Source organism: Engraulis encrasicolus, chromosome 15, assembly GCF_034702125.1.
Source record: "Engraulis encrasicolus isolate BLACKSEA-1 chromosome 15, IST_EnEncr_1.0, whole genome shotgun sequence".
In the NCBI taxonomy this organism is placed as follows: domain Eukaryota; kingdom Metazoa; phylum Chordata; class Actinopteri; order Clupeiformes; family Engraulidae; genus Engraulis; species Engraulis encrasicolus.
In genome coordinates this window covers 34,788,421-34,932,599 of record NC_085871.1, presented here as the reverse complement: position 1 = coordinate 34,932,599, position 144,179 = coordinate 34,788,421, and the positions used below count along the sequence as shown (strand labels likewise).

Below are 144,179 nucleotides of genomic sequence, written 5' to 3'. Positions count from 1 at the left end.
GTGTGTGTGTGCGTGCGTGCGTGCGTGTGACTGTGAGAGAGCATGTTTAAGTCTATGTGCATGTGTGTCTCTCAGTACATGTATTTCCATTTGCTTGTGTATTTGTGTATTCGTCAATTAATTACTTAAGAGAAGCTTTTAAATCAATTTAAACATTTATTATTGCTAATAAGTTTAACAGGAACATGCAACCCTGAGAGAAAAGCTCAGCTCTGGAAAAAAGGTTATTCACCTGTTGACTTCACACTTACATGTACCTTTTGACTTAACACTTGCATCGCCCAGCACATTAATCCAAAGAAGCTTTATTCCTTTGTTTAAAACCCTGTAGAGTATTCCTTGAACCTGAAACTGATCAAACCCTTTGACTTAAGTCTATGGCCTTCAACACCCACTGCTAATGGTTGCTTGTAGCATTAACTTAAAAACATGCATCACACTGTCGAGTGTGGTTCAGTGTGTGTTTTTAAATATATTCCTCCACAAGGTGACCTTATGAGAATTAAAGAGACACTGTGTGAGATGTGTAGTTGTTTATTTCCAGAATTCATGCTGCCCATTCACTAATGTTACCTTTTTCATGAATACTTACCACCAGCATCAAATTCTAAGTATTCATTATGACTGGAAAAATTGCACTTTTCATACATGAAAAGGGGGATCTTCTCCATGGTCCGCCATTTTGAATTTTCAAAAATAGCCATTTTTAGCTGCAAAAATGACTCTACTTGGACCATACTATAGTCTGCAATAGGCAGCCCAGTTTCAATGAGCAGCATAGTTGCAGTAACTTTTTTGACCTTTTCCTGCACAGTGTCCCTTTAAGGTACACCACACTGTTGAGTGGAGTTGAGTTTGTCATTAAGCATATTTCTCCAGAAGGCTACATATTTCCCTTTTAACTTTTGTTTATTTAGGCCCAGCCATGACTTAGTTTGCTGGGCACTGGACTTATACACGGGCGACCCGGGTTCAATTCCCGACCTGGGTCATTTCCCGATTTCCCATCTCTCTCTCCCACTCGTTTCCTTAACCACTCTTCACTGTCCTTTTAAACAAACAAAAAAAACAAAAAAAAACTTTTGTTCACCGTATTTCTGCAGAATGAGGTAAATCTCACCCCATCGCCTGCTCCATCGATCAACACCACAACTGCCTCACAACAGGAGGAAGAGGAGGAGGAGGAGGAGCTGAAGGAGGTAGGCATTTCTCTCTCTCTCTCTCCCTCTGCTCCGCTCTACCGTGCCTTGCCATGCCTTCCGCCTGCACCCCCTAACACTCACGAGACTTGCTTGCATGCTGTCAAGATGCCATCAAAGCCAGTCCTCCTCAGCTTGCATGGGCTGACAAGTGCTTGGCACCCACTCAAAGGCACGATTTCCAGCGCATGATATGAGGAATTATTAATGATTGCTGTTGGTTGGTTGGCCTTTGCGTTGTTTGCTGCACACACAGCAAAATATGCAGTGTTAATTCAACGATTTAATATTTTCTATATTTTCTATATTTTATTTGGATCCAGAGTTCTCTCGAAGTGTAGAATTAACACTGCATTTGTTCACTGTGCAGTCAACGGTTTGCTGGAACTTAACTTGCTGCTACTTTCTGGCTTGCTTGCAGAGTTATTTTTCCCCTTTGAATAACTTCATTGAAATTCACCAGTGCAAGCAGTACAGTAGTGTGTACATGACCGAGATACTAATCAGTCATAACTTTAAACAACCAGGTGTAGGTAGAAACATTTAAACCAATTCATAAACCATTTTAACAAAACATAAACCATTTTGCAATTTTTCCTTCAAAAACACAGATAGCATGCCTTTGAGCATGTTGGTAAAATTGCCTTGAGAATGATATAGTATGTATGTATGTATGTGGGCATGCACCAGTTTGTAGTGCAAACATAACCCACCTTGTTTTGTTTATGACCCATGTAAAAACAAAGGGTAGACTTTAATCTCATTTTCTTCTCTAACTTTCAACACAGGAGCACTCCTAAACTCTAAAAAGATTGGCAATGTGGACACAATTGTACTCAAGACTGTGCTCAAAACACCTCCAATCAACAAGCTGTGCGTGTAGAATTTTTGTGTGAGTGTGTGTGTGACCATGGGAGAGTGAAAGAGAAATTTTAAAATGTGAATTTGTCGTAGAAGCCATGTTGGTTTGGGTTTGGATATATTTTAAATGCCAGAAAGAAAGAAAGAAAGAAAGAAAGAAAGAAAGAAAGAAAGAAAGAAAGAAAGAAAGAAAGAAAGAAAGAAAGAAAGAAAGAAAGAAAGAAAGAAAGAAAGAAAGAGTTTTTCCCAGTGTGCCTTTTTTATGGCTCTCCATGCCCTTCTGGGCAAGCGAGTAGGCCTATGTGCTCTGAAGTGTTTGAGACTGGTGGTGGTATGGTCATCCTGAACAGGACGATACTAAACACACAGTCCATCAGTGATGCCCTCACCTGTGCTTTATGACCAAAATGTTCGAGTGGAAGTTTAGAGTTAGTCAATCCACTGCTCTTTGTTATCACATAGAGTTGTCGGTAGAAAACAGAATGGGAAAAGTGATAACTACTCAGCCTTCCTATCGTGACAACAAAATTTCATAGGAGTTTACAGTAGTCTGGTCAATCTTGTGTAGTAATGGTTTTATCAGAGGTGGGATTACCCTGCTTCCAACAAGGTCCTCTCTATGCTACTGGACGACGCTGCAACCAATTACACCAACCATTCAGATGAAGTATGCATAGTGACAGAAACTGAAAGCTTGCTGATTCATGATTGTCAGTCGTGCCCAGCCTCACCAACCTGACTTAGGCCATTTGGCTGTGTTTCACCGAACTCTACTTGAGGGCGTTCTGATTTCCTCAACCAACCATCTGAGCACTGTGAGGATTGCCAGGTGTGGTTCTCCAGCAGTATGGCTCTTTTTTCCACCTATTGCTCTCAGCTGCGTCACTGAAATGGTTACTCAATCACACCTTTGGAATCCTTAACTCAGAAAACATTGAAATGATAGTTCTCTTTCGGTCAACTCACTCGACATCTCATTATGGGTTGCATCCTCTTGTGTGACATTTACCGAAGCCAGCTTTCAATCATGCCTCCAGGCCAATGAGCTGAGCTGTGCCTGGCTAACTTCACCACCTTTTAGCCCCTAGTTGACTACTCTTTGTAGCGCTTGGCTATTTTTACTCCTCTGGACTAATACGTCTCCAACACGTCCATTCTTTGTAGTGTTTTTGGAAAATGTCTGTCTTCTATTCATAGCCAACTACCGTTGTAGCCTATCTACACTAGCTAGCGGTTACCTGAGGTAAATTTGCTGTCAAATCGTCTACTCTTTGTAGCATCTGGCTAATTTCTCTGTCTACTCTCCTAGCCCTCGACTCTGTTTGTAGCAACAGGCTTTTCTGTGTCCGGCTTTTACTAAACTGATGTCTAAGATGCACGGTGGAAAAGTCACCCGCAAGCGAGGCAGACCGGTTGCACGTCCATGCCTGAATGCTTGTGGCTTCGACATAGCAGGAACAGACCCTAACGCCACATGTGGTGTGTGCTTGGATATCCCTCACGCCCAAGAGGTGTCTAGACTCTACCACCTAGAGCACTGAAGTAGAGGCTTATCTTTCTGAAAGGCATGGTGGCATCTGGCGTCCCACGCAATGTCAAGAACGATGAATGGGATAGACCCCTCACTCTGGGACAGGATTGGACTGACAATCTAGGTGTGCTGCTAGGTGTGCATGGTGCGCAGCGCCTTGGGCACAGCCGGCATCAGCCTCATCATCCAATGTTGCACTCACGTCTTATCGTGCTTTCCTCTCCCGGAAAGCACGTGGCACAAGAAATGTTGCGCTCCCTACTGAAGGCGAAGGTAGGTGCGAGATGCTTGACTACCACTGAAGTTACAGGTTAGGGTCCATGTACATAGGATGCCAATGCCTAGTGCAACCAAGAGTTTGCCAATGTCTAAATCGGCTAGCGTGTCCAACTCTGGCTCTTGCTCTTCACTCTGGGGCCACTGGACAAACCGATGGGAACGTGCCAGTAGCCCCAACACAGCACCGGCGCACTGAGCCCCGCCAAGGCGCTGGTACTTCCTCTATGCCCCTGGCCCGCTGCCCTGCCTGTTGGGCTGAATGCGCGGACTCCCCCTGGATTTTGCAGTCCGTAGAACGAGGTTACTGCTTGCAATTCAGTGCAAAGCCCCCGTCCTTAACCATAACCGAGTCGAACAGGGTTGGTGATAAGGTGTGCGTGCTACGTGAGGAAATTACAACGTTATTGGTTAAAAGGGCCATACGCATAGTTCCTCCATCTGAGGCACAGGAAGGCTTCTATAGCAGATTCTTCCTGGTGCCCAAGAAAGGGGGTGGGCTGCGCCCTACATTATTCTGGATGTGAGAGCTCTGAACATTTACTTCAGAAGCTACAATATTAAAATGATGACTCCGAGGGTGGTGCTCCGCTCCGTACATCGTAGTGACTGGTTCACTTCAGTTGATCTGAAGGATGCTTACTTTCTGATCCACTTTCTATCCTCTTCACAGGAAATTCCTATGGCTTGCCTTCGAAGCGTTGCCTACGAATTCCTGGTGCTGCCTTTCTGTCTAGCCCAGAGTCTGCACGTCTTCACTAGATGCCCAGAGGCTGCCCTCCTCCCTCTAAGGCAGAGAGAGTGAGAATGCTGGCCTACCTCGGCGACCTTTTGACCTGTGCTCACTCGGTGCAGCAAGCAATGTTGCACACAAACCTGCTGCTGGCCCACCTGCACAGCCTTGGCTTCACCATCAACTGGCAGAAGAGTGCCCTTTCTGGCTCAGAACACTGTGTTCTGAGGCCTTACTCTGGACTCAGTCTCTTTCAGGGCACATCTTTCACCTCAAAGAATGGAATCCTTTCAGAGCTGCCTGGCGCAATTTTGCAGGCCCAAATCAGTTCCCTTCCGCCTGTGCCTCAGACTGCCATGTAGTTTCCTTGGGGTTACTAAACAGTACATTATGGATTTCCAACACTGGTCAAACTCCCTGCGTTTGGACCCTGTGAGGCACAGAAGGTGCTTGGTGTAAGGGTGAGGGTGTCAGGGCCATGCCTGCTGGCACATTCAACCCTGGAGGCACCCGAGTATTTCCTCTATCTTTGTCAGCCAGGGCGTTGTCGTCGCGCCGTGCGTAATGGTTGTGTTGGAGAGGGATAGTGTAACGGCACTGGTCCCCTGCTCGCAGGCCTGCAGCCCCCGAGAGGGCTGCTTGTTGAGATAGGGTCCTTGGCACTGGACTGTCTGCCACCCTGGTCTACTGGACGCAGTTGGGCTACTCCCCTGGGACCTTTCCATTCTTTATGCGATCTACACACCTAGGCGCAGCAGTGTTTGGGTCAGGAGCCTTGGACTGCCCGGCACCCTTTGGTTACACTGCCGGTTACACAGCCCCTGAACCAGCCTCTTCTCTGGGTTTGTCATTGGGTATGGTCTCGGCGGGTATGTAGAAGCATCCGGCGGGATGGCTCCCTGTCCTGTCTTGAATACTGGCATTTGCAATCGTGACTGATTGCATAATACAGTGGTTCTTAACCTGGGGTGCGGGCACCCCCTGGGGGTGCGCCAGAGATTTCAGGGGGTGCGCAGAATTTTGTTTGTGTTAAGGTTGTGACCAAAATTCTGCAGTGAAAATTATAATTAGGCCAAATTAAAAACCAAATTTAAAAATTTTTTAGGTCCCCATGTAAAGTCATTAAGGTATTGATTAATGTCTTAAACAAGAGACATTTTAATTAATCACTTGAATCCTTTTTTAGTGCGTTTACACGTGTAGAAGTTTGGGTTGGGGGTGTGGGCTTGTCTTGGGCACAGGTAAGGGGGTGCGTTAAGTAAAAAAAGGTTAAGAACCACTGGCATAATACACCCATAGTGAGATGTCAAGTTAGTTGTGCTGTGCCCCCCCCCTCTCTCTCTCTCTGAGGGAGATGAACAAGACATCTCACCAGACGAACCTTGTTGCCCACAAGCTCAGAGGTTTGGTTGTCTTCAGATGAGCTCTTTGAGCATGGACGGGGCGGTTTTATACTCTGTACTGAGCCCCGGATTCACACAGCTCATTGGCCTGGCGGCATGATTGAAAGCTGGCTCCGGTAAATGTCACACAAGAGGATGCTACCCATAGTGAGATGTCTCATTCATCTCCCTCAGAGAACCGGGGTCACAGCCATGACCTTTAGTTATAGTCTGCTTGGCCAGACTGACTTAAGTTTTCGGGCAACGTTTCTGAAAGTAAGGGCAAATGCAAACAGATAGCCAACTTTTACCGGATTGGGCATAAAAAGCACTGTTTAATTTATCTATTCCCCAGTTCATTTTTTGCTCCGTATTGTGTCACACTTTCCCTTTTCCTTGACTGATATCCTTCTATGGCATCAAACATTAAAACTATGGAGTCATCAAAATTCGCTTTTAAAATCTTGAAAGAGGTAGCAAAAGATTGTATTGAATTTAGTGGGTTTCCCTATCCCCCGTTATCACTATTTTTCGACAGAGAGCAGACATTATGGAATGATACTTTTCCCATTATCATTTATTTATTGTAGTCATGAATTGGATTCCTTGAGGATACAATTAATATACAAACAATAAACAATACTAGTATTTATCTGACCTCTACAAAATCCTCTCATAGAAGCACATCATTCTCAACTTCGCCTTATTTATTAAGACTGAAATATTGTATTTTGTCATTGTCACGGTCTTCTGTATTTTATGAAAGTTTTGTAATCCTGTGTTTATATAGCAATTATTAAGGTTAATTTTGGTTTTAATTTTCGTATACATGTACTACCTGTTTCCACTGGTGAAATTCAATTTTCTTCTGTATTTTAACCCTATTGTGCATGAAATTGAGTAAATGTGTTCAGACATTTTAAACAGTGGTTGTGTGTCATTATTGCTTACACTATATCATTATTGCTTACACTTCCATTGTGCTTTTGTGACAAAATAATCATTACTGTTTCAGGACATCAGTAATCACAGTACAGCCATATTGATCAGCTCTATAACCACCTTTATGTGCAGTTTTTGAATGAACTATAGCAAGAAAGTTTTGTGCAAGCCCATTATAATTGCACAAGCTCATTACCTCCGCTAAGGAGGTAATGTTTCGGTTGCGTTGGTTTGTTTGTCTGTTTTGTCTTTTTGTCAGCAGGACAACTCAAACAATTATACACGGATTTGGATGAAATTTGGTGGAGTTGTTGGAAATGACAAAAGGAACAAGTGATTACATTTTGGTGGTGATCCTGATCCAGGAATTTGTTAAAAGATTTTGACATTCCAGTTTCTAACTCCACAAAAACAAACCAGAAAGACTTAAAAAAAAATTGGTGTAACATAGTCAAATGTTCTATCAAACAGCTTCCTTGGCGGAGGTCTGCACTCTCTGAGCGCATTTGTTGTTACATTATATTTTGTGTAAGCTAATTACATTCGTATACACGGACTACGACTGTCATCTGACTCACAATATCAGCTTGTTAAGCCAAATACAACAATAAGCAGCCGAAAACAAATGAATGAATAACAATGAATAACCAAACAGTGTGAAACTGAAGTATTATACACACAATTTTACCACACACAAATTAAGTCCCAACAATAGGCTGGACTAATGTATTGGCAATAGGTTTATGTCCACCTCTGCTAATGACAAAATGTACTGCTGTACTCTACACAGAAAGGTGGGGCAGTCGTGGCCTAGTGGTTAAGGAGATGGGCTTTAGATCAGGGGGTTGCAGGTTTGAATCCCACCCTTCCACTCCCTATCTCACTCCATGGCTGAGTTGCCCTTAAAGTGATACTGTCCCATTTTTGGAAATAAGCCTATTTTACACCTATTTTAAACGTGTTTTACCGTTCTCCTGTACTTTCAACCGTTCTCTGGGTATGGCAGTGCAAATTTTACCTCCAACCTAACAGTTAACATTGAGTCCTATGAGATCAGTTAGCCGCCAGATGGTCTCATAGGACTCAATGTTAACTGCTAGCTTGGAGGTAAAATTTGCACGACCATACCCAGAGAACGATTGAAAGTACAGGAGAATGGAATGGTTCTATTATTGCAAGGGGGAGGGGGGGAAATCGCACTTTAGGCAGACCTAAGCAGACCTAAGGACTGTTCTATTCATTCGAGGAGCATTATGACACGCCCCTTGAGGCAGACCGGAACCTGGTCACGTTAGGTGCCCATAGAAACCTATTATGTTGGCATATCTCTATATATTTAAAGAATCTCCGGTATCACTTTAAGCAAGGCACCTAACCCCACACTGCTCAAGAGACTCCAATACCCTATAAAAAATAACTCTTAAAGGGACACTGTGTGAGATTTTTAGTTGTTTATTTCCAGAATTCATGCTGCACATTCACTAATCTACCTTTTTCATGAATACTTACCACCACCATCAAATTTTAAGTATTCATTATGACTGGAAAAATTACACTTTTCATACATGAGAAGGGGGATCTTCTCCATGGTCCGCCATTTTGAATTTCCAAAAATAGCCATTTTTAGCTGCAAAAATGACTGTACTTTGACCATACTAGAAAATATTTATTTATTACTTAGTAAACTTTCATGTAAAAATCTAATTTGGCAATAGGCAGCCCAGTTTCAATGAGCAGCATAGTTGCAGTACCTTTTTTGACCATTTCCTGCACAGTGTCCCTTTAAGTTAGCCTGGGCGAATAGTCGACTGTTGACTCTGTCAATCAGTCTGGCAAAAGCCATGAGGAATCCGTCTCCGTGGACGATGGGAGATGGTCTGATCTTACTCTATCATTTAAATTAATTGAAGTTCCAAACTCAAATTAAAACCCATATTATGCTTTATTAGCATGCCTGTTATGTTATAGCGTCGCAAAAGCATACAAATAACAAAACGAAAGTGTGAATATAGTTACCTTAACCAATCAGTAACGGAGCTCGCGGGTGAGTTCTACGTGACCACTCTCAACTGTTTGCTGATTGGCGAAACACTGAGAGAACGGAGCTCGAGGCTTTTGCCAGACGATGTGCGGAGCCAAAATCTTTGGGTGGAGTACAGAGGATGGCGTCGCGAGGCTACCTTTAAGTCGCTTTGGATAAAAAGGGTCAGCCAAGTGTAATGTAATGTAATTAAAGGACACCAGGTCATTTAATATAAATCAACAAGAGGTTTTAGACTGGAGAAAGATACAAACTATGAACACATTTGTTAAATACATATTTAAATGCATATCTGGGAGATTTATCACCACAGTGGTGAAGATATAAACAGGTCAAACTGGTGATTAATTAATTATGTAGGCGGAGGGACCCTTGGCAACACCGAAGACCAGAGTGAAGAGGAGCTTCACCTCGCCAGACTACATGGTAAAGCACACAGTACCTCACAGACAGTCGAACAAAATACTGTGCTGAGCATACGATTAAACCTCCATGTTTCTGAATATGTACACACACACACACACACACACACACACACACACACACACACACACACACACACACACACACACACACACACACACACACACACACACACACACACACACACACACCACTTAGTAAACCAAGTATTTTACCCTAAAATAAATTAACATTGAGTCTTGAATATGTTGTTGATTTGTTACAGAGCTTACAATCCAAGTCCAAAAATTCACTAGAAATTTCTGTCATAGGCATATATGCCAGGAGCACCAGGAGGCCTCAATCGCTACAAGAACACAGAAAATGTAAATTTGCATTTTTTTTTTGTTATGTTTTTAATACAAAAATATGACCAACTCCACAATGCAGTATAAACAGATGCTAGGAGTCTCATAGTCTCTATTGGAAAGACTGCAGTGTAAAAACTCACAGTTCTTCAATACTAATGCTACAGAAGAACATTTTTCAGTGTATCATAGAACTAAGCAAAAAAAATCACAAACATTGTGATCTGAGACTCTGAAGAACCATTTCTAAAGTGTGGGACCTTTCACTTTACTGACCTTGTCATTTCATTTTTTAAAGTCATATTCAGGAGCAAGGGGGAGACGCCTGTCTAACGTAAGTGGTCATGGCCAAACATGCACACACACGACCTTTAAAGGAGAATGCTGCTACACGGATCCATTGACTTTCACTAGCTTAGCGACATATTCCCTCTTTTAAAGGAGAAGTCCAGTTTTTTTAACATTAAGGCCATTTTCTGAGTGGTCTGCAATGTTTTAGAGTCCCCCTCACCGTTTATTTCATGATTGCTGCAGTCTCTGTTATTTGGCTGATTTGGATTTGATCACAACTGTCTTTAGAATGGCCGTCTATGGGCACCTGCAACTCTGTTCTTAAAATCACCTTTAACATTTGTTTTGAAGAATATGCAACTCAGCAAGTGTTCAACAGTATTCACTGGTGTTCCTTAGCAATTTTTGTAGCGAAATATGGCATCTGTCATGTTGTATGTGTGTTTTATGTAGCAATTTGTAAATTAAGTTTCACTTTCACTTTGACTTTCATTTTCTTTCACAAAATGGCAAATAAAGAATGACAGAAGCCAAATTTCGCCTTGAAACTTGTTAGGGACTGCTAATGAACACCCCTAACCACTTTGTGAGCTGTAGACTTTCGAAAACAAATGTTCAAGGTGATTTTAAGAACAGAGTTGCAGGTGCTCATAGACGGCCATTCTAAAGCTAGTTGAGATCAAATCCAAATCAGCCAAATAACAGAGACTGCAGCAAACATGAAATAAACGGTGAGGGGGACTCTAAAACATTGCAGACCACTCAGAAAATGGCCTTAATGTTCAAAAAACTGGACTTCCCCTTTAACTTGTCTTAAAGCAAGACAACGCTTAACATGAAAAATAAGACACTTTACCACCTTTATAAACCCCAGCCAACGATTTTAACTACATTAAGCCCCAAAATAGTGGCAGACCCCTTTAAAGATGACGATGTCTATAAAACATCTGCACTAGTAGTACGACTGCAATGGTGCTCACTAGTAACCACCCTTTTGACTGCTTTCTCAAAGAACGAGCAACTGCAACGTCAAGACTCAACTGCTGACCCCCGCACCGTGCAGGAGAGTCAATTGAACAACAGAGAGGAAAAGGAAGAGGGAGAATGGGAGGAGGAGGAGGAGGAGGAAGAGTATGAATACGAGTATGAGGAAGAGGAAGAGGGAGGAGAAACAGACCCTCCACCAACAACAGCAACAGCAGCAGATGTAGTTAAAGATAGAGTGGTGGAGTCAGACGGAGAGGTAGTAGTCAGCAACAGCAGAGGAGAGGGAGGAGAAGAGGAGGTGGAGGAGTGGGAAGAGTACGATGCAGTGGCAGAGCCAGATGCTGAGTATAATTCTGGACGTGAACCAGATGAGGTGGATGACGACGATGACAGAAGAAGAACAGACTATGACGAGGAGGGTGGTGATGAGGAGAGAAAACGTGAGATGGAACGTCAGGAGATGGAGAGAGAGAGGAGGGAGAGAGAGAGGGCGAGGGCGAGAGCAGAGGCTGAGAGGAGGAGAGAAGAAGAGGGATGGGATGAGGATGGCGAGACGGAGGAAGAGAGACGAGAGAGGGAGCGAGTGCAGGCTGAGAGGTGGAGAGAGGAGGAGGAGATGGAGGGAGAGGTAGATGAGAGGGCCAGACAACTAGAGTGGGAGAGGATGGAGTGGGAGAGAAAGAGACAGGAGCTGATTGAGAGGGCGAGGATGGGGGGATATGAAGGGGATACTGATGAGCTGTGGGAGCTGAACTTCCTCAAGGTGAGACCACACATCCACATGAAAACCATAAAACACAGATCACACCAGCCATACTGCCCCACTAAGGCAAAGTATAGTAACTAAGCCTTCATTGAAACTGAGAAAAGGGCATTGAAAGTATTGGTATTTGGCTGGATATTGTAGTTACGAGTAGACATTTGGACCTTAAGACTTTGTCACAAGATACAAGTTTAAACTAAATTTTGACAAAATATGTATTTACTGCACTTTGCCTTTGTATGGCAGCATAGTCCACCAGTCATGGCAGCCATAGACCACACAGCATGCAAACCCCTAGACCACAAGTAGTAAATCATGGCAACCATAGCCCACCAATCATGCCAGCCATAGACCAATCATGCCATCTACAGAGCATCATGCAACCCATAGAATTCAGATCATGAAACCCGGAGAACACAGACGATGCCAACCATAGAGGACAAAAAAAATGCCATAGAGGACATAGATCATGCTATAGTCCACAAATGTTGCAAACATACAGTAGGCCAACTATAGTATAACAACTTGTCCGACATTTTTAATGAGGCTACTGACAGATTTGAAAATACAGTTAAGATTACAGAATCAATATCAATGAGTGGGTCCATGCGATCGGACGTTTTTGATGAAACAATTGTCGCGTTTCCATTATTTTCCTCTTCTCCACTATGTTTAATTTGAATACGTCAAATCTTTGAAAATCCTGCAATCCTGATTGGTTCTACTGCATTTTGGCTTAGGAGCAGGGCCAATTCGAAGGTCCTCCACCCCCTTGTGTGAGCTCATAAAGCTGAGTGGAAATACACAAGGGTCTGGGAGTAGTCAGGTTGGATTAATTGAGTGATTAATGATAACATCAAAGAGCCCACCTTTGCATAGAAGTGCCCCCTGCCTGTATATCTTATGAACACACATCATTCATTTGATCCTTCAGACATCGTTTTCATTTCTAATATTCCGCATTTGGTGTTTCATTAAAGGGTTCTCCTGGAGAGGATGGCAGGCCCGGTCCAAAGGTTATACATTTTTGCTTTAAAAACTCTCATTGCATGAACATATGGTCTGTAGTACTTTGACTCTGGAGAATGTTATAGCTGTCTACTGCTCTACAGTATACATAGGATAGCAGCAAGCATACAGATATAGCACACACACTATGCAATATTAAACTGAAACTTTTATGGAAGTTCAAATATTTTCACTCTCACACTTAATTAAATCTAGCGCACCGAGTTGACCCGACTACTTAGACTGGTTAAAGGGGTTTCGCTTGCGCTTGTGGCTGCAACTGAAGTGTCACTTCCTCAGCCTCCTGTCTGCCCACCCACGTCTCCGCTACCTCTGACGTCACAGGCGCTCGCTAGGCACCATGGGATATGTACCCCTGTCACTCAGAGTGGCGCCGGGCACAGGCACAGTCCCCGATATGGCCTTTGATATCACCCCGTTCAATTTTCTATTTTTACTCATGCATGACGAATGAGCTTCATCTCGATATTAAATATAGCTCTCTGCAAGATATCTGTCTTTTTTTTTGAGATTACGGAACTTAGTTGAGTTTTTCTACCCAATGATTCTGTCTGTGTGTATCACACGTAATGCACAGGAAAGCATGTTATGAAATATGTTCAACAGCTTCTGTCCTTTTTTGTTCTCTTTTAGGGTGTCATTGGAGAAAAAGGACAGAAGGTACTGTGCATGCAAGGAATGGAATTATGGATGTGACTTTAAATCAATAAGTTATTTGAAATGGTGATTACAGTGGATATGTGTTCAACCAATGTCCTGATACACAGGGCATCCTTTTGAGCAATGTGCCTGGGCAAATTAGGAAATTAGGAGCCAATCTTATTGTTGCCTGGCAACGTTTCTCAAAAAGTTGCCCAGTTATCATTGCCTTTAGCGGAAGAAGATGCATGAGCACCATGAGAATAAAAGCACTGGTACACTTTGTGTCTGCAGGGGGAGCCTGGAGTTGGCCACCGTGGTCCAGAGGGTCAGGCTGGCCCACCAGGAACGAAGGTGATCTTCTCATTCCTTACCCTTACATTGCAATTCACCAAACAGACGCTTTTATCCAAATAGACACATGCATTGGACAAATGGGGTGTCAATGTGTTAGAGTAAATCCAGATACAGGACTAACACTGTGGAGAGTCAAAATACTCTGACAGTCGAAAGTCAGTGTAAAATTTGACAGGTGGCTAGTGCTATTTGAACTCTACAACTATTCATATTAGCAAAATATTGAGTAAAGCGCAATCATTTTAGTTTAGTTTAGTCTTGTTTTTTACTGTGTATTTTTAGGTTTGTGTCAGTGTTTCCTAACGTATTGTAACTCTGTCCTCTTTTCCTCTGTCCCCTTCCTCTGTTCTCTTTGGGACAGGGTGAGCCAGGCGAGTCAGGTCCCCCCGGAGCACAGGGCATTCAGGGTATCCCTGGCAACCCTGGAATCCCTGGTTCCCATGGGCTCCGAGGGCCATCGGGACTCCATGGAGAACCAGGCAGTCCGGTGAGGGGTCATATTGGGGCACTGGGTTTGGCCTGCATCCTACATGCCAATAAAAAATATGCTGTTTCAAAGGCACTGTGAATGTGATGCAGTAATGTGTTGCTCAAGAAACTGGAAATACTGTGCCATCAACAATGCTGTAGTGATGATCCTCTCCAGGTTCACTCGTCCCGAATATGGTAGATTGTGTGTTTCTTCGAGGATACAGTAAAGCATATCGTCTAAGTAATTTTTTGGCCAAGTTGACTTTTTTGCCTTACTCATGTCCTCCCCCTTTCTGTTTTTTTTGTGTTTCCTGAAAAACCTGGAAAAATAACTTATGCGATTATTTTGAGAAGGTGACGATATGAGACTTGAGGAGCCACTTTTACTGTAGGTCTTGATGCAGGGCACCCATGAATGTCAGGCCATCCTGAAGATTTATTTTTCAAGGAAATATGAATATGATGCTGTCATCAGGTCACATCAGGCCAGTTTGTATGTGCTTTATTAATGGAGTTGGGATTATCATGTTTAAATGTGTCAAACATTGACAGGGACATGCTTGCTGCAGGATATGTGTGTGCGGAAACATTTAATGTATGAACGCATTGCCATGCGTGTGTACATTGCAATATTGACTAAACACAAGGGGCAATCTTCCAAACTTCCATGTTGAGGTTGCGGTAGAGTCAAACAATGGTGGGAAACATTAATGAGAGCCCCGTTGACTATCTGCCTCCTAGATAATACTGCCAGTATCATGCAAAGTGCTCCGGTCGTCATGCAGCAAGCACTGTATGTATGTGAAGGGTTTATTTGCAAAACGGTGTATCTCCATTTTTTGACTTTTGCATTTTATTATTGAAAATGACTGTTCAGCGGTCATATCACCTATGTGTGAATTCTTACCATTCAAATATTTTGAAAACATATTTTTTTAACCTATATGAAATGCATTTTGCAATGCAATTCAATGGAATGCCCAATACAAAAATGTCAATAACATGGAGATACACCGTTTTGCAGATAATCCCTTCATGTGCACTCTGTCATACGTGTTTGCATGCATAATTCAACGTTAGGCAAACAGCAAGGATGTCCCCAGCCTAATACCAAAGACATTTTACATTCTGCTCCTCTTATATTCTCTCTGGTGATATGGCAATAATCGTTGGTTTGGTTTAGTAAACGCACGCAGAGTGAGGTGCGCACAACGGTCAAGTTAACTTGAGGAAAGCAATTGTCGTGGCCGCACACTCAGAGCTTCATGCAATACTTTTTTAATGAGACTAACATTTCGGCCTATGCCTTCATCAGGATTGAAAAAGATCATCCTTGTAAGATATGGCGATGATCGCCATCTTCCATTTTCCACAGGGGAGCAAAGGGAAGAGGGGGAAGAATGGAACTCCCGGCTCGCCAGGAAAACCTGGTACCACAGGCAAACCGGTATGTCACACACACCAGTCAACAATGCATTCTTGTACTGCAGATACATCAGTCATGCTCTACTCCTGTGCGTGTCAAGACACACAGTAAAAAATACAAGGGTAATTCAACACTTAGAGAGTCGATTTAACACCTTCTGGGGTGTATTTGGTCCCAGAAATATAACACCTGTAGGTGTCGTTAACTTACCACCTTATGGCGTATACTGAACACTTGTAAAGGAAATTGATACATACACATAAATAAGAAAAATTATGAGAAGGAGATATTTCAGGTTTATGAAAACAGCCTGAGATGACGTCTTGCGTCTTGTTTTCAGGGTGCTACGGGGGAACCAGGGAAAAAAGGTGACAAGGTAACTCAAGTGATTCCATATTTGTTTACGGTGTGAGAGTTTGTTTTAGATGCATGATGGTATTTAAATATTCTCTTCATGAGTGTTTCTGCGTATGTCACCCTCAGGGTGACAGTATACCAGGAGAACCAGGAGAGAGGGGTTTGGTAGGACTCCCTGGTCGACGGGTAAGTGTTTTTCACCTTTGAAAAAAGGTGTGGGGAGGTGGGGGGTGGGGGTTCTCTTAGAAGATCTCTTAGAAGATTCATAGTTTGCTTTGCATAGTCTGGTTTGTGTTGTTGCATGAGACAAAACACATGATTTTGGTAATCTGCTCACATACGTCGCAGAATTTCATTTTGTCTATTGTTATTGTGTAATCAACAACTTTCAGCAGATACACTTTCAGCAGATTATGTAATGGTCTTTGCATTTAATGTACCATGTAATGATCTCTGTATCTGCATCTAAAGACATTCTATTTGATCATGCGTAGGCCATTCAAATGATAAATTATGAGTTGGTAAATTGAACTGGTATTTTTTTGTTTCGTTCAAATCACAGGGTGCCCATGGAGCATCAGGAACAAGAGGTCCACCTGGACCTATGGTGAGTTAAACATATGATACTGTACTTAACTATTATTTTAGATTATTTGCTTTACATTTAGCAGACACTTCTATCCAAAACTGCTCACAAATGACTGGACATAATCAAAAGCATACTAGTGGAAATATAAAGTAGCCTACACAGGTCAAGGTCCAGTACTATTTATTTATTTATTTATTTGTTTGTTTGTTTGTTTTACCAAAAATAGGTTCTTAGTATTATTATTGAGCATATGACATTCAATGAAGAGCTTAAATTTTATTTGGTGCAACTACCTTTTACAAGAAAAAGTGAATTCTTCATTCTGTATGCTGTTGAGTCCTCTCAGTCTCAACTTTCTTCTGCCAATTGTTACAGGGTCCCAAAGGCACCTCCGGAACTAAGGGAGAAAAGGTAAAAAGTGCTGCTCTTGCTGACAAAAGTCTGACTTGCACAGGATATGTATATCACCCGTGGAGCACTGGTAATTCGGAATAATTATGGAGAAAGTCTGAGTTCTTAGTCTCGTGGTGAAAGCCCCATGTCCGTAATTTGTGAAGTAATATATCCGCCACTAAGTGAAATAAATGAGTGAATAAATGAATAATGGACGATAATGGAGGAAAGTTGAATTAACTGCATTTCAGGGGCAAGTGGTAGTCGACCTATCTAGTGTACATTGAACTAGATAAGCAAAAACAACTCCAAGAAGAATTCCAAGAACTCTACGAGACCAAACGGGAAGTTGTGAAGTTATAACATATCCGGCCATAATGTCTGTAAATAGAGTCAATTACGGACTTTTGCTTATCCCGTCCGAATGCACCACAAAATAACATAGAGGTGCAGGGGTAATTGTGAATTTCCAGTGGTCCCACTGGTAATATTAATCCCGTGCATATCGGGCTAAAGATGATGATCGCAATCCATGTCTAGTTTCACAATTAGCCTTATTCACGTCAGGTCAGACTCAGACACCTTCGATTCCATGCATTTGAAGCAAAAAATTAGCATTAAAAATGGCAGAGACATAAACGTATGCTCCACTCTTTTCTGGAAACTGATAGTTGTTTTCCCAACTTCCTTTCAAAAATGGAACTTATCTGACATCACAGTGAAAAAAAGGCTAATTCAGTCTTTTCGAAACAATATTGTCCAGTCGCAATGGCAGACAGAGATCATGAGTCCTATAAACTCCTGTATAGCTGTTAAACTTTAATAAGGGTCCACAGGATGTCTCCACCTTGACGGGAAGAAAGTTTTTTGGAGATGTTTTTTCCTTGACTTTGACTTGGGTGTCTCTGCTGCTGTCTCAGTGGAGGCTATCAAACACCGATCACTTCTTCTCATCTGTATTGAGCTGTCTCCCCCCCAAACCTTAGTCTCCATCAACCCCCCCAGAGTCTCACCTTAAAATACCTGGCTGTCAATATCTTCTGGCCTGTATGAATAACAATTTTATATATGAATGGAAAGCCCTCTTTGGTATTTTGATCGGATCATTCCTGACTCATCATGGCACATTTCTATTTATTTAAGAATTTAAATAGATGACACGGTTATGATTATGGATGTTGAATGGTATTTGGTTTTACGGTGAGCCACGTTTTGTTCTCAGTATATTCACCTAATATATATTTCATACTGCCATTCTGTCTCACGCATGGGGCTCACTTGTTTTTTTCTCCAATCTTATCAACAGGGTGACAGAGGGCTTGCAGGGGTGAGGGGAGAGAGGGTAAGGATTGGAATAAACTATAGCATTAATAACGATAAAAGTCAAATAAAAAATAAATAAATGAAGTTTGGCATCCTTCTGGGGAGCCGTAACATTTCTCATTTCTCATTTCTGTGTCTGTCATCTGTTCACAGGGCAGTCCTTTCACGGCTCACGGGCCTCGTGGAATCAAAGGCCTCAAAGGGGATGCGGTGAGGATTCTCCCCTTTTGCCTTTGTACTCTCATGCTGGATTTTCAGGATGATTTAAGGAGTTATGGGGTCATTTTTCCAACTTTTAAAAAGTGAAATAACTGTAATATACCTTTAAAAAAAAAAGCAAACAAAAAACTAATTCTGGAAATAGCTCTGTCGAAGCTTTTAAGTCAGCCTAGCAGACTGTAAGCCATTTAATTGAATTATGTGTTAGTAACATGTATAGCAATGAATTACCAGACATTTGTTGTCATTGTAAGTTCCTATGCATAAACACTGTACATGATACTATAGTGGATGTCTATTTGGGGCTTGAAAAAGAAGCCTCAAAACAAGTCAAGTTGCATGTGACACTAAATTCCTTTAACTGAAGATGACCTGTATGAATAGCAGCCTTCAAAGACATTACAGACTCTATGCCACTCTCACACAATGCCTTTTGTGGGATGTCTACTGCATAGTGTCCAGTACTGTACATTTTAATAGTTTTAAATGTCTGCACAATCAGGGTGACAGAGGAGCACCAGGGTTCGATGGCGATAAAGGAGAGAAGGGAGAGGACGGCCCACCAGGAGGGAAGGTACGGTACAACTGACCAGGCAGAGCGTAACCATAAATGGCAAGATATTCATAAAATGACGCAAGAGGAAGTATTTGCTCCAGATCCCAGATGCCAGCTTGAGCAGTCATTTCATTGTCCTTTAATTACACCTGTCACATGAAGTGATGCAAGAGGAAATATGACAGTACTTAACACTGATGCTTAAATCCAAATGACTTATTTAGGCTCAGGTTATTGGCTATAGTCCCTGCAGTACAGTGGGTTTAGCTGACCCGCTCAAGGGCTCTCCATCCATGGAAGGAGATGTACAGTAGGGAGGTGAAAGGGTGGGATTTGAACCTACAACCCTCTTGTACAAAGACCAACTTCCTAACCATTAGACCCTGCCTGACTTTACAGTAATAGCCCTCCTGATTCAAGATGTAGCCTTGAGCAATCACTTCAATGTGCTATAATGTTTTTACCAATTACCTTTGTTGAAAGGAGTCAGAGCACCATGGGTGATATAGCCATTATAACTCATTATGATGCCATTTCCTTTTTCCTCTTCCGCTTGAAGGGTCTGAAGGGGGAGACTGGGAATAAGGGAGCTGTGGGGCCGTTTGGAAAAAGAGGACTAGTTGGTCAGAAGGTACACACACACACGCACGTTTACCCACGCACACTCACACGCGCACACACACACAGAGAGACTCACAGAACACACTGTCACTCTGCCATCTACCATTTTGACACACTGATGTCTCTCGCCTCTTTATAACGTAATTACAGAGTCCCTGAAATGCATGGAGCGCTTAATCCGCAATAATCTGACCCGCCAGGTAGCAGGTCAATTAGACCCCATGCAATTTGCCTATCGTTCCAACAGGGGGGTGGAGGACGCTACACTCACTCTCCTAAATAACCTGCACTGTCACTTGGATAAGCCAAAGACTCGCGCCCGTGTTCTTTTCATGGATTTTTCCTCTGCCTTTAACACGGTGCAACCACACCTCCTTCTACAGCGCCTCTGTGACCTGAAAGTCAGTTCTGGCCTGGTCCTCCTCATCAGGGACTTTCTGAAGGACAGACCTCAGCGGGTGTGCATCAAGAACTGCCTCTCTGACATTCTGGTCCTCAACACCGGTGTTCCTCAAGGATGTGTGCTATCACCCCTGCTCTTCTCCATATACACCAATGAGCTACAATGCAACACTGATGACCTCTCCCTCATCAAGTATGCAGATGACATGGCCCTAATTGCCTGCCTGTCGGAAACAGACAGCTCCCCCTACCTGCAGTACATCAACACCCTATCTGCATGGTTTGACAGCAGCTTCCTGGATCTCAATGTCTCCAAAACCAAGGAGATGTGGCTGGGAACCAGCAAGAAGGGAGGCAATAAAGACTCTGGGCACACCTTCAAGCCAATCAGCATGAAGGGTCAGGAGGTGGAGCAGGTGTCTCAGTTCAAATACCTTGGGACAGTCATAGATAGTCAGCTACAGTTCCAAGACCATGTGGACTACACATTCAAAAAAGGTAGACAGCGCCTGGCTCTCCTGCGGAAACTCAGGGGCCTTAACACCAGTCAGCGCACAATGTCCATGGTCTATAAGTCCCTGACAGAGAGTGTACTGACATTCAACATTGTGTCATGGTATGGATACCTCTCTGTCAAACAAAAGAACAAATTGGCACAGATTGTCAACCTGGCTGGAAAGATCATTGGATACAAACAGCTGCAACTTCCACACTTGCACACGCAGGCCCTAACAAAGAAGGCACATCAAGTCTATCTGGATCCTACTCACCCTCTTCACGGTGCTTTCCAGATGCTGCCATCTGGACGCAGACTGAAAATTCCAATGGCTAGGAAGAATGGCTACAAGCGGTCATTTGTACCATCAGCTGTGGCTATTCTCAACAAAGAACTGTTTATAATAACAGAGAGCAGATCCTCAACAGTATTTTAGCAGTGGTATTTTATTAATTTTAAAGTTTTATACAGTAATACAGCATAGGAAGCTCGGTGCGCTGCTCTAGCAGTAAGTAATATGGTGAAATTGAATAGTCTCTTAATTTTAATTGAGTAATGAGATTTAATTTTATTCCACACGTTTTATCTATCTATCTTTTATCCACACACACACACATATATATATATATATTTATTCTTTATTGTGTTGACTGTGATGTGTGTTTGTCTTGTGTGTCCTTGTGCGTCCTATGCCACCACCAAAGCAAAATCTCCATTTTATGTAAGTTTAATGGACAATAAAGAAGTCTAAGTCTAAGTCTAATCAGGAAAAATGCCTTTTTCACTCTCCTAGGGGGAACCAGGTGAACCAGGGCTGAATGGGGAAGCGGTAAGAGTCTCATATTTTGAGGAGTCATTCATTTTTTCGTTATAGGATTGTTAAGATGGAAACAGAAAGCGGGTGGAATAGGAGAGGGAGAGATCCGGTTGTGGATGGGATATATCCTAGGCTGGACTCAAACCCCAGTCCCCATGGCCAACTACCGTCAGTGTTGGGAGTAACGAGTTACAAAAGTAACTAATTACTGTAATGCATTACATTTTTGAGTAACTCAGTAATGTAACTGATTACAGGGGAAAAAATCGGTAATATGTCCTCGTTACAATGCAAGTAACTTGCACATTACAACAATTTTTTTTCACCTACATTTTGTGTGGGTATTTTGTTTTCTTTATACAATGTTCGCGGATCACCGCGAGATCAGCTATTGCATCTGATAGTAGGCCTATGTCCGCGCAGAGATTTTAAAGTTCCACGCAGAACATTGCTTCCTCTTTCACACTTCGTCTCTCGAAATGGCAGGCTGACAAAGGATGACCGATCCAGAAGATCCAGCTTGCTCGTTTTCAATATGGGTATATGCCCACTACTTTGACTTCATTGAAAACAAGGACGCCAAGAACATTTCAGTTAAATGCACACTGTAGGCCTACTTGAAACCCAAACCGCGTTCCACGTCGAAAAACAGTAGCCTACAAACAATTAGAAGATTTGAAGAGGTGCCATAGCACCACCAAATTAGTCAGGAAAGGAGGGGATGCATCCCATTCTCACGAGACAGGGACAGGGGGATGAGTAGGGCCTACGTTGCACCCCCCTCACTTTTGTTCAACTAAACATCACTAAAATTGAAATAAATCCATTTGAAATAAAATATTATACGTTCGCCTGTCTAAGTAGTGAAATTGAAAATGCTTGCTGTCGTTGCATCACTCTGTAGCCTATCACAGTAAATTCCAGCGCAATAGTTGCATGAATAGAACTAGCTGTTTGCGCAAAGTCGCAGAATATGCTGCCCGCGGTGCTGACTGAGCGCGCGTAAAGAATAATAGTTCTAGAGTTGTGAGTGAGTGACAAACTGATCTCCGCACAAAGTCACATGATTCAGGCGAGCCACGAGCTTGCAAACTGACTGGCTGGTATCCTCGCAATCATTTTTTCGCCTATAATTTCGTTCATTGATAAGACATTTTCCCCGGTGTGCTGTAGGCTATATAATTAATATTCAAAATGGGCCTACTGTAGCAATGCATGCATCTGCTCTTTTATCAATAATAATTTTCAAACTCGTAGTGCAGTGAGGTGGCTTTATGTTTCAGCCAATTGCAATGGAGCCTGTGCTGCATGCGTCCGTAATAGTTTTCGGCTGGTGTGCATGGTAAGGTGTGGTAAGAAGAGAAAGTATTAATCATTGTATTGGTGAATCAATATTGTATGTGGGTAAGATGCAATTCCTGAAAATGTTGGTTTTCAGTCTGCAGGCTTCCAAAACGACTTGTGGATGGCAGGTGAAAGTCATGCCACCTCATAGATTTGCACTGTAGATTGCCAAATCCTTATTTCCAGTCATGTTGGCTAAAGTAACTAAAAGTAATGCAAAAGTAGTGTAATGCCTTACTTTTAAAAAAAAGTAATGTTGTAATGTAATGCATTACTTTTAAATGACAGTAACATGTAATAAGTAGTGCATTACAGTTTTTGAGTAACTTTCCCAACAGTGACTACCGTATATGATACGGTGCAGGGTCTCATAAAAAGGAGAGTTGTGACAACTCCATTTCAACCTTTCAATGTTCCACTTTTTACGCTACAATGGGGGTCATGGAGTCCAGAGCCATGCGACAGGGTTTTGGTACACCGCAGTGCACCACAGCAGAGTAATTAACGTTGATAGTGTTCAAAGGGTCATTAAAGTTGATGATGTTGATGATGGTGTCAGTGATGAGACTTTTGAAATGGGCCACAGTGGTCCTCTCTTGGGTCCTCTCTCCTCTGTAATATGTGTTTGTACATATGTGCGTGTGTGTGCGTGTGCGTGTGCGTGTGCCTGTTTGTGTGCGTGTGCGTTTGCGTGTGTGTGCATGTGCGTGCGTGCGTGCGTGCGTGCGTGCGTGCGTGCGTGCGTGCGTGCGTGCGTGCGTGTGTGTGTGTGTGTGTGTGTGTGTGTGTGTGTGTGTGTGTGTGTGTGCGCGCGCAGGGTCGTAACGGAGAGGATGGATTGGATGGCCAGAAAGGAGACAAAGGGGATATGGGCCAACAAGGACTGAAAGGAGGCCAGGTGAATGAACACGTGTGTGTGCGTGTGTGTGTGTGTGTGTGTGTGCGTTAGTGGTGTGCATTGGCACTGCCCTTACGATTCAATTTGGTTACGATTCGGAAGGCAACGATTAGATTCAAATCGATTCAATCCAATTCTGAAATGCATTGCAATGCATTACATTTCTACTGAAAGCAAGGAGATTTTTTTCATCTGTCATGAGGCAATACAAGCAGTCAGACACTGAACAACATTTTATTGGCTATTCTGTGTATCAGTCCTGCAGCTTTCAATGCTTTGAAGTGCTTTAATTTAATATAAAGTTAATTTGCTCCGGAAATGCCCATGGAAGTAACTGAAAATTGAAAAAACCTGCCTCATCGATTATGGCACTTGCCGAATTGATTATTGAATTGCCCTACTCCGCATTGTGATGCATTGCCGAAACGATTATTGTTGACACCACTAGTGTGTGTGTGCGTGTGCGTGTGCCCGCGTGTATGTGTGCTTGTGGGTATGAGTTAGCTGAAAGATTAAATCAATTTAGTGGGTCATAGATTTGCCACATTACCACATTCAAGCACATTGAATTAAGGTTGATACACAACATGTATTTTTATATACTGTACGTATAATCTTAACCTTCTTTGACCAAACCTTTTAAGCAAAATTGTGAAGCTTGTTGTCTGTTTTTTTGTTTTGTTTCCAGGGTGAAACGGGACAGCCTGGAGAGCCAGGCATTACAGGGGAGAAGGGAGTGAAGGTAGGGCTCAAATTCAGTACCTGAACGTCTTTGATCATCTGATCACATGCAACATTTGATGAGTCACTTAAATAATGTTTAATGCCATGCTCACGTGATTTTAATGGTCTGTAATGTTGTTCTCAGGGCATGATGGGCATGCCTGGACGAATGGGCACCCCGGGAAGGGGCGGCGAACCGGTGAGATATCTATATGCTGTCAGACAGACTCACACAATGCAGTTGACCTTTACTTTGACCTTGGCCTGACCAAAGTTACTTCATTAACCCACTACTGTAAGACCGACTGTACCATGTGTGTGCATTTATTTACCTTAAATTGTGTTGACGATTCTTTTACATTTTTTTGACTGCTAAAGCCTAAATGGATTAATATGTAAGTTAGGGGTGTGCAAAATAATCGTCATATCGATGCATCGCGATACTTACTCTCACAAATACAATGCATCGATTCATGACAAGGTATCGTGATACTTATTTTCTCAATATACTGCATGGATTCATGACAATTGATTATTTGATAACAATAAAATTCGATTTGCCACGGGTTATTTTGTTCAGTAGAGAATAGGTAATATTTCTGTTGTGATGTAAGCTCTCTCCCAGATGTTAAGAAAGCTACATAGCAACTGACAAATAAGCTGTAAATATCGCAATGCATCACAGTAGTACATGAATCGCAATGCCTCCTGATAGAATCGCATCGTGGCATGTGTATCGTGATGCGCATCGAATCGTGAACCCTTTGCCAATACCCACCCCTAATGTAAGTCCTGTGCAGTCCAATACTAGCTCTGTAGACAGTGTGTCTATATAGGCCTGGCCAATGACTGTACATTCATTAGGCCTGAGTGGCCTCATGATTGAAAGCTTGTTATCCGTACATGTAGCTTGTTGCTCAATGGTTCTCAACCTTTTTTCACAACACCCCCTCCTCATAAGCCTCCCAACGCCCCCTTGACCTCATCATAAGCTTCCCAATGTCCACTTGACCTCATCATAAGCCTGGTAATGCCCTCTTATTATTAAAAAATAAAGCTGACCAATGCCCCCCAATTGCAACTGAGCACCTCCAAGCGGTGTCGTTCTCAACACCGTGGTGATGAGCTTGTGTGTTGTCCTTGGTGATGAGCTTGTGTGTTGTCCTTGGTGATGATGTTGTGTGTTGTCCTTGGTGATGAGCTTGTGTGTTGTCCTTGGTGATGATGTTGTGTGTTGTCCTTGTCTCAGGGTGATGCAGGGCTGCCAGGCACTCCAGGCATTCCAGGACGTAATGGCCTCACTGGTAGAAAAGTAAGTTGAGTGGCGGTGATGGTGGTGACGGTGATGAGAAGTATGAGGTTCATGATGAGGACTTTAATGATGATAATAATGATGATGCAAATAATAATGATAAAAACAATGTGATGATTGTGATGATGATGGTGATAAAGATGATGATGACGAAGATGATGGTGGTGGGGTTGATAATGTGATAGTAGTGGCAATTGTGATGAGACGACGACGATGATGATGGTGGTGGTGATGATGACGATGATGATGATGAGTATGAAGAGGATGATGATGATGATGAAGACTTTTATGACAGAGGCTTTAATGATGAATGGGATGAATGATCATGGTGGTGATAATGGTGATGATGGTAATGATATTAGAGGTGGCTGTGAATCAACACAAACAAAGAGGGGCCATTTCGGATGCCATGCTAATGATGTGCAACAATGATGCTGATGCTGATGTTGATCATTTGCATCATCATTTTCAAGATGTCATGTGATCACTTATCGTGACGTCATCGGTATAATGTCAGTGGCATAATGACGAGCATTTTGTTTTGCAATAGGGGGAGAAGGGAGTTGATGGCATCAACGGAACTGATGGTTTGCCAGGCGAAAAAGGGGAGAAGGTGAGCACTTAAAGGATTAGTTCGCTATTAAAGCACATAAAGCTCTGTTTTTAGGTACTTTGGGATGAAATAGAGGGTTTCTGATCAAAATGTGGACATTTTCTGCTGAACCGAGCATTTTAGATTTCCTTGGTTCTGACAACTACCACACACGTGCCCACCTTTACCTGTACATTGACCCCAACGGTTCACTCAAACAATCATTCATAATATGGCATGAGAGTATAATGAACATGCAGTAATACATCTACGCCCTTTTCTCTTCTATTAATCTCTCTCTCTCTCTCTCTCTCTCTCTCTCTCTCTCTCTCTCTCTCTCTCTCTCTCTCTCTCCTACCCAGGGGGCTAATGGATTTTCGGGTTTCCCGGGCTTCAAGGGTTCTGCTGGAGCCCCTGGGCCTGTTGGAGTTCGGGGTCAACCAGGGCCGCTTGGGCCTAAGGGAGACACAGGACCTAAGGTGTAGTGTCTGCACGCACGCGCGCACGCACGCACACGCGCACGCACGCACACAGGGAAAACTAAACAGTATCTTGCCTTACAGTATTTTCTGTAAAGTCAGACTCTGGGCATGCTGTGCTGAAGGTTCAAATTTGAACTTGCACTCACACACTGACGAATGGGCATACACACACACACACACACACACACACACACACACACACACACACACACACACACACACACACACACACTGATTCCGTCTGAAACTCTCTCTGGGTGACACACAGGGAGGAGGGCGGGGTCGGGAGGGATGGACAGGGCACAGGCTGCTGCAGAGCAAGACTAGAACACTTTAATTAAGGGCAACACATCGACCACCACTCCACACCACACCACAGCAGGGGCAGAGCTATAGTGGCGGCGAGCGGGGCTCTTGCCCCTGGGCCCAGGGGCCCTCGCCTATTTGTGGTGGGGGCGCTATTATGACCTTGGCAGGCCGTATGGGGGGCCCTATCAGTGTTTTTTTCCCTGGGGACCTGTGTGCATTTCTTCAGCCTCTGCATCACAGCCAAACTGCCAGAGGGACAGGACGAGATAAAAGCACCCCTACGTATGGCACTGTGGCGACGTGAAGGGGATACGGGAGGACATTGTAATTAGCCAGAATTAATCAGCTATTCCCGAGCAAGAACACCGCTGACGAGGAGAAAAAGAAGGGAAAAAATCAAAATGGCCAGACAAACATCCCTGTTTAGCAACAATTAGAAGCCTGCTGGTGCTGATTGAAGTGGATCGGATCATGATTTCCGTTCTTGGAGAGATGGAAGGGGAGAGGAGAGGAGAGGAAAAGAGGGAGGGGTGGAGAAGGGATGACAAAAAAAACACATGCGATGAGGTGTATTTATTTATAGATTAATTTACACTCTCGAGAGGAATAATTAATGAACGGGCGTGCTGAGAGAGCTCATTATGTCTCCGTCCGTCTGCGTCAAACAATATTTACCTTCTCGTAGCGAAATCTAATTTGTGCTGTGTCAAACTAATTGCTGTGGTTGGTTGTGAAGCAAATGCTGAGTTATTTGTTTTTGAAAAAAAAACAAAAAAAAACTTTGTCATAAATAAACAGAAGGAAACAAAAGACTTTGACTTTTTTTGTGTTTCCTGGATGGGAAACTTGTGTTGTTTAATACCCAAAGTTGCACTGAGGCCAATTTACTGCCCTCCTGTCGCTAATCCATCTTTTCATTCAGCCCAGGTGAAGCTAATGCCTATTATGGGACCGCTGAAGTGCCAGTAGATTAAAGGGATGAAGCTTATTTGTAAGTCCAAGAATAGAAAACAAAAACTCATGTTTTGAGGGTGTTGATGAATGTTCACCAAGACGTGATCGATCTATCTTGAACTTTAGCACAACAACGTTTTTTTCAACTGAACCTTCAGATTAGTTTTTGGAAAGTAAACACCTGCCAGACTTGAAACCGTAAGGGGCGAAACCTACTTTGGAATGTACTGATATACAGTAATCTCTTCATAATCCTTTCAAAATGAATATTGTACGTCTTTCCATTTTAAGATGTGTGTTGTGTTATCAGCTTGTTCATCACGTTGTCAGAGAAGTTACGTTTTTTTAAGAGAAACAGGAAAAAAACGACAACCGCTTTCCATAGAAAGTTGTGGGGTGCAAGTTTAAACCCATGCCACCCGATGCTACTCTTCCCCCTGGTGTATGTACATGTACACTCGCCTCCAGAAGAGTTGTCGCCTATCCATCTGTTTGGAATAACAGCTAATAACCTGACTTTCAATGAATCACTTGGCTTCAGAAGTCACTCATATGAAAGCTACAACCCTCCCGAATGACAATGTATGTACAAAAATAAATTTCATGCACCAACGAAAGATTGACCCTTTATTGAACACAGACAGGGCAGATTTTCACAAGACAAAAGTTTTGTCGCCTATCGAACATAATGTGAAAATGAGCAGATAAGTCACTTCAAAACACTTCAAATACGCAGATTGGGTGTCATACTTAATCACTGAATCACTCTCACCTCTCCAGAAAATCAACTTTGGCCTTAGGTGTATGGAAAGCAACACAATGAAAATCAATGGAGTTCAATGAGAGATGGTGACATATTCGCTATTCGTAGAGCAATACATGTTTAACTTCAAGATTTAATCAATGATAAAAGCCCTCAAACACCTGCAGCATGCATGCAGCTCCTCATAAGAGCTGTATCTGTACCATGTTTCACTTTATGCACCATTTCTCTTTTTTCATATTCTTCATCTCCAACACCATATAGTTTTGATGCTATCAGTTCTAAAATGGTTGATCTTGGGATCTTGACTTCAGAGTATGAGTCCCATTAGCCTTCATTTTTGTCAGAATTAGGCCTGACATACTCTTGGCTGGCTTTTTTGAGACAGGACAGTGGGAGAGACTTATTTGGTGTTAAAGGTGAAGAATTTGGAAAAAAATACATGGTGCCTAAAGTCAAACATGGGAGGGATACAGCTCTTATGTGGAGCTGCATGCATGCTGCTGGTGTGTGAGGGCTTTTATCATTGATTACATCATGAAGTTAAAAATGTATTGCTCTACGAATCGCAAATATGTCACCATCTCTCATTGAACTCCATTGATTTTCATTGTGTTGCTTTCCATGATTACAATGACCCTAAACATACACCTAAGGCCAAAGTTGATTTTCTGGAGAGGTGTGAGTGAATCAGTGATTAAGTATGACACCCGGTCTGCGTATTTGAAGTGTTTTGAAGTGACTTATCTGCTCATTTTCACATTATGTTCGATAGGCGACAAAACTTTTGTCTTGTGAAAATCTGCCCTGTCTGTGTTCAATAAAGGGTCAATCTTTCGTTGGTGCATGACATTTATTTTTGTACATACATTTTCATTCGGGAGGGTTGTAGCTTTCATATGAGTGACTTCTGAAGCCAAGTGATTCATTGAAAGTCAGGTTATTAGCTGTTACTCCAAACAGATGGATAGGCGACAACTCTTCTGGAGGCGAGTGTATTGATGTAATGTATTGAATCGCAGGTGTCTGATGCCTCGTTAAAAAAGACAACATGTAATACTGTACATTTCTGGGTTTCTCTTCCTCCAGGGAGATAAGGGCCGAAGGGGAAGAGGGAAGCCATGTGTGAGAGGGCCTCCAGGAACTCCTGGCCTGCATGGACAACATGTAAGGCCATCACAACATCTCTCTCTCTCTACAGCCCCGTATTTCACTGTGTGCTTCATGAAAGTGACTCTATGTACTGTACGTACCCGTATGAGATCAATGAACTAGGGGCGATGGTGGCGATGGTGGTAAAGGAGCCTTTCGCCAACCAAAATAGGTTGCAGGTTCGAGCACCGCTCTACCTGACCCCATCAATGTGTAGTTGAGCAAGATACTTAACCCCAAATTGCTCCTGTTGGCAGGGTGGTACCCTGCTTGGCAGCCACTGCCACCGGAGTGTGAATGTGAGGCATACAATGAATGTAAAGTGCTTTGAGTGCTCGAAGGAGTGGAAAGGCGATATGTCAATGCAGTCCTTTTCCCATTTCCCATTTAACTATCCTTGTATCCTGTGCCTGTTTGAGATCTATAAATCAGGGGCGATGGTGGCTCAGGTGGTAGAGGAGCCTTTGGGCAACCAAAAAGGTTGCCGGTTCGATCCCTGCTCTACCTGACCCCATCAATGTATCCTTGAGCAAGATACTTAACCCCAAATTGCTGCTGGGGGCAGGGTCGTACCCTGTGTGGCAGCCACTACCACCGGTGTGTGAATGTGAGTGTGAATGTGATGCATACAATGTAAAGTGCTTTGAGTGACTCTCGCCAGACCCTCATGTATTTATGCTCAGCTTCATGAGTTCCCACAAGAGTCACACAAGGGATTTTTATAAAACCACACCTTTGTAGATCTACATCTATCACGTCGCTCCAGATGAATGTCTGTGGAGCAAGGTGGAAGCTGTTCATCGGGGCAGAGTCAGGTTATGTGCCCTCTGACTCCTCTAGCAGTAGTCCCCAAACTCGGTTGGCTTTGTGACAAAGAAAAACTTTGTGGCCAATGTGCTTGAAGCTTATCAGCTGGAATGATCAAGACCATGATCAGGTCTCTTGAAATCCAAAAAGTCAGAGAATGCGCGCACATCAGTCACAGTTGCTGGACCAAACATAAGATAACTGAAAGGAAAACAAAGGTCCGCAACTCTGTTTGATGTTCCCAAAAATTTAATGGCACGACATTTTGGACTGTCCGAAACGTCATGCCATTCAATTTTTGGGAGCATCAAACATTGTTGCGGATCTTAATTTTCCTTTCAGAGGTCTCTTGAAACCCTGTCAGCAAGTTACAGGACCCAAACTGACCATGCATCAAAGTTTGAGAGATGCTGCTGTACAGAGTAGGAACATAGCAAATTGTAGAAACTTGGTTGCATTGCATCTGAACAGTAGGCCTACATTGTCCTTAACAAGGAAACAAGCTGTCAAATCAAGCTACAGTACGTATGCATAGAAGAACAGAGAATGCAAGCATGTAATAAAGTGATGAATGCAGAGCAATTCAAGGCATAAGACAAGAGCACGTTGGTCAATGTCAGTGTTTCTAAGCTGAGAAGTGCTCTCTGAGCGATGGTTGATGTCATGGATGTGTGTGTGTTTTGGGGATGTCTGTCTACAGGGATGCAAACGATTAATCGATCGAAAGCATTTAATGGCAATTAATCGACAATTCAACTGACAAGAGACCCAGGTGAAATGGGCATGTGAAGAGTGTGTGAATATTTGAATCACCTTTGGATTAAAGAATTGAAATAGAATTAATTTAAATGTGGTATTTTATCGCAATTTTTAATTAAAAAATTTAGATTCAGTGTTTTCTTTTCAGAGAAACATTGAGATTTCTGGGAAAAACGCAGCTTATCAATTAATCGTAAGTCGATCGATAAGACTATCAATTAATGATTAATGAATTAATCGATAATTTGCATCCCTACTGTCTACAGGGGGAACCCGGAGCAGAAGGATCAAAAGGAGAGAAAGGGGAGCTTGGACTCACTGTATGTTTTTCAGCATTTCCAACATACGTACATACATACTTTCCAATATTAGTACATTTTCTTCAAGAATTTGCTCACTTTATGAGCAATGTTGTACCTCTGTTTATGTAACCCAATGTACTGCTTGCTACTACTTGTCTTGAACTACTATTCATTTCAAAATTCTTTTTACTGGAAGTTCGTATTTCAGAAGAAGCTCATATTGCATTTCTAATCTGTTCTGTTCGGTTCTGTTCTATTCTATTCTATTCTATTCTATTCTATTCTATACTATGCTATTCTGTTGCAGTCTTTTCTTAATATGTGTTAAGGCCCACTTGGCTTTGGTCCACTACTCAGGTGATTTACCATGTTCTTGTTCAGGTGGAGGAGGTCAAGGAGATTGTGACCAAGGAGGTGGTCAAAACCTGTGGTGAGTGCATACCTGTGTGTGTGTGTGTGTGTGTGTGTGTGTGTGTGTGTGTGTGTGCGCGTGTGCGTGTGTGCGTGTGTGCGTGCGTACACAAGTGTGCACGTGCGTGCGTATGTGCATGCAGAGGTCAATTCTCAAGACTGTGTGTGTGAATATGCAGCGACGTGTGCATGTGTGTGAATGCGCGTGTGAGTTCGTCTCTGTCCTGGAGCCCCTGCTGGTGTGGCATGGATACCCCACGAGAAGCGCCATCTGTTGTGTTCCTCAACGTCTTGACTGTGGAACAGACTGGCCCAAACCAGGGGGGCCTAGAGGCCATTCACAAGCGCTGACCTCACCCAATAACAAAAACCCATTCGCACAAAACACAGGCCTTAGAGATGTGAACCAAACATGCAATTCAACAAATTCAATAAATACACAAAATAATCTTCATCAATGGAAGTGTTTATAAGTTAATAAGAGAGATGAATGTAATTGTTTATAATAGCATTTCAGATTTCTGTTATTTATTGTAATGGGAATTGAGCCTGATTCCCAATAGGGGGCTAAGGTTATTTCAGTCATGTCTGTCCGTATGTTAGTCCGTCTGTGTGTGTGTATGTATGTGTGTGTCTACCAGTTGGTGTCTGCTCACATCCACCGTGCTGCAGTCACCTTCCAGCTTTTGTGACATGAAGTATGTTAAACCCAACCCACCCAATTGACATAGTATACAGTATGTACAGTTATACAATATATAGGAGTGGACGAGACTGTCTCTGAAGTGTAACATATTGTAGCAGATAATGATGATGATAATAATAATAATAATAATAATAATAATAATAATGCAGTAATAATAATAAACAAAAACAACAACAATAATAATACAAAATAAACATGGGGGCCCTAGGCAAAATGTAGATATGGGGGCCTTTTTAATTACTTTCTCTGGTATACCATGCCAGGCTAACTGTTGGGGGCCCCCTACAATGGGGAAATTTGGTGAGGCCCAAAGCTCAGCCTGCTTATTGGTAAAAGCCTGCTCTGGAAAATGGCATATAAAACTTGAAGGCAAAGCGCAGAAAAAGAGACAATGCCATGTGTCTGCTTTGTGTTTTGTGCCATCTACTATCTCCACGGGCTCATTCAGGAAAGGACATCTTGGTAGTGGTGAACTCTAAGGACCCCGATGCAGAGGGGGGTGTGACAGTGCCGGGGACAGTCTTCTCCACGGTGATCCGCAACCGCCCCATGGAGGATGACTATGAAGAGGAGGAGGAAGATGAGGAGGAGGAGGAGGAGGTTGCAGCAGAGATGGAAGAGGAGATAGAGGCAGCTGATCTAAACAATAGCACAGTACATAATGAGACGACTACCGTCAGTCCGTCCACCCTGTATACAGAGACTTCGACAACCCCACTCAACCTCACTGGTAACTTTCCATAAACCAACCATAAACTAACCCTAAGCCTAACCCTAACCCATAAGCTAAACAGGTAAAAAAACATAAACAAACCAACTAAGCAAACCATGAACTAACCAACTAAACAAGCCGTAAACTAACCCATGAACTACACAACTAAACCAACCATAAACTAACCAACAAAAAAACATAAATGAACCAACTATTAGTTGGTTAAACCAAACCATGAACTAACCAACTAACCAAACCATAAACTAACCAACTAAACAAAGCTTGAACTCACAATGAGGTGGTCACAGGAAAATTCTCTGGATCGCTGTGGTATTTTTAAAAGGTGTCAATTTGAAGGTGCTCTTTGTCAGAAATGTTGATGTAATCCTTTGTGGTCACCATTACCATGAGGTACCCCCAACCCTGTCTGTTTTTGTTTCTTTGGGTCCTCTTTGTGGGTACCGTACTCACCAATACGACCTACATTCCTACCCCTTAATGCATGACATTTTTGTAAGCACTGTTTTCTTTGGCTTCCATGTGTCACACCATACCAGTTATGCATGCATGTGTGAGACATGACTGTTTCCGTCTTGGTTTCATTTATCTTTATTGAATTGATAAAAGAGACAGTTATTTTGTTGGAGCAGGAGTATGACTGCTTGAGTGTGTGTGCGTGTGCGCGTGTGCGTGTGCGTGTGTGTGTGTGTGTGTGTGAGCGAGCACATGTTATGTACATGATGGCCGTGCCTCTAGAACAGTGGTTCTTAACCTGGGGTGCGGGCACCCCCTGGGGGTGCATCAGAGATTTCAGGGGGTGCGTGGGATTTTGTTTGTGTTGAACTTGTGACCAAAACTCGGTTTGCGAACATTATACGTTTGTAATTAGGCCAAATCAAAACCAGATTAATACGTGTTTTGGTTCCCATGATTAGTGTATCAAGCAAGAATCATTGTAATTAATCACTTCAAGCCTTTTTCAGTGCGTATAAATGTGTAGAAGTTTTGGTTGGGGGTGTGCGGCTTGTCTTTGGCACAGGTAAGGGGATGCTTTAGGAAAAAAAGGTTAAGAACCACTGCTATAGAACACTCCCAGGCTCTTTGTCCTTTCTAGTGTTCTACCATATTCAGCCAGTGATGTCATTATATGCTGCTTAGCTACATTAGGTATACTATTTATTCGGTCTGGTAGTAATTAACCGTCCCATAGATAATATCATAAGTCATGTCACGCATTGGAATGCCATTATAGAAATGGTTACGCTGATTTGGTGTGCAAAGTGCCCAAATATTCTGAGGAGTTTCTCTCAACACAGCTGTAGTTATACAGAATGACCCTGTTTCTATTTGATGCCTACCGATTGTTCACCTACATAAAATACATCAAATTAAACTTTTCCTTTGTTTGAGAATGCATAGTAGATGTACAGTACATGTATGTAATGCATGTACGTCGTGCACATACAGACCTCTTGAAATGAATGCTTACCTACGTACGTCCTTTTTTCATATGATTCATAGGATTTATCTTTTCACAAAGATAAAAGTGAAAACGGAAGGCCCGACGTCATCTAATAAAGTAACAGCTGGCCTCAAGAGCGTTTCTGCCTGCCTGCCTATTTTTCCATTTTTTTTAACGCGAGAGAGAGAGCAGAGCTGAATGGGAGTGTGTGATGAGACTGTGTGAGATCCTAGTTAGCACTAACTTCCTCAATGAGTCTCAGGGCACTAAAGCCACACGGCATGCTTTGCTTCTTCTGTCTTCAGCAGGTGTCCATGGGTGGAAGAGGAAGAGGAGGAGACAGAGCAGACGTGCTCGCATACTTACATCTGGTAGCACAGACACCCTCCACACGACTTACAAGGCTTACTATTTCTTCATTGTCTTTCTTTTCTTCATTCATTCTTTTCCTTTTTTCCATTCTTTCTGCCTTTATTTCTTTCCTTCCTTCTTTCTTTCCTTCTTTCTTTCTTTCCTTCTTTCTTTCTTTCTTGTCCCATAGATAATATCACAATTCGCATTAGGCTTAATAATACCATGTTGAAATGGTGATGAGGATGTACCAAATGAAAATAAGTGAGAGGTGCATGCACAAAAAAACAATTGTTGCGGGTGCAGGACAAAGGAACGCATAAGGAAAAATGAGGAAATATCCGCACACCATAGAAGCTCCCTTTCTGTGATTGATTTTGTTAAAAAAATGGCACAAAATGGATATTACTTCCTTTTGCATTGATGTACCAAATGCCCATTCTGTATATTCTGATGAGTTTCTCTCTTGTTATGCAAAATGGCCCCAGTTTGATTTGATGTATACAGTGTGCAGTGTTTTGGGATAAAATGGGATAACATTCTTCCCCATCTAACTCACTCAAAATCACTATGTCTCTAGGCAACTAAAATATGCTGGTTATATGGTTATATTGCATTCAAATGGACTATAAAAGTAGTGGTGTAGTCTACGTAGAACGAGGTATACACAGTATACCCACCTCAAAATTTCAGGGATTTCAGTATACCCACTTAAAATTGATTTATCCATTATTTAGAATACCACAAATATATACAGTATACCCACATCAAAGAATGCTCAAATATACAATATACCCACCACAAAAAAGTAGACTACACCACTGTCTAAAAGTAAACCCAAGGTACTGTAAGGACACTGTAGGTACTCTAAGGACACTCTTGTGTTCTTCTCCCCCCCTCCTCCTGTATAGAATATCTAAAATGGGCAACATAATAAGAAATTAAAACCCTAATTAAAGGTACTTTAAGGACAACTTGTGCTGTTCTGGTTGCAGTCCCGTGGTCAGGCGCGTGCCTGGAGCCCATGTCAGAGGGCCACTGTAGCGAGTACATCCTACTGTGGTACTACCACCTGCGCTCCGGAGGGTGCCGGCCCTTCGTCTACGGTGGCTGCGGGGGGACAAGAAACCGTTTCGCCTCCAGACGGGAATGCGAGATGCTTTGTATTCAGGGTCAAAAAGGTATGAAAGTGTATAGGTATTGAGTGACAAGGAACATTTGTGTGGGTTGGGTGGCATAGTGAATGTTTACATTTGTGTGCTAGAATGTGTGGGATATGGTAAGAATGTTGAGAGCTGTTTGTGATGTGCGTTAGGCCTCATTTACACGCACATACCGTTATGCTTAAAAGAATATCAGTGTCTTTGCAAAGGTGAGTAAATCTCAAAATTCTTCAAACAAATTGTACTATAATGAGCCCAAATACAGTGGGGACACAGAACATTCACTGCAGATCCTATGTCAGAGTAAGAACATTTAGGAAGGTAATTAAATTATGTATATAAATATGTATGTATTTGTTCTCATTAAAGAACAATTTATTCAAAGAATTGTGATATTTACTCACCTTTGTAAAGACACTACTATTATTTTGAGCATAACTGTACTACATACATGTATGTTGATATATATCTTTTTAAAACATACATCCATATCCATGTAAATGGGCTCTACATATTGACAATATATCTCATTCTTTCTGTCTTTTTTTCACAGATCCTGAATACAGGTGAAAATAATCAGTCAGTTAGACATCACCGTCTTTGTAAATAAATGTATAATCATGTTGCTTTGTCTCTGTGCCATATTGCTCAACTTGACTGATATGTAAGAATCTACTGTTATGGGAATGTCTTATTTTTGCACTACTTATGTCAATGACATTTCAAAGAAGTTCAATAAAGTTTGCATTTCATATATAACCACAGTTCATTTGTCATCAAGTTACCCAATACTATGTCTTAATTAACTTAATTAACTTTAATTTAATGTTTTTTTATTTTATTTCAATGGAACATTTCCTATCTCACTACTACTGACAATTGAATACGTTGAAAGTCAAGAATTCTGTTGCACACTGCACTAATACACTGTTACCATATATGGCAAAATTGCCCAGGGACACCCTGGTTCAAATCCGGAATGGATCATTTCCCAAAAATGCGCCGTGGCTTTCTCTCCAAACCATTGCTAGGCTTCTCTGGACTAACCTATCCGATAATAAAGACAGAAAAGGCCAAACAATATTATGGTAAAAGTCAAACTAAAACATTTTAAGTGTATGTAGAGCTTTTTTCACTTTTACTTTCTTCACATTACCTCATTCCAAACCAACGGATTCAAATTATATATAGCATACACTGTATGAGGCTAATGTTTTAAAGCAAACATGAATGAGTCACAGTTATTCTGCTGATATTTGCATGGGACTTCCTATATGACAGAAATACACCATGAGATCATGAAATGACACATCTTTTGGTGTGAAAGCCCGGCACGTGTGTTTTTTACGAACTGGCGCGTGATTTCTCCCACGATCGTTTCCAGTTTTCGTCCGGGCCACCCCCTCACTTCTGTGCCCTTTTTTTCTTGCTGATACAGTTTGTGTGTGTTTCCATCCGAGCAGAGCGTGTATGATTGCATGCGTGTGTGTGCGTGTGTGCGCATGTGTGAGTGCATGTGTGTGTCCATTCCTACGTACGTATATATGAAGCTGAGTGCATGCATACAAATTTGAGTGTGTGTGTGTGTGCGCGCGCGCTTGTTTGCGTGTGCATGCATGCGTGCGTGTGTGTGTGTGCGTTTGCAGCATCGTGACCTCCTCCGCCCTCACTCTTGGCGGCGTGTGTCTGATCTTGGCCCCGGCCTATGTGATGGATGTTGTGGCTTTGGCTCCCATTCACCATGTTTTTCCCAGGTCGTGTCTGAAGCGCCTCTCCGGACTGCTAGCATAGAGGGGGAACCCTCCAGGTCGTTGGCATCATTTTAGGTACTGGGCAGTCTGTTCATGACTGCCGTCAAGCCTTTTAGGGGACCCATTCAGATTTACGTATGCAGATTCATGTCGGGATCTCCATTGAGTTTGGTGTGTCTTGCGTGCACGAATGATTCCATGATTTCCATTAAGACCAGGAAAAAGTAAAAAAGTTAACTTAAAAAATGAAACAGAATTGTCAACTATGTTTAAACCATTTTTGGGAAAATGTACTATCAAAACCTAAGTACTATCAAAACCTAAATATCTGAGCCTCCGAAGCACATAAAACGTGAAATAGAATTAAACATCAAATAGAATTAAACATCAAATAGAATTTAACTAAGACCAGCTCTAACATACCAACATGTTTAATAACAAAATCTCAAATCTCATGAGCCTGAATGCTCCATCATGCCGTTTCAGACGCTGGGGTCAATGTTGCACTACAGAGCATCTGGCATCAAAAAAGCAAACTTAAAGGCCAACTTCCGATTAAACACAATTTTACTCACTCCTTTTGAAGATCGGACGGTCAGCCCAAGTTAAACTCACTTGCAAGGCTCTCATAGCGGTGCGTCACCTCGCCTGGCTGTGTTTCCTGGTGTTTCCCAATTTACATCAATAATGCAGAGAAACGAGCGAATCACGAAAGCCTTTCTGTGTTTCGTCACGTCGAAAGAAGGCGTTGGCCACAAAGGTTTATGTCGACCCATTTTTCTAAAAACATGTCGAGTAATTTTTTTCTGCTTGTTTTCAATACAAGCAACGTCTGGTGGCCCGAAATCTAGCTTAGCTTAGCTATCAGCTGGTTGCTACTCTCAGGTACACACACAGCACAAAGCCTCATCCATAGAGCAAGTCCACTGTGGTTGCTCCGTGCCTGCAGCTCGCCTAGGGGTCGCTGTCGAAAGAGCACAGCCCTGAATGGAGCATGCACGCCTCCGTTGGCGCCCCTATAGTGCAGTACCACCCGGGGAAGTGGCGACTCTGTTTCCCATTACATTCGCTCCAAGAACAGGAGGACTGAGCCAATCAGAGACGCATTTCTACGAGAGCTGGAAGAGTGAGCCAATCAGAGACGCATTTCCACGAGAAACACGGAACACCCTCTCGTTTCTCCACAAGCCACCTTGCTGGCTTTCAAAAACGGCTTGAAACAAAGCAACCAGAACGTTTTTTTAAAACAGGACCAACGCGTAACACATTCAATAACAATGGGGAACACAGCAATATTAATCAAATGACGTTGAGAGGCCATCTTTAAAGCAACACTAAATTAAAATGTTAACGTCAGTTCTGGCCAAGCCATGGTAGTCAAGAAGCTTGCCGCCCTCCCCTTCATCTCAATAGGCTCGTTGGTGACGACGCAATAAGATCTTTGCTAGGCAATGGGCATGCTCACTTTGCCAGTTTGATGCATTGTGGTTAGAAAATTCTAACCAGAATGCATCAAACTGGCAAAGTGCGTATGCCCACTGCCTAGCAAAAATCTTACTGCTTCGTCACGAACGAGCCTATTCATTCCTAATTAATCCAGGTGTATCCCCTCAGCTGATAATCTTTCTTCCCTAGTGATTGGCCACACAGCTTCGGCACACCTTTTAAATTCTACCCACTTCCTCTCAACCGTATACTGCTTGGTTTTTGCTACCCACCGCCTCCCCTACTCCACCTTGTCGTGTGTGATGTGGCATGTTCTCTTGTCACGTCGCTTGGCTCTGTTCATGGGGGATATTTATCTCTCCCTGTCCTGCTGGGGTGGGAATTCCATAAACTGCTGCTGCCCCCTGATTTTATGCTTTTCCATGGTGCTCATGGAAATAGGCAGGGTTCCTCCCAACAGAGCTATACCACCAAATGTAATTCATAATTTACAATAAAGAAAGTGAATTCAGAATATGATCTTGTGTTTCTTGACTAAAATGGTTCTGACAGAAAATAGGTTTTCTCTTCAGTCAACCTACAGGATGGAATTTAAATTCTCTCTCAAACCAGTGTACCACTGGTAAGCTACTCCCTAACCCATAGTACTCTATGTCTATTCCTACTATATCATATCTCCATATGACAATGCTCCATTCATTTGTTATTATTACATTTTTCCAAGTACCTCCTGCAGTGTGCTTGCATACCCCTAGTGGTACATGTAAACCTGGTTGGGAACCACTGTCTCAAACTACAGACAGCCCACTAGCTTTTAGTGCAGCAGTAAGTGCTACAGAGGGTGTAAATGCAGTGCAACACTAGCACATGACATTACATAGGTATTCCACTGTGCCTAATTTGGTAGATAGACAGATAAAAAACTAAAACGCCAAAAAGAAAATCTGCCACAAAGTTGATCCAACCAGCACAGAGTGAGATGATCGTCTACTCAGGGGTGGGGAACCTATATCTCAAGGGCCATTTCCGGCCCTTGAGGCCGTTTTATCCGGCCCCAGACATAATTTTAATGTTATGCAGCTTCACTGGAATCTTAGAAATTACATGTTCACTACAATTAGGTTATATTCAGAGGACCTAGAGAAGGTGGGGTCTGTTTTAAAGGTGGCTGCCTTCAATATAGGCCTAAAGTCTGTCTCTATCAAGGGGGAGACAGTGGAGACAGTCTCCACATACAAGTACCTGGGTGTTCACCTGGACTCTAAACTGTACTGGTCTGCTAACTCACATGAACTGTACAAGAAAGGACAGAGCAGACTCTTCTTTCTGAGAAACCTGAGATCTTTCAATGTCTGCAACAGACTCCTGCAGATGTTCTACCAGTCTGCCATGGTCAGTGTGCTCTCCTATGCTGTTGCATGCTGGGGTGGCAGCATTAGGAAGAGAGATGCTGGACGGCTTGACAGGCTGGTGAGGAAAGCAGGATCTGTTGTAGGCACAGAACTGGACACCCTCACAACCACAGCTGACAAGAGGACACTTAGTCTTCGACAACCAGAGAAGCCTGTTCAGCTACAGACTGCGCGCCATCTCCTGCAAGACAGACAGGCTGCGGAAGACCTTTGTACCCTGGGCCATCCAGCTATTCAACATCGCACAGAAGGTCACACAAAGAGAGATCGTCATAGGGGACTGGACTGCATAAACAGATCCCACTCCTGCACACTTTATCTACCTGGACTCTTTACCCTTCGACTCCTCTTCACTGGACAGTGCAGTCACTGGACAATGTACAGCTGTGTGTGTGTGTGTGTGTGTGTGTGTGTGTGTGTGTGTGTGTGTGTGTGTGTGTGTGTGTGTGTGTGTGTGTGTGTGTGTGTGTGTGTGTGTGTGTGTGTGTGTGTGTGGAGAGACACAGTTGGCGACTTGTGTAACCCCCTGGACTACTGATACTCCTGGACACTTTGTTTTGGCCACCCAGCACAGGTGACACTATGTACACTTTATTTTTGGTGTGTGTGTGTGTGTGTGTGTGTGTGTGTGTGTGTGTGTGTGTGTGTGTGTGTGTGTGTGTGTGTAGAGACACAGTTGGCGACTTGTGTAACCCCCTGGACTACTGATACTCCTGGACACTTTGATTTGGCCACCCAGCACAGGTGACACTATGTACACTTTATTTTTGGTGTGTGTGTGTGTGTGTGTGTGTGTGTGTGTGTGTGTGTGTGTGTGTGTGTGTGTGTGTGTGTGTGTGTGTGTGTGTGTGTGTGTGTGTGTGTGTGTGGAGTGACACAGGGGGAGACTTGTGTTACCCCCCCCCCCCAATCTCTTTTTCCAAGGAATACAATGGACATTGTAGTAGGCAGAGAGACTATTGACACTCCTGGACACTTTATGGCCACTTTGTCTTGGCTTCTATGTGCCACTCAGCTAAGGCACATGTGAACACTGTGGTCACTTTACACTTTATTTTTTTAGTGTGTGTGTGTGTGTGAGAGAGAGAGATGCCTTAGCAAATGTATGTAACAGTGATCTAGATATGATTATTTTATGTGTAAATATGTGTGTTATGTCTTGTGGGCAATGTCTTTATTTATGTATGTTTATACTTGACACCTTAATTTCTCCCTGGGATCAATAAACGATACTCTACTATACTCTACTCTACTCTACTCTACTCTAAGTGCAGGGGGAAATCCTGGTTTGTGTTCATAGTATGCCCCTCGGAAGACTTTTACGGTCTTCGGTGGAATTTGAAGTGGCCCTTGGAATGAAAAAGGTTCCCCACCCCTGGTCTACTTTATACGATCAGTTACTCAGTGAAATGAACTGTGCTAAGAAAAGTGGTGTAACTGAGGTGTTCCCGCCCAGTCTGTCCCCTCAGGTTTCGAACTCGCCACCTCCTAGTCAATGCTAGCCTGGTAAACCAGCACCACCCGCTGGACGCCGAAGTTTCTCAGCTAGCGAGTCGGTCTGGCCTTGGATCTGAGAACGATGCTGTGCCCTGAGTCAGGCAAAACCAATCACAACGCTGCCATTTGTTGTGAATCAAAGCGGGCGGGGTTTTGAGGGAGTGACGACGAACCTCGTGACAGCGTTGGGAAAGCACATTAACGGCAAAGATCACCGATTGGTCAGAGTGCCGGCACGGTTTGAAAAAACAACAGGTTGTTCTCATCAACAATCTTCGGAGGTATCGTTCATCGGGGCCAGACTAAATTACTCTGGTCTCACATTTAGGCTGGTTTATCAGGCTATGTCAATGCATCAGTTTGGGCATGATAGGCACAGCACAATACTGCTGAGCTAAAGGACCCAGCTAAAGGCTACTGTATAAGGCTTCGGGAGGGAGGTTTTCTAATGTTCCACGCCACACTCTGCTAGTTAGTCTCCATTACATACCTCAGTCCTACCCGGGTCATGGCACCAGTGTAACTGAGGTGTTCCTGCGCAGTCTGTCCTAGTGGGGTCGTAATAGGCTCAGTCATTTCAAATTGGTGTTAAAGTTTGGTTTTCACTTCCAAGTTGAAGTTTTGGGTATATAGAACAATTTGAGTTCGAGTGTCAAACACACAGATAACAAAATGGCCTGCGGGGGGCGCTCTAAAATATATAAACTGCTATAACTTTTGATTAGTTAAACCAAATTTAACATATGAGCTATGTATGGATTCAGTATGAAGAGGAGAAACCGGTGAGCTAAGTATGTGGTTACCAGATTAAAGACACACTATGTAAAAAACACACTTTTAGCCAATGGACAGCTAAATCCGGGCTTTTTTTAAGATAAAGGGTGGGAATGCCCTCAAAGTTGCAATGAAACATAATTTATTGTTACAAGTTATTGTAAGCAAAGCCTGGGTTATCACTTAACTTGATTTGTTCAGAATATCCCTGAAGCACACAGATACTAATAGGATACCTATACACAAATATGGCTGCATATAGCCTAAGTTATGTGATATTTAGCACCCAACTTGCAACTTTGAGTGTATGAATTTAGCAATAATAATAATAATAATAATAATAATAGTTACTACTACTACTACTAATAATAATAATAATAATAATAATAATAAATACTATGGGGAGCATCATTTTTTCCTGCATTCAAAAAGCAAACAGAAGACCATAGGGCTAACATTTATTCCAATACTCCACTCTACAATAACTATGACAGAGAACAGATGCAAAAACAGTCAGTGGTCAGTCTTAGAAATTGCATGTGCACTTGCACAGACTTTATGCACTTGCACCGAGATCTGGCAGGTCTATTTGTACAAGTACTAGTACAGCTGCACTACACCTAGTTGGAATACATCTTTGGTAGTGTAGTCCAAATCTGGGAACTGTTCATTTGTTACCAGATTGGCAGGCATTTCTGGCAAATGCAGATGATAAGAACGGTTTTCATTCCTGTCAGCTGGTAACAAATGGACAGTTCCCAGATGACAGAGATGTCCTCATAACAGCAGATGATTGTGTCTACATGTATGAAATATATAGTATTATTTAGTATGCTTGCCAAAGGCCTCTGCTTGCCGCCAGCAAGCATAGTAATTGTTTTCCAACAGTTTATTTAGTATGCTTGCAGGAAAGCAATCGTTCATCAACAGTTTATTATTATTCTACATTTTTCCATTCACCTATGGGAATCGCCATTCATTAGTACGCCGGCTTTTAATCGTTGCAGCGTTCGAGATAGAGACACGGTTTGAGTCCCAAATTGAACGGCTCGAAAAGGGCTCAGGGTGGTGGATTTTTTGCTGGCCTGCCCCCTTTCATTCGTTCACCAGACTTGTTTTTCCTCAGTTTTCTCTCTGTTTTCCCCCTCATTGAAATTAATGGTAGAATGGTCAAGATGATGATGTCACAAACTGTGGCAGTTACAGTGAGAGGCGACCTGTCCTAGGGCTTTTAACTAGGTATCAACTAGGTCAGTGATTCTCAAAGTGTGGTCCGGGTACCACTAGTGGTCCGCGACAGAGCTCAGGTGGTCCTTGAGGGGATTTCTATTTTTCCAAGACAAGCTAGCAGTAAACTATATTTGTATCATTATTACAAAGCTAAACATAGCTGAAGTTTCGTTTTCACCATAGTAAGAAAAAAGTATGATCTGCATCAAAATGAGCAGTGTCAAATTAGCACCCGACAATCAATTCAATTGACAGGTGGTCCTTGAACATTTTTGGGGGGACTAAGTGGTCCTTGGTCTGAAAAAGTTTGAGAAAGACTGAACTAGGTAAAGGCATTGTCAGAGAGGCCTTGGCTCTGAATACAAACTGTGTGAAGATCATAAGCCAACTCGTACAAATGTTTCAGAGAGAGCAGTTTTAAAATCCCTATGGTGTGACCCCATTCACTTACGAAAAAAAATGTGTGAACAGCTCAGCGCATAGGCCTGAATATGACCATTTTTTGACTGAACCATTTGGCCTAGAAAAGGGATCTCAGCTTTGACATGAAGAGCAGGGTTGTGCCATTTGTGTGTCAATATCATCTGACAACTTGCAAAACTTTTGGAGGTATGACAGAGTAAAAAATAAGGCTGCGCATATTACTCAGCTATTGTCACCTTGAGAATCTTCATTCATACACACACACCAAGGAGGTCTACATTACTTACTGTATCATTGACACACACACATGCAGCCATGTAGAACTTTAGACCTCTGCTGTCACTTGGGCAACCATGGCCTAATATGTTGCTGTGGCCACTCTATACAGTAAGTGGCAGTGGCCTACTGGGTAGGATGTTGGTCCGTCAGAGGGTTGCAGGTTCGAATCCCACCCTTACCTCTCCCTACCCACCCATTGCTGAAAGGCACCTGAATCATCTACACACACACACACACACACACACACACACACACACACACACACACACACACACACACACACACACACACACACACACCTCTCTCTCTCTCTCACAGACAGAAAGACACACACACACACACACACACACACACTCAGACCTCTATCTCTTTCCCTCGTGTTTCTCTGTGTGTATACAACAGCTCTGTGTGTGTGTGTGCATAAGCCGCAAGCATACTAATAGCATTGTCTCTCCGGAAAGTCTTTTTCTTTCATTATTATTATTATTATTATTATTATTATTGATTCATTTTATTCCAGATATAATGTTTTTTTGTGATTTTATTTGTGAATAGAATATGGCTTGATTGAAAAAAAATTGATACTCATGATACTAAATTCATAAACTCAAAGTTGCAAGTTGGGTCCTAAATATCACATAGGCTTTATGCAGCCCTATTTGTGTATAGGTATCCTAGGTATCTTTGTGCTTCAGGGATATTCTGAAAACATCAAGTTGAATGATATCCCAGGCTTTATTTACAATAACTTGTAACAATAAATGATGTTTCAATGCAACTTGGAGGGCATTTCTACCCTTTATCTTAAAAAAACCCTGAATTTTGCTGTCCATGGGCTAAAAGTGTGTTCATGACATAGTGTGTCTTTAATCTGGTAACCAAATACTTAGCTCGCCAGATCCTCCTCTTAATGCTGAGTCCATGCATACCTCATATGTTAAATTTGGTCAAACTAATAAAAAGTTAAAGCAGTTTATATCTTTTAGAGCGCCCCCCGCAGGCCATTTTGTTATCTGTGTGTTTGACACTCGAACCCAAATTGTTCTATAGACCCTAAACTTCAACTTGGAAGTGAAAACCAAACTTTAACACCAATTTGAAATGACTGAGAAAAATTGCACATGCCTCCTACCCCACTACCCCTCGGGTCTCGAACTCGCCACCTCCTAGTCAACGTATCAGTTCAGGCATGGCACTCTGCTAGTTGGTTACAGTGGCAGGTTTTTTTTTCTTTCACTTTTAGGTTTACTTTTGACCTCTCTTGGATTCATAGGTGCCCTTCACCCTGTTGGTTCATAAACTAGAGAAACTAATTTGGAAACATTTCTGCAAGACTGAAACACATACAGCTCCAGGCCACTTTATTAGAATAGCATGAAAAAGTTGATTTATTTCCATAATGCCATCAATAATGTTAAACTGTCATGGATTGTAGATGCATGGCCCAGTTGTTTAACTATTCCAATCATTCAAGTTTTTCTTTTTACATAATTTGGCCTTCCAGCTCAAAAAACCCATGAATTGGGGAATTCGCATCATCAGAATATTGTAATAAAATCCCAATTTTCTTCATCAAAATTCGTTTCTCATCAGTGCACATCAAATCAGTTGAAATTTGGTACTTTCTAACATGCAATGTTCAATACTTGGTTAGGACTATCTCTGTCTTAATAACGGCCATGATGCGTTTAACATTGAAGTCAATGGCAGAAACAGTGCATGGGAGTAATGGAAGCCCAGAAATCCTTGATGCTTTGCCGTCAACTGTTCTTGTATGTTGACCTGGTGTCCCACACTTCACTCTTCAATATACCTGTAGATACCCATGCTACGTTTTGGTGTTAACTCACCAGTTTAATTCTAACTCACCAGAAATAAAACCCCATTCATTTTCAATGGGGTTTCATTTCTGGTGATTTAGAATTAAACTGGTGAGTTAGCGCCAAAACGTGGCATGGAAATCTACAGGGTATATTGAAGAGTGAAGTGTGGGGCACCAGGTCAGCAAACAAGAACAGCTGACAGCAAAGCATCAAGGATATCTGGCCTTCCATTACTGATTTGATGTGCACTGATGTGAAACGAATTTTGATTAAGAAAATTGTGATTTTATTAAATATTCTAATGATGCGAATTCCCCAATTCATGTTTTTTTTTGAGCTGGAAGACCAAAATATGTAAAAATAAACAATTTCATGATTGGAATAGTTTAAAAAAACTGGGCCATGAATCTATAATCCATGACAGTTTAACATTATTGATGGAATTATGGAAATAAATCAACTTTTTCATGCTATTCTAGTGGCCTGGAGCTGTACTAACTGTTGCTCTAATACATACAGTACATTGCTAAACATAAGTGGAGAGCCCACATCTCACAAACTCTCCCAATTTGTTGGTGTCCCCATCTCCTGTGACAGACAAGCATCCTGGCTGTCACCTTCTGAGTCACCCCGCTTATGTAACGTCAAACCATAATGGCCCCTCTCTCAGGCGGTGGGAATGCGTCGTCGTCCCAACGTGGCCTGCATATGTCTTGTCAGCAGGGGGCTCTACCGTTGGCAGTCTGTTCCCCAGATTAGGAAGCAGCAGGCGTTCTGTGCAACATGTTATTTCCAGAGGACATGCATGCCACCACACAAACACACCAACAACTAACTTCGGCCGGGATAGGGATCAGTGAATAATACGTTATGAACAATATTAATTAAGACACATCAGTTTTCCCATACAATATGAGTAAGAAACCGCATCCACCCGCCGTTCAACTCTGAGAGAGCATCACTGCATTTGTTTGTACATCAGTCCGAACTGTTCCTTACTTAAATGCAAATAGGAATAGTTATCTTTGCACTAGAATGATGCGGGATCATTTTAAGGCAAGTGTAAGTAAATTTGGCTCTGCAAAGTTGAATCAGTATAGTCCAACTTTCTCAGCTGCTTCTCTCTCTTTGACTCTAAGTAAATTACTGTCTTTAATAATCAAATTATGCGTTTTAAAGTGTCATGCAAGTGTGCGTAAATGGATTACGCCCATTTGATTCAATGCAAAGCCCAGTGTAGAGGTTCCGTTACCATGCGTAAGGCGCTGTCCAATGTGCTATTTTTAGCGCAACCAATACTTTTTTCGCATGCATTTGCTTACGCCCTTGAACTAACTGCATTCTGAACACAAGATTTTATAAGTATAGCTTGTCTTTGTTAACTACTTTTTGCTGGGCACACACACCTCACCACCGTCTTTCCTTATTGGGAGTTTGCCAATAGCCTATGACGTTTGTGGTGGCGCACGGGTGCCTTGGAATTGAACAGTACTAAATGGTTGCCCACCGACACAGGTTGGTAAATACACTTCAGAAACACGCCTGAAAGCAGAATAGCGTGTAAGTTTGGGATCCATCACTTATTGCTGTATTGCTGCATCTGAACATTTTTCACCTGTTCACGTTTTGCCACGAGAATAGCATATCCAAGGTAAGTTGGTTCATTTTTCTTCAGAATATGTTTAATTACAAAACGATCAACGTGAAGAGATTTTTGTATTGGAAGCATACATTGGCCAACTGGGTGGATACTCGCAGCTTATACACCGTACGGGAAAAAAATAAATCTATTGTGCATGTTCTCATTGGCGCAGTGCTGATTGTCATTTTACGCACGTACTCGTTAGTGTTAATTCTTTAACATTTTTGTCTAACATTTGTTTTCTCCTCTGTTTTCATGTTGTGGTATGTAAAATAACTGCCAAGCCTAACACCCAATATTATTTTAACCCACAGGAAAGCACAATGCCTCTCATGAGGACAGTTCTTCTTCTGGCTGTTCTTTGCGCGCCCTCTTCAAGTCTGTGCTTCCGACTGTATGAGACCGATTCTAACTTTCTGTGCAGCAATGAGGTTCTCTCCGGACCCAAGACCAGCGACCAGCCCAACAATGTACTTTTGGAGGGAAGGGGATTCCTCTTCGGCTCGGGAGAGACCGTCGAATCCGCAGAGTCCCGCGAAAAAAGGACATACCCGGCACCTAACTACAGGTTCCTCAGCCAAACGCAACTGAGGAGCAAGATGTACAGAAACAGCGCGAAGGGCAACCGACGCAGCAAGGTTACCTTATCTCTTGATGTACCTACCAACATCATGAACATCCTCTTCGACATTGCCAAAGCCAAAAACCTGCGCGCCAAGGCGGCAGACAACGCGCGCTTGATGGCACAGATTGGAAAGAGGAAGTGAATGCTTAGTTATCCAGTGACTTTTGAAGGTAGTTCATGTATTAGTTATTGTGCCATTTTTTTGTATCCTGAAGAAAGATCCACAGGTTTTGCCTCATTGACAAGCGTTATCCTACGGTGGCAATATCTCGTCTGATAAATGTTTTGCGTAAAAATCTCCATGTGCGTAAAGGAAAAGTGGATTGGTAAATGACGCCTAATTTGACATAAACGGACATGAGCCCATTCAGTCCTTGCTTGCAATATTGCATTTGCTACAGTTATGAAGAACAATAGACTACTAGTAACACTTCTGTCCTCTCACCTAGGATTGGAAATTATATCATATGAATAACTATAATATTACATCAAATGTTATTGTGGGTTGATAAAAACCCGCTACGTAGTTTGCTTTGTTTTGGTGAACACAGATAAAATGTATAGAGTGGCATCAAATAAAAAAAACTCCTAATGTTTTCCCCCCTACTGCTTTGATCATGCGCAGCCTTTACAAAGTTGCATTAACACTGTACAGCTAATGCAATTTATTTCATTTTATACTGTATTATTTTACCGCATTGTAAACCACACAGAAAGCTATCGCAGTTATCCTACTGCAGTTCATCTTAAGGATGGAATCAACATGAGTTTTGTTTTTTGTTTTGTTCTTTGTATTTTTTATTATTATTATTATTCAGTTGATGGTGACATGTGCAATATGATCAAAGTTAAGTAAAATGAGTGCATGGTGAAAATAATAATAAAAATATTTTTATACTTGGAAGGACCACTTATTTTACTTTATAAATAAAGGCATAAAGAAACATCCTTTCATGTTATCATTTCATTTCCATTTATCATATGCTACTTGTCTAGCCTATACCACCTATACCGGCAACGCTTTGACATATTTCAGAAAGTTCAGGCTATGCATTACGCACAGGAAGACTGCATTTACACTATTATCTCAAAGCCTAGACTATTATGAGGATGAGGGCTTAGATTTGAATGAAAATATTCAGACTTGCAGAAGTCCATTTCGAACATCGAAACGTCAGTTGTGTGTACTTTACCTGTGTGTGTGTGTGTGTGTGTGTGGGGGGGGGTAGAGAGACTGCAGTAGCGTATCATGCGCCCCACCGGACTGGTGGAAATTGGGAATTATGGGAACTAGGATGAGGGAGTAAAAGCCCGAAACAAGTTATTGTCATGACGGCACAATGCGCACTGTCCAGTCAGGTTAGGAGTGGAGAGGCGCATCTTCAACAGGGCAGGCGTTTGGGGCACCCAAGTCCCTGGATGGTGAATAACAGCTCATACTTTGCCGCAGAAGTGGCCATTTTCTTTCATATGTTCACTCCTTTTAAATTTCGCTGGGACCACCTAGCTGAACCGAGTTGCCTCTGCTCTGAGTGGACCTCCAACTGGTCTCAAGTATGGCTCTGGACCAAGTGCTAAAAGTGATGACTAAAATCCCTGCGCGTTACCCTCGCTGCCCAGGGTGTGGCGCTAAAGCACAGCGAACAACCGAGCGGATGAAGAAGAAATGACGTTGGCTGCAGGGCGTCGTGACGTGGATTCCGTCGACGTGTAGCAAAAATCTAGCTGCTCCAGCTGACTACGTGGAAGTCGAGACCTATGGTCTGAAGGGGTTTACACGAACGTAGATCGCTACTCAAAACATTCCGCATAATGATTAAGAAATTTGACAAAAAGGATGAGGAGTCAGGTAAGTTATTGTGCTACTGTATTTGTTTGGGTTGTTGAATATCAACGCACAGCTGCAGCCATCTAGCTACGTGTGCATGCTAGCTGTCTTCCAAGTTAGTGCCGAAAACAACCGAACAGGCCTCGGTCATTCATTATTTGTTTAAAAAACAACATGACTGTGCAAGATATTCACAATTTCTACAATATGTATTATTACGTTCTGCAGTGTGCGTTAACGTGGGTTTGTTTGTGGTTAGCTGAACTAAACATCAATTATACGTTGGAAGGCAACGTCAGTTAGCAGCCTAGCATAGCTTAATTGTTAATAAGCTAGATTGTCCTGATGAATACGAATATTTTTTCCCCTTTGCATAATATTGAGCAATGTGGCATGGAATGGAAAACCCGTAGTCCTAACACACAATGTCAAGAAATTCACTATTTGCTTGACTGGCGTACAGTCACTACCAACAACACGGAAGTCTGAATCAAATAGCCAAGTTTGCTAAGTGTAGTGATGCAGAGGTTATGATGGCAAGTTGTCAACATGGCTCAAATATCTTGATTAGTTGGAGATTTTCGTCGCATTACATACTTTACTTACTCCTCCAGTTGTATGTAAACAGTCGCCATATAGGCTACTATGCGCTGTCAGTTATGTGTTGTCATTTGCCTGTCACTTACATGCTGCTAATTTTCCTGTAGGAAGTGGCTCCAATCCATTTCAGCACTTGGAGAAGAGTGCAGTGTTGCAGGAGGTACGTTCAAAGGGATCTTTGCACATACTTGTTTTAATGGCTATTTAATGTTAACGTCTGTTCAGTATAACAGAAATATGGCTTATTATTCCTTGTAGGCTCGTATTTTCAACGAGACTCCCATCAACCCAAGGAGATGCCTGCACATTCTCACCAAAATCATCTACCTCCTCAACCAGGTCGGGACAGATGTTTTTTTTTCCCTCTTGTACAACGTTAGACATATTGGTGCTGCATTGCAGAGATGAAGTACTTTGCAGCTTGTTACACATTTAAATCGATTATGATATATAGCTGTAGTACCGCTTTGATGTTTAAAAATAATGGATTTGGTGTGAAACATTTGCCTGCATGTCTGTGTAGGGGGAGCACTTTGGAACTACCGAGGCCACTGAGGCATTCTTCGCCATGACAAGGCTCTTCCAGTCCAACGATGTAAGCTTCCTGTCTTTCGAAACAACCCTATTTCCTTCAAATGTTTCATTTAAATACTTACGATCAAGTAATCAATTAAATTGCAAACAGTATTGTTGATTATTCCTACTTGTTCTTTGTCATATTTCTTACTGCACAAGCTTAACGTTTTTGTCCCCATCCAGCAAACACTGAGGAGGATGTGCTACCTGACAATCAAGGAGATGGCCAACATCTCTGAGGATGTCATCATTGTCACCAGCAGGTCAGGAACTTTTATTGTTATGCCGATTTCTGTTTATACTAGCACTCAGTTTGGTAACACTTGGTAGTACTTTTTTAGCATATTTACTACATGAACATCATGCAATAGTTACCCTGAATGATAACTGGTGCCGGACGACGCAATATAATTGTTATTTATAAACACAGTTTGTTACTTATGTGGTATGGATGCTGCAATCAGTCAAGTATTCAGTCTTGATTTGCACAATATCCCAACTTCAAAGTTGACTACTTAGTGCTTTGCATTCACACAGTGTGTGTGTGTGTGTGTGTGTGTGTGTGTGTGTGTGTGTGTGTGTGTGTGTGTGTGTGTGTGTGTGTGTGTGTGTGTGTGTGTGTGTGTGTGTGTGTGTTTCAGTCTGACCAAGGACATGACTGGGAAGGAGGATGTGTACAGGGGGCCTGCCATCAGGGCTCTCTGCAGGATCACTGATGTGAGTACAACGTGCTGCTACACATTCACACAAGCACTAGGCAATGCCGTTGAAAGAGCTGGTTATCAAGTGTGCAAAGAATCACAAGTTCTTGTATTGTGTTTGCGTTACTCTTTTTTTTTTACATGTACGTGTATATAAAAAAAGAGTAAAGCAAACACAAGACAAGAACAAGTCTGTATATAGTTTTAGTAGCGTTTCATAAGCACAAAATGGGTTAAAATAACTAATGTCTGTTATGATGCACCAACACACCAATAGACAACAGAATGTGGCATTTGATGAGGCAGTTCATGTGAATGCGCTTGTGTTTGCCCCCTCTACTCTCCAATAGACCACCATGCTGCAGGGCATTGAGAGGTACATGAAGCAGGCTATTGTGGACAAGGTGTCCAGCGTCTCCAGCTCAGCACTGGTCTCCTCTCTGGTACGTTGTTGTTTGCATAAAGATTGGTATTTCATACTTCAGACAACAATTAATTTGTCTCCTCCTGTTGTATGTTTTTCTCTGTCGTCCGTTGTTATTGTAGTCTGGACTCTCGTCTTACACAGTACTGGTCAGGTTTTGGTAATTTGACTTTGACATGGCCATTCTGACAGCCGAAATTAATGTGCATTTTCTGTATTTCTTCATTAGTTAGTAAAATGTTAAATGCAAAACAGGTCCAGTAATAATGTAACAAGTTACAGTTGTAATAATGAAGTAATTAAGTTATACATAGATAAAAATGATACATACATTTATCTTTTAATCATTTAACATTTAGAAAAATAATCTAGGCTAAAAACAGGAAGATAAGAAGACTAAGTGTACAAGACACAGTACAGTACAGTACAGTACAGTACAGGGCAGTCCAGTTGGTCAGGTTATCAAATGTTGTTGGAAAGACTGTGTGTGTGTGTGTGTGTGTGTGTGTGTGTGTGTGTGTGTGTGTGTGTGTGTGTGTGTGTGTGTGTGTGTGTGTGTGTGTGTGTGCGTGTGTGTGTGTGTGTGTGTGTGCGTGCGTGCGTGCGTGCTAGTCTTGCCTATGGTTGCTAACAGTTAAATGTAAATCCACAGCACATGGTGAAGCAGAGCTATGACGTGGTGAAGCGCTGGGTCAACGAAGCTCAGGAAGCAGCCTCCAGCGACAACATCATGGTCCAGGTAAGAGCATCTCCTCAAACTGCTAGTGTTGCAGTAGCATCAATTTGCAATCTTCGCCACTGCTGCCTGGCTTGTAACGCGAGAGACACACAGCAGGCGAAACGAGAGAGGCAAAATTCAATGTTCCATTCTGACAGGTCAACTGTAATCAGGTCGCCACGGTGAAACAAATGGTATGAAACAGATATGATGATTTGATTGGCCGCCACAGGCGAAATTCACTCCTCATTTGCATAATATTAAACTTGGTCGAATAATTTCGCTTCGCTTCGTTCCTGTTTGCTTGCCTTCGACTCCCTTGCATCTATGTGTTCCTAGCGTAAGAGGAGTCGTTAAGATTCATTAGTTGGCCACACACACACACACACACTCACACTCACACTCACACTCACACTCACACACACACGTACATAAATACACACACACACACACACACACAGTTGTGGTCCTTATTAAACTTTGTGTCCTTGCTTGATGTGATCTCTGCTTGTGCCCCATAGTACCACGCCCTAGGCCTCCTGTACCACCTGAGGAAGAATGATCGGCTGGCCGTCTCCAAGATGCTGAACAAGTTCACCAAGTCGGGACTCAAGTCCCCCTTCGCCTACTGCATGCTCATCCGCATTGCCAGCAAGCTCCTGGAGGAGAGTGAGGGAGGGTGCGTATACTATTCTGCCCTACAAAGGCAATGTTCAGCAACTACACTAACATTGAAACTGGGAAAAAAAGGTCTTCAAAGCCTGTTAAAACGATTAAGTTGGATATTGTAGTCACTGCAGACTTAAGATGTTTTTTGGTCTTTTACAACTTTATTGATGATGGACAGGAAGTGAATGGGGAGAGGGATGGGGAAGGGTCGGCAAATGACCCGAGCCGGGAATCGAACCCAGGTTGGCCGCATGGTAGACGAGTGCCCTACCGGTTGGCCACAGCAGGGCCAGCTACTGCAGATTTAACATAGCAATATCTCTAAATCGGGACACATTTGGACCATTAGACTGTCATTTGGACCATAAGGAGATGTAATGAAGACCATTTTCAGCATAAACTGAATTTTGACAAAATATGTATGGCAGTATGCATGCAGTTAGATGATTCATTGTATGATGATCTGTGTGTACGTGCATGAATACAAATCGGAGTTTGAATCAAGTGAGGCAGTTAAACTTCTTTTACTTTCTTTTTTTTTGAGTTCTTGAAAAATGTAACCTGTAGCGATTACATGGCGATTTACTTGATACACTAACATAGCAGGTGCGTTTGATGTGGATGGCTAGATTGTGACTCATCTCCATGCATAACGCTCTTAACGTTTATAGTGTAGCAACTACATAGTAATTACTTGATAGTATCAAGTTGATACACTCACATGTCACATAATTTATGTATAGCAATTGCATAATAATTACTTGATGCTCAAACATATCACATACATTGGATGTGTATTGCTTGATTGTGATTCTCATCTCCATGCATGTGTGTTTGATGGTTTCCAGCCACGACAGTCCTCTGTTTGACTTCATTGAGAGCTGCCTGAGGAACAAGCATGAGATGGTGGTGTATGAGGCCGCCTCTGCCATCGTGCACATGCCAAACTGCACTGCCAGGGAGCTGGCACCCGCTGTGTCAGGTAAGGGATGAGCATCTTCTTTTTTTGCTTCTCATCCATCCTTTTCCTCTTTGCATTTTGCCTACCCTCCTCCTCCTCATCTTCCTCCTCCTGATGACCTATCCCTCAGTTAGGATTTATTTTGCCCACATTTTCACTTTTGCACTGCACATGATGATGATGATACGTTTTTATTCAATTTCTGCAGATGAGAATGACAAGTATGCAGTGATTGCTTGCTTTACATTAGTGACATTACCTCAGCCTTCCATAATTTCCCCCTTCACCAATGTTGAAGAGCAGTACCTGATATGATGACCCTTCTCTCTCCCTTTCTCCTCAGTGCTCCAGCTCTTCTGCAGTTCTCCCAAGGCTGCTCTGCGATACGCGGCAGTCAGGACCCTCAACAAAGTACGTCCTCATCCATATTTTATGAATCTATTTGATATATGGATATGGATACCTACTTGCTTGTTTAATGCACAAGTCGCAGGAAGTGCATGCACAATTAATGACAACACTGAAGTATTTTTTTTTTCTTAAGACATAAGAGAAATAAGGTGGAGACAATAATTTAAAACTAAGACTTGCCTTCTGTTTGTATTACTTTGTACTGGAAAGCTGCTTGATTCCAGTCCACATAAGCCTTATACCAAGGAGATTAATTGGTTGGATCAGGTCTTAGTAGGTTAGTGGTGCGCACATCCAAGACGCAGGTGCATGACAAAAGGCCAGAACACTGTAGAAACAAAGATGAATGTCCGCACACTGCTCGCGTGTTGCTTTTTTATTTTTTTGAAGTGAGCACTTTCGAGCTAGTCGCTCTTAGACTAGCGACTAGCTCGAAAGCGCTCACTTGAAAAAAATAAAAAAGCAACACAGAAGCAGTGTGCGGACATTCATCTTTGTTTCTATATTGAATCAGGTCTTACCAATATTTGATACTTTTCAGATATCTATGAAGTTTTGCCACATCTGCTTGTCATGATAGGGAAAACATTCTCTGCATGTCTTGATTGTGTCCACCAGGTGGCGATGAAGCACCCGTCTGCGGTGACGGCGTGCAACCTTGACCTGGAGAACCTGATCACAGACTCCAACCGCAGCATCGCCACGCTGGCCATCACCACGCTGCTCAAGACCGGCAGCGAGAGCAGCGTCGACCGCCTCATGAAGCAAATCTCATCCTTCGTCTCCGAAATCTCAGACGAGTTCAAGGTGAGACGGCGCCCTTGCTCTTCTACAATCCTGCACTACTGCACTGTATACACATATTCTCTCATTGTCTACTGTTTGCTCGGAAATCCATAATTTTGCAGTCTTTTCCGGCATCCTTTGAACACCTGAACAATGTGGGCTGTGCATACTGATTTTAAGATGTGTGTGCGTGTGCGTGTGTGTGTTGCAGGTGGTGGTGGTCCAGGCCATCAGTGCTCTGTGCCAGAAGTATCCTCGCAAGCACAGCGTCATGATGAACTTCCTCTCCAACATGCTGCGAGATGATGTAAGACTTAGCACGCATCTGTGTTTGTGTGTACAAGCGCAGCACACAGACAGACAAAAAAATGCACACACTCCCTCAAGCAGTATGGTCGTCAGGGGGTACAAACAGGTCAGTTGTCCCGAGCTGAGGAAGAGAGGGGGCCCAGAATTAGGGCCTACTTACATTGTGCACAAAAAAAGACTTGAAGTGTGCAGATTGTCTCCTTTTTTGTAAAAATAATGTTTAACGAATAAAGCGTTTCCTCGGCAGGGTGGCTTTGAGTACAAGCGCGCCATCGTGGACTGCATCATCAGCATCATCGAGGAGAACCCTGAGAGCAAGGAGACGGGGCTGGCGCACCTGTGCGAGTTCATCGAGGACTGCGAGCATACGGTGCTGGCCACCAAGATCCTGCACCTGCTGGGCAAGGAGGGGCCCCGCACCCCCACACCCTCCAAGTACATCCGCTTCATCTTCAACCGCGTGGTGCTGGAGAGCGAAGCAGTACGCGCTGGTAAGAGACATATTCATAGTTATTCACACTTAAACACACAACCCTACATCCTCCCAAGTACAAGTACACACTCCTCACATACCACATCCAGTGCTATGCAAAAGTAGTTTCCCCCTTACTGACTTTTTTCCCTATTAATTGCATCTTTGTCATAAGCATTTTAGATCAGAAACTGAAGTGGTTGCTAGAAATAAATCTCAAGTAAACGCAAAAAGCATTGTCAATTTTAATTACGGTATAAAGGGAAACAAAGATATCTGAACCTATATGGCTTCATTATTTAACTAGGGGGGGATTACTTTTTCACACAGGCTCATGCAAGTTCAGATTGCCTTTTAACAACTAAAATAATCACAGAAAAACTGTATTGTGTGTGTCTGTGTGTGTGTGTGTGTCTGTGTCTGTGTGTTTTTTTTTTTAACTCCAGCTGCTGTAAGTGCCCTGGCCAAATTCGGTGCCCAGAATGACGACCTGTTGCCTAGCGTGCTGGTGCTCATGCAGAGGTGAGGAACTGAATCTCTCACTCCACTGACTCATCCTCAATCCCCTATGCACTTTTACACTTTCAACATCAACTCCAGACATCGCGTCATCATGGTCTACATCAGGGCTATTCAAATAGCGGCCCTGGGGCCAGATGCGGCCCTTGGACAGCAAGGTTCTGCCCCCCCACAAGCCCCTTCAAATACAGAATCGTTTTTTGGAATTTAGAGATAAAAGTATGGGCTCCGTTATCATGCTGAAACGGGACACGGGATGTTAAAATGCACAAAATTGCATCAAAGAAATGCAAAATTAAAAAAATATAATTGAATACCCCTGGTCTACATTGTCTGCCTGGTGTCAGATGTGTTAATAGTTCACAACAGGTAGCTTGGTTCCAACTTCCTACCAGACCACTGTGTGTTTGAGCTTTGGAGCCCCCTGGTGGTGCTCAATACACATGAAGTAGTAGTGGAACTACAGTAAAGGTCAGGCAAGAGCCAGGCATCACAACAGTAGCAACTTGGATAGGATGTAAGCTGTGTCTTATTTGTGTTAGTAGACGTGTGTGTGTGTGTGTGTGAAACAGTCCACCTGATTTCAGAAAATGTCTCATATATATTTCAGCCCTGGTAAAATATGAGAGTACATAGGATTTTTTCTCTATGTGTTTGCATTGCCTAATAGCCATATTAAGCATAGCAATGCACCAAACAAAACATCATCAAATGGACTTGTACTTTAAAAAAATAATAATGTTAAGTTCACCACCAGAGTGAAAAAAACGTCTCTTTAATTCCGTCCAGTGATCACTTGTGGCTTGATGCTCATGGTTTTGTCCACTTCCATAGATTATTCTAAGCTATACTACTAATAATAATAAATCTAAGTACTGAACGCACTGAGAAGAAAATTATACACATCCATGTTTAATACATAGAAAAACTACGAATATGTGAAAATCCAAAAAGGGTGGACTGTTCCTTTAATATGAGTCTGTGTTTGCCTGTCTCTGCAGGTGCATGATGGACAGTGATGACGAGGTGCGAGACCGTGCCACTTTCTACATGAACGTGCTGCAGCAGAAACAGAAGGCCCTGAACGCCGCATACATCTTCAACGGTGAGCCCCCATCACAACTCTGTTGTGTGACATTTGTCATTGCGCACACATCATTTTTGACTCTACACAGGCGTGAGATTTACATACAGCCAGGTGGTGGTGGTGTGTCACCCTTCACTGTGTCACATTGAACAATTAGCTAGGGGTGGGCGATATGGGCAAAAATAAAAATCTCGATAAGTTTTAGAATTTTCACGATAACGATAATTTGACGATAATTTCCAAAAACAGCAGGGCCCATTCAGAAACGCGGGGGGGGGGGGGATTTGTATGGGAATTTGGCAGGGCAGGGCAAGTAAAGCAGATCATTTGTAGGCCTATGTAGCCTAAACTGCATGTTAACAAGAGGTCTGCATAAATGATGGCATGTCTACACTAGGCTACATCACAAAGCATGGCAGTATAACAGCTACACATTTATGCTGTCTATTATTTGTGCATGATTCCAGACTAATTTCAATTCTGCACTGGAGGTAGTAGTGCTGCATTTGTGTTGTAACTGGGGAGGGACAGAGAGTTGGGAGAAATGCTGTGCTGAAGAGCTTTTGAATTTAATAACATGCATATGCTCTGGTCTGTAAAGTAATACTTCATCACTTGGCATGACAACATATCCATGTAAATAACAAATAGTTTTATAATGTATTGCTTATGATTCTGTTAGATGACAGCCATTTTTGACTGGAAACAGTGCATGGATAGGAAACTAGGGCAGCTGCAAATTGCATGTGTTGAATTTCACACATTGTAATTTAACTCACTGCGCCAGTCTAACTTAACAGTACTTGTCCACCTGAGCAGTTATGCCATCTAAACATGTAGGTGGGTGTTTGAGTCGTGAGTAACAGCCACTAATAGTTGTAGAGAACAACATTGCTTAGCCTAGTTCGCTAACTAGCATGCTAACTAGCGATTTCTCAGACCAGAGACAAAGCTATTTATCTTCCTAACTATTTGGCTTTCCATAATCACAGATGGCTGCTAATTAAAGCACATAGTTTCAAAACGCCCTCAGCATCATGCAATGGCTGGTTTAATGGTTGAATTCCTCATGTAAATCCATCATTTGGATAACAGCAACTCTCCTTCACTGCCCAGCAGCAGCAGCGCTGCACGAGTGACACTGAAATCTCTCTCTCCCTGTCTGGCAAAACGCTGCAGCCCGCCCCCCTCAGCACTGTCTGCTCATTGGTTGAGAGGGGTCTGGCTGCAGGCTTGCAGCCGGGTCAGTGGTGACGTCACCACTGAACTGCGGGACAGAGTCGACGTCACACGTGAGCCACACGAGAGTCTGTGGGCCGGCCCACAAGACCGCGACATTAAGCTAAAATGTAAACAATCCGATCCTCGGTCTCGTCTTTTGAAATTCAGACTTTAAATTGAGAAGACATGTTTTCAACACGTAGGCCTATAATGTTGCTTAATGTCGAATGTTATGTTTTGTGGTCTGTGTCCCCGCTCTGCGCATGTGCAACACAATTCGTGGAGTAGTCGCCCTTCAGTTTGCTATTAAGGCTTTCGCTGAAAGGCTGTCTGTACTCTGTAACATTTGTTTTGTTCGAGTAGCCTAGGTTATATGGCATTTTTCGTGGTTTATTGATACACCACGTAATGTTATAACTGTAGTGTGTGCCGGGAAAGAAACGAAAGGCCAACTAACAGAGTATCACGTGGAACATTAAAACAGGCCAACACCTCTTTGCTGGTGGTTGAAATTTGGAAGGCAACACCATGAAAGTGGTGTCGTAGCTCAGCGAGTTAACCTCGTGATTTTCTTTTCTTTGGGATAGCGATGAAGTGGACGATGTGGCAGGTTCGCGTCCCGAGGGGGACGAGTTGTGTTATCATACTTCTGCCACATTCCTAACATTATAATGTTGCCGGTGGTGTATGGAAAATATCTAGACCAGAGCCATTTCCTTGGGTAAATTAAAGTTAAAGATTAACGACACATGACGTGGCCTTCTGTCAAAGATAGCCGAGGCCTTTTTTTTCTTTTTCTGAAAGACGATGTAGGCATAGGCCTACATAAGAAAATAATAATAATAATAATAATAATAATAATAATAATAATAATAATAATAAAAACACATTGTGTGCAGTGCAAGCTTGCTATCTCAGTTGCCAAAGTAACACAACTCCCCCTCGGGGACGCGAACCTGCCACATCGTCCACTTCATCGCGTGTGACGTCGACAATGTCCCAGAGCAGGTCAGTGGTGAGTCACCACTGACCCGGCTGCAAGCCTGCAGCCAGTCATTATAGCATTGGTTCACAGACTTTATTCTCCAGTTCACAACAACATTACTATTGGCTGAAAGGCTTGGCTGTCGTCGCTGTCTGAATGAGTCCTGTCACAGCGCTTTTGTTGATTTTAGCGACTTCATAAAAATATCTCGATATTGCAAAATTACTCATCGTCAAATCAACATTTACGATAATTTCACAGACGGTATATATCGCCCACCCTTACAATTAGCACATCTTTCAAAAAAGCTGCGTAGTATCTAGTCTCGTGTTATCATTTTTAGATGCGTCCTACCATCTCTATAAGAGGGTCTGTCCGTCCGTCTGAAATGAATTCTTAATTGTAATTCCCTCCTGTGTCCACGTGGCGGCAGAGTTTGACGGACGCATCTTTTGTCTGCCTGTCGGACTTGTTCAATGCTGTCTGTGTCTGTCTTTTTATGTGTATTGCCATGAAATTTAACTCTTTTCATCCTGGCAGTATCTGTGCCTGTCTTTGTTTTCGTGTATTGCCTTCAAATGTAAGTCTTTGTTTCCTTGCAGGGCTGTCTGTGTCCGTACCAGGCCTGGAGAAGTCTCTGCACCAGTACACACTAGACCCCACGGAGAAGCCATTCGACATGAAGACCGTCCCTCTCGCAACCCAGCCAATCACAGAGCAGAAAACAGGTACGCCCGCCTGCCCTAACAGACAATTCATATTGTTGTAGTTTTTCAAGGTATCACATCAATGTCGAGGAGGTTTTATTTCTTAGTGTGGATTTTGTCAACATTGGCCCTCTGCTAAATTGTTAATTTGCTTTTATTGGTGTCCTCAAAGTGTGGCCGTGTCCCAATGTCTAGTGTGTGTCCTTCCAAGTGTATCAGCCTTCGTAATCACGGCCAGAGATTGGATACTGTTTGGTGAACTCAGCGGAGTATCTAATCACTGGGCGTGACTGATTAGGCTGACGCACTTCCAAGGCTCATACACTTGACATTGGGAAATAGTGAGTGTGTGCACATCCTGTGTGGCCATCACCAGTAAAAGAAATTGCCTTTTGCTGGCATTGGGGGGAAAAACCCACAAGGATCAGGCATGTGGCCTTTAAAGAGCCTTTGAAATAAATGATAGAAGTCTGCAACACTGTTAATGCTCCCACTCCCAGTGATTTATTTGCACGACGTTTCGGACCTTCGTCCTTTTTCAAGTGCAACTGGTTGCACTTGAAAAAGGACGAAGGTCCGAAATGTCGTGCAAATAAATCACTGGGAGCATTAACAGTGTTGCGGACTTCTATCATTTATTTCAGATACTCTATTTTGTCCAGCACCTGTACCACTGATGTGCACGCATTCTCTACCTTCTTTAAAGAGCCTTGGCAAGCAGGCTGTCTTAAGCCTTTCATGCGTTGAGTGGTAATTGCCCCCAGCCATCTTCAAATGGACGTTTGCCAAAATATTTTCAGTGGTAAGTACAGCACAGTACATGTCCTCCTAACGTCCTTTGGCTTTGTGTGTTTTCTAGAAATTGCACCGATTGCTACAAGCAAGCTCCCAGAGAAGCTGGCTCCCTCAAGACAAGACATCTACCAAGGTTTGCTCCCTCTCTCAAACTGCATAAGCCCTTCCAAATAAAATAGTTTTCGGTTTATGAAGTCATTTCCTTTGTCAATGGCAGTACAGTGATGAAAAGGAAAAGGTCCCATAATGCACATTACAAGATAATGTCCACTTAAACTCTCCCGACTCTTCCACCTGTTATTGCTTTGTTTAAAAGCATGTGATAAATGTAATGTATATATAAGCCCCCCTTCCTCTAATTCCTCCACCTCTGCAACACGGCAACTGTCAGCCATCCTCAAGCTCCAGGGCCTGGAAGTCACTTGCATAAAAGTCTCTGCTAAATGTAACTTAATGTAATGTTACTGTATTTACCTCTTCCTGCTTCATCCACCCCCCTCTCTGCAACAGAGCAACTGTCGGCCATCCTTTAAGTTCCAGGGCCTGGAAGTCATTTTGGATAAAAGTGTCTGATAAATGCAATCTAATGTAATTGACCTCTTATTGTAATTCGCCCTCTCCTAAATTCCTCCAGAGCAACTGTCAGCCATCCTTACGTTCCAGAATCCAGGGTCGGACGGGAAGTCACTTTGGATAAAAGTGTCTGATAAATGTAATCTAATGTATTTGACCTCTAATTGTAATTCGCCCTCTCCTAAATCCCTCCAGAGCAACTGTCGGCCATCCCGGAGTTCCAGGGCCTGGGTCCGCTGTTCAAGTCGTCGGAGCCGGTGCAGCTGACGGAGGCGGAGACGGAGTACGTGGTGCGCTGCATCAAGCACACCTTCGGCGGCCACATGGTCTTCCAGTTCGACTGCACCAACACGCTCAACGACCAGCTGCTGCAGCGCGTGCTGGTGCAGATGGAACCCTCGGAGGCCTACGAGGTGCTGCACTACATCCCCGCCGCCAGCCTCCCCTACAGCCAGCCCGGCTCCTGCTACACGCTCGTACGCCTGCCCGAGGACGACCCCACCTCAGGTCAGGACTCTGTGTGTGTGTGTGTGTGTGTGTGTGTGTGTGTGTGTGTGTGTGTGTGTGTGTGTGTGTGTGTGTGTGTGTGGGGAAGAACTGTTACTGATTTTGGATATGGTTTGGTTCTGTCTAAGGTCAATTCTCTTTATTGTTTGACCTTTTCAGTGCAACACATTAGACTGGAAGTTGGCTGAACACCTTTCTGCCTTTTCACTACATTTAGTGACTCATATGCCTCTGTATTTATAGAAAGTAAAGTTGGACAATGAGCTGTTCAAGTGCCCACTTTGTGGTCGCTTAGTATTTACCCTCGTAAGGCAGTTTAGTAAACCTTTTTATTTTTTAATAACTTTAATAATTTATTTCATGATTATTCTCTCTCCATATGAATTGACCTTTCTCTATCTGTGTGTTCTCTCCGTAGTTTCCTGCACATACAGCTGTACGATGAAGTACCTGGTGCGTGACTGTGACCCCAACACAGGAGAGCCAGATGACGACGGTTACGACGACGAATATGTGGTATGTATGCCAAAACCCTGCACAGACCACCTCTGAGCTCAACAGACTAGCAGCACAACTCATGTTGTTGGTCAACATCAGAATATCTAGAAAGAAACCTTAAACTATTCTGGATTTTTTATTTACTTAACCCATTTTAGCCTATGCCCTCTTTGGGAAAGGATGCCCTCTGCCTATTAAATCCTAAATATTTCAGTCTCCAAAGCTAGGACCCTCATTTCGCATTAGAATGTGTTCATTCAGCCCTTACAAACACACATTTTTAATTACAAAAATCCCCTCAAATCTCAAGAGCCTGAATGCAGCGTATGTGTCTCCAGGCTAAAGTGAAAAACTTAGTAAACTTAAAGTAAACTTAAGTAAACTTAAAGTAAACTTAAGTAAACTTAAAGCATGAAATTCTGTGGTTTCTTTATACATGAAGTGAAACATTTCAAATTGCCTTTGCTTTTCATTTTGATGACTGCAAACAGGAAATGAAAACACTGAATAATACACTATGCTGGTCAGTCTGTCCATCAATCGCTTGAAAGCCGGTTTGTTTGTTTGCTTTTTTGAGTGCTAACATGCGACTTATGTCTGACTTTATTCTTGTCTGTTTTTTGCCTGCTAGTTGGAGGACCTGGAAGTCACAGTAGCGGACCACATCCAGAAGGTCCTGAAGCCCAACTTTGGTGCCGCCTGGGAAGAGGTCGGCGATGACTTTGAGAAAGAGGAGACCTTCGCGCTGGCCTCCGTACGAACATTGGAAGGTAAGAAGCATGCACGCACGCACACACACGCAGTCAACCACACACACGGTCAACCCCAAGATGTTGGATTGGAGCCCTTGACGCCAGGTTGTCATCACTATATATTAGAAAATTATGGGTGTCGTCATTTATGACTATTATCAAGAGATAATACTCTCTTTGCCCAATTTTCATGGGTTCTGATGTTTTCATAGTGTGGTAATGTGCGGAAAAGTAAACAAAATGTTTTGTTGTATGAACTTGTCCTACTATGTAATTTGTGGCGGATGGAAAAGAAAAGCTTTTCCTTGAAATATTACACAGTGCTTTTGATTTGTGAAGCTTTATATAAGCTTTATTCAGACAGGACTAGTTTCATGGGGGACCTGGGGTATAGTAATAAGTAACAATAACTAGGAAATTAGTCCCGTCCAAACACGAGTTCTATGGTAGAAATCAGATTACCCCATGAACATACATAAAACTAATCCCCTTTCAACACTTCTGGCTTTTGTTGCCGTCTTGGAGAATTGTACCTCCAGAGCTAACAGTGTGTATGTGTGTGTGCATGTGTATGTGTCTCTTTCTCTCTTTTCCCACAGAGGCTGTGAACAATATAATTAGTTTCCTGGGCATGCAGCCATGCGAACGTTCCGACAAAGTCCCAGAGAACAAGAACTCCCACGTGCTGTTCCTCGCCGGTAAGGCAGCCCACCCATATCTATCACCAAACTCCTTTCCATCCTCGTCGTTTCCAGTGCATGGTTTTTATTTTCAGTGCAGATATTATGCAGGACTCCTGCTGCTGCCAAGTGTTAGATTATTCTGTTAGACTACATTTGTTTTTGAAAGTACCGGTATGCTGTGCAGTTCTAAGCCAGTGCATTGCATGAAAATTGCAATTGAAATTTTCTACACTTTGTGTTTCTTGTATATTTTTATATATAATGGCAATGTGAACCTGTCTTGTCCAAAATGAAAGATTCAGTGACCTGCTGTGTGACTGATAAATATGCTCAGTCAGGGCTGATGATCATCATAATTTGCCTGAATTTAATCACAAATCAATTCGACAGCCTAGTTTCAAATTCTCTATTAAGGGATAAAGAGGGGCTCCCAAAGTTTGAAATGTGTGTTTAAGTTTCCGTGCATTTCTAACTTGATTCTTTTTCCCAGGTGTGTTCCGCGGGGGTCACGATGTGCTTGTGCGCGCTCGCCTGGCGCTGGCGGATGGCGTGACCATGCAGGTGACCGTGAGGAGCGGAGACGAGAACGCTGTAGATGTCATCCTGGCCTCTGTCGGCTAGACAACCAGACCACGCATCGCCACACTAGACCAGACGTCTGAACTAGCCAGAGGACTAACGCTTTTATGTTTTCTTCCCCTATCAAGAGAGGGAAATCTTCAGTCTGTTATTTTTCTAAGGACTCTCCATCTACCATCGTCACTACCCTCTCAGATCCTTTTTTCCTCTCCCTTCTCTCTATCCACGGCCCATTATTTCAGTGCTATGTACCACAAATGGAGAAGCAATGATGGAACAGAAAAGGAAAGAAACCATCAAGTCAATCTCAAACAGAAACACGCTTGTGTGTGGCCTACAGTCGTTTTCAATGCCTCACAAATGATGTACATGTTGCCTTTCTGTGGGCTCTGTCATGTCGCCTGTGCTGTGTATCCTGGATTCCTATTCGCTATACAGATTGTGGTCGTCAATGTGGGCTCTAAAGCCGCTGCATTTTCTTATATATTAACACAAATAAATGATGAAAAAGGAGTTATATAAATCAAATGGGTTTGGATGTCTTCTTTTGACTCCTTCCATAGACCAGCGGGTCTCTGGTTGTTCATTATTACAAGGCTCAACATATCTAAAGTTGTCCTTTTTATAAACTGTACATTTGAATTTGCTGCTCATAAAACCTGTAGTGTGAGATGACCCATGACAGAAGGATGTTGGGAGTAAGCAGTTTGTAAAACACTTAGGGCTGCAACAATTAGGCTACTAATCGTCAACTATAAAATATGTCTACAAGAATTTCCATTGTCGACTAATTGTTTCATTTAATTCAGTGCTTTTTTACTTACTTTACTGATGCTTTATTACTTTATTGAAACCTAAAATTGCCCAGCATGAATTGGAGGTTGTATCTTGGAGTAAATGAGCTTCTATCATGATTTAAAGCTCATTGTGAGCTGAAAGAAATGTTTCACTTCCCTGAGCTAGAGGCCGGGAAGGTTTGTCAGAGGTTGGAGCAGGACTTTTTTTTTTTCTTGATTAATCGTGACTAATCATGACTAGATCTATCGATTAGTCGACTATTAAAGTAATCGTTAGTTGCAGCCCTTAAAAACACTGCCTTAGTGTATGCAATGACAACACATCTTGGAAGCAAACATTACTTTTTTTTACAAAACAATTTTAATAAAAGATGTTCAGAAATGAACAGATTTTTACATGTACACTTGTACAGCCACATTCCACTGGCTATACACTGAAGGCAAGTCATTTGCTCCCACTTCATTCAAAACATTGGGAACCTCACATGCGAGTCGGCCTGACTAGTCGCTAGCTCTCAAGTCTGACGGGTTCTTGCATTCATGCCATGCGGTTTTTAAAAACACTCTGCTGGCCTACTTCTCAAACAATTGCATAATATTCAAAAAGGTGAATCCTAGTTTCAGATTGTGGAGAGAAAAAAACGTCCCAGCCATTTGATCCAAACTGCTCAGAATGGGCTGATCGCATTGAGTTTGGACTGCCTCTCCGAAGCCACCTGTATTGGAAGGGGAAAAAGTGGCAATAATGTGGTCTTTGCTTTCTGAAACCAGGATTGACAAGACGAATGGTAAACTCTTGAATCATCCAGTTTGTCACCAAGAGAAGTTTGTGTGCCTTGAGACTGTCGGGGTTTAGAGGCAGGAGAATAGTCGAGCACTTTCCCAGATGAGAAGTGAGAGGGCATACTGGCTTCATGGTAACCCGCTGGTGAGATGGTAAATTAAAAAAAAAAAAGTTTGTTCCTCAGTCCTCAGAAGGAGTTAATAAAGTTGAAATAGGCGTTTGTGAAGCCCGTTGGGTCCTCTAGCTGTGGATAATGGCTGATGTGCTCATCTAGGACAGATATGGTGGATCTCTGCACCAGTTTCCTAAACAAAGCAGAGAAAAGAAAACCAGCTTCTCATAGATTCACTATAGTGTAGACTATAACATATAAACATTGAAAACGGACAGCCATACATTTAATGCAGTGCATGTTGTATTTCTACAGTAAAAAACAAAACAAAAAACATCTTATGGGTCCGATATATTTGTTTGAGATCCTATAATGGTTAACTCAAACATTTATAGTTAACGTTTGCCAAATAATTTACTGTGGAAAGTGTTTATGCAGAAGAGGAGAAAACTGTTTAGAATGCAGACTAGAGTTCTGTCCAATTTCAACAAGCAGTTGTATTGCTTACACTACCCTTTGATTTGTCAGTACCCCGAAGGCACGTCTTTTTTGTTCAGCCATTTCCCGAGATCCTAGCCAACTAATAATGAGTTTTTTTTATTATTGAAATTGGCCTGAATTCCCCTTTAACTGCCAACTACAGTGGGTGAAAGACAGAGGGTGGAGGTGGTGGCAGAGGAATTGAGACTTCCAGGACAAACCAACTAACTTACTGGTAGTGTCGGATGAACTGGGGGTGAGGGTTCACTGGATCCAGAGGGCCGTAGATCATGTGGACTAGCAGGGTAGAGAAAGGATGAGAGAACATGGAAGAGACACCACAGCACAGAAGGAGATTATCAGAAGAAGTTCTCTACAGTACATGCGTTAAAAGGTGCACTGTGTAGGATGCTGGCCAAAGTAGGTATTGCAACTATGCTGCTCATTGAAACTGTGCTGCCAACTGCCAAATTTGATCTGAACTGAATATTTACAAAAATATATACTAATATTTAATAGTATGCCTATAGTACAGTAAGTATTGCTGCTAAAAATCTATATTTCTGGAATTCAAAATGCCCCACGTTTTCATGTATGGAAAGTGCAATTTTCCTGTTCTTAATAAATACTTGATTTGATGGTGGTTAGAATTTGATGGTGGTGGTAAGTATTTGTAAAAAAGAAATTTAACATTTATGAACGGGCAGAATGAATTCTGGAAAGAAACTGCAAAACATATTACACAGTGCATCTTTAAGTACACAAATCCTTTGTATGTCCAGTACATTGTGAGCACTTGACAAAGCTAGTGCGTTCCATTTCATCACAAATTTGTCACACAGTCTCTCAGGATTGTTTCCCAAAATAACCCCCCTTCCTCAAAAGGCGCGATTCAGAATGATGCAATAGCTTAACACAGGCAGACAGGCAGCCATAGCAGGTGCTACATGCTGTCATTCAGTTCATGACTCAGACCAACAGGTGGGCCATTGACATTTCAGTAGCCGACATCAAGGGGGTGCAACCACAGCTAAAGCTACTGTTGTATGAATGAAATGATTGGATGATGATGATGGATGTGAAAAAGTTCATTCATTGTTTGTGCATTGTTTATATATTAATTTAATGACTACAAAAGTGGCATTAGCTGTGGTTGCGTCATCTGACAGTGCTGCTAGTAAAAGCATGCCGATAGCCCAGGTACTACTGTGCTGTATGCCGTGCCAAGTGGGAACAGACCCCTTGATGGCGAAGTCAGCAGGGTTGCAGATAGGGTAATGGGCTCTGGGTGGATTACCTGCCTGCCTGTCGCTAAGCAGATTAGCTAACTGTGGGCCTCCTCCTCTGTGAATTACTCACCCCACGCCACTAACAGTTTGAGGAAATGCATTGCAACACCCCCTGAGATTGTTGTCTACTACTTCCACAATACAAGTCAGGTTAAGCTGATTTCATATGTCTGAGTGTTATTGTAGTAACAAGTGTGATGCTGTGTACAACATCCGGACAAGTAGCGAGGCATTTGCTGCACTAACAAGGATTCAATTTGAGAGAAAAAAAGCACACTAAAAAACTTGAACATAGGGCAGTTTGCTTTCACACCATAATGGTTCAAGGAATTAACTCCAAGGTTTGCTCTCTGCAAATGCCTTAAATGCTACTGACTCCTGAGTCCTTTCCATGATGAGTATTAGTTATAAGGAACATCCCATTAAAACTGTGTGCAACTTCCTCAAGCCCTACAGAGAGACACTTGGTCACCTGATCTTACCTGGGACCAGTGTGGAGGTGAGCGCCCCCACCCAGCGCTCCCTGTGCTTCAGCCTCTGGTTAATGTACTGTAAAATACTGAGGACAGAGACAGGGGCAATCATCAGATAATGATGTAGAAATGTTCAGAGATGTAATAGATTATTATAAGGCGGTTGAGAATATTGTTTAGATTATTTTTTGATGATTTGGTTTACGTTAGTTACTTGGTTCATTAAACTATTCACTTTGTGCTATACTTTTCCTGCCAACAAGCTGTGCCCCCCAGGTGTCTCCGACCCCCACTTTGAAAACCACTTAATTAGGTCATAGTGGTACAGTACTATGGTACTTAACCTTTAAATAACTATTGCAGTGTTCCACTGCTGGAACGCCATGCATTATGGGGCTACCACGACAGGAGATTGGAAATATAGGAGCTTGTGTTTAAGGGCCCCCTTGGCTCTTGGAGCCCTGGGTGAGGGCCCAGTAGGCCCATGCAGTAAGTAATCTGTCCTTGGGCATGAGGCCTGCGTACCTGTCCATGACGAGGTTTCCATCCTGGAAGCGGATGACTGTCCACATGTCCCAGAACTCTGTATCTGTGGGCTGGGTGAAGGGCCCAAACACCTCCCCTATGCTGCACACACAAACAAGGTACATCATTACACTCAACATTCAATAAGGCATGAGTGAAAAAAAAACGCAAATTGCAACCCCCTACTTTTTAGCCACTTGGTTTTTATGAGATGTATGGTGATGGCAAAATGCTACTTCAGCCTGTTGGGGATACAACCGAAATTGAGTAGCATTTTGCCATCACCATACATCTCATAAAAACCAAGTGGCAAAAAAGTGGGGGGTTGCAATTTGCGTTTTTTTCACTCATGCCTTATTTGAGACAGGTCTGGGAAACACCATAAATTCCTTCATATATATTCGGAGCTTAGGACCCATCATGACATTACCTACAGTAAATGCTAAGAAGAAAAACAACATGCTTCCAGGTCACTTATGTACTCTATGGAAGCTTGCAGTTGGACTGACTGACACGATTTGGCTATGGGCTACGTACTGTATATGGCCAAATAAATGGCCGTTGGCAATTGTTAACCACACCTCCACTTCAAGAAATTCAGTCACTGGTGATTTTGTCTGGTGTGAACCAACCAGGCAAACTCCACAGCACATCATTAATGTGTGGCCTCGCGTGAAGTTCTGAGTGACCAGTGAGTCTGACTGACTTCATGGACTTGCACTTATCTGCCACTACAACACACTCTGTTCTGCTGATAACAACAGAATGACTGATACCCGACAGTGTAACCAATAACAATCCTGAGCTTGAAATTGTGTTATCTTTTTCTCAGCCGAGCTAACTACTAACCTTTGGAATGAGGTTTAATCACACCATACACCAACAAGATAAATATTTTCCTTGAAGGCCTCGTCGCAGACAAACGGAGCTGTGTCTGCATTTTATCTGGCCTGAAATGCATGCCCTTGCCTGTAGCAAGCAAACCCATGTCAAAAACTACATGCCATGAGAAAGTTTGGGCACCCTTTTGGAAAATCATTACATCGGTTTATTTCTCGTTGAACTTTTAAAGTAGCAACTTTATTGTAACATATGTTAGACTGTAGGGAAAGAGAAACATTGCAGCAGTGGAAGAATTTTCATAGGTGTTATAGAAAGAATTTTATGTGGATTTAAACAAAAATAGACGTGTGCATAAATATGGGCACCCCAAAGAAGGTATAGCATTAATATGAAGTTGAGCTCACCTTTGCAGCACAAACTGGTTTTAATGACTTTGGAATCCCTTCAGTCACCAAGACAGACATGATTGGTCATTAAAATTATATTCATCATACAAAATGGCAGACGAGGCTTGTCCTAAGTTCTGTCTTGGAGAGTGGAATATGGTGGGCCCTAAACAAACTGTAGTTTGTTGAAAAATAGTTAAAAGGGAATGGCTAAAGGATGGTAAGAATGGAAACAGGCACACTACAGAACACCTCCATAGAATTACAAGACCTTATTATATGGTTGTGACGTCATCTGTCGAATGCTCCATTCATTTCAACGGGGCTCCCCAACGTTCGGACGTCTGTTATTTTTCGATAACGGACGGGTTGGTCTATAACAGACCGCTGTCAATGGCAACAAGACTTTTCACTGCTAAAGCGACTTTTCAACAAGACTCTAATCAGCTGCTGTGATAGACAGCACCCGTTGTCCTGGCTACCGCTGTCAATGGCAACAAGACGTTCACTGCTAAAGCCACTGGCTTGTATACAAGTCAGTGGCTAAAGCGAATGTTTCATATCACTCGAGTCCGCAGGGGGTCCGGTCTTTTGTCACTCTAATCAGCTGCTGTGATAGACAACACCTGTCCTGGCTACCTAGCTGTTGCCTAGCGGTGTTCCACAACGGCACTGTTTTGTTTTGCGCAGCAACAATCTTAACATTAAATAGGTCTAAAGAAATGTCCCCGCCATGTGTGAATCATTTAAGTATATCCATATAATAAGCGGGTTAACTTTCGGCGAGTCGGTCGCTTTGTGGAATAGCAGCACTTCAGAGAGAACAAGACCCCTCCGCTCCGCGTCGGGGTCTAAAGATTCTCTCTGTCGTGCTGCTATTCCACGGTAGCGACCTTCTCGCCGAACGTTAACCCTTACTTATTATATGGTTGTGACATCATCGGTCGAATGCTCCATTCATTTCAACGGGGCTCCCCAACGTTCGCACGTCTGTTATTTTTCGATAACGGACGGGTTGGTCTATAACAGACCGCTGTCAATGGCAACAAGACTTTTCACTGCTAAAGCGACTTTTCAACAAGACTCTAATCAGCTGTGATAGACAACACCTGTTGTCCTGGCTACCTAGCTGTTGCCTAGCGGTGTTCCACAACGGCACTGTTTTGTTTTGCGCAGCAACAATCTTAACATTAAATAGGCCTAAAGAAATGTCCCCGCCATGTGTGAGTCATTTAAGTATATCCATATAATAAGCGGGTTAACTTTCGGCGAGTCGGTCGCTTTGTGGAATAGCAGCACTTCAGAGAGAACAAGACCCCTCCGCTCCGCGTCGGGGTCTAAAGATTCTCTCTGTCGTGCTGCTATTCCACGGTAGCGACCTTCTCGCCGAACGTTAACCCTTACATAGCTGATAGTGCAGACTTAGATATGGGTCCTTCCACGTATACTTTTCACAAGCCAAAAGCTCATTGGATGGGTGACGAATAAAAAGGCTTTCCTGTGTATCCATCAGAAATAAATTGTTAAACTCATGCAGAAAGCTTATCTGGACAAGCTAAAAGCATTTTGGGAAATCATAGTGTGGTCAGATGAGATTGAGCTATAGTTATTTGTAATGAGAGGTGGACATGGCAAAAAATGCACCCATAAATTGTATGATCTCTGGTCTAAAACACACCCTACTATAGGTCTGCGTGGATAGTACACCCACTGTAAAACGTATTACAGTTAAGGGCCTCACTAATTCTTTTCAAATAGCATATTTGCCAAAAGAATGTTCAAGTGTCTGTCACAGAATTAGAGCTGAGCAGAGTTTGGACTTTCCAGCAGGACAGTGTTTGCACTGCACTGATCAAAATTCAACAATGAGTTAATGCAAAACAACAAGTACAATGTCTTGAAATGGTCATACCAATCTTGAGATATCACCATCATTGAAAAAGAATGAATTTATGTGAACCAGGATGTCTAAAGAAGACAGATGAGTAACCTGACTGAATTAGAGCGGTTCTAGATAGAATAATTGGCAACTACTCAGTAGCACCAGGCAGTTGGAACTTGTCTTCTCGTATAGCAAGCATCCAAAGGCCATTAGATCAGCAAAGGTGAGCTCTACTTCATATTAATGGTATACCTTCTTTGGGGTGCCCATATTTATGCACACGCATATTTTTGTTTAAATCCACATAAAATTCTTTCTATAACAACTATGAAAATTCTTCCACAGCTGAAATGTTTCTCTTTCCCTAAAGTTTAACATTTGTTAAAAGGAAGTTGCTACTTTAAAAGCTCAACGAGAAATAAACCGATGTAATGATTTTCCAAAAGGGTGCCCAAACTTTCTCATGGCACTGTATGTTTATTGTATTGTAAAGCAAGACCACAGTAGGTACATGTATTTACACAGTAAATTACAGTACCAAAAAATCTAAAGGCTGTTCAGATGGATCAACTTTTCATTTGCCTTGCCTAGAGTACCTTCTGCCTAGAAACTGATCGCTATCAATGGTGCAATGTCAGGAAAGAGTTGTTCAAGTTCAAATAACTTCCTAAAATGCAGACAAACAGACAGGTAGTGGGCACTAGGCAGGTAGACATACAGACAGGCAAACTGACAGACAGACACACAGACAGGCAAACTGACAGACAGCCACAAGGCAAATACAGACAGACAGACCACGTACCCTCTGGCGAAGAGGTAGTAGTTCATGAGGCGTGTGAGTACAGGGCCTAGAACGCCTGAGTCCTTCAGCACCTGAGGAGACCAATGAATGGAGAGGTCTGAATTCACTTCCTGCCTGTGGCATCCCTATCAACTTAGTGTTCAGTTTAGTCGACCCCTAGCCTGATTATCATCGACTTTCAAATCTCCTCGAGACTTGGTCTGACAAAGAGCATAACGATTAACATTTCCCAAACGGCATGGTTGACCAGCGTCTCTTGGTTTGCTAATGGTTGTTTGCTTCCCGACAAAGTGGGAGGAGTTCCCAATTTTTCGGGAGCTCAGAAAGCACTTGCATTGCTCTTGACCTGACTAGCAGCAACGCTGAAGGTGTTGCATCACTAGGAGGGCACGGCCTGGCTAGTCGACCCCTGCCCTACAGGAAAACTATGGACAACGCTTGTTTGAGTTTGTTAATGATTCTGTCCTCTCTCAGGAATGCTAGAGGTAACCTGAGGACATACAGTAGCTATGGGTTTTTGTAACCGAGAACGTAGCTGATTAATCAACATAAAGCTTATTAATGGGAATACTATGCATAATAACTGAAAAGTTTACATTGTACAGTTTTAAATAAAACATCCATGTGCGCTCTCTTTCTATCTGACACACACACACACACACACACACGCACGCACGCACGCACGCACGCACGCACGCACGCACGCACGCACGCACGCACGCACGCACGCACGCACGCACGCACGCACGCACGCACGCACGCACGCACGCACGCACGCACGCACGCACCACTAACCTTCTGCAGGAATCTTGGGTGATGGGTTTCTGGAAATATCCCTGCAAAGCAAACCACAGATATTTACTTTATTTTCAGATCAGAGACCAGACACAAACACAAACACAGTGTAGACAGTCACAGTTAAATCAACATTGCATGAGCATCATTCCGGTCAAACCTCAGAGCCTTCTTACAGTACATCACTAGTTTCAATGTTGTGTTGTCAAGTGGACGAGTCACACTCACACTGTATGATTTATCCACCACACACTTGTGCCTGCCAGTTTTTCCCCGAAATCGTGACGGCACTCTCAGATGTGTACTTGTTTATTCGCCAGTAAAAATTTGAGTGCTCTTCTTCACCGTTTCACTTAATGCCACATCCACCAGCAAGTGTGCTGTACTCAACATAAAAACAAAATATTTGAAACAGGAACCCTTCATTGACTTTTCACGTTTTACTCTGACTCGCCAGGCTAGTTTGCGGTTTTTAAGCTTATATGTTCATGGTGCTCTTACCTCCATTGGAGAGGCATAGACTTTTAATCAGGAGATGTCCTGTCCGATTGTGGTCACTCCTTCATGGTTCACACACAGACAGAGATCAAATTGGAGAAGGGAATAGAAACGTGACATAAAAAAGTGCAGATTATTATTATTGTAGTATGTGACATTACAACCATAACCACACTTGACAATTGCACAGTTCACAGCATCAGCCCCTCTTACAGCAACATTAAAAAACTATGCTCATTGTCATCGCCACAATTCTTTCTCCCCAACGCTGCACAAGTAGCAGTGTAAATCTATTTTTGTGCTTGGTGCAAGCGAAGGAAAGGAGACATTACTGACAGGTTTAAAATCCCAATGCAATCTATGGCTGTTAAATTGCAAGCAGACTATTTGTCTGAAGGAATGCTAGCTGCCGGCCGTCCAGCGTCATCAGAATGATGTAAGAGCCACAACATTTTCAAGCAATACCGAGACTAAAAAAGCAAAGTCAACTCAGCATTTATGGTCAGTTTCTTCATACGCACACAGGTCTTACAAGGAATTTAAAATGATGTTTCTCTCCATCCATGCAAAGACATTGACATAACATAACACAAAATAGTGTCTCCACATTAAGCCCAATGTCTCCTCAAAGTGTAATTAGGTGAAAAGCACCTCTGGTCATTATACCAGCTCCAAGCATGTTTTGGGGGAACGGAACAGCTTTGCAATTGTAGATGATGAGTGGTGGTTCCATTTCCTACTACCGACTTAAGCAATTAGGGAGTGGATCGCACTCAGTTTTTTCTTCTTTCTTTTTATTTTCTTTTATTGAAACATTGCAGGGCCAGACAGACATATTGGCTGCAAGAGCCTTCATCAGTGCGATCCATTCCCTAATTGCTTGGTTACTTCAGAGACGCACCAACAAGACGGAAGAGCGCGGTCTGAGGAAGATAACTACTACCGACTTAGGACAAAAACTTTTTTTTTTTTTCTCAAACATGCGCGACTGGAGATAGTCTGAATCAGTGGCATTGAAGGCTGCAAGAGCTGACTTTTCTCCTTGCTATCAGTGATGTGTGGAATTGACCTACTTCTCGTCCTGGGTGATATGGAAAAGAAAAAATACAGAGTTTGAACACATCTATTTGTAGATCGGTCTTTAAAGGCAATGACATGTAAACCTCACAAACCAGCTGTCTTTCTCCACATCACTTCCACCAACAACTAACAACCAGCAGCACAACTAACTACACATTGTCCAGAATTATTAGTCGAACAAGTTTTTTTGACCATATCGTCCATTTTATGCACATTTTCCAATTCCAACCTTTAAAAACTATTACCTTGCAGTGCTGTCATGTTCCAGAACAGAATCCTTCATCAAACGTCCAGAAGAACAAGGTGTTCAGCACTCATAATAATAATTATGCACACCTGATTTACAGTGTTGGGTTGCTTAGATCGCTCCCCCTCGGAATACACATATGCATTACCTAGAATGCTTCAATCCAATAGGCTTTCATGTTTGTACAAGTTACAGTTGGAAAATGTGCATAAAATGGACAATATGGTCCAAAAAAAAAAAAACCTTACTTGCCTAATAATTCTGCACACAGTGTACAACTGCAAACTGATTTGTAACTTTTTGATCAGCAATGACATGCACTTTGGGGGAATCCACTAAATAAATGCGCCTCTATAGATCCATCATCAAAATCTGCTTGAATTTTACACGCCTTACACGAGTATCAGTAATACTAACTCCACCCCTACATGTCTCTTTGTAAAGCAATACAGTACTGGGTGTGTGTGTGTGTGTGTGTGTGTGTGTGTGTGTGTGTGTGTGTGTGTGTGTGTGTGTGTGTGTGTGTGTGTGTGTGTGTGTGTGTGTGTGTACCTGTACAGTAACTCCAGTGCCACCGTGTCTCCATAGTCGTGAGACAGGATGTTGATCTTGTGTTCGGCCAAGCCCAGGTGAGAGACCAGTGCCTCGACTATGCTGGCCTGCTCGAATATGGAGTACCTATGAGGCCTCTGGCACAAAGGATACAGCAGCAATATTAAACATTTGTTATTAACTTGCAAAAATGGGTGAAATATGTCATGTCAGAGAACATGTAGGCTACAATCGTGCGTGTAGCAGTATTGCTTACTAACAGAATACATTTAGTACATGAACATTTTGACAATTTTTCTGCTTTTATATCATATTATTTTAATATCGGCATTTATAGTGGTGCATTAGTCAGAGTTCTCGCTGTCATATCATGTGTGAAATACATTGTCCACAAAACAACTTGACATTTGATTGCAAGAGTTGAGAATACTCACAGGTTTATCACTAAAGCCGAAGCCCAAGAAGTCTAGTGCTATCACTCTGCTAAACCGCTGATTCAAATGCTCCCATATCTGAAAACACAAAACAATTAAGAAGAACTTACAAGACACATTGATAATTCAGAAGCATTCGCTGCAAGGTTATGGGGCTTTGAATGTAGCTCTACACTGTTGCAAAATTGTAACTAGCAAAATGTAACTAGCAAAATGTAACTCTTTGAAATTAAAAACAAGTGACAGTGCCATCATACGGACTGATAAGTCGAAGGCTATTTCGAGAACACTTAATCAAGTCAACTTTACACCACGTAGTAACAGCTTTACTACTGATAACTTACCTTGTACCAGTCAAGGCTGGAGGTGGGAAAGCCGTGTAAAAGTATGACAACATCAGAGCTTCCCCGAGCCCCAAAAGACTCTGTTACAAGGAATAGCAAATGCCAGCTCTTTCAAGATGCCATAACTCGCAAACCAAACAACATAAAACTTATAAAGACAGAGAAGTTAAACCATGCGACGGATCCTACCTCTGTAATACACACTGCTGTCCCGAAAGGTGAAATAATCGCCAGTCGCCCGCCAGTTCTGCAGTGCTGGTGACAGCTGAGGCGCTGGGACGTGCAGGTACACTGCCACCAGTGGCACGCAAATCAAACCCACATGAAGCCACCATTCCTTCATGATAGTACGGGAAGACGAGTCGCAGTCCTCCCCCTCGTCACTCTGCAGGCAGCAGACAGTTGACACAGCAAGATCCCCAAGACGTCTACTACTCAAGATTGTACATGAACAGTTTTTTTTCTAGCCAGGACAGGTCACACAGCTAGCCAGGAGTCAGACAAGATAACACAGCAAGTGCAAAGGACAGGTGACAGTTCTGTTTCGTGGAGAGGCAAAGGCTGCTACATGCTAACTAGCCGAAAGACAAACTGTTCAGTCAACACAGTGCATTAAAAACGTTACAGGTACTAACAATGGATTGTTTACAACAGGTAAACTCACGAGACTCAAAGCTAGCCAGCTAGCTAGCTAAGTTAAGAGAAGTTGACAGTTTCGTTGCATTTTCATAGACTTAACACTCAAATGCAATAGACAGTACGTACGGTTGAATCGCGGCGAGTCATCCTCCTACCATAACCTTCCTGGTTACTTATAAACAACGTCTTGCAGAGTTGGACTGTCTACTGACTTTCTTTTCGCACATAGCATAGTGTGAGACTCGTCCATGGGCAGAAACCCCAGTTCACCCTATGACGTTTAATAAAAGGGCGTGTTTAGCATATGGTTGTGCTGTGTGTATCTTTCCACTAGATGGCGCTCGGTGCCTTCTGTTCGAAGGGAGCCAAACAACCCATTTCCAAATGTCAGCAAGCTAATGCAGGGGCCAAGCCAAGTTATTCTTCCTAGAAAAAGCCTCTGGGCAAGTCTAGAGAGAGTCATCATCACCCCTTACACTTCCCAGTGATTTTGTACGGCATTGGATAAATGAAATGAAAGGTAAGTAAGCTAAATAAAACATGTTTTCTCCAGGAATCTGCATTAACAGGTTACAGTTAGGAATAGATTGTGGTGAAAGTTCCAAGATATGAAGTGTTTCAGGTTAGGATAAAGATGATTGCAGATTTTAGACATCCAGATTAGAAGTAGTTTGTGTTGTCCTTTAACTTTAGGTTAGATATTGTAAATATTGCTGGAGTGGGACTGGGCATGTACACATGCACACACGTCCAGATTAGAAGTAGTTTGTGTTGTCCTTTAACTTTAGGTTAGGTATTGTAAACATTGCTGGAGTGGGACTGGGCATGTACACATGCACACATAGCGTAGAAAAGTCCTCATGTAGCCTGGCTGCCTGCAACACAGGGAACATAGAACGCCTGGAGCATACGTGGAACTTCAGTTCTTTACCCTAAGATCATACCGATTATGAGATGGTCTGGTTGTCTTCATCACACTCCATGGTGTTCCTTTGAAATAACTTTATATTTCTAACCTACTTCCAGAAGCACTTCTACCCATTTGAGGGCCCTCCCTAGGCAAAATGTAGTTATGGGGCCCTTTTGAATGACTTTCTCTGATATTTACTCTGATAGGGCGACAGTTGGGGGCCTCTCACAATGGGCATAATCGGTGTGGCCCTAGGGCAGGAGTGGGCAATTATTTAGGCCCGAGGGCCGCATTTGGTTTAGAATATTGACCGAAGGGCCGGATGCCCATGTCAATGATAAAACATAGTGTACGATGACGTAACTTGGCAGCAATGATATTCCTGCACATTGTAATTAAATGTATTTAGAAGCCCATGTATTTGGTTAATTTTAAATTTGCAAGACTCTTGTTTTAGGTAGCATTTTAAGAATATTGAGTAACCGTTTGAATTTGGATTTAAAAGTTGTCTTTCTTGTAATGGCTCTGGGGGCCACATGAAATGGCTCAGGGCGCCGCATGTGGCCCCCGGGCCTAGGTTTGCCCACGTCTGCCCTAGGGCCTAGGCAACTGCCTAGTCCGCTAATTGGTAAAACTGATAAAACGAGGCTGTTAAGCCTACAATTTTTGTATATTTATGTTTGGTCATCGCTAGGTCTGCACACATTTTATTATCTACTTTATTATCTTTGTCTGAAGAACATAAAAATATAGGCCTCTATGGTATATTGGGTCATATAATGAAGGTCTTGTTCTAGAGGAATAGAGAGCTTGCTTGCTTGCCACTTGTCCACTTGGCACGTTCGTAAAACTTAACTTATTGGTTTTATTTTAATTGCTGTATTTATCTTACTGTTCTTTTCCTTAAGTCATGTTTTTATTACCATTCAGCCTTTCACTTTGGTGATTTCTTATCTAATCCCTTGTCTAATGCATTTATTTTTTTGAAACATATTTAACTTAAGCATAGGGCAGTCATGGCTAAGCGGTTAGGGCGTCAGACTGAGGACTGATTCCAGGTGAGGAATACAGTAAATGCAATTTCATTGTGTGCGGTATGCAAAAAAACTCAGGGACTATACTTCGAGATCTTTCAATTGAGGGGGTATCCTAAGGCCTACTTACCGAATTTCCCGCTTGTGAATGTACACACGACGAAACTCTTATAGTTGGTATTACAGTTAAAGGGTTGCAACTTAGTCACTTCACAGGTGATGTCAGGGAGATTAAACTGAAGCTTATAGTTGAATGCAGATCAATCATTTAGGCCTGGAGTGGGCAGATAACAATCAACAATACCATGCCTGAGAAATTACATTTCAGTCATTACTTAAGTTTCAAATGTAGGCTACCCTCCTATCCTAACCAGATTCGAGGCAACATAGCAGATACTTTTTAACCTTATTTTATTTTCACTTACCGTACGAAACGTGCCTAACAAGAGAACTGATTTACTACAGATAATTCCACATCAGATGTGGAGGTGTAATGCTATCTAATGCTACTATTGTCCAATGTCTAAAAGTACTGTGTGTAATGTTAGTTGTCTATTTCCAAAACGTATGCAAGCTTATGTTTATTCACAAATTTGATCTTTGTACGTGAAGTAAATTAACTGGCACTGGTCTGGCCAGAGTAGGGTTGGCAGCCCAAGATGTCTAGAACTACTGTCTAGGATACAAAAGAGTTATATTTATAGGATGGACAAAGTTCATTTTCAAGCCATAATCAATACTTGATGGTATTTAGGTGACATTTGTGAAACAGCAGTATACATTTGGAAATAATATGAAATATTATACATTGGACTTAAACTCTGTGAAGCAACCAAACAGGCCGAGGTGTGTCAGTGTGGTATGAAACACTGTTGGGCCAAAACAAAGTTGCCACCAAAAAAAAAGGTTGCATACTCAAAATATGCATCGCCTTTAGCTTTGATTATGGCACCTATTTGCTGTTATTGTGTCAGCGAGTGTCTGCAATATCTAAAAAAAAATGTTGCATTAATTTTTCAACAAGATCTTGCACTGATGATGATGAGTCTGAGTGCTGTAGTGCAAGGCCTTCTCCAGTAGATCCCAAAGATTCTCAATGGTGTTATGGTTTACTCTGTGATGGCGTTTTCATCAGTGAAAATGATGGCTCAAGTTCCTTGAACCCACCCTGCTGAAATAAGTTGCTTCTCATATCTTAAACAAGGATGGAATCATTGGCATCAGCAATCACTTTAACATTTGGTGTCAGCTCCATGTTTTGCTGATGGCACAGGCATATCCCAAGATTACAATCCCAGAATTCATGATTGGGCTCAAATTTTGAAAGTGTGTTTCAGGGAGCATGAGACATTTCCACACATTGATTGCCCACCAGAGTTCAAAACATAACCCTATTGAGAATCCTTGACATGTGCTGAAGAAGGCTCTCTACGCATTAGTGTGGGACCATGTTTTCGGTGTTTAGTCTACTTTTTTGTGTGGCCCAGCCGTATACTGTATGTGGTAATGAAACCTCTCTGCATGTTCAATACATAAACATCCAAAAAAATATACTACTGCATGAAGGAAGGCCATGGTCCTGCAAATAGGCTAAATATTATTTTCTTTTATTCTTAAAAACCATACACATTACTCAACAAGTTTCAAATGTAAATCAAATCACGATAACCATTTACATTGCTCAAGATAAACAGACATGAAGTACTTTTATTTTTTCTTTCCAAATGTTTAAGATAAAAAAATAATAAATCCATAAAACAGATGGATAAACATTCATTCCCATGACAGGAAGAAAGCTACAGAATAAAACGTATGGATTCTTGTTTCGTTCCATTTTCTTTTTATTTGCAAGCTGCTTTGTGTTTATCCAATAAAACAAGGAGAAAAAAAAACCTTTTCCCCCCATAAGAACTTTGGGATTGACCCAACTGCTGAACAGTTTATCCCTTAACCTCACGCTTTCCCCCCCAAAACCCCACCCTTCTAAACCCCTCTCTCACCAGCAGAACAAAAGGACCAACAGTCCAAACACGTAGTAGCCCGGTGATGACCTTAAAGCCACCCAATGTAGTTTACCAGGCCTTTCACAATATGGAACAAAACAGAACAGAACTGTGTGTTAGTATTATAACCATAGGCCTTTGTTTAGAAAGCCAATTTCCTTTCATTCCATCCTCCACCCTGAGTAGAAAAGATTCCCAACAGAACCAAATTACAACCCCATGTTTGCAGTGAACCCTGGACCCAATTGTGACCCCCCCCCCCCAAAAAGGTTTTCAAATAATCTCCCCTCCCTCCCGTACCCTTCCCACACACACACAAACACGCACGCGCACACACACACTCACTCTTCTGGTTCAGTAGGTTGAAAGTTATCTTTAGTTTGTCCATAAAAATACAAAGATACAATTTCATCTATGTGGTATTTCGTCTGTATCAAAAGGTTGCTTTTATTTCCCAAGGGAGGCGTAGTTCAATAAAGTACCCTGTGCAGAGCTACCAGTGTATGCCTAAGATTACCTCTTGCTTGGGAAAAAAAATAAAACAAAAACAATTCTCCTGGAGATTATTCTGCCATTTTCCAGTATACCAGGTGTCCAAAACAATATTCTACAAATCAACTTCAATAACATTTAGATGATTGGTCGGAGTCTTTACAGATCAGATGAGAAGGGGGAAGTTTTTTTTGTTGTTTTTACTATTTCCATGTCAGCAAACCAGAACGTTTCAAGGAGCCTGAAGGTTTTTCATTGGAAAGAACTCTTAAATATAAAAAAATAATAAAACAATGAAACAATATTCGAAAAAAAAAAAAAAAAAATCCACGTGCTTACTTTTATTTTTTTCATTGACCATGACGACAGCTGAACTAGCTAAAGACATAAACTCCTTAAGTTAAAACTCAAAATTCTCTTTTCTATCATTGCATCCTTTTATATTGTTTTCAATTTCAATCTTTTTCCTAAGCCTGAGTAAACAAACCTTAATATGGTACATTGGCAGGGATTGACGGCGCATCACCAAATGAAATGTGGACCTTTCTTCATCGCATTTCAAGAAAAAAAGGGGAAACACAAGTCCCATGTAGGAATAGTTTCCCCGCCGATGACAGCCATCTTAAGTAGAGTCCTGTGTTGTAAAAAGCTCTTTCAAAAAAAGAAGCGCTGCTGTGTCAGTGAAGTTCCCTTTGGATCCTCTCTGTGCTATTGGAGGAAACAGCGCTATTGAGAGACTGCGAGAGAGAGAGACAGAGAGAGAGAGAGAGAGAGAGAGAGAGAACGAGAGAGTCAGAGCGAGAGAGAGAGAGAACGAGAGAGACAGAGCGAGAGAGAGAGAGAACGAGAGAACGAAAGAGAGGGAGAGAACGAGAGAACAAAAGAGAGGGAGAGAACGAGAGAGAGAGAGAACGAGAGAGAGCATGAGAGCGAGATAGAGAGAGAGAGGGAGAGAACACCAGAACCAGACACTGGGGAGGGGGTCCCACCAACATGGAACACAAAGCTAACGTTAAAATGTTTGTCTTTTGAAAGCGATGGATAATTAGAAATGTAAAAAGACTTGAGGCCCTGGTCCGAATAAAATCCCTTATGCTAACCTCATGCTACCACGTCACCACAACCTTCCCCTGGACCTGTCTGCCTCTGCTCAATGCTGTACAAGCCTTAGTGTTGTCTATTTGGCTAAAAGGTTCTATGTATCTACAAATATATAACGAATAAAACTTGCAGGCAAAAATAGTTTAGTTTCCATAGAAACACCCTTTTTTTCCTGAAAATTACAGCAGTATCTGAAATATTTCCTCTTTTTTTTTTTTAAATGCATTTTTAAACTCTTACTTTTCCTGCACCACAACAGAAAAAGCTCTAATCAACCAACCAACGGAAGGAAAACAAAAAGTATCTACAAACTTTGTAAACAGACCTGCTTTAAAAAAAAAAAAAAAAAAACATAAATATTTCAAAATATGAACAGCCAACAGAGCAGAAGATTAAAGTGTTTGTTGAATGAGCAAAAGGACCAGAGAAAATGTACACCATCCAGCTAAAGAAAAGGATAAAGGTTTTTTTTTTCTGTCACAGCCAGTCCTTAAGCCACTAGGACGACTGCCAGCCCCCACCCCCTTTAATAATAATATTAATGACAATACAAAAAAATAATAATCAGGTCACTTTCACTCAGAGTTTAGAACCACCCTTCCCGTAACACCAAAAAAAAAAAAAGACTAAACAGAAAAAAATGAACAATGCAGATAAAACAGATTTATTAAGGAGAGAGGAGAGGAGCGGAGGCAGATGGGAAGAGAGGGCTAGTCGAAGAGTTCCATGCCCTTTAGTTTTTGTAGAGGCGATGAGGAGGGCCAAAAAAATAATCAACGCTAAAAGTGCGATCCAAACAAGAGGCCTTCCAAACATTCTGCCGAATGCCAGCTTACGGTAGGTTTTTCTTTATGTCCGAGTCCAGCATGGGGCAGAGCTTTCCAAAATAACAACAACAAAAAAAGGGGACGCTCTGCTTGATGCACCTCCCTCCGCATTTCGGCCTCCCTTCTCTCTGCCTCTCCTTCCTTTAAAGAAACTCCAGCCCCTCCTCCTCTGCTCCTCCAGCCAACCGAGCCAGCCATGCCTTCCTAGCCGCCTCATGTTATATAGTCCTGCCTGTGTGGCAATGTGGATGGAGAGAGGTTGGGAGGCGGCGTGGGGAGGGCTTGGGCCTGAAGGGCGCTGGATCAGAGGGAGGTCTCCAGGCTGTGCAGAGGGCTGGCGGGGGCCGAGGGGGACGCCATCGGCTTGCCGCTGTTGGCGTCCAGGAAAAAGTGCAGGCCGCTCTCCACGGCGTTATTGTTCTGGTTGGGCGAGGGCGGCAGTGGTGGGCTGCTGGAGACGGGTGGAGGTGGCGTGGGTGGGTTTGGGGGAGGCGGGGTGGTGGCCACGGGCGTGGTGGGCACTGGTGTGGGGGTGGGCGTGGGCGTCGGACTAGGTGAGGCCGTGGTGCCGCTGGTGGCGTTGTTGTTGTGGCGCTTGGTGGGCGCGTCGTCCTCTGCGTCCGTGTCGTCAATGAGGGGGATGTGCGGCTCCGAGTCCTCGATGCGGAACTCGGGATGGGTCATGAAGTTGTGGATGGACGTGCGCGACTCTGGCTTCTCCAGCCCGTCATACGGACACAGGCTGCTGCGGAATGCATTCACCACTCGGATCTGCGGGGAGGACAACCCAAAATCACTAAGCTGCTAATCGGCTGCTCATGCTTGTATTCATATGCACTGCACACAGTAAAACACACGTCATGAAAAACACACACACCATTATAATAATGGTAAGACTACAGGCCAAAGGCCCTACGAAAACTGATTATGTGTACTGTTAATATTAGTTTTTAATGTTTTTAATAATATTACTGTTGGGGGACAATCTTGAGTTACTCGTTGGTCAACAGCGAAATCCTCCCCAAGAGGGTGAAACTTCTTCATGCAGTATGCAAAGACGAGCATTTAAACACACCCACACACTACCCAAGGCTGGTGAGTTGAAAACAACTTTACTGATTTGGATTCCATAGTAGTGTTGTAATCCTCTTTTTTTAAGGACAGAGTACCCTAACTTTAACTGATAGGGCAACAGAAAAGGCAGAAGAGGGAGAAAAAAAGGAAGAGAACAGAAGAAAGAGAAAGAAAAAAAAAGCAGAGAAGAGAATTGGACAAGTAAGGAGTTTCTTACCGTCACCTCCGATCCAAAATAAAATTAAACGATTACAAGTAAACTATTGAAAAAAATATGTGTGCTCAGTGATAGTGCTTTGTTGTGAAACTCGAAGTGTGTAAGCCAAATTAAAGCAACACAAAGCAAAAGAGAGAGGACAGGGAGAGGGACAGAAAGAGTGAAATCTACAAAAGAGTAAAGTCCGGCAGGACAAAGTTATATAGAAAACATGCTCGCGGGTGAGAAGGACAGAAGAAGGAAAGGGGGGAGGAGATCAGTAAATATTTGATTATGGTTCGTGGAGAGGATTAAAAAATAATAAGAATAATAAAGATAGAACAAAAAAAAATCCAGATAGCAGCCAAGCAGATCTAAAGCTGTAGCACAAACGGAGAGATAGAGTAGGGGGGAAAAAAACGACAGCTGACAGACGAGACTGAGACAAAGAGAGTGTGTAAAAAAGAGCAATAGAGAGTGTGAGCGAGAGAGAGGAGGAGGAGACCCATGCAGAGCGGTGCTACCTTTTCCTTCAACAGTAGTTAACCTTTGAGTATAGCCCATGACACATTGCATTAAGGAGGAATCTAAGGAGGAATATGGCGCAATCAGAGGTCAAGGCTTTTATGGGGGTATATTTGCAGGTTGGGATTGACTGTCTATAGTTTGACTTTGTTTCCAGAGTCACTTAAAAAAGGCGACAGGATAACACTTGAGCTACATGATAAAAACATGACATTAGTCACAAAATCCTTTCCTGTGGAACAGCATGTCACCTGAGAGAAAACAAAATCTGTTAGCACAGTTACAAGAGAGTAGCTTGGCGATGACGGGAAGGGGAAAAGAGAACAACCAAGAGAGAAAGGTTCATTTAACATTAAGGTCAAGATTTACAGATAAGCTTTTTTTTTAAAGTAGATACAGTGGACCATCCCCAGACCTGCAAGAGAGTGATTAGTGCTGAGATATACAGCCCTTTGTATAAGAAAGAGTGGATAAGATTACCAGAAAAAGAGCAAGTACATGTCAACCATATGTAACCTTAAAAGGGACACTGTGCAGGAAATGGTCAAAAAAGGTACTGCAACTATGCTGCTCATTGAAACTGGGCTGCCTATTGCCAAATTTGATCTTTACACGAAAGTTTACCAAGTAATAAACACATATTTTCTAGTATGGTCCAAGTAGAGTCATTTTTGTAGCTAAAAATGGCTATTTTTGGAAATTCAAAAGATCCCCCTTTTCATGTATGAAAAGTGCCATTTTTCCAGTCATAATGAATACTTAGAATTTGATGGTGGTGGTAAGTATTCATGAAAAAGGTAACATTAGTGAATGGGCGGTATGAATTCTGGAAATAGACAACAAAAAATCTCACACAGTGTCCCTTTAAAAACTGACACACTCAATTCCAAAGAGAAAATTACTTTTTGTTTCAGAGGAACTACAGGAATTCCTAAACTACCTCAAAAAGCTATTCAATATACATCTACAGCACATCTAAAATCAGCTCTGGAGCCTGCTGTCTGTAATGGGAGAAGCTACTTTTTTTCTGTATGTTTACTGATCCAGTAGATCCATTCTCTCCACAGGGTCATGCAACCTGTAGTAGACCCAACAGACATGCCTGCCTTTCACACAGTAAGGCCCCATCTCAATGCCCAGTGTTCTAGCCTTGCTAGTACGTGAAACGCACAGTGATGGGACACTCCGTGGAGTTCACCAAAGAGTAGCCAATCACTGTGCGTTTCATGTCCTAGCAAGGTTAGAACACTGGGCATTGAGAAAGAGCCTAAGTTTGGACCTGACCACATTTTCTCCTCTCTCCTTCACAGGAAAGACTTGCATAATAACCCACTTACACACCATACTCCTCTGCAGCCTATTCCCATAAAAGTAACAGTACAGTCATTCCCTTTGGAGGTGACCATGGGCGTATACTCAAATACACTTATAAAGAAACACAGGATACTAGAGCGTGGAAACAGTGGGAGGAGGGCCGAGGCACAGCAGCAGCTGCAGACAGGACTCATACAGAGAGAGAGAGAGAGAGAGAGAGAGAGAGAGAGAGAGAGAGAGAGAGAGAGAGAGAGAGAGAGAGAGAGAGAGAGAGAGAGAGAGACCCTCCGCTAGAACAGGGAGGTCTATATGTACATACATACAGATATATATACATACATCGTCATGTGCAAACAGTCTAACCCTTGAGTAAAAGGGAGACGGAGAACCAGCCAACAAGCCATAGAGCAGTAACAATGGATAGACACCGGGGGTGCAGCCGCGTCCAAAAATGGCACAGTAAACAGTAACAGGGAAACACACATTTATATGTACACTCAGAGATAACAGCCATGGCACAGTAGCAGCAATATGGAGCATGTGCTTTGCGAACTTGTTTTGACTGACGGGTGTAGGGGTATGATGGAGATCAAGTGAGGAGGGAGGAAATGGGAGGGCGAGGAGTAGGGGAGTGGGAGGGTGTAGAACGTTAAATAGTCAAAACGTCGCCAAGGGGCGACTTGTTGTTAATCTCATGCACTAAGGAAACACGCACTCACACCCCACAGTGGCAGAAGCGGAGCTGGCAGCAGTGGCAGTAGTGGTAGGAGTGGTAGGAGGTAAGGCTACATGTGAAGGGCTAGAAACATTGGTTACATCGTGCTGCTGCTGGCTGCTGGTGCTGGAAGGCGGGCGCCTGAGGGACCCCTGAAAGGAAGTGCCACTCTGGAACGCATTGACTACATCCATCTGAAAGGAATCAGAGAGCGTCACAGCGGGGGGGGAAGGACCCAACACAACGCACAGCACAGAGGAGAGCAGAAGGGAGGAGAGGAGAGGAGAGGACAGGAGAGGAGAAGGAAGAAAGACTCAACACACAGCAGAGAAGAGAAGAGAAGAGAATTGAAGAGAAGAGAAGAGAAGAGAAGAGAAGAGAAGAGAAGAGAAGAGAAGAGAAGAGAAGAGAAGAGAAGAGAAGAATAGAAAGACTCAACACACAGCAGAATGAAGAAAGAGAGAAGAAAACGGAGGGAAAGAGGAGAAAATGGAAAAGAGAGGAGAAAGTAGACAGGAAGACCAAGTGAAAAGGAAGACAAAGGTAAAGTACAGAGGATAAACAGAATGAAAAAGAGGGAAAGTAGAAAGCACAGAAATCAGAGTTAAAAGAAAGAATCAGAAAAGAGAAAGCTCATAGGGAAATGCATAGAACTGGGAGATAGGCACAGATGACAACACCGGAGAGAATAAGGCACCCAGTTTAAGGCCGTTTCCAAGTGGGTAAAGTACGAGATAACAGCAAGTCAAGAGATGAAAGAAAGGTAGTATAGGAAGGGAGAAGAAAGGCACTGCTTAAAGGACGTCTGACTAGCCAGGCTGTTCTTAGCTCGGCTGTATCTAGCGATTAAGTCTTCCAATGGCTAACTGCTGGCTGCTTTCAAGAGCTCCTATTACAGCACTGCTGACGCCAGATAGCAGGGCATGGCCTGGCAGGTACAGTATACATCTTCCTCCTCCGCCTCAGTGAGAATGGAGCATGTTACGGTACACATGACGGGGAAAGAAGGTACAGACTGGACCGTCTCAGAGACGGCTGAGTCACTAGGACTTGGAGGGATACTGTTAAGTTTGCAGGTTTGCACAGAAACCGTTTATCTAGGTTGTTTGGGAGGGGGGGGGGACCTCAAGGTTCATGGGGGAGAAAAGGTTACGGTGTGTGAGGAGGAGGCCAAGTGAAGACCCCCGGGGAGAGACTGCGAGGAGGAGCAGCAGTACCTGGGTCTGGATGCGGTTGAGGCCACGGAACCAGAGGATCTGTCCGCGGCGCAGCTCGCGCTCGGCGTGGTCGATCTCCTCCATCTCCTCCATCTCATCCAGCTCCTCTTCGGGAATCTCCTCCTTCTGCGTGCCGTGGCCCGCCGGCTTCAGGAACTTCAGCCACTTGGTGGGGACCGAGGAGATGACCTGACCAAGAGAACAGCACACATGAGAGTTGGTTTGACTAGTCGAGAGACCAGAGTCCAACGAGTCTCGAGTCCAAGACAAGAGACCAAGTCCAAAAAGATTTCAGTTTGAGTCTACACTGAATAACTGGTCAGCGTGTACAAGTATTTAGCCAATGAAAACGATGAATGACAATAACGTTTAAATAAACATTTAAAGGGCACGTACACGCAATGCGCTTAAAGCATTAAATGCAGCATTCTTCACACTAGAAGTAAGCAATGCAGTCGGCATATTTTGAAAATATTATCAAAATTGTTATTAGGTCTCAGTCTGTATAGAGAGAAACACTGATAAGTACCACAAATGCCAACAGTTACAATGCAGGCTGGGCACTTATATTTCTTGACAGCAATATAACACTATTGATGCATAGATACTAAAGAATCTTCCTGTCAATGACTATGTAATGGTACGGCAAAATTGACTGCAGAGAGATTAGGGCACATAACATCCCCATTTCAGTGCAAGTAAAATAGGCAAGTCAATACTTTCCCCAGACCAAACCGGTCACACCAAATAGTCTATTCATCCAGCTACCAATATTAGTCTTGTCCTGATCTGAAATGACTGTTATTTGGATTAGAGGTGGATTCCAACAGAGGCAAAATAATTTATCGGGTCATTGCTCTGTGTAATGTGACTAGTAAACAAAGGATCAGGATTTCACATTCAATCTGCTCACTGAGAAGGAACATAGTGTCGACTTGTGTGCCTCCAATGTACAGGCTGACGACTAATAATAGCGGTTCAGCAATAGAGTTGTATGCCAACACACACACATAGTGCACACACACACACACGCAGTGTTTATAATACTACAGATGCTTAGAACATCTGAATGCTCGCCGGCCTTGCCAGCAACGTTTATTTTTAAAGTCTGGAGCGTTTCGGACAATTTGTCTGTGCAGTTCCCACTTTAGCCACATGGGGGATCCCTGCTACCATCATAGACATTGGGGTCGTGTCTGCTGGTAGACAAGGAGTGGGCAGCACTGTGTGTGTGCGTGTGTGTGTGTGTGTGTGCGTGTGTGTGTGTGTGTGTGCGTGTGTGTGTGCGTGTGCGTGTGCGTGTGCGCGTTTACCTGGCCCCATAGGAGACAGCCCATGCCTAGGAAGATGCACCACAGCCACTGCTCAATGTTGAGGCCCACGCAGCTGAAGGGCTTCCCTCCAAACTGCACGATGACAATCTGCCAAGAGGAAGATGATTCATGTTTAACGGCACATAAGGGCAAACAAAAAAACAAAAACTGTTGACAGAAGTATACATAATAACCAAACTTCTATGTCTTAGGCATATTTTTTAAATATTCACAGTTTAAAAAAAATACTCTTCACTTTATATATATATATTTTTTTAAACGCACTTGGAAAGCATTCAGTTTTTTTTTTAAAAAAGAGGGGAAAAAAGGGGGATGGCTAAGGGTTCAGCTAAGGACGCGGGAAGGAAAAGCCACCCACTTGGATGCCGAAGGTCCCAAAGACAATGCTGCAGAAGATCATGTTGTTGAAGATGCCCTCGAAGACGTTGCGCTCGCCGTGGATCTTGCGGGCGTTGATCTCATTGAAGAGCTGCATCATGACGAAGGTGTTGAAGACGATGGTGTAGTGCTCAGAGGGCGGCGAGTGGAGGGGCGCATTCCTGCCACTGTCAATGTCAAAGATCTTCTCTCCTGCAGAGGAAAACATCCATGCATTGTTACATTTACATGACACTTAGCGGACACTTCACAATATTATTTTATTTATTATTACTGAGCTTTATTAGTAGAGTAGAGTAGAGTAACTTTATTGATCCCCAGGGGGAAATTCAGGTATCCAGTAGCTTACATAAATACACAAATACACAAAAGCCCACATGGACATTTCAAGACAAAAATAAACACAGGAATAGTCATCAGGGTGGGGAAAATACAATAAAATAATGGAGATAAATGGAGAAAAAGGTAATTATGCAAAAAGACATTCTGTGAGTTGGGATAGACCAAAGCAGAAAAAACATACTCTGTCAGTTAAGGTAGACAACAAGTGTTGATGGATACATCTATGATGTAGTATAGTATGTAGAAGTAGGCAGTGTACAGAGTATGATAGGGGTTGAACATTTTTACAATGTCACAGTAAAGTACAGGTAAGTGTTTTAGGCAAGCACACACACACCACACACACACACCACACACACACACACGGCACACACACACACACACACACACACACACACACACAAAGAGGTTCCCCAGTAACTGGGCCAGCTCCGACAGATCACAGTCTTTGCTTGTGGTAAGCAGGAAAAACAAGTATGTCCAGTGGTCAAGGGTCAAAAGTTCCTTAGTGCAGTTATTGGACAGCACACACACACACACACACACACACACACACACACACACACACACACACACACACACACACACACACACACACACACACACACACACACACACACACACACACACTATTTATTATTACTGAGCTTTATTATTACTATCCAAAGCGACATATTTATTTGCAGGGTATTGGTACAATCCCTGAAACAATGTGCTTGCTTAAAGGGCACTTCAGCCATGGATGGAGGTGTAGGGAGAGGTAAGAGGTGGATTAGAACCTGCAACCCCTCAGGTCTTAAGACCACTTCCCTCACCATTAGGCCATGTCATGTGAGAATCCTGTAGTTCTGGAAGGCACTGGTACATAATAATAGCATCAGCATTTCCACTTCAACTCGTTGGAACAAAGTAAACGGGGATAACTACATCAGGGAGTGTTCAGTGTGTTAGTCGTTCGAATGTCTCAAATTTTCTAAACATTGGAATTATATTTGAATACCGAAGATTGAAGTCAAAGCCCTAGTTCACTTTGTACAATAGCTGAAACTTGGAATTTGTGACTACCGGTAAATGAAATAAGCAGCTTTTGGTTTCAACATTCATGGTTTTAAACTAAAATATCAAAGACTGTTATATGACCCTCTTGTTATGTGCCATGCCTCGAGTCCGATGAAGAAGGTAGTTAGAAATGCAGAAAGCGAAAAGGACACACTTGAAAATTATGACCAGATAATTTTCAACATAAAACATTATATTCTGCCAATTAGCTACTATGTCCTGGCTTTCCCCCAGCATTTTACAGTTAAGGCAGCCACCTTGACTAGTTCACCAGAAAAGATTAAGATTTTGAATTACGGGTGCCCCCACATTTGGGCTTACATTGCCCACGGGGACCCCGGTTCGAATCCAGAAGGGGTAATTTCCCAGCCCTGCTCAATTTCTCTCTCCCAATCGTTTCCTGTCTACTCACACTGTCCTGTAATAATAAAGGTCAAAAAGCCCCAAAATAATACTTAAAAAAAAAAAAAAAATTGAATTGCGAATGCAATTTCTTTACTTTGCAAGCTACTTATTTTGGGGCCTTCATGTCATATTTCATGTGAAACGGCAAAACATGGCCTTTCCAATGATGACAGTCGAGGTGTTTGGGAGGGTTAGCCTGTATCGGAGACATGTGACTAACAAATGCTCTGAAACACTTGAAACACTGGAAACTAGGGATGCACGATGTCAAAAATTTCGGCCGATACCGATATCCGATTATGATATTGCGGTTTTGGCGGATGACCGATATTAACCGATACCGATGTTTTTCTTTCTTTAAAAAAAAAAAAAGAGATGACAATGATGCAAACAAACATAATTTTTGAATGTCGTCTTATTTCCAAAAACACTTTTTAACTCCCTGTGATAATTAGATAAAAAATAGAGACAAAATAGAAGACAAACAGTGAAAGTCATCGTCAAGTCCATTCTTTTAGAACGTAACATACAAAAAAAAACATCGGCATTAACATCGGCCCAGTTTTACCCATCAGACCGATGTCCGATGTGTTGAATATTGGCCGATATCGGCCGATACCGATACATCTGGCCGATACATCGTGCATCCCTACTGGAAACACTGCAAAGTGGCGCCATACCGACAAAGAGCAGCGAGAAGATGATGACGAGCTGGTAGACAGCGTGGCCTAAGATGTTCTTCATCATGGTCTTCGAGATGAGGGGCTTGTTGCGGCCGTAAGGCTTCCTGAGCAGGAGGGAGTAGGTGGGGGGCTCGGTGGCCAGCGCCAGGGAGGCAAAGGTGTCCATGATCAAGTTCACCCAGAGCATCTGTACCGCTTTCAGAGGGGAGTCCTATGCAGGGAACACAGAGGAGAGGTTAGACATTAGTTAGTTAAAAAATAACGACAAATAACGATTGATGAGATCATAAGATCATAAGGAGTATCTTTCGGAATCCACAGGACGCAAGGTTCTAACCTGCAATCCTATGGCAGCAATTCCCATTTATGCCCATTTAGAAGATTAGGAGAATAAATGGCATTCAATGGAAAGTCGAGCCCATTTAGGACACCAGAGTTGATCCCACTTTGTTGCGTTGGTGACATGAAGTATGATTTATCTTGGTTTAGCATATTGAAAACCACTGGTATATGGAATTAAGCTCTTCAGACTCCGCATTGACGTTTATCTGAAAACATGTAGGTTCCGGCCATGACGCAAACCGATGTTCTCAGATGGCGCAACACAACTTGAAAGCTGATTACACACAACTGTACGGGTTTGCTAAACTTCATCCCCTTCACTACATAGGAATGTCAAGACAAGCCAACAGTCACGGCTGTGGCACATGTCAAACCAAAAGGAAAATAAAGAAATCCTTTTCTTGTGTGTATTATTTTTTGACTCCCTTCCAACCCAGGGGTGCATTTCTCAAAAGAGAAGTTGTTAGCCTGTTAGCAACTTCGGTAGTTGCCAATGGGAAAATGCATTGAAAACAACAAAGTAGCTAATGTAGTTAGCAACTTTGGTTTTGAGAAATGCACCCCAGCCCCGCATTATCACACCACGTTAGAGCCCCCCCCCACCCCATGTCAGCACACAGGTCCCCCGCCAACCGCATGCTTGTCTCCACTTCACAGCCACCATTTCCAATTGCTTTTAGCCTGGCTGAGCAGTAATTAGCAGCTGCCACCTTGAGCGAGGGACATGCACTGTGCTGTGCTGTGCTGTGCCTGGGTGGCTTCCTTGATATCCCCCTCCTCTTTTTCTTCTGGGCAGTGAAACCAACGTGGCTGCACACGGATGACTCAGCACCGCTGCGATAACTGAACCGTGGGGATTCAGGTCAGAGCCACAGACAGGAGATGTGCATGCAATTACAGACTGAACTACCAAACTGGCAGATGTGCTACAGGTGTCTCGTTCTCAATGCAATGCTCAATGATTCTCCATGCAGCCTCAGCAAAATGATTTAATACATGGCTGTGAACCATTAGGGTCTTCATCCGGCAAAAAATAATCAAGCTTTTTATATGCCGAAATGCAAGACGAGGTTCATGGGGGATTATGCACCAGGTTGACCTGATGGGTTGTACACTAAGCTGCAGCCGCACACGTCTCTTATTTCCACCATATTAGAGATTCATTCAGCACCGTCCCCTGGTAACATCTGTGCACTGGTGTACAGTACAATGCTTGAAATTGGCACCAGGTGCTCGCTAGCGTGTGTGTACCTGTGTGATGCAGGCTCCGGTAAAGGCCACAATGACAGCCACCACGTTGACGGTGAGCTGGAACTGCAGGAACTTGGAGATGCTGTCGTAGACGTTGCGCCCCCACATCACCGCCTTCACGATGCTGCTGAAATTGTCATCTGTCAGGATGATGTCCGAGGCCTCCTTGGCTACATCCGTACCAGCAATGCCCTGTCACAACAAACATGTGCGTGCACGCCCGCACACACACACACACAGGGTCAAGTCCTGTCATGCAAACATGTCCATCACCAATCAATATGTCCCCAGTAGCAAAAGAAAAAAGAAGAGCATGGCCTCTGAAAAAGTCAATTTCCTCGACACGAGGACCAGAAGGAATTTACAGACAGACAGACTGAGGGAGAGGGTAGGCAGGAGGATATGGTTACCATGGCAAATCCCACGTCAGCTTTCTTCAAGGCAGGACCGTCATTGGTACCATCTCCCGTCACAGCCACCACTTGCCTCTGCTCCGTGACTGTGCTGTCGATAATACCTGCCAAACAAACACATTGCAGCCATCAACATTGATTTTTTTTTGTCAGCGTCAACATGCGTGTTCTTGGTGTGCAAATGGGAAAAGATAAATGATGTGGGGCAAATGAATGAATGAATGAAAATGAGCATACCCTTCACCAAAGTGTGCTTGTCTGTAGGGGAGGAGCGGGCCAGTACTCGCAGCTTGGGCCAAATCTTATCGATGCGCTCTTGCTCGATCTGAGAAGGAAAATAACAAACTTCATCTTAGCACAAGTTAGACATTCTGTGTCGGCAACATCAATTATACTTTGAGGTAGAACATGTAATTGCAGTCATTTGTTTTCGAAATGCTTGCAGCCCATTTACAAAGTTGGTCTTTTCATGAATATACACTCCTTTACTGGTCTGACCAACGTTTTGCAGCTACAGATGTCTACGATTGATCATTTAAAATGGCAGACTTGGAGAAGATGCACGCACCTATGCATGCACAAAAAGTGTAAAATGAAGTGATAACGAACATCGTACTTAGAAAATAATGAATTGAAAGAAATATACACGGAAAATATAAGATTTGCGAATGGGCAGCATACTGGAAACAAACTTCTATAACATTTGCATACTCTACCTTTAAAGCGACAGTGTGACATTTGTTAGGTTTAACAGATCAACTTTGCAAGTGAGGAGATGACCAAGCAAGATTCTATGCATAGACACGTCTAGAGTCATCATGAGCAAGTGAGAATAAATAGAGATTATGAAAAACATGAAAATTCATTCGTTCATTCCTGTGCAAGTTTGTGCAGTGCTAGTCACTGTGGTGGCCATTGCTTAAAAGGAAGGATTGATTTTTATTGGTGCTTTGCCTAATAGTCAAGCAACCATTTCTAGTCTTTAGGCAGAGCCCGAGGTTTCCCCTCAGCGCTTTATGGTTAAGGCAGCCACCTTGACAACAAACCTAAGAATATAAAATGCTTGAATTGATATTTATTTTTCGCACAACATAGCTTTTGCAAAAATCAGAGTCAACTGGGTGGGGGATAGCCAGCATCACTGACATGTGACTAAGACATTTCGCAGGAAGAAACACTGAAGCCGCATAAAGTCAATATTTTCTTCTTTGCTCTCACCTCTCCCTTCTCGTTGCGGATGCGGCGGTTGAACTCTTTACCCTCCAGGCAGAGGAAGTCGTCGCCAGGCAGCAGGATGCCACACTTGGTTGCTATGGCACGGGCTGTGTTGATGTTGTCCCCTGTGACCATGCGCACAGTGATTCCAGCACGCTGGCACCTTTTTATGGCATCAGGGACCTGAAGGAACGGCAGAGTGCCAGGGGCGTTAGCATCCACCCTTACAGTACAAACACATCCACCAAACCTAAACCAAGATTTGGTCTGCCAACTTGTTTTGAAACACTTGAAAATAACGACTTACAGCATTTCATCCTTTGAGTTCCACCATTAAATATGATCAACAATAATCTCAATAATCAATTATCTCACAAACACTGCAGGATTTTTCAGATTATGTTCTATGGGAGCTGCAGAATGTTCAAGTAAAATTCTAGAACTGAGAAGCCGTACTCCTCAAAAGATTGGTAGCCTACTATACTGGAAAACTACCCTAGTGCAATATACTCTTAGGTAGCCTGAGAAACTGGTGTTTTAGCAAACCCATTCTTCTACAGGCATGACGTATTGGTACAAAGCTGCTTTTGATACGCAATCTTACGCCAGGCATGTCTGCTGCTCCAGTGTTATGACTGATAAGATGCATGTAACTTGTACATTTGCCAAAACACAAACCCAGATGGATAGACCTTTTAAGGATTACCTTCTGAATTTCTGCAGTGTTTTTCCTTTTTTTTCTCTTCCTTTACTCGGACATAATTAGGGATAGAACACTTCAAGAAATAGGCCATGTGTTCAAAAGCTAGACATGGAAAACTAAGTAAATGTAGATCAAGTGGATTGCGTTGCAATGCGCTGTGGGTGACATGGCTAGGGAAAACCCAATACTGTGGCAGGTAACCGACACATTTTCCACTTCCCCTGGCAAACCACAGCAGCGGGCTAGGAGAGAGAGAGAGAGAGAGGCCACTCCTCCTGGGTGTGAAAGACAAACCGACCTAGGCTGACCCATCCAAGTTCTAGGGGGGGGGAGAAGGAGTGTGTATCTGTTTGTGTGTGTTGTTCTTAAAATAAATTTCCTGGTGTGGACAAACTGTTGTGTCAGTGTGCGAGAGTGTGTGAGTGTATTAGTTTTGGGGAGATGAAATTCTCCTCAATTTTTTTTCGTTTTTTTCCTCTGGTCTGACGGTCAGATCAAATTATCCACAAATATTTTTGTAATAGCAATTTTCCTGGTTTAGACAAGCTGTTGTCAGTATGCAAGACTGCACGTGTATAGTTTTGCTGATATCAAATCATGTCTTTTTTGTAATCTCTGGTGAGATCAAATTATCCACATTGTTTTAGTCCGCATAGTAATTTTCCAGGTGTAGACAAGCTGCTGTCAGAATGCAAGAGTGTGTGTATAGTGTGTGTCAAATTACCACCTTTTTTTAAACCTCTGGTCTGACTGGGCCCTTGATTCCCACCACACACATTTTGTCAGTGTGTGTGTATGTGTTGCTTCGGTGACATGAAATTATCCACTTATTTATTTCTTTTTTCTTTTCTGGTCCTCGATACCCACCACACAGATGCAGAGTAGGCTGGTGAGGATTTCTATGCGAGTGTGTGTAGTTTTGCTGAAATCATGTTTATACATTTTTCCCCCCCCATGTTGTCTGACGGGGTCCTCAAAGTTGATAGCATTTTTTTTTAAATAATTATTATTTTTTAAATATATTTTTAGGGGCTTTTATGCCTTTATTTGATAGGACAGCCTGAGATGGTGACAGGAAGTGAGTGGGACAGAGAGACGGGGTGGGATCGGGATATGACCCCGGCCGGACTCGAACCCGGGTCCCCGTGGGCATGCAAGCCCAAATGTGGGGGGCTTAGCGCGCTGCGCCATAGTGCCCATCCCCCGCATTTTTTTTTTTTTAAAGATATTTTTTGGGTCTTTTTGACTTTACTTATGACAGTATAGTGAAGATGGTGACAGGAAGCGAGTGGGGAGAGAGAGAGAGACTGGGAAGGACCGGCAAAGGACCCAGGCCAGGAATCGAACCCATGTCGGCCCCATAGGGGACTAGTGCCCTACCGTGGAGAGGATTTCTATGCGAGAGAGTGTGTGTGTGTGCGCGTTATTGTGAGATCAAATTATCTATGCATATTTTTTTTACCTCTGGTCTGACGGGGTCCTCGATGCCCACCACGCAGATACAGGTGAGGCTGGTGAGGATATCGTTCTCGTTGTCCCAGTCAGGCTCGCCATCTGAGACAGGGAAGTCTCGGTAGGCCAGGCAGATGGTGCGCAGGCCCTCCGAGGCCATTGGCTCGATCACGTTCTTCACCATGTTGTCGCGGTCCCTGGGCCGGAAGATGCGCTCTTCACCCGAAGCCGTCAGGATCTTGTAGCACCTGGCGGGGGAGGGGAGAGAAGAGGAGGAGGAGAATGCCAGGGGTAAGAGAGTGGGCGAGTGTGTGTGTGTGTGTGTTTTTCATTTCCCTCGAGGTAATACGGCAGAAAACCCTGCAGCAGTCTTGCTTGTTAGGGGAGTGCATTAGACCGGCACATTTCTGGAGGGGGGAAATTGCTGCTCTCACTGCAGTCCCTGCCAAGCCCGGAGGAGAGGGCTTTAGTGGAAAGCCTTGCTGCAACGGCAAAGCTCCACAGCATAAACAAAACAACCAGCAACCCAGTACACCTCCAGCTGATATTCAGTGTGAAATTGGCACTAGCAGACAGGTAAAGAAGCTCAGTGAAACATAAGGAAAATGTGAACGGAAAAAAATATAATAATGTGTGTGGCGTGTGTGCTGTGTGCTGCGTACTTCTTGAGGAGAATCTCGGAGGCGCCTTTGCTGAACATCCTGAAGCTGCCGTCAGCATTCTTCAGCACGGTGCTCATGGATTTTCTGACAGAGTTGAAGGTGTAGACTTTGTAGAGTTTCTCCTCTGGGATCTCGTTGCGTATTGCTTGGTAGTCCTTTTTCAGGTCCAGCACGAAGCCCAGCAAGGCACATTCCGTTTTGTTGCCCACCTGACGCGGAAGCCCACCTTCCTTCTCCGGCGACTGAGAACACGGAAGGGGACAGAAATGGAGACAGAGAGAAAGACAGAGCGAAAGAGAGGCAGAGAGAGAAAAAGACCGATACACAGAGAGGAAAAAAGATAGAGAGATACAGAGACAGAGAGATGACAGACAGGTAAAAGGACAGAGACACAAAGCCAGAGAATGGAGAAAGAGGGAGAACAATAGAAGGAGTGAATCACCTGGCTTGCTGTTCACTGTTAAGCTCTAAATACCACAGGACATTAATGCTCCATCAAAGTCTGAGAGCGAGTGAAGGCCTGAACTAATGCACTAGTTTCTTCTGCGGGAGGAAGATAAACACGGGCACCAGCAGCTCCAGACAGCACATTACAGCCAGGATGAATCGGGATCGATGGCATAGATTGAAAATTTCACTCCCACTCGAGCCCAAAAGATGTGGCAGATTAGGAGCATGCAACCCATGGAGTGGGTACACACACACACATGCGCATTCACCCACACACACACACCTGTTCAATACAAAAAATGACCAAGAACACGGCTGATGGAAAAACCTTTCACGCACAATGCAGCAAATTACTATTAGCGAAATACTGTGCGAATCACAATGTGCCAAATTACATAAACTACAAATGACTTAATCAGTGTCCTCGACTGGAAAACTGTGTATGAACTATTTTGTTTGGTCTCTAGTGCAAACAGCGCTGCTTTCTAAAAACAAAAGAGAAACCTCAGTAGACCAAGCTGAAGGTCTTAACGGCTTTTTTCAAAAAATGTTAAAGTGGTACACACAAACAAAGCAGAGGTACCCTAAGTTTTATGCTTAAGCATTTGGCATCACACGACAACTCCTAGACAAGCCAAACACAAAGGCCTGCAAATACATTAAAATGCTGAGCCTGAACCTTTAACAATTCCTGAAATAATAAAACCCCAATGACTATACTTAATATTCACACAGACATGCAGTACTCTCAATCCTGAAATCAGGACAAAGCCTGATGGCTCATTCTTTTGAAACTCGATTGTCGGAAACTCCTGCTTCCGCCTTGGAAAAGTGCAATAGAATGGGTACTCAAATCGGGGTTCCGAAACACAAACTGGGAGCACTTCGGTGTACTCAGTGTTCGTTTAACATTAGTGTTTTCAGACGTTTGTATTGTCCCCAGCTGTTGCAATAGAACGCATTTTACAACGGTTGTCGGGCGAACAACCTCGGGTCTACCGACAGCCAAGTTTCAAAAGAATGAGCCATTAATACCATCGACTTGCAGCCTTGTGCGGTGACTTACAGACCCCCACTCACCATGATGTTGGTGGTATAGGCAGAGTTGACACTGATGCCCACGACCAGCAGGTCCAGGGAGGCTCGTGGGACCTGGTCCTGCTCCGGGATCCTGCGGTGATGTTTGTCAGCTATGAAGCACTGTACCACAGTCATCCGGTTCATGGTCAGCGTGCCCGTCTTGTCCGAGCAGATGGCAGTGGCATTGCCCATGGTCTCGCAGGCGTCCAAGTGCCGCACCAGGTTGTTGTCCTTCATCATTTTCTGGAATACACGCACACAAAAATGATTTTATGCCTTTTATTTTAAACAGGGCGGTGAGGACAGTGACAGGAAAGAATGGGGAGAGAGACAGCGGAGGATTGGGAAACAACCTCAGGCTAGAATTGAACCCCAGTGTAACAGTACGGTGCCTTAGCCACTTGAGCCACAGCCAAGGCCTTACAAAGAGCATTTAAGTGCTCAAACATGCACTCTGAAACTTCTTCAAACCGAAAACCAATGCCAATTAAAGCACTACCGTTGAGGCCCGCCACCCCATTGGCGGCGGTGCGGGGAGTAAAAGCTGATTACCGACGCCAGCACAAGCCAGTCAGCTCTTTATTGGATAAGTCGGAAGGGGCGCGCTAAAGGAGGATCAGCAAGTGTAGCTTTAAGGCACTTTGGCGGGGGATTGGTCATGGACACCAGGGCGCCTGGGCTAAGCTGCTCAAGTGGCGGGGAGTGAGTAACGGCACACGTCAAGAGGTGATGAGGACGGAGCGGGGTGCTGCTTGCTTACTTTAACAGAGTAAGCCAGGGAGATGGTCACGGCCAGGGGAAGGCCTTCGGGTACAGCCACCACCAACACAGTCACGCCAATGATGAAGAACTTGACAAAGAACTGGATGTAGATGGGCGTGCACTCCTTGGTCCAGGGTATATCTTGCACCACGAAGGTATCGATGGCGAAGAGGAGTACCAGGATGATGACAGTGATGGCTGACATGAACAGGCCTGGAGAAATAGGAGAAAAGCAAACGCAGAAGAACAGAACAGACATTGCTTATCACATCAGTAAAGAAGGAAATAAAGGAAAAGTAGTCCATAAAAAAAAAGGTGCGTTACATTACATTACAGTGAAGTAGCATCAAAAATACAAAAACATTTTTTCCCCCCATAATGTTTGGGATGCTGCCGTGTCTGGGCCCTATACTAAGAAGCTGGTTCAGGAGTAAACCAGGTTAAGAGGTAGATCATCTAATAGAAGACTTAGTATACCCCTCTGGTGTGGTCACTTCTATAGATTACAGTGGATAATAACTGCTATTGCACATCCAGAGCAGTAGTGTTACAAAGTTAAAAACCATTTCATAATACACAAGGCCTGTGCATATTGACCAGTGCCTTCCTTAGACCAAAAACTCTCATCTTACCAGCTTTGCCGATCTGGACAGCTAGCTTCGTCAGCTTCCCCTGGAGAACGGACTTCTCCTTCTTTGGCAAATTGGCTTTTTTCTTCTCTGCATCGGCTCCTTCGTCGGTGTTGAGCGGCTGCATTTCCACGGCGGCACCATCCTGGGCTTTGGCTGAAAACAGACAGGGTGTCGAAATGAGGGCCATTAGTCACAGCAATAACAAGGACACACACACTCACCCACCCATCCATCCATCCATCCATCCATCCATCCATACACACACACACACACACACACACACACACACACACACACACACACACACACACACACACACACACATACACCCCTCATGTCTTCTCACCATCTCCTGTCTGTTCAAAGAAAAAAAAAAACCTCAACTACTCAGAGTAAACTGTGAGGCAGAAGCCTTTTGATGGTGCATATCTGACATTTGTTTTGACATATTGGATAAGTGTTATTGTGTGACGAAAGTCGGTCGTCTTTTAATTTTTATGACATTTAAAGTCAACACTTGCTAGACCCACATGCTGCTGTGACAAGTTTTTGGGAAGTCTTTCGCTATGGGCACTGGGAGGGCTTTGACCAACGAGGACCCAACCACGGGGCAAACCTTTTTGAGCCCCGATGCCCTCCCTTTCTCCCTAACAAACTGAAAGGAACAGGGACCCATTTTCTCCAGGACTCAGGGAATGTTAAACCAATTAAGTGTATTTCACCGAGCGAAAAATGTAATTAAGTGAGGTGGAAATTTAATTACTCCGGTCTACACTCTGCTGTCAGTTCGGGGCTGTGGCTTTCTACACTGGCAAGGCAGACACCATTTAAATTCCTCCACAGCCATGTCCGTCTCCCTTCCAACTCCACACAGTCTGTCCACACACACACACACACACACACACACACACACACACACACACACACACACACACACACACACACACACACACACACACACACACACACACACACACACATACAACACCAAGTAACCTTGGAGACACAAAGCTCTCTTTGCTGAGGCCAAAGGGCTGATGCCCACACCATAACTCAATGTGGAAAAATCATTACTGCCAGCCAGCCTTCCACAACACAAACACAGACAACCCAATATAGCCAAAATCCCCCCACCCCCCATATGCATCACACACACTCATCCATAAGAACCTTGTCATACTCAAAAGCAGTAGCAAAATCAGCAGCTGGATTAAGCTACAGTGTCTAAATAAGAGTGCTTAAAGATTTTGTGCTCGGCGTCAAAAACACAACATCATCTTGAATACTCAATGCGCCTCCCACACTGCTTCCACTTTCTCAAGTATTTCAAAGACATGGCCACATCTTAAAACAGAAGTAACACCATGAAGACATAGATAAAACTTGATGCCACAGAGGATTAAAATCCTACAGTGCAAGTATGGTACCCCTGCTTCAGAAGGAACCTGTGTAGGCCAACCTGACGTTTGCCAATGAACATCCAACTGGCTTACGATACGTATGACTTTAGTCAGGTTAAACCATATCAAGCTGTTTGGCATTAGCACAACTCGATGCGTTTTGTGGAAGAGAAATGCAGCCTATGATCCCAAGAACACCAAGGATATTGTGCAGAAACAAGGTTATCAACTTAAAGAAATGTCTGACCTCTGTACTAGAAAGCTAGGGCTTTGCCAGCAAGTACTTTGTCTTCTTTGGCTAGAGGAGTCAAATACTTATTTTCCTCAATGAAATACAAATGAATTAAAATATATTTTCTGGATTTTCTTTTTGATATTCTCGCTCTCCGTGTCAGAATACAGCTACCATGAAAATCATAGACTGATGTCTTAATGCGGGCAAACCAACCAAATCAGCAAGGGATCAAATGCTTTTTATTCTCACTACAGCAATTAATAATAATACTTGCATGTATGCAATGCATGTCGTAGAGTGGCTTAGAAAAATCACTTTTAAAAAAAAAAGACGAAAGTGTGTGAACCATTGTCTTTAAATACTATTTTCTACCATTACAAATCACACAACAACCAACCGCATTGATCATTGCAAACAGGATAAACAAATGTTTAAATCAATATGTCCTGTCGTGCCATGTGAACTCAGGTCGTTCTCCCAGTTACCTCCCAAGGTCACATATTTGGCTTTCCTCTTTTTTGTATGAACAGAACCGAAGTTCCAAGGAGCAGGCGCACATTTCATAGAAACTGAAAGGTTCACATTTTATTGATACCAAAGCTGGCGGAGAACTTGGTGTGGGCACTCTTTTGCATACACCAGTTATAAACCCAGCCCCTGGGAAGGCAGCTGCTCTTTTCCCCCTCAGGTCGGGATGCTGTAAGAGCTTTAATCTGCTGGGCGCTAATCGCCATAACTGGATTCCGCAGCACCTGCCTCTTTCTGCACGGCACGGCATGGGGAGGGGATCACGCGTCGCTAAAGACACACTAGCACATGCATGAACGATGCAAACCATCCAAGCAGGGGCGAGTGAGCGCGAACACACATATGCAGTCCATACACAGTCAATCACATACACTCATAAAATCAAGTGCATGCATGCCTCTGTCCATGCTAGCCCTCTTGTCGTCTTGGCGTTGTGCGCACAGTACGCAGCCTGTTACAGCCTAGTGCTCTTTCTCTGGCCAGCTTTAATGAAGATCCAATAGCGCTAAAGGGGTTAAAGAGGCAGCTTTCAGTGGAGCCTGCAGCACCTACAAGGGGCCAGCGGGGCTAATCAAGAGCTCGTTAAGACATCGTGTCAACAGGGACCACTCACCTTTCTTTCGGTTCTCAACCGAGCCATCCTGCTTTTTGTCTGAAGACGAGAGAGGGAGAGAGAGGGAGAGGGAGGGAGAGAGAAGGAGAAAGGTAGGAGAGGATGAAGTACACACACACAGAGTCCACTCAGTGACGTCGCCAACAAGAGGACGTTATTATGCAAGAGAACCGACGGGTCGCGAGCATCTAAACATATTTCCCATTATGTAAATGCTCCCTTTGATTTAACAGAGTGAGAGACGATCCCCGGAATTTTTATGAGCATGCAAACAGACGACTGCGTGGGCTTTTTTTTTTGGTCAGCGGCCATCCAACATGCAAATGTACTACAACGCAGTAGCGCAGCGAACACACAGACACGCATGCCGAAAGAAGAGAGAGTCATATCTTCTACTAGCGGATATTCAAATGCTGCTGTTCCTGCTGCCACTGCTTAATGAGTGAGGAATCTGACTTGCTGATAATAAGTATATCTGCTGGTAATAATTTGACCTCCTGCCACAAACTACTGCTGAACCCAATCAAGGTTCCTTACAGCACTGATTAGCTAATGAAGCAAGTCAGAAATCACTGTGTAACTCACGACTAAAATTCATCTGGCAAACATGTTGTGGGCAGCAGGAGCATTGCAAATGAAAATGGAGCAGAGCATCCAGAGAAGGAGAATTAGAGATTGAATGAGAAACACCGGGCAGGCACAAGACAAGAGCAGTAAGGGAGAGAAACGGCCTATGTAAATGCATCACATCCAAAGAGAGTGGCTTGAGAGAGAACTGCTGCGAATGCCATGGATTTGCGATGAAGGGGGGCTACACACAATCTTACTAATTTTATTGTAATTTCCTATTGACAAAAAAAAACCATCAGCTTTGCTACAGATTTGCTCAATAACTTTGCACTGTCTGCTCAACTGAACACTGTTCACTTCTGTTTGGTTGAAAAGAACGCCGTTACAGTAGTAGAAACTGAAACTAACAAAACTCCAATGAACGGCTCATTTCCTTTGCACCTTACTTGCACTGCTTGTAACCGTGTGTGTGTGTGTGTGTGTGTGTGTGTGTGTGTGTGTGTGTGTGTGTGTGTGTGTGTGTGTGTGTGTGTGTGTGTGTGTGTGCGTGCACGCTTTTCTGCCACTGCCTCACATGTACTCCTTCCTGCCTGGCTCCACCTGCCACTCAGGCCTTTTGCACCTACAGAACAAATGTCACGAGAAATCGCCATTTGAAGCCTTCCCATTCAAGAGGACGCAAGCGAAGCGGCCGGTTAGTAGCAGCAGCAGCGGCAGCAAGGGGAATTTTAAAAACAGTGTGTGGCACCTACTTTTCTTGTCCTTCTTCTTCTCCTTCTCCTCCTTCTTCTTGCGATCTTCCTCGTCTTCGTCGTCATCCTCGTTGGCGCCCAGCAGAGTGAAGATTATTCCAGTTTGGGAGTTGACTCCCACGGCAGTGACCACCATTTTCCCAGAGCCCTCCATGACGTGGGTTCCTGTGCAGAGAGAATTTGTGGTGGTGCAAAAATTAGACAAAAAGTGAGCAGATTCTCATGTACAGACCTCACCCTCAGTAATGCCATTCCTTGTATCCATTCAAATGTGCCACCTTCACTCACACATGCACACAGCTCTAATGCCAAATTGCCAAAGCTCAAGTAGACCTACAATAATGGTTTGCCTTGCCTTTACCTCATCAGGGACATCACGAATAAAGAAGGAGACTGAGTGCAGTGCAGTGCCGAAGGCAGCCTTGCAAATAAACGTGGGGCTTTAATCAGCATATCGTTTTCTTAAGGAGAGATATGAGAACGCTAACTTGAGTGGACGGCTAATCACAGGGAAACAAACACACTCAGCATTCGAGTGCAACACTAAAAAAGGGAGGAGGGGGAGACGGAGAGAAAGGGAGTGAGTGAGAGTGAAAGAGAGTGAGAGAGAGATACAGAAATGAGAGAAAGAGGCTACTGGAGCTGTGAGTATAGAGGGCCAGTAGTTCATCACAGAACAAGCTGCCTCATCAGCACCAATACACCACAATGAATAAGGGAGCTCGAGGAGGAGGGAGAGAGAGAGAGTGACTGTCCAAAACAAGTGGGGAGAGCTGGGGCTTTTTAAAATAACGCTTCCATAGGAGCAGTCAGACTGTGCTGTGCTATGCTCCCTTGGAGAAGAGCCCACACTGGCTGAGAGCGGCAGAAGCAAACAAGGCACGGCACACAGACTCACAGTGGGATTGGGGGAGGGAGGGAGAGAGAGAGAGAGAGAGAAAGAGAGAAAGAGAGAAAGAGAGAGAGAGAGAGAGAGAGAGAGAGAGAGAGAGAGAGAGAGAGAGAGAGAGAGAGAGAGAGAGAGAGAGAGAGAGATTGCAGAGACAGACACAGTAGAGCCGTTTCAGCACAGGATCAACTGGTTTCATAAAACGGGATTAGTGACCGACAGGCTGCTGCCACAGTGGCAGTGGCGAAAGCAAACAGGAACAGTAACCCCCCCAGCTACTCCTCTACTACAGCCCCTCCACTCCCCTTTCAGCACATACCCCTCATCCCTGTGTCTGCAGTGAAGATATCGCTACTGCAGCAGCAGCCATGTTGCCTCTTACTGCAGCTGGGGTCGCCGGCGACCCTACTCACTTGCTGAAAATGCTTAACTACTTCATAACAACATTGCTATGACATTACAGAGAGCCATAGTGCTGCTTTAAGGGGTTGAAAAGGGCTCAGGTCTTACTCCTAATATATGCGTACACCAGAAACGACCAGAGTGACCAAAGCGATGAAAGTCATCATTTCTCTATGGAGGGCCGGCAAATTTTTACTGGATTCTCCCCACATCTCTGAAAATCCCACCATCCTGAATGGTTTAGCTGCATGGTGAATCCAAAGGTCCTCCAGACCCTCGTGTGAGCTCACAACGCTGAGCTGAAGTACAGTCAGGCTAGGCGAACTTGGCAAACAAAGCGAATTTAGCAGGGGTGAAGCGAACTGGCAGAACATAGCGAATTTAGCAAGGGTGAAGCAAAATGGTCAGAAAGAGCAAATTTCAGAAGTTAGGTCAGTTAATATTATGTAATGAGCTAGAACACAGATTGGTGAAACCAATTGGAATGTCACATCTTTGAATGTCCCAGACAGACAAGCCAGAGCTATTCTGTGATTAGCCAAATGGCGGTCCAGAGCAAATACAGCGAATCTTCAACAACATCGGCTACTTGGTCACGTCAGTCGTTTCTGATTTACAAGTACAGATAGCAAGCTTTCCAACAAGGGTACTGCTAAATTTTCGGAGTTGTTGGAGGGGGGTAGTGGGAGGAGAGACTTTTGAAGCGTACCTGACAGCAGCATGGGGTCTTTGTCTTGCGTCTTCTTCACATGGTCGGACTCGCCAGTCAGCGAGCTCTCGTCAATCTTCAGGTCGTTCCCTTGGATGAGGACACCGTCAGCGGGGAGGAGGTCACCTGGAGGAATAAAATGAAGCCAAAATGTGGACGGTTAAAATGTGACCACCATGTGTACGAGCCTCATTGATGAGCCTAAAAATCTCACCAGACACAGTTCCCTGGATCGATGAGAACACTGTGCTTCCCATACATATACACCATTCAGTGGCGCAGCACCACAGAATAAAACCACAAATTGGTCTACAGTCACACATGTCAATGAGGATACAAACATAGGTACACTGGCCCAATGGGTTTCTGCCCACAGTACTTCACAACACTAATGCACATGCCGGTCATGGAAGGCAACAAGTTAGAGTGGAAGCGTTTAGGGCCCCGCTTAGCGCTTACCATATTTGATTTGTGCTATATCCCCGACCACTATGTCGGCCACCGGGATCTGGATGACCTGCCCGCCCCGCACCACGGTGAACTTCTGCTCTTGTTCGATGCGGCTCTGGAGACCCCGGAACTGCTTCTCTTTGCTCCAGTCATTGAAGGCCGTCACCAGCACGACGCAGACCACCGACAGCAGGATGGCAGCGCCCTCGATCCAGCCCGCCTCCGCCTCGCCCTCGTCCTCCACGCCGCCCGCTGCCCTCCCACAGTCTACACAGAGGAAAATATGAAAAGCCATTGAATGAATGATTTATTTCTCTTCACACCATCATTTAGACTTTCAGTTACAGGTCATGAAAAAGGTTTATTAGTGTGGAGAGAAAGTGTCCCTATAAGAAGCTAAATACAAGCTTATAAGCTGGGGCCCATTCAGTCATTGGCATCCTCCTTTTATATAGGTTTTAGTTTTTAACCATTACTAACCCTAATAAAAGTTGTATTGGCATTATTATTCAAACAAGCCTCCAGGGCCACACACATAATTTAGAATTTTTCTTTTTTACATTTTTTTGCCATATTTTTCACATTGTGTTGCATTGGCATTATTATTCAGCCTCCAGAGAAATACAATGATTTGGAATTAAAATATAAAGACAGATTTTTAGCTATTGATACATTTATAGACTACTATCACTACTACACAACACACATTAACACCACTATGTATAACATGCATTTATATTGCATTCATGTCATTAAATTAAAAAATAATAATCATGAAACCAAGTTTCATCAGTGATTCTACACACTGAAGTGACTAACGTCAGAGGCATTTGCATGAGCGCACACACTGATTTAAACAACAGAAGGAACAGGCCAGAAAATGAAGACAGCCATGGAGAGACCAATTTACTCACCTACATTTTCAGCCTCTGGGGGACGGTAAAAAGAAAGGCCTAATGAAACTATGGCTGCCACTTCTAAGATGATCAACGTCACATCTTGTAATGCTTCCCAAACTAACTGAAGAAATGTTTTTGCTTTCTTTGGAGGTATATAGTTCTGTCCAAACTCTGCATGTCTTTTTTCGATGTCTGCAGGCTGCCCACTTAAACCTGTAGGGGGGGGGGGGGGTGGGGGGTGGGGGGGGGGGGGGGGGGGGAGGAGGAGGAGGAGAACAAACAAAAACAAGATCAGGTCAAGAGGTCAAAAAAATGTGGATCAAACAGAGGAGTGTAGCGAAAAGAAATAAACAACATTCCAGCCCAACCCCTTTGATCTCAAAAGGACATACTGTACGTGTGAAGGTGACCCGTCACTGTAGAGTGGAAAATGTATGTGTTAACTAAACTCATGTGGGAGATATGGCTGAGGTGTGAACTCAATCTTATCATGTCATTTGAACTGGGTAGAAAAGTACAACAGCAGCAGACGAGGTCACTGGAACAAAACCATAAACCATTTCCACAACAATGTACCAATCAACTGCAGGCAGCACATGTGTCTGTGGCTTGGTAACGCATGCTTGTTTCATGCCTGACTGATCTGATGCAATAGGTGAAGGTGGCGTCCATGCCATTGTCTTTTAGAAAATTTCGCTCTGTCCGTAATTTTTAAAAAGTAATGTAGGAAAAAAGAAAAAGAAAGGAGTCGCACCCAAGAGCTGAATGCAATTCGGGAAAAAAACTATAGAAAAAACAAAAAGGTAATAAAAGTCAGACAGAGGGATGCAATTGTGGAACTCCAGGGCTAGGCAATCATTAGCATTCCCTATAGATAGACATACCGGTATATCTATAAACATGGTCTGATATTAATATACTGTGTGGGTTTCTTTTTAGTATTTTACTGGTAACTATAAAAACCCAAGCTCCTATAGCAAGCCAAATTTTCCCACAGGGTACAGTAACTGTCTCAAACAATTAAATAAACACAACTTCCAAATACTATTTCAACTGAAATTGTCTCTGCATTTGCAATACAACAAATTCAGACAGCAGCAAATAAACAGGGAATGAATTGTAGAGAGGCAGAGGTGGAAGTGGAGCATCATGCTTCCGAGACTGGCCTTTCGCTTTACACGGGAACCGGTGGGGGATATAGTGTGCTCTGTGCTGTCGAGCGAGAGCAGGCCTAAAAAGATCCCCCAAAAAGGTCACGGGAGTGTTATGCAAAAGAAAGCTTCCCAAAAACAACAGTGGCTGCACCAGAATCAGCAGTTCTGGCCAGGACCCACGGCTCACTGAGCAGCCCCAGCCCGGGGGGACAATGCACATCCTTCCTCTCTGTCACCGACTGGCCAACGAATGCAGCTGAGTGGGGGCCACTGGAAACAATATGGCTTTCTTCTGCTGTGTGGCCAGGTGAATTATCAACACACAAGACAGAGGAGCGCCATGTCGGCGGAGAGAACAGGTGGGAGAAAGGGGGCATTGTCTGCCTCTGCCGCTAACACACACACAGTCACACGGACACGGACACACACAAACACGTTTTTATTCATGCCTGCGATGACAGCACGCAGCGATACACTGCACAACGGCTTCATTCAAATGACTGGTGTCTCCATTCAAAAGAGTAGACTGCACTGTTACTACGCATAATTCCCCACAGAAAAGGAACAAACAGGCCACAGAGAAACAAGGCCCTAAATAAAGACCGTGAAAAAAAGCGAGAGAGGCTGGATGGAAAATAAAGCTAACCCACAAGCAACTGGCTGCAACCATTGCTCAGTCAGTGCCAAATCTAGCTCTTTGAGAAATGGGCAATGAACAAAAAAAGTTAATAAGGAGGTAATGATTTAAAATGTTTAATTCAATTCCAAATAACCCCCCCAGTTTGGTTATCAAAACAGGTTATTGAAGGCTATCCGCTGTTCCACCAGATAGCCGTGAAGGCATCCTACTACTGTATTATAAACTCATGAAGCATGGGGGATACAGCAGTTTGACCTCTGGTTCAAAGGTCCATTGTTGAGCTGGCTGGCAGTAACTGCCTGTGCTATGTGGAAAAAAAAAATCTACTGAAGCTTGGTCAGCAGTAGCCACTGGTCTCTTGCCAACACAGACACATAGACCCCAGCACACACGCACGCACACAGTCAAACCCACCCACTCGCACACGCACACCCACCCACCCACAGGCACGCACAGTGATGCCTCAGCACAACACGTTTACTGACATCACATCCACTCAGCAGCAGCAGCCACAGCACTAGCAACAGGCGGCAGCAACAGGGAGGGACACAGGGCATTGTGCCATCCAGCTGTCAAAAGGCAGGGACCAGACCGGGCCTCGGGGTTAGCCCAAATGAGGCAGCCCCATAGGGGGGTGCAGCTTGCTACCGCACTGTCTGCTGAGTTGAGCCTACCCAACCCAACCCCGCAGTGGCTAGCCAAATCAGACCACTCCAAATCCCATTCACTCTGACACACACTGCCATATCCCCTCACCCCGTGCTCTCGCACTCGTGTTAAACGGTGACTTGCAAACAAATTAATGGTGGGCGGGGGGCATGACTCCCGATTTTGATAGTAGAGAGAGAGAGAGAGAGAGAGAGAGAGAGAGAGAGAGAGAGAGAGAGAGAGAGAGAGAGAGAGAGAGAGAGAGAGACATAACATTTGATTAGCATTAATCCAGACAGACTCGCTGGTCAGCTGATAAGTGCTGAGTGGCAGCTTCCTCCGTGCGTCGCCTGCACTGTTTGTTCTCCAGGTTAACAGCAGCAATGCTCTGATTTTTTTTCTCCTTTTTGTCCTCACCCTCCCTCAGTCTCTGTCCGCCTGTCTGTCCACCCTTCAACAGAGCAAAGCTGATCTCTTTCAGTGCTTGGTCAGTTACCATGTGTTAGTGGTCACTGTACATTACCCCCCTCCGCTCCCACCATCACCCCGTCTGCCTCCCTCTCCCGTACTCCTGCTCACCATCAAAGTGCTGAGTGTAGTGCGTGCGAAAGCAAGTCAGTCTGTATGTCTGTATGTCTGTCTGTATGTATGCGCGTGTGTGTGTGTGTGTGTGTGTGTGTGTGTGTGTGTGTGTGTGTGTGCCTTGCTTGGGCTTGTTAAATACATGTGAGCGTGCGTATGAAAACACATAAAAGCATGACAGCGAGAGAGTGCGCATGTGGGGGTGTTTGCTTATAGTCTGGTACAAGCGTATTGTGAACATGATGGATTAGGGGGCTCCATGCGCTCTCTCTCTGTGTGTGTGTGTGTGTGTGTGTGTGTGTGTGTGTGTGTGTGTGTGTGTGTGTGTGAGAGGATGAGGTGCTGATGAGTCAGGGCTGACGGTCTCTATCAGAGGGCTGCTTCCTGTCGTACCACACGAGCCCCGCCGCACGCGGCACGCGTTGTGTTTGCTTTCACTCTCACCACATCCAATGAAAACATGTTGACAGCTAATAGCCATTTAATTTCTCTCACACACACATACACACATTCGTCCAGCACCCAAACAGTTCACCCCCCTCACCCCCCACCCCTTTCCACAGCACACCGCTAAACCCAACCAGCCTCACTCACTACTATTGATCCGCTTCATCCTGACTGAACACCTGAAAGTGCTGGGAATCCAATAAAAACAGACGAAGGCCAATGGAGGGGAGAAGCAGAGTGGGATGTTGGGGGATGTTTCCTGCATCTCTTTGCTTTAGATCTGAACGTCTCAAACTAGTCCCTCCCAGGTATCTGACTGCACTATCCTCAGGACACGCAGAGCCCCTTCTGTTGGTGGTGCTAAGCTGCACTAGGTCGTCTGGGGGCAAACAGACGCCTACACACAAAGAAGGTTGAGAGGGGGGGCACTGCAGTGGCCAGGATGCCATAATGAAGCGTAGGTGTGCAGAGAGCAAGCCAGCAAGAGAGAGGGAGGGAGAGCGAGAGAGCGAGAGAGAGAGAGCGCGAGCGAGCGAGCGAGATATTCTGCAGCACCTGGCCCTACTTATCTGAATATCATCGATTTTCAAATCTCGTACAGAGATGTTGGACTGACCAAGAAGATAACGAATATCGTCTCCCAAACGGCCTGATTAACCCGCCTCCCCTGGTTTGCGCTGGTCGATGAGTCTTTGCCAAAGTTTAAACCAAACATTTTCTTAGTCCCAATAGAGCGTATCCGCTTAAACAACGTCACTGCCTTGAACACGTCTCTACCCCAGGCCATTGGAGCTGCTCGAAGTTGATTGCTTCCCGACAAAGTGGGTGAAGTTCCCGATTTCCCCGGAGCTCAGGAACGATATTTGTATTGCCCCTGGCCTGACTAGAAGCAACACTGACTGGTATTGCGTCACTAGGAGGGTGCAGCCTGGCCATGGCCCTAGTACCCCCCATGTCTCCTCAACCTGTGCTTTCCCCTGTGGACTACAGGAGGGATTAGGAAACAACAGGTACACACTGTCCTCATCCTTGTGCATTGAGAGACAGACAGTAAAAATAAGAACAAGGCAGAGGTAGCGGGAGAGGCAGACAGTAAAAAGGCGGTGCCATTATAACACTGACCTTAATGCTTCCATAATCTCGGTGAACGGGGGCTGGGTGGGTGCAAGACCACAAGTGGAATATGTAGAAGTTCCACCATTGCCACCACCCGCCCCAAGTGCTGCTGCTAATTCTTTGCACTAGAAGTGATTGAAAAGATTAGGGAAGGGATTTACTTTAGAACAAAGAAATGGGCCTACTTACTAATTAGAAATCCCCTTTCAGTTCTCAAAGCTGCCGGTAATCTTGAATGACTGCTTAATTTCCGACGCCAAAGCTGAATGAGCTGATTAAAACTATAAAACATGTCATAATAGCGGAGGCTACGGGCCAGCAAGCCATTGTAACGAGCTAAAGGAACCCGTGAGGACTCCATTACCACCTTATCGCCAGTCTGCACCCCGAGATGACAGCCCAAGAGTGACTCAGCGGGAGTCTCATTCGCACATCATGGAACCAACAAGCACAAGGACACAAAGCCTCGCCACCACCGAACAGCCCACCAGCCATGATCCACTCTTATGATAGATACCCTTCAGTCTTTCTGTGTGTGTGTGTGTGTGTGTGTGTGAGAGTGTGTGTGTGTGAGTGTGAGTGTGAGTGTGAGTGTGAGTGTGAGTGTGAGTGTGAGTGTGAGTGTGAGCGTGAGCGTGAGCGTGAGCGTGAGCGTGAGCGTGAGCGTGAGCGTGAGCGTGAGCGTGAGTGTGAGAGAGAGAGAGAGAGAGAGAGAGAGAGAGAGTGAGAGAGAGAGAGAGAGAGAGAATGTGTGTGTGTGGGCGTGTGCCCGAGTGACTAAGTGTGTGAGCGAGCATAAACGAGTGTGAGAGAGGGGCGTACAACTAGTGTGGGGTGCTGAAACAGGTGACTGTGACTCAAATTTAAAACGAATATTGCCAGGTCTCTTCTTCGCACTCTCACTTTTGCTGAGATTGTACATGTGTGGCAAGTGGTGAGAGAGGAAGTCTCACACCAGCAGACAATGAAGACGTGTAAGGGCAGGACAGGACAGGAATCAACGTCAGAACGCAGGAGAGAAGCGGGTTCCATGCCTGAGGTATGAGCAACAGTCAGCCCCCCTTCTACTTCTACTCTTACTGTGCTGTACCGTGAAGCAGCGTGTAAACTAAAGCTCACAGTGCACACGGTTTGCATAGCACTGGTGCATACAAACAGATGCCCAACAATAACCTGTGTTTTGCCTAGACGGATGAATAAAGCCTTTGCATATCATTAGAGGGAGAAAGAAGGTAATCCCAAAAACAATGTGCATGACACTACGTCCACGAGCAGAGTGCTGTTGCCATTAACCCAAGACTGCTTTTTAATGAAATGCAGAAAGGGGGAAAAAAAAACAAAAAAAAAGAATAATAGCTATAGCCTGATCTGTCTGTTCGCATTCTACGCAGCAGGGGGTAGAGAGCAGGAGAGAGGGGGGGAGAGAGAGAGAGAGAGAGAGAGAGAGGGTACAAGAATGCACAAGAGAGGGAGCACAGCCGAACAGAACTGCTGTGGACATGGGCCCGTTTTAATCTGGGATCAAACTGAAAATCCCCTTCCCCCAACGAGTTCAATCAAGGTCACGCTGGCGATTACGCATGGATGTCTATGAGGAGGCAATAAAGGGGCCAGGAGGCGAGCCTCTCCTCTCCTCGCCACTCCACTCCACCCACAGGATCCACTGCTGCCTGCGAGGGCTGGGAGTAGGAAGTCACTGACGCGGCACTTTCTCCCCTCTTCCCTTACCTCTTCAACAACTACTACCCCTGCTCTCTTCCTTCCCTTCTCGCCTTTGGCAGCACTGCTGAACTGAAGCACTGCAGCCAGTGGGGAAAAGGCCCCCCTCTACCCCTTCCCATCCAGGCTATACACACACTCACACCCATAGCCATCATTTCAGGGACCGCCGCAGTTACATGCATGGAGTATTCCAATTAAAAAAACGAAATGTTGTCCATATTCGGTTTAAACAAGTCCGATTCTAGTTCTCTTGGGGGGGAAAAAACGGAACGATAAGCAGTCTAAAACATTGTATTATTGCATCAAAGAGACAATTTGCTCAAAAAGCTGCCCTGTGTATCATCAGCTTCAAATTGTTACATGCATACATCTAGTGTGCAGATTGGGCCAATCTGCACACTAGATGTATGCATGTAACAATTTGAAGCTGATGATACACAGGGCATGGGAGGTGGACAAACAAAACAAATCATAGGCACACTGTTGAGTGGCAGGTCAGCATTAGGGATGGCGAAAATTGAAAAAACTCTTAACCGGTTACTGAGACTCATTAACCGGTGGTTAACTGGTAATCTTAAATTTTAAAACGTTTGCGTGCCTGATATACACAGCACTGATTTTTTTCATTTTTATTTTTCACATAAGCCTTTTTTTTTGCCCCGCAGACAGGACCTGCCATGTCCAGCCACTGTTGCCAGATGGAAAATGCTGAATTATCGTACTAAAATCTCAAAATTAACGTTTTTTGGGAGGAAATTATTATTATAATTATTAATATTATTACAACCGGTTAACCGATGGCAGAACATTTTAACCGGTTAAAGTTGATATGGTCGATTATCGGTTAACCGGTTACCGGTTAACATCCCTAGTCAGCATCACAAGGCCTACCTAAAAACAAAATAAGTTTGGATCTGGCTGGTTGTCAGCCAAGGTCATGGGTCACTTAAAGTCAAATTTCTGACCCCTGGACCCCCGCATTACCAGGTGGGTGGTTATCTGTACAGTCTGTGTCAGTGTCAGGTGTTGAGGTATGGCCAATGAGTGGACAAAGGTATCATTTGACAGACATTTTCAGAAAGGAGAAGGGGTTCCCTGTGTAAGATAAACAACATTGTATTAGTCTGCCAGAACAATGCAAGGCAAGTGGTTTTAAGATTTAATAGAGATAACTACATGCTGTAGCTTAATAATTAGCCTACAACAACGCAAATGCTTCCCTGTCCAGAATAGGTGCGCAACTCTGATGATATTGCTGGCCTTTTCTAATATAAAGCGGAGCTGCACATAGACACACAGTTTGCTGCATGTGTGCGTGTGTGTGTTGCCTGATGTCGACTGCCATGTGATGCAAACTCAGTGACAGACAGGGAGAAGTCGAGAGATAACGAGTTCCTGAATGAAGAAAAACTGTGCCGTGTCTTATATGAAGAACCATCCAAACAGCATCACTATTTTCTGGATTCCAAAAACTCTTGGGTCGCATTAAAAAAACAAGGTCGGTTGGTAACCAGAACCATTTTTTTAAGCCCTGGGGGGGGGGGGACCACATCACACACAAAACACTAAGCTTGGGGTGTCTAATGAAAGTAATGTGTGGAAGGCCAGGCAGCAGAGCCACTCAGAATCGTAACCTCAGCTATAGATTGATCCAAGATCATAGCACTGACAAAGACCCAAGCAACCAACGTATGCATCCTACTGATCTTGCAATCCTACCATAAGTGCAAAATGTCAATGAGCCCTTCTACTTGTACATCTAACATTACAGCATGTCCAGACAAATATGGTCATATCAAAAGGTCAGTAGGCAACATAAAAGGACATAGGAATATGTACCATCTATGGGCGATGTTTTCAGTCTTGAGCAGAGTGTGCCAACGTCTCCGTAGGTTTCCTGGATTTTGGTAAGTCCTTCTGTCCCCCGCAGTTCCATGAGCGTTCGAAGCTCTTTGAGCGAGCAGCCAAAGTCCCCACCATCGTGGTTGGCGTGCCCGCGGGCCCCATGCTTCAACCCGGTGTACGAGTTGTTCGCCATCAGTTCTCTCTACAGCTGACCGGCCGTCCCGCCTCAAAGCACGTGTGGTTGGTGGAAAACGTTGTTGCGCCCTCGTCGCCTTCTTCCTCTCCCGTTTGGAACAGGGCAAAAGCACCAGGTAAGGAGGCAAGGGATGGGTCCGGAGAGGGGGGAGGATGGGGCTGAAGGGGTGGGAAAAAGGGTGGGGAGTTTTAAATCCTCAGTGAGGGGAATTTAGTAGATCCCATAAACGTCTGCAAGGTCCCCGTTCAGAGGAGGAAGGGGAGGAGGAGGAGGCCGTGGAGCAGGCGCCAAGATGTGGGCACTTCAGAAGCCATTTCCCTTGGAGCGCCGCATGCCTACTTGCTCACGTCTGTCCAGCAGCGCGTCGCTGTCCTGAGAACACAGCCCTCAGAGACCTGCAACACACAGAAAACAAGAAAAGGGGAGATTAGAGAGTTACAACCTCACTACAAGAAATTGCTTAGATTACTGCAGTGCTGCCTGCAAGATCATCTGAACGAAAGAAAAGTAGGTGATGGGAGTCGTTTCACTCTGGCCAAAATCCTTTGTAGTAGGCATCCGAGAAGACTATAATATATCCTGGGTTTCCTGAATTAGTCAATCTCTGGCTTTAAATGCCCTGGCTAGCTGTCAAAAATGTTGTCATCGTCTGGCTGTCAATCCAATTGTGTGTGCCATATTATGCCTCAACTGGATTTCTGCTAAATATTTTACTCCTACAAACAAACTAGAAAGTCTCATTTCATAACAAGTCCAGTGAGGAGAATAACAAATCAAGCAATTTCTTGAATCATATGGTTAAGGACTGCACATCACCAACCCCTACAGTATATTTACCATTACCACCGGTCGAACAAGCACCTTCTTTTATGTTCTCAAAAACAAACAAAATGAGCTCGAACTCATCTCTACTCCTTAAAATAGCATGGCAGGAACCCCCAGGTCACTGGCCTATCAATGTGACATGCTACCCCCTTACTAGCGTTTGTGAGTGGTGGTGGGGGGCAAAAGGAGTGTGGGAGGAGGGGGGGGGGCTAGGCTTATTTGAGGAGTAGCGTGGGAACCACTCTGCCATCTTGACTCATGTGCATGTGAGGCATGCCCTGAGAGGAGCTACACAGCCAGCATGGCACTGTGGAGGTCTACATGCCCTCCCCTAAGCTAGCCCGGGCAGCTACCATAGGAAATGCTGACTTGCTTACAGTAAGTGAGCTGAGAAAATATGGTCAGTCAGTTTGAACTGATTATAGAGCTGCAGTAGAGAGGGAACAGACAAACATTTCCCCTCACTAATGGTCATTCAAGTTAAGCTTTAGCCCCAGAAAATGACTTTTAAAGTGGATCAAGAATGAGCCAATAATACAACTTCATGAAACAGCTAGGAAGATTCTACTTCCTTGCAATGTTACTGAGGAAGGCAGGAGCAATATTAGTTGTGACACGGTCTGAGGAAATAAGCATGTACAGAGTAGACCCAGCTGACAAAGAGTGAGTGCAAGCTGTCAGGAGACCAGCTATGAACAGGTGGAGAGAGGATAGCCTTCCATTCCATAGCCAGTGCTAAAAGCACATGTCGTTTAAGGCAATTTCATCAATAATGTAATGAGTGTCCCTTTGCAATGATTAGCACCACACACAAATTGTTTCAAATAATCTTAACCAAGCACAGAACAGTGACTCAAGAACAAACACTTCTTACCGCCTGCTGCTATGTGAACTTCTCATAGCTGCCTTAGAGTTCATCCTATTTAACATGCACAAAGACAACTGACGCAACATTTCTGCAGACCCTTGAGAATGCCATCCTTTGTACAAGAGATGTCAAGGATTCCACATGTGTGATTGAGTAAATTGGCAAAGAGGACCAGACAACCCATCTTTCAAGAAAGGGGGATTAGGCTTACATTGTGAAAATAAAATGGCTATACATAACCCTGTACTGGTAATTTCACTGCACAAACCACACCAGTCATGGTTGGTCACTAAATCACATACTTTAAATACCCCTCAGTCCTCAAGACAAGTTTTCAAGAACTGTAATGCGTGCCATGGAAGTGCTGTTACTGAAAGCCAGGTGAGATTTTGGGGTACAGTAACAGTTAAGAAAAAAAATGAATGAAAGAGACAACTGTTTAGTGGACTGTCAGTGTCAGGGTGTGTGCGTGTGGTGAGGGAGTGACAACATAATGGCTCCCTCCAGGACTGACCCAATGCAGACAGGACACAGTCCCTCTGCCGGGAATGTTAACACGACACCACCAGCTGGGTAGTCCGTTTTACTCACAGCCTGAATGCCTGTGCCTATGCTAAATAAGACGCGACTACAGGAGAGGTGAAAAGCAGGAGAGCTAAGCCAAAAATACACAAATACAGCAAACAATTCCCTTTCTCTTGAGACTTTAACGGTTAAGCTCCAGTCGATGAACAGGTATTCTCTGTATTTCAAAACATTACTGTTCATCTCGGCTAAACGACTACTTCAAAGTTCCTTCATTCACAGAGATGTCCTTGACTTAGAGTGGAACTTTTTCTATAGCCCTTTACAAACCTTTCAATTGTGACTCAGTCTAAGGCATTGGTTTGAAATATGGGGCACAATTGAAATTGAAAACCTTGCAAAATGCATTTCATATTTCATAAAATGTCTACATTTTAATTAATTTACACACACGTGGATCATTGCTTTCAGCGTATGTTTGGGGTAAAGCACTGGTGTTTAGGTGGCTAGAGGACAGAGAGGGGCCTCTGCTGACTACATTAGCTGTCCACACGTCCCACAGCCCACCCCCCACTAACAAATACACCTTCCCCAATCCCCATGCACAGCAGCCGCAATGCCAAGATGAGGGAAGTGCCAACATTTGCTGCGCAGTGACAGTTTCGGGTTGCAGTGCAGGTCACATGTCACAACAGTGGAAAATCATTGTGATTGGATCTCTGGACTTACAGCTGGCATGGTCTGCTTGACTAGCGACAGGAGGTGACTTAACCCTTTCCATGCAGGATCAACTGAGACCAAGTCTAGTATACAGAGAGGTTGCAGCATTTCGTATGCCTCTGGTATAGGCTACCAAGAGACTAAAATATCATCAGCTTTCTGCTGGTAAATGAGTCTCAATAGTGTCTATATCAAATTACTTGAATAACAAGCTGAAAACTCTCAAAAGAAATGTTTCATGGCCACAGACTCAAAATTCTGCACTTGTCAAGTTTGACATCGAACCTAAAAATTATTATTATTATTCTAAACCCCACACCTTTACTGTATGTGCCAATGCCGTTGTGGGGAGTCAAGGACAGCAATTCCAGGGATCCCTCAACTCAGGAGCTGCCAGGGGTTGGTATATTTTTAGCGGCCCCCAGACTAACCCCCCACCCCCACTCTGTGCACACACTTCTAGCGCCACCCCAGCCCCACACCCATCGCTAGGGACGAATTGGGTCAGGACATGTAATTGTGAAGGATACAAAGCAACACACCGTTCAGGGATCTCAGGTCCTCGCTTCACACCGGTGGTCGGCACTTCCACACACAACCCAGTATGCAAACGCTCTTCACCACATACACACACCCACACCCACACATCACACCTCTCGTCTCTCTAGAGTACTTCAATCCAGGACGAGAGCTTAAAATGGGAAAATGGCTTTTATTCTGTCACTTTGCTACATAGATACTAGTTCAGAAAAACCAGAACAAGCAAAAATAACCTCTTGACGTCAAAGGAGTTACTGATGAAGAGAGCCGATTGAATCAAAGGTAAAGGCAAAAGATATGCTCCTGATGCCTTCTAAGCACTTTAAGTGCTATAATGTTGAGCCAACCATTCAAAGATTAATCTTAATATTTTAGGAAACAAAAGGATGAGGACCTTGTGCTATGGGTAGTTGGTATGGCAAGACTTGTGAACCCTTAGCTCATTTTGTGTGGCCAGCATTATGACCCATCACCTCTGCTGCATTACAATTCATTATTCATTGCAAACCGATATTGGGATCACCAAAAAGCAACTTCATGTGTAACAAAAGGTAAGCAAGAAAGTCAAATATACTGTATGTAGCGCCAGATAGCCCCCACAAATCAGTTACAATTGATGATATTTTCCACACTATGACAGCTTGATCTGTGTTGTGATTAATTTATCCTATGCTCAACAGAAAACCATAGCTTCAAAGAAACAAACAGAAACATCGTTATTGATAGCAGCAACAATGACAGACTGATTGCGACATTCAGTAGGCATATCAATTGCCAGTAGCCAGCTCTATCAACATTGAAGACAAATGAACACATGAAAACAAAGGCTTGTCACCTACAGTAAACTGCTGGGATGCTTGAAAAGTACAGTACTTAATAGAATGGAAAACCATGTTCAGCTCTGAGTGGTGGACAATGTAGGGTTGAATGTCATGTCAGATTAATGTAACAAAGGCTTGTGTTGCCACTTACATAAACAACTAGACACACAGAGGCTGAATTACAAAGATAACACATGCCTTTGAGGAACGGGGCTTCCATAGCACAGTAGCATTCAACAACTGAATGCAAGTAAGACAGAAAAGCAACTGTATATTACCAGGTCAAGTTTATGTTTCACAATGTATACTCAGTCAGTACAGTAGCAAGTTTATTCACAAGGGGGAAATCCTTCCACATGTTTGTGCCTCCAAATTCACACAGTTAAAGTCATGTGCAGAATTAACACTCCTCAGAACCTCAACTGACACAGTCAAAGGTTACTTGATTTCATTGGTTAAGTAAATCATTAAACCCATGTCTGAATTTACACAAATATTGCATGTTCTCTTGGAAACCTCACAGCAGAGGTGCATGCAACCACTCAATACACACCAATGCGATGGTATGGGTAGCATAATGACAGGTGGGAGACAGGTTGGCCAACATTGAAACAACACAAAAACAACTACGGTAACATATGCTTGCTGTAACGACTGTCAACCTTAGGCAAGAACGCAGTACACACTACTCTCCGCAAAGGCTCCATGCATTCAGTGTAGAACCTTTGCATTTAAAAACACATCTACAGGGGATTTTTTTTAATGCAATGGTTCTTGTTATTGCAAAATCTAAAGTATGAGTTTATGCTGACGTTAAATGAAGAAAGTAGTTAAAGGGGTAAGGATGGAGTCGTTGAACACATCCAAAAAGGAGTATCCAGTAAGTAATTAAGGTGGACTCTCCATCATGTACTGGTTGTCGACTGCTCTGCATATGACTAGTGGACAAGTGACTGTCTCGCATTTCAGTTTAGAACTGTAACCAACCCATGCACTCATTAAATTAAAAGATAACCCTGCCATATAGCGTTAAGCATTTAGTCTGTGCCACTCACGCTTTCTAACGTCCACCAAATATAAACGTTGATTTGACAAACGGTGCTTATAGCAAGTATGTCGTTCTGACACTGGTCGTCTCTTGCTAGAGAAAATCCTGTAAAGTTGCATTGCTCGCCACGGTTCACACGACATCGATTACCGGTATACATTTCGACTATCTTGCTTTAGATTTCCATTCAGACACTTTAAAGACTGGCGATTTATCCTAATTTCCAAGCCGGTGAACCAGTAGCCCTGACATATGAGATAACGTTAACAGCCGGAGCAAAAGCAAAGCACCAGTCTTAATATAATACATTTAGGTCAATTTTAGCCATCGCTATGGTAGCTATATAGTTACGTTTACATTGACATTGGCAAGCCAATGTCGGTTTGACGTTACCCTAAAAGAGATAGGACTATACAGTAGCGTTCACCCATTATGTTAAAAGAAATCAACGACTGAAGACGGAATGAGTCAAAATTGGGGTACTTCAAGCCGTGTCATTATCTGACATGGCCATGTTTAAGTTAACGTGACGGCAAATGCATTGGGTTTAATGACAGGCATTATCTTAGAAAGACCCCAGACTGTCTTACACAACGCACAACGAAGCAAGCAGTTGAGACAGCCGCCTGTCTTTTGGTCAAAGTATAGTTCGAACACATTAACTTCTAATGCAGACAGTCACTCATGCTGATTGTTAGTTACACCAGCTATGTAACATAGCCATTCAAAAACAAAAAACAGATTTCACCTGTGGTGATGTCATCAATTAAAGTCAGATATACATCGTATTTGTTCCATGTAAAGCTAATCATTTTAGGGCTATACAAGTAAAATCACATTGAAAATACGCCTGGTCGAGGTCTACGCTGTTCAGTATCGCTAACAGACCCGAGTCAAAAAATAACGTTACCGTGGTTGCCTAGCGTTGCTAGCGTTTGTCCTTTTTTAAATTTCCTCAGTAGCGCTATTTTGGTTGTCCCTCATTTAAACCCGACTTAAAATAACGTCGAGAGCGACAAGACTTCAATACTTACGTTTAGTTAATGTTTTTTGTAACTAACTAGTTGATACGTCCTCCACAGACTTTCTTCTCCCCTCCATGAGCAACGTCAACCTCCACATTCAAATAACGAGGCTGTTCCAGAACTGAAATGCGTGCAGTGGAACACATTTTTAAAAAATATTCATAAGCCATCCAATAACTTTCCACAGTGCAGACAAGTCTATTGTACAGCGCGGCTGGTGGTAGTGAGTGAACATGAATCTGCAACATTAGATGGTTTTACCTTGATATGATAATCCATTCACTACAGCTGGATATGAAAGGAAGGCACACCTTCTTGCCTGCCCGTCTTCTTGGCTGCCAAAGAAATGCGAACTAGCGGCAATTAACTAACGTTAGCCAAGTTGGCTAACGATAACGTAGGGTTGTAGGCGTCCGATGAGGTGAAAACAAAATAATTAGATATCAGAATGAGAGAGTGGTTTGTGCAAGGCTGGCGTTAAGCACGAAGACCCGGAATGGGCTACATGGTAAGAGTACAAAATATTCAGGCAAAATTGTTGAGGAACAATACTCACTCCACTCTCGAATGGTGCCCTGAAACCCCCTCACTCTCGTTCTTCTCCCGAGTCCCTACCTCACTCGTTCTGCAAAGGCAGATTCCCTTCACCAATCTGCACAGAAATCCCGCCCCCTGTACAACGTCGCTACGCCATGTGATTCACGTTACGAGCCTGGCGTCCATCCCCATGACGTGAATCACATGTCCCAGAGGAGGTTGTGTAGTAGGCGGGACTATCTGCTATGATTGGTTGATAGAGAATGTCTGTCTACATTTTTGTTTGGTGATTGGCTACACTCGCATAATAATCATCTGTGCATGGGGATTCTCTTGCTCCGTCTCTGTGTAAATCCAGCAATGCTTATGATTTTGCAATCGCTTTGTGGCGATAATAGGAGCCATATTTTCGGTGATGATGCCTTGGTGCTTATTTTACAGATTAGCTGTTTGTTATCGCATCAACGTGCTCTACTGCTGATAAACCCCACCCACAGTCCGGAACAAGACTTCCCCGGCGGCTAATTAAACCTGACGTCACTCTTTCCATGACGTAGAGTTTTTATTCTCTCTCGCTCTCTCTATTCGGGTCTTCGGTCTCAGCTTCTCTGTTTGAAACCAAATGAAACAGAGAGAGATACCGAAAGATGGGATTGCAATTCAGTGCAATAGACATGTGCCCATGTCGTCACCCACGAGGAAAATAGGCTGTCAGCAGACACTGCTGTTTCTTGGTCTTGGCACATGCAGCAGCTTAGGAGTCCACCTCCACCCCCCCCCCCCCTTTATATTAGGTTAATGAAAAACATTTATTGTAATGAGTTGTTAATGTAGCAGATAGTTGAGCTAGCCTACATATTGGACTCCATATTTACAGGTGTGTGCCACTGCCACATCAGAATGCTTCAATGAAATTCTCTCTCTCTCTCTCTCTCTCTCTCTCTCTCTCTCTCTCTCTCTCTCTCTCTCTCTCTCTCTCTCTCTCTCTCTCTCTCTCTCTCTCTCTCTCTCCGTGTGTGTGTGTGTGTGTGTGTGTGTGTGTGTGTGTGTGTGTGTGTGTGTGTGTGAGAGAGAGACAGAGAGAGAGAGAGAGAGAGAGAGAGAGAGAGAGAGAGAGAGAGAGAGAGAGAGATGACATGGTCATCATTGATCTGTGTTTCCCCTGCTCTGTCATCTGGCTTATATTGATCGGTGTATTTATTGTGCTGCTGGGCTGCAGCTTTGGTAAAGCTTTCTTTTAATTGCAACTTCACAGTGCACTTTCAGGGTCACCACACCACCGTATGATTAAGCTTCGCCTACCGGTATTTGGTTTATAAAAATAATTAGGCCTATCAGTAAAACAGCTTTTTGGCCTATTTAAATAAAAACATAGACCTACTTCAGAGAGGCTAAAAGACTAGGAGGACCAAACCTCATATTGGGGATTATCAATTGTCAATTTAAAACCAGGAATGTTTTACCTTGTGAGTTTTCTGCAAGTTAGTAGGCCAGTGTATGTGTCTTGCTTTACCAATTCTAACATAACGGACAGACATGACTCATGCCTCAGATCTGATTGCTGATTTCATGTTTGCTAATGTGGCATTTGGTCTTGATGGTGATCACTGTCTCCACTCCTTCTGAATAGCCTAACCCCTTTCCATAGGCCTAATGGTTTGCCTTCCCAGACCAAACATTCAGATAAAGAAGTTGGCCTACTACCAAACCATTCTGTCCATTACCAAGCAAACCGTAAGCAAGGGCTGAACAGACAGAATTTTGTCTGCAAAATGACGAGTTCACCTGTTTACCTGACATCTTTGAAGGTTAAGCACATCAGAAAAGTGCATTCTTCAGATATCTGCACATGGAGCAGCATGCTAATCGCTATCCTAATTGCTAAATGCACTAGCCTATTTGTTTCCCTGTCAGCACGGTTTCCAATTTGGTTCAGTTGGGTTTCTTTTTGATGCAGTCCTTCAGATCGGCAGAGAGTATGCCTAATGGGCTTGTAGTTATCTTATTTAAAACAAACATTTTCTAGTAAGCCATTGATATATTGTTTGCTTAAAAAAAAAAAAAAGCAAGATTGTCAAAGCTAAAGCCTATAGCCTATAGGCCTATGCTGCCGGTCTTTCACAGATAATGCGGTCTCAATGGGTTAAAAGAATTTGGGTAGGCTAATCCGTAATAATTAAAAAAAACAAAAAAAACATGTGTAGCTGTCTGATGGATGTAGCTGTCTACTTAGGCCTACCGTGTAACCTTGTCCTCATTGCCCTCCCAATCCCAGGGCTGGTGTGAAATGGTGAAGGAGCGATTGATGATAAACCAAGAGAGACTCTTCCAGAGAGAGCAATTCAGAGGCCATCTTTATGTAATGGGTTTCATCATTAACACAATGAGCGGCTTTTAACTGTGTCATGTTTTTACAGTGTTGGCCTCTGTTGACCCCCAGGAACATGACAGTTCAATCACATACATGAGTTTTTGTTGTTTCCGAGGAAACCAGAAATAAGGAACAAAATGATTTAAACTGCAATGTCTGAAAGAACTTGACAGTGAACTTGACTTGAAAGTGACTTTTTTTCATTTAACTGTTTTGCTTCATTTGTAACTATTTTGCTTCATTTGTAACTATTTTGCTTCATTTAAATGTGTTTATATAGGCCTATGTGCTTAAGTTTTAACCTGTTCCCCTTTTAAAGCCAATGCCATTTCTGGCCTGCACTCTGTAGTCCCGAAGAAGGTGTCAGCCACGAAAGTGACCTCAGTCTCTCATGTCTGTGTGTACAGTATTTTATTCTAGAGTGTTTTATTCTCTCTCTCTCTCTCTCTCTCTCTCTCTCTTTCTCTCTCTCTCTCTCTCTCTCTCTCTCTCTCTCTCTTTCTCTCTCTCTCTCTCTCTCTCTCTCTGAGTTTGTGTGCATGTGTATGCGTGCACATGTGTGTGTGTGTGTGTGTGTGTGTGTGTGTGTGTGTGTGTGTGTGTGTGTGTGTGTGTGTGTGTGTGTGTGTGTGTGTGTGTGTGTGTGTGTGCCCACCTGTGTGTGTGTTGTTCTGTGAGCAGTGCTCGCATGATGTGTACTGCTCTGTTCTCTCCTGAGCATTTTCCACAGTGGGGTAGAGCAGCGATGACGAGTTGGTGGCTGCTACGCAACAGCTTTTCCTACGGTTCAACCCAGGCGAGGCTTATACCCATGTGTACATCACTGCCATCCATGAATTAGTTCACTGCGCCCCCTCACAGTCTTTTATTGAGCTGTTTGGAAGAAACAGGCGCTGTAAAGTGGCACATAATTGTTGACGGGGTGGGACGAATCCGGTCACATACAAAGTCACGGTGGTGTATCATTTGCTTTAATCTGTGCTATTTGTCTTTATTGCTGACAAAACAGCTCATTATTAGGGAAGAATATATATTTTGGTGATTTAGTATTGGTTTGTAATCAATAAACCAGTAGGCTGAGACTGGGTTTGGATGTAGGCTACCTAGCATGTCTATGCAAATATCCAATGATGATGTTAATTTCTATTATTACATTGGCAATGTATCCTGAAGAATTAGAAAAGAAACTGTTTGTGGTGAGCAAAGTTCAAGCGTTTATTTGGGTAGATGTCAACATGGCAGTGGGTCAAAGTGATTTTTTTTTTTGTTCCGCACTCATTTAACTATCAAAAAAGTAAATAAATGAATTTTGAATGTTATGCTGATGAACAGCATAGTCTGGTTTCTCATTTCAGTAACATTTAAAGAAAAATAATTGTCAATGTATGTGTGAAATAATCTCATAAAGTGCAAAAATGTCATTCAGTGTAATGGTCCGAACTTAAAAATCACCAATACATCCTTGAATAATTATACCAAATGACGAACAAAATTCTTTTTCCACTCTCTGGGGATAATTCTAGAAGTGTTCTTGTTATTGTATTAAAAGCATGTTTCATAATATTTTGTTTTGATATTCAAATCATCTGGGGACTTTTGTCCGGATTTTCAATTCCTTAGATGTCATTCAGTGTAGTAAGATCAACATGGTGCTTTTAAATCATAATAAAAAGTGATGGTCACACGACAATATGTGACATCATCAAAAGGACCCCTGGGGACCCCTTAAGTAATGATGTAAAGGGAGATTCTTGTTCTTCAATGGTTGAGAATTCCGTATATTTACCTTCTGGTAACAGCGTCCACAAAAACAGATGTCATTCAGTGAAATGTCAAAAAGTAGGCTGCTTTTATACTCAGATATTAATCCAAACAAGCATGTTTTGTAAATAGTCATAGTAAACATTGTGGGTCAAAGTCATTGTTTTATGTAGGTGGCTAACTGTGTGCTTGTAAAAAGGTAAAAATAAGGTGAGAAGTATTTGGGCGTCCTTCAGTGTAGAGATGTCATTCAGTGACATGCAGTGTAATGGCCATTTCATTCTGTGTAATCAGTTCATAATTGTATATTAAGAACAAAAACTGCAATATAACTTAGCATTATTATTATAAGATACAAATAATGATGATACTTGAAATTATGACTTTTATTGTTATTTCCATTATGACATTGTTAATACCATTGAGCAACCATATTACTGGTTCGATTCTGGGATTTTGGAAGTTGTACAGTAATTATCAAAACACCCTAAATCGAAATCCCCGAAATCTGCAGGTTAACAGCCAACATCTTCTTTTTTATTGTTTTAGGCCTAAGTAGTAGCCTACCTCTAAGCTTGTGGTCTTAGAAGTTCTTAAAAACATGTTTTATTGAACCAATATTAAGCAAAATACCAATTATTTGACAACATTTATTTCTGTTGTCACTCATTCAGGATGTTGAGTACTGCAGTATGATGGTAACAATGTGATAGTAATGAATAGTAGCTGTTTATATAGGCTTTTACCAAAGCGTCATTCAGTGTAATAATTGTGGTCATTCAGTGAAATGCACATTTTAATGTGAAAATAAAGTCAAATTCTTACGAAACTTATTTGTTTAGCACAACACATGCGGGGGCACACAACAAAAGAATAATTGTGTATTTTAAACTGATTTTCTCTTTGGTGGAAAAACTTATTACAGCCAAATGGGTAAAATGCACTTGGTGAAAGACTACCAACACTGTAAAAAATATTTCCAAATGCATCTAACTAGAAAATGTTAGGTTTGATGAAGACCATAAATATATCCCTTTACTATGTTATGTAGCTTACTCCAGTTTTTTAACGCCATCCATATTTTTTTGCATTACCAACTGTATTAAACCGTATTACACTGAATGACATTTTATCGGTAAAAATGGGTAAAAATGCATGTCGCTTACTATTTTCGGAACAGAAAATAATAAACTTAATCACTCTACACTCCAATGTACCCACAAAAGTTGAGAAACGTTGTCAGGGAACAGTTTTCTTTTTTTGAGTCCTGAAAACCCTGTTTCGTCTTTGACCCCAGTGCAAACTACAATGAATGAGTTCAGCGTTGGCCTTGTAGCTGGGCATATTTGTCAGCCCTTTTTTGTGAGTCAGCTGATAAGGTAGCAGCACACAACACAGACACACACTCACTCTCTCTCTCTCTCTCTCTCTCTCTCTCTCTCTCTCTCTCTCTCTCTCTCTCTCTCTCTCTCTTACACACACACACACACACACACACACACACACACACACACACACACACACACACACACACACACACACACACACACACACACACACACACACACACACACACACACACACACACACATGCCATTACAGTTAATACTGCTCTGGTAATACCGTCATTGCACACAGGCATGTCTAAGCAACTTTCTCTCTTCAGTGGAAGGGGGTGAAAACACTGAAGTAGACTACATAGTACAAGTCTTGTGGCACAGTGACTCTTGACTCTTGATCAATGTTGAGCAAGCAGAAAAAAGGGCAGTGTGGTTGGAAATTGCTCATTAGCCATCTTACACAAGAAACTGAAACGGCAGGACAGTATCAGCCAGGACATGTTGTCTTATTGCTTCCTGTCGCCACCAATCTCTCCCCGTCACTGTGTCTTTGGCCCTGCATTTTCCACTCTGTCAGCATGTCAGAGATGAACTTCCTTCTTATTAGAGGACCCTGGAGAGGGAGGGAGAGTGAGTTAGAGAGAGACAGAGAGAGATAGAGAGACAGACAGAGAGAGAGAGAGAGAGAGAGAGAGAGAGAGAGAGACAGAGAGAGATAGAGAGACAGACAGAGAGAGAGAGAGAGGGAGGGAGGATCAGACAGAATGGCAAGAAAACAAGGTATATCCAAGGAGGAAAGACAGTGCAAGACAGGTGAAGACAAAAAATAAATATAGAACACAAGCCTTCAATCCTACCCCCACTACTTTCTTTAAACCCACTTCCACCTAGAAGCACCTTAACCCATTGTGTCCTGGAGACCAGGGCTTGAAAACGAAATTATTTTTCAAACGTTCCGTTCCGAACGGTTCAGGCAAGTTTCAGTTTAACGTTTTCGTTCCTGCAATCGTTCCCCCACAAAAATATCGTTCCTGAACCGGTTCGGAACGAAAAATAACGTTCGTTCTTAACGTTCCTGCAGTGTTTAACGGCCATATTAAGTCTATTTTCGTGGACTTTATCTTAGAATAGACGTACTCATTATTTCCCCTTGATTTACACAGCTATTCTCAAAAATAATAACACACCTAAAAACACTCAGATGGGCTATCCATCCTGGCAGATTTAACCGGATGCCTATAATTCTTATCAAAAGTAGCCTATGCCAGCCCAGTAGCGGTGGGTGGATGTTGATTAGGGAGGCACAATACAGAATAGCCAGAGAGAGTTCCTAAAAAATCTCTGGAATAGCGCAGGTAAACGTCAGCATAATAAGAGGTGTCGATAGGCATGGATATCAGTTCTTGCCTAGCTATTTAATAGGCCATCGATGAGGTTTGCAGCAAGTGAAACGTGTAAGTAAAAGGGACACAGTTTGCGCCACAAAAAAATCCCAAACTGTTTTGAGATGTGCACGATGCAAGGGGTCACTAGTTCTAAAGAAGGGACAGGTTGCATAGTCTGAAACCTCGGATATGCTCTCAGATATCGGCAACCAACCATCCCAGTGCAAGTCCATCACCACAAAACCGGAGACCTTTTGTAGCCTAACTGACAAGCGTCACAAAATAGTAAGAGTTTCCACGTAGTCCATCCCATCAGCCCAGCCCTCTGCACGACAGAAGAGAATAATAACTTAAACAACAACAAATGCGCTGTCTTTCTCTAGTCCCTGCTTGTTGTCACACGCGACCTACTGTTCGTGATGACAGCCAGGAAATATTGCGCAATACGGAAACTATCGAAACATTGAGCGGGCCAGCTAACGTCAGCTAGCGTCTGTCAATCTGCCACGAATGACTTTATCCCGCATTGACCACAACACAGATAAATAAGACGTCCTTGATTACAGCACATAAAACACCAGCTCTCACCTCTCTTCTCTACAACCGACAGTGGGATACGCTGCGCACAACAAAAGCACTTCAGTAACTTTACAACATAATTTGCCATAACCGCATTGAACATCGAGGCACTCGGCGGTGCCATTACAAGTAGTAAGCTAAACATGACTTACCCACCAGTTGCCTCTCGAGAGCACTCTGCGAATTAGGTTCATCAAATCGCCTATCCAATTCCTTTGCAAATCATAGACTGTGGTCCTGTAGGAATCCCAACACCGATCTCAAGACATGTTCTATTTTGCTCTCTCCATGGTGTCAATATAAAACTCTGTAGACTGTCCGTGAATGAGACTGAAGAACAGCGCGGGTAAAGTGTCATTTCTCTTACAAAAACTTATTTGATATTGGTGGTCAACAACTTTAGGGCGGGTTTATTAGAGCCAACTTCCAATCACTACGAGAAAGCCAGGAGAACAGAGACAGTTTAGTTCTAGTTTCCTATCAAAATCTCTGAGGAGAAGCATATCCTAAAATTTACCCAGGAAGTTTCTCCATACAATGCGCAGTCGCACCCTGATTGGCCAATGCTCCTCAATATTTTATCAATCGGCGGCAAGAGCTCAGGTGAAGCAAAATGCTGGGTTTTTTTTTTATTATTATTATTATTATTAGAAAACAGACAAGTACAGTCAGAGACAAAATGCTGTTGCTGTATGCATGTTTCCCCTCATACAGTAGCCGAACTAAAAGACTGTCGCCATGGTTAACAAAATCGTGCACTTGTATGAAATATAGAGAACGAAAAAAAAAAACCGTTATTAACCGGTTTGTGGATTTCAGAATAACGTTTTTGTTCCGGAACACTTGAAGACCATTTCGTTTTCGTTTCCGTTTCCGTTCCTTGTAAAATTCCATAAAATTTCGTTCGTTTTCGGTTTTCGTTTTCGTTCCTTGAACCGGTTCGGAGCCCTGCTGGAGACACACATATGCTGCATTCAGGTTCTTGAGATTTGAGCTGTTTTATTAAACATGTGGGTAAGTTAGAGCTGAATGAACACATTCTAAGGCGGAAAGAGGGTCCTCGCTTTTAAATGCAACTAATCTCATGTTTGTATGTGCATCGAAGGCTGAGATATTTAGAATTTAATAGGCAGAGGGCACCCTTTCCTAAAAAGGGCTCAGGACAAAATGGGTTAATGCACACCATACATCCACTGGCGCACTTTAACCCCTTAAGACACGGCTTTATACATTTGTTGTTACCACTATGGTAATGACCAAGTCGTGGTGCATTACTAAAGGCCCTGTGTTATGTCATAGTATTGTAGTCCTATGGTAGTTACATTTCAATGACTATTACAGGGTGCCTCTGGAGGTACGGTGCGCATTAAGGGGTTAATGGACATTGAAAAGTTAATAGTACTACGACATACCATACAGGGCCTAGTTATGCACTATGACTTGGTCATTGCCATTCTGGCAACAGCAATTTTAACGTTTTAACGTTCCACTCCAATCTGGGGTATTCTACTGTAGCCCTATGTCTATAAGTGGCTGTAGCAAATACAGTTTACCATTATATGAGTACCATTATGAGTAGGCTATGTAGTACAGCACAGCTTTGACTTTTTGTATTCCACTATTGGACTGGACCTGCACTATCCCACAAGAGCACACACACACACACACACACACACACACACACACACACACACACACACACACACACACACACACACACACACACACACACACACACACACACACACACACACACACACACACACACACTGTACCAGGGACTGCACCTTACCTGCACTACCTCAGTCCTGGAACATACACACACTGTTGCTGCTATAACTATTGCTGTTATTATTTCTATTATTGTAATGTCTACATTCTATATTTATCTTCTCCTCTGTTTAGATGTTCAATGTTAAATGTTGAATGTTAAATGTTAAATGTGTAGGCCTATATGTACTGTATTTATTATTGACCACTTATTGTTACCAGTCCATCACTGTTACCTCTCATGTCTTGCACTTTATGTCAGTCTGTAAAATGTCAGTCTTGTCTTGTCCTGGCATGGTATAGAGAGAAAACGGGATTTCATTTTTCCTTGTATGTCTTGTGCATATGAAGAAAGTGACAATAAAAGCTGACTTGACTTGACTTGACTTGAGGAGTATATAAGCATTCGTTTTGTTGCATCATGGGTAATTGCAATAATGGCCTCTGCTCTGGCATGTTTGATGGGGGTGGGTTTATGCGGTAGCAATCATGCCCTACCTATAAGTGCGTGCGTACACATACGCACACACACAAGCGCACGCACACACGTGGGCACGCACGCATGCACGTATGCACGTATGCACGTATGCACGCACACGCCAACACACACACGCACACGCACACACACACACACACACACACACTAATAAACTGCCATACATTGCTGACACAGGGCATCATGATGCACCACTATACTCGTCACCATTTATCAGCTCCACTTTGCATCTCTCTTTCCCACTTACAAAGCCGCCTTTACCAATAGGCACACTAGGCTGTTGCCTAGGGCCCCACCACAATCTCCTCTCTGCAGGGGCCCCCAACAGTCAACACTGCCATACCCAGTAAAAATCATTCATAAGGGCCCCATGTCTGTATTTAGCCTAGGCCCCAAACATTGTAGAACCGCTCCTGCCCTCTTTGCAGCAGTGGTGGCAGAACACACACTCTTGCACACACACATGCCGTTACACACACAGACACAGACGCATGCATGTAAACACACACACACACACACACACACACACACACACACACACACACAGGGGAGGCTCTGCATGCTGTGTGTGTGTGTGTGTGTGTGTGTGTGTGTGTGTGTGTGTGTGTGTGTGTGTGTGTGTGTGTGTGTGTGTGTGTGTGTGTCATCAGCAGAGTGGGATATGGTAAGCTAATGAGGGAAGAGCTTAATGCATTTGAGAGGAGAGGAATTGTGACATGGAAAAAATGCAAAGGCCAAGGATGTGTTAGAATGTGAATGACTCCATCCATCCTCTCTCTCTCTCTCTCTCTCTCTCTCTCTCTCTCTCTCTCTCTCTCTCTCTCTCTCTCTCTCTCTTTCTGTTCATGTTTTTGAGAGAGGATGAATGGAGAGAGATACTGACATGAGGAGGGGGGGGGGGCAGAGAGACCGAGTGAAACAGAGACAGACTAAAACGGAGACAGAGACAGACACAGACACAGAGAGGAAAACGTAGAGGTGTTTTGAAACAGTGCCAAGAGAGCGAGTGAGGAGAGAGAGAGAGAGAGAGAGAGAGAGAGAGAGAGAGAGAGAGAGAGAGAGAGAGAGAGAGAGAGAGAGAGAGAAAATATCCATCCACAGAGCAACAGCGTCGCTCGTTTTTTTTTTTTTGTTCCGGCATGTTTGTGTTTCCAACAACTCCTGGAATTTACAGCAGGAGCAGGCCAAGGCAGCAGAGCAGTGGAGAGAGAGAGAGAGAGAGAGAGAGAGAGAGAGAGAGAGAGAGAGAGAGAGAGAGAAGAGAAGAGAGTGAGAGAGAGAGAGAGAGAGAAGAGAAGAGAGTGAGAGAGAGAGAGGCGAACAACCCAGAGGACAAAAGCTGCAGCTGTACGAATCTGTGTGTGTGTGTGTCTGTGTGTGTGTCTGTGTGCGTGTGTGTGTGTGCGTGCGTGCGTGCGTGTGTGTGTGTGTGTGAACAGTTTGCATGTGTGGAGAGAGTGTGTGTGCCCCCCAATACACACACTCTCTCTCTCTCTCTCTCTCTCTCTCTCTCTCTCTCTCTCCACACATTCATGCAAACTGTTCACGAGAGAATTAGAAGAAATAAGTGGCCAACTGACAGCAGTATACCATAGAGAGATAGGGAAAGAGAAAAAGAAAAAGAAAAGGAAGAAACAGCCGGCTGTCTCTAGGTAGAGACAGAGAGAAATAAAGAGAGAAAGAGATAGAAAGAGAGCAGGGGAGAGAGAGAATGATGTACAGAAAGAAGACAGTGTTCTTACTCAGCACGGGGGCCAGCGTTGGAGAGCCTCACCGAGGCCAAGTTTCCACTAGCAAACAATCATTCACCTCAACTGCATGTGCCTGCAAACACACAGCCACAACTCTTGACCAGAGTGTGCTGGCCTGTACCCACACCCAGCGAAGCCAATGGTGGGGGGTCTTAAGTCTGTTGTCCTCCTGGGCCCAGGGAGTGGGGGGCTGAATTGGGTCCTCATTACATTGTATGTATTGGGTGGTGGGACCCACTAGTTTGACGCCTTCTCTGTACTTGCGTGGTACGTCACATGGTAATCAAACATTTGAAGCAAGCGATTTAAGGTTAGGGTTTAGGGGTAAGGTTAGGGTTAGGGTTAGGGTTAGGGTTAGGGTTAGGTTTAGGGTTAAGGTTAGGGTTAGGTTTAGGGTTAGGGTCGTATGACGTAAGCAGTAAGTACCGAAAGGGCGTCGAATTAGTGAGTCCCGCGGGGCTACAGAATTGGGTCCTCTGTATGTATTGGGTGGTGGTGGTGGCGGGGGATTTCAGATGACTTTTGTCTCGAGTCCATCCAAAGCTGTCAGAGGCCCTGCCCACATCACACCAAGATCCCACAAACACCACAACACATAACGCTCGCTATACATGCACCACATTTTGCCACTCCGTCTCACCACTACGCCAGGCCATGCACCCCACTCAACCAATCAGTATCCTGTTTTTCCATGGCCTGTATGCCACTGATACAGAGTAGCACATCACTGATTCTTGAGAAAGCGGCTAAAACATGTCTCAGCAATAAACTGCCAATTCTGTTGAAAATAAACTACATTTTCCTGAACAAAATGAATCCAGGTAAAGACCCAGGGGTCTGTTACACAAATGTACAGTCGTTTGAAATATTTAAGTGTAATTGTATTACTTTTCATGGCTATAAACCTGCCCACACCCTGTAAAAACAGCTGTCCCAAGGACAGACATCATCATTTCAATTGACTTAAAATGTAAAAATCACTGATATTATTGAATATCACCATGATGCGAAAGTCCATATTGAAGTGGTTCTGCAGATATGCACATAGTGCGTGTAAAGCAATATTTACTACTATTTTCTGATCGCTCAAAGTGTGTCCAGCATATTGGTCACCACCGTCAGTTTTTTTTGAAAAGACAATAAAATCAGGTATGCACAAGGTCATTGTCATTACTTAGGACCCCTTTTCAAACCTTTAGCTCTACTGAATACTTCACCATCTCTGAAGCTCCTGTAAGTTTACTAATTTCTCCTCAATTTGTTAATTTGTTTGGACATTGGTACTGTCCCAACCATAAACTGTCAACACCGTCGGGGGTTTTAATAGTATTATGTTGCATTAATGTTAATTATATATACTTTTTCAGAAGCGGCATGAAGCCCCAAAGAAACAGAGTGAAAACGAAGTGGCTAATGTGAGCAAAAAATGCATAATATGTAAAAGAGTGTTTTTTTGTCTCACACCGTCAGATGTCACCACCGTCAGATTTCGTTCCGCTCATCATCTTGTTCCATATTTTACTAAATTGTGCTGGTTAATGAAACATTACCAGACATGTTAGTAATAATAGTGACCCAAACTTATACTCCAGCCTCCTCTGAGGTGCATTTGAAGGGTTTTTTGTCACAAAACCTGACGGTGGTGACATCTGATGTAGTTCACAAAAAAGCATGTGTTTTACATGTTTTTGACAAGTTTTAAGAATATGCTTCCAATGAGTATCTACAATTATGTTGAATTGTAAAAGTAATTCACTTAAATACAGTAAACATATTTTTTTTACTTCTAATTCTGTCTGACGCTGGTGACAAAACCAAGAAAGTGCCCATTTTATGAAAAATGTAAAACATGGGGAGCTTGGCCAATACATTCACTGCACAGCTAAGACCTTCATCTATGATAATACACCTCTATATTTTGGATTTGAACAACTTAAAACCTGTTTATGCCACATTTTCAATAATCTAGGCCTACTTCCTAGAGTATCTAACAAATGAAGAAAAAACACATGCACAAACATACTGTGCACACACAAAAATAACGTGTTTATGTTAGATGTCATTGACTTGAGAGGGCTATTTATTTTGCTAAATGTAGGTAATAATTAGGTCACTTTCACCACCTTCAGATTACTGTCACCACCGTCAGTTCTTAAGTCACCACCGTAAGAAGGAGTTTTGGACATTTTAAATGAATATCCTTACAAAATTTTCCTTTGGAGTTGTTGAATTATCAAAGTAATAGCAAATTTAAGCCTACACGAATATTTGTGAAATTACAAAAAAATGTTTGATCTATTTAGGCATTAAGTAAGCATTGTCTGACAGCACATATTTTTGAATTAGAACACATGAAGCAGTATTAAAATAGAATGAAAGTGAATTTTCAACATTTAAAGGCATATGTGTGAACCAAAAAAACACACACAATCACTTAAAAACTCCAGATACATATGCAACCAAATCAATACACTTTTTATTGCTTTTAATTGTGTCTGACGGTGTTGACAAAAAACAAGGTATGATCGGAGAGAAACCTGATTTCTGAAAAAAATTCAAAATGGGGAGATTGGCCTTGTGCATTTCTGAAAAGCCAAGACCTTTGTCTACGAGGATATACCATACTATTTTGTAATTCACTTCGTTTTTTTCTTTCAAGATTACAACCTCTTTTAGCCACTTTTTCAAGAATCAGTGACATGTGTATTTCCATAGCTTGATTATTGACTTTCAGATCTCTTCGAGACTTGGTCTGATCTAGAGCATGACAATTAACGTTTCTCAAATGGCATGGTTGACCCACTTCCCTTGGTTTGCTGGGAAGAGGCCAGAAAAAAAGGCCAGAAAAGGCTGTGCCAAAGTTTAAACCAAACATTTTCTTAGTCCCAATAGAACGTCTCTGCTTCAACCATGTCACTGCTTTGAACACACCTCTATCCAGAGCCGTTGGAGCTGCTCAAAGTTGATTGCTTCTTGACAAAGTTGGTGGAGTTCCCGAGTTCTGCGGGAGCTCAGAAAGGACTTGCATTGCTCTTGACCTGAAGCAACGCCGAAGGGGTTGCGTCACTAGGAGGGCACTGCCTGGCTAGTATTTCCAGGTATGTGTAGTGGGCGAGACCGTTACAGGAAGTAGTTCGACTACGCCACCCCCGGGGGTGGAGCCCCCGGAGGAAATGAATTAGGGGTAGTTACAGATACCCCGGACCAACACACAGTGTACCCGCACAATAGATTACCGGCAAACACAGGTTCGTGCACAATGGAGGCAGAGACAGTGGTGACAATTAATAATTCAAATCTTTATTATTATTTTCAGTATAAAAATAGGTTGGTCACTCTTTGCAATAAATATAAAAAAGTTACTCACAATTGATAAAGTGCAGGGGTGGGCGTGCTGCCACCACACCCGCGGATCTGTAAACACCTGCCCCAAAGTATGTTCGCTAGTTCACAATAAACAACACACCTGGTAGGCCCAAGGCCTTAGAACCCACACTCAGGTTGTCAGACTGTGCCACTAGGGGCTGGCACGGCTAACACAATAGGGCAAATGGCACACCTCAGGATTAACAAAAGAAAAAGTAAAGAAATAGTTCACAACAAACAGAAATAATTCACGGCAAACAGAAACCACAAGAAATCATAGCAAACCATGCAAAATAAATCAAAATCCAATTAACACATGCAGTTAAATAAGAAATTAGATAATTGAATGAAATAATGAAAAAAAAAGGAAATTAGGCACAGCAAACGAAAGAAAACGAAAATCAAAACATGAGGTAAACCAACCCCAGAGACTCAGCTCAGTGCAGTCCCCTAGGTATCCCCACACACACTCACACGCACCAACGTACACACACGCACACACACTGTGGAATGGCTCACCACCAGCTCACACCGAGCCGAGCGCCCACACACACACACACACACACAAACGTCCAATTTCCCCGAGGCCGGAGCAGCAGCCGAGATACGGGTTCCCGGCTTCCAGAGGCACCACACAACCGGGGCTAAAAGTCGCCGCTCGTGCACCTAAACGCGTGGTGTGTGTCTGACCACGGCCACACGGATACGACCTGCGAGGGAGGAGGAGAGCGTTAGCCAAGCTAGCAGGACACCCACTATGACACGATTCTGCTGCCGAGAGGTTACCTTACCCGGAGATGAGGGTGCACCGATGCGCGATTCTCACAGTCGGAGTGCCAATACAGAGGTACACGGCCGAGGCGCCGGTAGCGACCACACGCTGAAACCATAATAATGGCCGTCGTTAGCAACCATGGTACGAAAACAAACAGTCAGGGCTGGGTAAAGGCACAAGCTAACCCACTATAATACATACCGGCGTGCAGGAGACGGGAAATGCGCAAGGTAACCGTTGGTATTGTCCACCGAAGTCCTTGCCAGTGGAGAAGCAAGAGATCACTCTAGCCAAGTAAGAGACGCCAAGTTGGAATCACAACCTATAGAACAGCAGACGCGAAGTTAGCCACTAGCTGCTGGCTAGCACATAAACAGCGACAAGAAATGGTCCACATACTCACGAGGACAAGAAATGGTCCACATCTCCTAGATCTGAACTGGACACCGCACTCTTCTCGACGGCGAGGGGAGAAGCAACCACAGCATTCGCAGGTGGCGATGAAACGCGCAAAGGGGGACTTTGCAGGCTTACCGAATACTAGCCACTGGCAGTGTTTATGAAGAGACTTCCCATAAGCCTCTACGAGCGGCGTGGTGACGTGTGCCGCAGCGTCAGACTTTCCCTTAAAGGAGCAGCGCTCCACTACATATGGGCCAGCCACTAGAGACCATGAGCTGACTGGCCTTGCCATCCGCAAAGCTCCACTTACGCTAATTTATGTTTCCCTCCACGTTACGTCTGGGCCGGGTCTTCTGGGAGGAGTTTACTTGTGTTGTCACCCGCACACTGTCATCACATTGAGAGTAGCAAACATAGCATAGTGGGGATTCAACAATGGGTTTCATACAGTGGCTCCAATAGAATAGATGTGAATCAAAATGGACAGGTGGCAGTGGCAGTGCTATGCACTTTGTTAGAGCTGATGTGCAGAGGACTTTCCACCGACTGACCCTTCATTCACACAGGCTTGGTCTGCCGATTAATCCCATTGACTTAAAGGGACACTGTGTGAGATTTTTAGTTGTTTATTTCCAGAATTCATGCTGACCATTCACTAATGTTACCTTTTGCATGAATACTTACCACCAGCATCAAATTCTAAGTATTCATTATGGCTGGAAACATTGCACTTTTCATACATGAAAAGGGGGATCTTCTCCATGGTCCGCCATTTTGGATTTCCAAAAATAGCCATTTTTAGCTGCAAAAATGACTGTACTTGGACCATACTAGAAAATATTTGTTTCATACTTCAAATTTGGCAATAGGCAGCCCAATTTCAATAAGCAGTATAATTGCAGTAGGCCTACCTTTTTTGACCATTCCCTGCACAGTGTCCCTTTACTGTAACACGGGGTAGACGTCAAATGCACTGTGGGGCTCTTGGTTTCGTTGGCTCCTTTGCCT

At 43.4% G+C, this 144,179-nt stretch overlaps 5 protein-coding genes and 1 long non-coding RNA gene across 12 annotated transcripts in view; 4 read left to right on the top strand and 2 right to left on the bottom strand.

Annotated features, from left to right (window-relative positions):
• Window positions 1–37,374, top strand: part of col7a1l (collagen type VII alpha 1-like) — a 145,862-nt gene extending 108,488 nt beyond the window's left edge. Inside the window, exons 77-108 of the mRNA XM_063217728.1 lie at window positions 1,104–1,199; window positions 9,326–9,391; window positions 9,700–9,753; window positions 10,034–10,069; window positions 11,039–11,776; window positions 12,757–12,792; window positions 13,439–13,465; window positions 13,739–13,798; window positions 14,163–14,288; window positions 15,648–15,719; window positions 16,039–16,074; window positions 16,182–16,241; window positions 16,618–16,662; window positions 17,020–17,055; window positions 18,344–18,379; window positions 18,514–18,570; window positions 19,082–19,153; window positions 19,695–19,766; window positions 21,448–21,483; window positions 23,633–23,713; window positions 24,402–24,455; window positions 24,582–24,635; window positions 25,686–25,748; window positions 26,299–26,361; window positions 26,703–26,819; window positions 29,938–30,015; window positions 31,833–31,886; window positions 32,250–32,298; window positions 33,434–33,715; window positions 35,465–35,530; window positions 36,506–36,691; window positions 37,227–37,374. Coding sequence (XP_063073798.1) covers window positions 1,104–1,199; window positions 9,326–9,391; window positions 9,700–9,753; window positions 10,034–10,069; window positions 11,039–11,776; window positions 12,757–12,792; window positions 13,439–13,465; window positions 13,739–13,798; window positions 14,163–14,288; window positions 15,648–15,719; window positions 16,039–16,074; window positions 16,182–16,241; window positions 16,618–16,662; window positions 17,020–17,055; window positions 18,344–18,379; window positions 18,514–18,570; window positions 19,082–19,153; window positions 19,695–19,766; window positions 21,448–21,483; window positions 23,633–23,713; window positions 24,402–24,455; window positions 24,582–24,635; window positions 25,686–25,748; window positions 26,299–26,361; window positions 26,703–26,819; window positions 29,938–30,015; window positions 31,833–31,886; window positions 32,250–32,298; window positions 33,434–33,715; window positions 35,465–35,530; window positions 36,506–36,691; window positions 37,227–37,243 — 2,925 coding nt within the window. The 3' untranslated portion in view covers window positions 37,244–37,374. The remainder of the gene's footprint in view (window positions 1–1,103; window positions 1,200–9,325; window positions 9,392–9,699; window positions 9,754–10,033; window positions 10,070–11,038; window positions 11,777–12,756; window positions 12,793–13,438; window positions 13,466–13,738; window positions 13,799–14,162; window positions 14,289–15,647; window positions 15,720–16,038; window positions 16,075–16,181; window positions 16,242–16,617; window positions 16,663–17,019; window positions 17,056–18,343; window positions 18,380–18,513; window positions 18,571–19,081; window positions 19,154–19,694; window positions 19,767–21,447; window positions 21,484–23,632; window positions 23,714–24,401; window positions 24,456–24,581; window positions 24,636–25,685; window positions 25,749–26,298; window positions 26,362–26,702; window positions 26,820–29,937; window positions 30,016–31,832; window positions 31,887–32,249; window positions 32,299–33,433; window positions 33,716–35,464; window positions 35,531–36,505; window positions 36,692–37,226) is intronic.
• An 11,568-nt stretch (window positions 37,375–48,942) lies between these two features.
• On the top strand, window positions 48,943–50,327 carry ucn3l (urocortin 3, like). The gene is made up of 2 exons (XM_063218017.1): window positions 48,943–48,959; window positions 49,265–50,327. Exon 2 carries the CDS (start codon window positions 49,274–49,276, stop codon window positions 49,715–49,717), a length of 444 nt encoding a protein of 147 aa, XP_063074087.1. The 5' UTR covers window positions 48,943–48,959; window positions 49,265–49,273; the 3' UTR covers window positions 49,718–50,327.
• Window positions 50,328–51,271: 944 nt separating this feature from the next.
• Window positions 51,272–67,705, top strand: copg2 (COPI coat complex subunit gamma 2). Its single transcript, XM_063217429.1, has 23 exons — window positions 51,272–51,424; window positions 52,111–52,163; window positions 52,262–52,342; window positions 52,527–52,598; window positions 52,763–52,842; window positions 53,221–53,296; window positions 53,631–53,723; window positions 54,357–54,443; window positions 54,944–55,101; window positions 55,940–56,073; window positions 56,396–56,463; window positions 57,082–57,270; window positions 57,461–57,556; window positions 57,806–58,049; window positions 58,477–58,552; window positions 59,551–59,654; window positions 62,445–62,570; window positions 63,409–63,477; window positions 64,113–64,424; window positions 64,843–64,940; window positions 65,554–65,692; window positions 66,274–66,372; window positions 66,848–67,705. The coding sequence occupies exons 1-23, from the start codon at window positions 51,388–51,390 to the stop codon at window positions 66,976–66,978; spliced, it is 2,622 nt and encodes an 873-aa protein (XP_063073499.1). The 5' UTR covers window positions 51,272–51,387; the 3' UTR covers window positions 66,979–67,705.
• A 370-nt stretch (window positions 67,706–68,075) lies between these two features.
• Window positions 68,076–80,157, bottom strand: mest (mesoderm specific transcript). 2 transcript variants are annotated; one of them, XM_063217431.1, is made up of 12 exons: window positions 80,025–80,157; window positions 79,449–79,690; window positions 79,260–79,339; window positions 78,916–78,993; window positions 78,482–78,618; window positions 76,606–76,664; window positions 76,105–76,145; window positions 75,310–75,380; window positions 71,397–71,498; window positions 70,881–70,957; window positions 69,343–69,406; window positions 68,076–68,822 (listed from the first exon to the last, which is right to left on the bottom strand). In XM_063217431.1, the coding sequence occupies exons 2-12, from the start codon at window positions 79,600–79,602 to the stop codon at window positions 68,705–68,707; spliced, it is 981 nt and encodes a 326-aa protein (XP_063073501.1). In that variant the 5' UTR covers window positions 79,603–79,690; window positions 80,025–80,157; the 3' UTR covers window positions 68,076–68,704. The 2 variants fall into 2 exon arrangements, with proteins under 2 accessions (XP_063073501.1, XP_063073500.1); XM_063217430.1 differs by having other exon boundaries at window positions 79,449–79,644.
• A 5,924-nt stretch (window positions 80,158–86,081) lies between these two features.
• atp2b1a (ATPase plasma membrane Ca2+ transporting 1a) lies at window positions 86,082–127,329 on the bottom strand. Of its 6 annotated transcripts, XM_063217437.1 has the most exons (22): window positions 127,195–127,320; window positions 120,065–120,661; window positions 111,932–112,129; window positions 111,027–111,284; window positions 110,568–110,693; window positions 108,568–108,732; window positions 107,246–107,284; window positions 104,470–104,622; window positions 103,836–104,050; window positions 103,076–103,318; window positions 101,546–101,787; window positions 100,894–101,131; window positions 98,732–98,911; window positions 97,751–97,838; window positions 97,511–97,617; window positions 97,101–97,292; window positions 95,505–95,718; window positions 92,999–93,210; window positions 92,620–92,727; window positions 91,307–91,495; window positions 90,164–90,283; window positions 86,082–87,036 (listed from the first exon to the last, which is right to left on the bottom strand). In XM_063217437.1, the coding sequence occupies exons 2-22, from the start codon at window positions 120,261–120,263 to the stop codon at window positions 86,569–86,571; spliced, it is 3,954 nt and encodes a 1,317-aa protein (XP_063073507.1). In that variant the 5' UTR covers window positions 120,264–120,661; window positions 127,195–127,320; the 3' UTR covers window positions 86,082–86,568. The 6 variants fall into 6 exon arrangements, with proteins under 6 accessions (XP_063073507.1, XP_063073502.1, XP_063073504.1 ...); XM_063217432.1 differs by lacking the exon at window positions 90,164–90,283 and having other exon boundaries at window positions 127,195–127,315; XM_063217434.1 differs by lacking the exons at window positions 90,164–90,283; window positions 127,195–127,320 and adding an exon at window positions 126,900–127,000.
• LOC134464003 (uncharacterized) lies at window positions 127,082–127,720 on the top strand. The gene is made up of 2 exons (XR_010037823.1): window positions 127,082–127,146; window positions 127,617–127,720. It is a non-coding gene; the product is annotated as an uncharacterized LOC134464003 (long non-coding RNA).
• Window positions 127,721–144,179: the final 16,459 nt, after the last annotated feature.

Excerpts from the sequence above, each read along its gene's own strand:
- ucn3l (XM_063218017.1), top strand. The coding sequence starts at position 49,274 with ATGCCTCTCATGAGGACAGTTCTTCTTCTGGCTGTTCTTTGCGCGCCC.
- copg2 (XM_063217429.1), top strand. The coding sequence starts at position 51,388 with ATGATTAAGAAATTTGACAAAAAGGATGAGGAGTCAG. Across the intron at positions 57,557-57,805 it reads CCAACATGCTGCGAGATGAT|GGTGGCTTTGAGTACAAGCG; the intron begins GTAAGACTTAGC and ends TTTCCTCGGCAG. Across the intron at positions 66,373-66,847 it reads CCACGTGCTGTTCCTCGCCG|GTGTGTTCCGCGGGGGTCAC; the intron begins GTAAGGCAGCCC and ends TCTTTTTCCCAG.
- mest (XM_063217430.1), bottom strand. The coding sequence starts at position 80,045 with ATGACTCGCCGCGATTCAACC. Across the intron at positions 79,340-79,448 it reads CAGCAGTGTGTATTACAGAG|AGTCTTTTGGGGCTCGGGGA; the intron begins GTAGGATCCGTC and ends TCCTTGTAACAG. Across the intron at positions 78,619-78,915 it reads TCGGCTTTAGTGATAAACCT|AGGCCTCATAGGTACTCCAT; the intron begins GTGAGTATTCTC and ends CCTTTGTGCCAG.
- atp2b1a (XM_063217437.1), bottom strand. The coding sequence starts at position 120,263 with ATGGCGAACAACTCGTACACCGGGTTGAAGCATGGGGCCCGCGGGCAC. Across the intron at positions 108,733-110,567 it reads AGACCCCATGCTGCTGTCAG|GAACCCACGTCATGGAGGGC; the intron begins GTACGCTTCAAA and ends CTCTCTGCACAG. Across the intron at positions 95,719-97,100 it reads CCGGAGCCTGCATCACACAG|GACTCCCCTCTGAAAGCGGT; the intron begins GTACACACACGC and ends TTCCCTGCATAG.